The sequence below is a fragment of the Rattus norvegicus genome, chromosome 1 (assembly GCF_021556685.1).
Source record: "Rattus norvegicus strain SHRSP/BbbUtx chromosome 1, alternate assembly SHRSP_T2T, whole genome shotgun sequence".
In the NCBI taxonomy this organism is placed as follows: domain Eukaryota; kingdom Metazoa; phylum Chordata; class Mammalia; order Rodentia; family Muridae; genus Rattus; species Rattus norvegicus.
In genome coordinates this window covers 93,378,080-93,522,258 of record NC_141534.1, presented here as the reverse complement: position 1 = coordinate 93,522,258, position 144,179 = coordinate 93,378,080, and the positions used below count along the sequence as shown (strand labels likewise).

Here is a 144,179-nt window from a genome sequence, read left to right as displayed (position 1 = left end):
TCTTGAGTGAGTTAGGAAATACATTATTCTCTTTAGTAAAGCGACACACCTTTCTACCTCCCCTCTAGGTGCTTTAAGTCTGCTTATGGGTCTAGAGGCAACTATTGATGGGTCCTGAGAGGCATGAGTGTGTCTTGGCTGGGATTTCCTTCAGGGAAAGTCCCCGATGATATAGCAGAGAATGAAGGATTGATTTCTTCAGTCAGAGGCAGAAAAAGGCAATATTTCAGGGGATGTGGCTTAGGTGCATCTTATGCTGAGAGTGGAAAGACCATTTCCTTGGGTGAGAGAAACCCTTGAGAATCTGAAGGTTCAAAGTTCTCAGCTTCAAGGGAGTCCTCCCACACAGCTCCATCCCAAGTCACAGGATCCCATTCTTTACTAAATTAATGTCTTTACTTTAACCACCTATCCACTCAAGGCTCTGGCTTGAACTTTCATTGTAGTTCAGCCAACAGTATAGTGAGGGCTTTGATTTGGTTTTCTGCAACTGGCTGGCTGGTGAGAAGATCCTTTTCCAGGCTGCACTAAGGATCTTTTAGACGGTTTATGTGCACCTGGAACTGGTCATACCATAACTGAATGTTTTTCCTTCACTGTGTTCTGAGATGCTAGAAATTGGTGAACTTTTACCACAGAGCTGATTTTTTTCCCCTTTGTCAATTTACTCAGAGAAACTAGGGGCAACCAACCTACTTCATCATTTCCTTGCTTCCCCACAAATTGTCAAACGTTTTGCGTACAGAATAACTAGATTCCTTGCTTCTCACAATAGGTGAATCAGGACAAAATACGTCTGTCTTCCTGAGTTCGTTAAATAGCACACACCTTGTGCTTTCTATGTTTTCCAAGCTTCTGTGAGAGTCTTCAGTAATTGTATGTGCTGGCAAATTAAAAGCTTGTCCAGATACTTAAAGAATTCATCCTTATACTTTTTGTTGCTCTAGAACCATTTATGTATTAGTGTTCGCTAGGGCAGTGGTTCTCAACCTGTGGGCCACAAAACCCACAGGGACCGCATATGAGATATCCTGTATATCAGATCTTTACATTGTGATTTGCAACTAGAAAATTACAGTTATGAAGTAGTAATGGAATAATCTTGTGATTGGGGGGGTCACCACAGCAAGAGGAACTGTATTAAAGTGTCAGCATTAGGAGGGTTGAGAACCACTGCTCTAGAGAAACTGAACTGATAGAATGAATCTCTCTCTCTCTCTCTCTCTCTCTCTCTCTCTCTATATATATATATATATATGTATATGTACATATATATATATATACATGTTTATATGAATATATCACAGGCTGTGGTCAAGATAATTCTACATTGGTTTTCTGACATCAAAGGTTCCATGAATCCACTAGTTGTTTAGTTCATGAGGCTGGATGTCTCAGCTGGTCTTCAGTTTGTGATGGAATAACAGAGAGGTAGTTTTTAATGCTAGTGAAAGAATAGACTTGCCAGTGAGAATGAGGGCAATCAACCAAAGAGGAAGAACATCCTCCTTTCATGTTTTAAATAGAGTCAGCCATAGCAGACATGGCCTAGATTTAAGGTAAACCCTTTCATCTCCAAACAACTGCATTTAGAAGGTGTTTTCTCACTTCAAATGATTCAGTCATGAAAAATTCCTCATAGGTATGCACAACCCTTGGGCTTTAGATAATTCCTGATATGGTGAAGTTGATAACCAAGAATATCATAAGTGGCAATCTCCTTAATCTGATAAGATAAATCTTCATCTGCATATGCAGCATTTAATTTATAAAGGAAAAGCATCCCAGGCTGATGTGTAGGTTTTATACTGAATCACGTGGGAGCAGGCAAGAGGTTCAAAGACTTTGAGCTGGGCCCTTCTAAGTCCCAGAGACCTCCACCTTTAGAAACCCAAGCAGAGTACATGGGCATAAAGCTGAGGGGAATGGGCAATCACACAGCAATGTGGACTCTATGCATGAACACACACATCCTTGCTTATCTATGATCATTTAAAGTTCTCTTGGAATTCTGTCAAAGGGATTTTTGTCTCCCAGACTGACTGAGTCAGACAAAATGGACTTACCTGGCACAGGGGCTGAGACCCAACAGGTGTCAGGTGATTAAGGTGTGGATGAGAAAGCAAGACTGTTGGAAAGTGTATGTTGGAGGTAGATCAGTTGCCTGCCAGGCTTGTAGAAACAACACCTCAGGTAGGAGGACTCAGGTTATGTTAAAATATTCCAAGTCCTTGTTGTTTCATTTGAGGAAAGGGTGACCTTAAGAAACTTGTTTAAGGGGTTGAAGAGGTGGCTCAAAATTTGACGGCTTCTAGAAGTCCTGAGTTCAATTTCCATCCACCACTGGGTGGACTCAACCTTCTGTAATGTGATCTGATGCCTTCGTCTGCCACGCAGGTGGCCATGCAGATAGAGGACTTATATTCATATAAATTAGTAAGTAAATAAATTAAAATAAACTCCCTAAATTGGCCAGTTAGATGTCTCAGTAGGTAGAAGTGCTTGCTATCAAGCTTTATTGTCTGAATTTGAGTTCTTGGACACACGTATTGTAAGGGAGATGACACTTCCAAAAGCTTTTCTTTGGTTTCCACATTTGAGCCATGGTATGCCCTACCACCCACACTAATCAGTAAATGTAAATTAAATATCCCAAACAGACTTACAAACCGAAAGAAAAACACAACGTGTAAACAAAACAACAATAACAAAAAATATAACCAAATAGCTTTGGATACAGATCTGGACTCTTATGGTCTAAGAGAAATCAATTTGAAATTTTATTTTCTGTTGTTCCTTTTTTGAGATGAGTTTTCACTTTGTAATTCTGGCAGGCCTCCTAGGGAGCCATGTTCCCTCCCTCCTGAATGCTGGTGATAGAGTCCAATGCGTCAATCCTAGCTAACTGTGTCTTTTCCACCTCAGTTTAGGTTCAAATTTTTTAAGTTCTATCTTTTGAACCTGTACGTTGGGCTTGGGGACATGCTGCTCTTGTGTAGAGGACTGAGTGAGAGAAGGGCAGGACAGCTTCTGCAGAGGTGAGCCACCTTTGCCCCATGAGTCTCAGTTGTTGTTACTGCTGCCTACTGGGTGTTTCTTTCTTTTTATTAGGACTGTTACAATTTTACCAAACTGAGAAGTCTTTTGTGTTTCTTCCATGGGTGTGGTCCCTTCTTAACCCTCATCTTCATCTTCTCTGTTCTCTCCACCTGCACCCTGGCCCCACTTCAGGCTCTCCCTCCCTCTTGCCCCACCTTGATTCAACTCAGAATCAGATGGGCATGAAGCTCATGGTGTAATTTGGTATGATCCTGGTAAACCCTATGGGACTGGGGTACTCGTTGATGTCTTCTAGATTCATTGGGAACTTAAAACGGAAGTTCTGCAAGATGGTGGTGAGCAGCAGGAAGAGCTCCATTTTAGCCAGGCTATCTCCCAAGCAGAATCGCTTTCCTAAAGAGGAGAGAAGTAAGGAGCACAGACTTGGAGCAAGATCTCACTTCTTTCCCTCAGTACCCAGTGAGCAGCCTTGTTCTCTTAGGGAAAAGGGGTGCTAACCTGGAGCATGAGTGATCATTAGGAAAGGTTCCTAACCCTCTCAGAACCCCAGTGTCCCTACACACAAAGTGGGGCAACTCATTGTAGGCTGAAGCAATATGGAGTCCAGATGCTTCCTCTACCAATTATTAATTTTATTCTCAGATGTGGATGCCTGCTGTGGTCTTGTTTATTTATTTATTCATCTAATTATCTCTGAGTCATCTATGTATCTATGTATGCATGCATGTAGGTATGCATATATGTATGTATACATGCATGCATCTATCTATCTATTATTTATTTATTTTTAGTTTTTTAAGTCAGGGTTTCCTCCATTTAGTCTGGGTTTTCTTCTAACTTACTCTATAGATCCAGCTGGCATTGAACTTAGATATCCACCTGCTTCTGCTTCTCGAGTACTGGGTTTAAAGACATGTACCACCACCACCTGGTTGTTATCCCCTTTTTAAAATTTGAATATGGGGCTGGGAGATGGCTCACTGGTTAAGAGCACTGTCTGCTCTTCTGAAGAACCAAGGTTCAATTCTCAGCACCCACATGGCAGATAAAATGTCTATAAGTCCAGTTCTAATGAATCTGACAACCTCACACCAATGCACATTAGATGAATTATTAAAAAATAACAAAAAATCATTTAAAACTGCTTTAAAAAGAGTATGAAGAAATTGCTTGCATGAGCATGACCTGGGAAATTTGGTGTTCTGGACCGCTTCCCAGTCTCTGAAAGAGATCACTGATCTCATTGATACTTTGACCTGAGTCGTGGTGCTTGGGAGGTGCAGGGATTGTACCTGGTTAGCCTGATGCTAGGCAGAATCACAGAGATGGGAACTGGCATGAGTTATCCCTGTTGGTATGAGCAGTGGTCTAATAACCCACTGTCTCCTTACCAATGGAAAAAGGGAGAAATGCAGCATTCTTCTTCAACCGTCCCTTGTCATCCAGGAAGTGCTGGGGGTTGAAGTCTTTGTGGTTAGGGAAGAACTTTGGTTCTGTCATCAGAGAACCTATTATAGGGAATACATCGGTGCCCTGGAAGAGGAAAGAAAGGAAATTTGAGAAGATGGGTTGATGGAGAAAGGACCCCAAGTGGTGCTAGTGTCCAAATGAAGAGAACGGAAAGGCACAGAGTTGGGGGTCTCCTGAGGAAAGGGCATTAGGGAATAGGAGTTTTGAGGGGCTGTGATGCGTGCCACCAGAAATTGGAGATTTGAGCTCTAGGGGAATCATGTTCTGAGATAATGTGTTAGTGTGTTAGCCCAGGAGTTGAGAGATTGGATAGTAGTAAGGCAGAAGATCAGATAGAACTTGGAGTTCAAAGCAGTGTGACAAGAAGTTGGGGACATGTGGGTGAATTCCCCGAGGTACTAAGTCTAGGAGAGGTGAGAGTAACCTAAGTAGAGGACTCTCATGGGCCTAATATGGTAGTTGGGGGGAATTCTTTGGTTGGAGGAATTAGAGTTGAGTTAGATGGCTGTAGATGGAAAGAGGCCCTGAAGCATCAGGGAGTGGGTTGGAGGCCCCTACTTGGATGGGCCTGGCTGCACCTTGGGGAGGAAGAAGCCACGGAAGGTTGTGTTCTTGATAATCCTTCGAGGAATGCCCAAGGGAGCCAAGTTAGAAAATCTTTGGATCTCATTGATCACAGCCTGGGTGTAGGGCATCTTCATGTGGTCCTCATACTGAGGCTGTCGGTTCCTGCCGATCACTCGCTCAATTTCCTCATGGACCTTGGCTGGAAGACAAAGGAAGATGGGCTGTTTCTAAAAATCCAGAGACCTCAAAGCATGTGGAATAGTTCACATGTGTACCACTGTATGTATTACATGTCTCTGTAAACATGCATTTAGACCATCTATACATACATCCATACCTAAGTGCTGGCCAGGATAATTTTATCCTTTTCATGACCAAATCATGGTGGGGAGAAGGAGAAGTCAGGGAACAGAGAACAGGGATCTGGCAGTCAGTGGGAAATCAATTTCGGAATGTTTAATATTTTAACTTAGTTAGTACTCTGTTTATGCATTTAATATGCCTCTGTGTCTGCATAGTCAGGATGTCTGAGCATCCAGGGATCTGGGAGAGGTGAGGGTCATTGTCAGGTTGGAAGAGGTTGGAGAATCTGGGGTTCCCAACTTCCTTGCCACACAGCCAGCCTCACCTTCCACATCTGGATGCTTCATGAGTAGCAGGAAACCATGGTATAGCGTGGAGCTGACTGACCCAGTCCCAGCAAAGAGGAGGCCTAATGATGACATCACTAGGTTGTTCATGTGGAATTCTGAATTAACATATTTCTCCTGGGGGGGGGAGAGAGAGAGAGAGAGACAGAGAGACAGAGAGACAGAGACAGAGACAGAGACAGAGAGAGAGAACGCAAATCTATTTATCATTTTGTACTCCTTTTGGGGAACACTAAGGGTTTTAATTTTCTAAAACATTTCTAGTCATTATTGTATAAATATTTTTATTATTTCTTTGAGAATTTCATTTATTGTACTGTGAATACATTCACACCCCTCCCTCAAGCCCTCCCAGATGAATCCCATTCCATACCAACTGAATCTTGAGTCTTCATTTTTCAGACATATATGTGAAATGCACCTTAAACATATTCCCCTCCATTATCTCTATTTTTATTTTATTGAACCATTTCTAATTTCTAATAAGTCTTCCTCATATTTTCCTGTTTTTATTTGGGGGGAGATCTGCTTATAATTAGGTGTGGCTGCATGCATATGGGTGAGTGGTTCTTCACTTGAGAAAGGGCAATTTACTAGTAGCCACACTGCAAAGGAATATGATTTCATCATCTCTAAGCAGCCATCAACTGTGGATTAAATTCCTCAGAAATGGACCCAAGTGGCAGCACTTCTGGAATTTTCTTTGTATCTAGTTCTCAAAGTGTCCAGACCAATGGTTGGAAAAGCAATGTCCAGGTTGTGTTTGGAATCTTTGGTTTGCAGGAGAAGCTTTCCTTGTTTCTCTGTATAGGTGACTGTCTTTCATTTCATGGCTGGAAGAGCAAAATTATCAACCAACCAGACTCTTCCCCCAGAGCTCCCAGAGACTAAACCCCCAACCAAAGAGTACAAATGGAGGGAAGCATGGCTTCAGCTGTATATATAGCAGAGGATGGCATTGTCCATCATTAATAGGAGGAAAAGTCCTTGGTCCAGTAAAGGCCCATTTCCCCAATGTAGGTGAATGTCAAGGCATTGAGGTGGGAGTGGGTGGGTGGAAGTGAGAGCATCCTCATAGAAGCATGGGGACAGGGAGGAGATATCAGAGAATGTACAAAGGAGATAGCATTTGAAGTGTAAGTACAAAAATATACAAGAAAAATAAAACAAAAGTAAAATAAAACCAGATGCACTGAAACTAATAGAAGAGAAAGCGGGTAAGAGCCTTGAACACAGGGCACATGGGAGAATTTCCTGAAGAGAACACCAAGGGCTTATGCTCTAAGATCAAGAATCAACAAATGGGACTTCATAAAATTGCAAAGCTTCTGTAAGGCAAAGGACACTGTTATTAGGACAAAACGACAACCAACAGATTGGGAAAAGCTCTTTACCAATTGTACATCTGATAGAGGGCTATTGTCCAATATATACAAAGAATTCAAGAAGTTAGATTCCAGAGAATCAAATAACTTTATCAAAAATAGGTTATAGAGCTAAACAAAGAGTTCTCAACAGAGAGTATCAATTGGCCGAGAATCATCTAATGAAATGTTCAACATCCTTAGTCATCAGGCAAATACAAATCAATGTGACCCTGAGATTTTACCTCACACCCTTCAGAATGGCTAAGATCAAAACTTAGGTGACAGCAGATGCTGGCGAGGATGTGGAGAAAGAGGAACACTCCTTCATTGTTGGTGGGATCAGTCTGGTGGGTCTTCAGAAAATTGGACATTGTAATACCTGAAGATCCAGCTATACAACTCTCGGACATATACCCAAGAAATACTCCAACATACAACAAGGACACATGCTCCACTATGTTCATTGCAGCTTTACTTATAATAGCCAGAAATTGGAAAGAACCTAGATGCCCTTCAACAGAGAAATGGATTCAGAAAATATGGTACATTTGCACACTTGGTTACTACTCTGATATTTAAACAATGACTTAATGCAATTCTTAGGCAAATAGATTGAACTAGAAAATATCATTCTGAGTGAGGCAGCCCAGTCACAAAATAACACACATGGTATGCACTCATTGAGAAATGGATATCAGCCCAAAAGCTCAGAATACCCTAGATACAACTCAGAGACCACCTGAAGCTCAAGAAGAAGGGAGACCAAAGTGCGGATGCTTAGTCCTAAGAATGGGGAACAAAAATACTCACAGGAGGAAGTACAGAGACAAAGTTTGGAGCAGATACTTAAGGAAAGGTCATTCAGAGACTGTTCCAACTGGAGACCCATCCCTTATACATCCACTAAACCCAGACAATATTGTGGATGCCAAGAAGTACATGTAGACAGGATCCTGATACAGGTGTCTCCTGAGAGGCTCTGCCAGAACCTGAGAAAAACAAAGGCAGATGCTGGCAGCCAACTATTGGACTGAGAAGGGGGTCTGCAATGGAGGAGTTAGAGAAAGAACTGAAGGAGCTGAAGGAGTTTGCAACCCTATAAGAAGTACAACAATATCAACCAGATGATCTCCCCACCTCCAGAGAACCCAGAGACTTACCCACTATCCCAAGAGTACACGGGGATGAACCTATGGCTTCAGCCACATGTGTCGCAGAGGATAGCCCTATCGGGCATCAATGGTAGGAGAGGCCCTTGGTTCTGTCCAGGCTTGATGCCCCAGTGTTAGGTGAATGTCAGTACACATAGGTGGGAGAGAGTAGTGTGTAGGTGGGAGAGAACCCTCATAGAACCATGGAGAGATAGCAGGTTTCAGGAAACTGGGAAAGGGGATAACATTTAAAATATAAATAAAAAATCCAATAAAGGAAAAACAAGGCAGTCCAGACACCGCCCCCACAGAAGGGACCCAGTCAACAGTTATCTGCACCCAAATCCCGTGGGAGGGAGAGCTAAACCTTCAGAGGGGCAGACATACCTGGGAAGCCAGAAGAGACTACACTCTGCCCACATTTCTGACTCCAGAGGAAAAGACCTAATGCCATCTGGGACTCAGGTGCACGGGGGTTCCAGGAAAAGGCGGCGCAGGCCATCCGGGTTGCCACCCTGACAGAGAGCTCAAAAGCAGCACCCCCACTCCCACAAGCAACTTAGGTCGCAGGACCACAGACAAGATCAACTTTTCTGCTCCAAGCGACCAGCCTGGTGGACTCAGGACACAGGCCCACAGGAACAGCTGAAGACCAGTAGAGAGGAAAGACTACACGCCCAAAAGCAGAACACTCTGTTCCTACAACTGGCTGAAAGAAAACAGGAAAAGAGGTCTACAGCACTCCTGACACACAGGCTTATAGGACAGTCTAGCCACTGTCAGAAATAGCAGAACAAGGTAACACCAGAGACAACCTGATGGTGAGAGGCAAGTGCAGGAACCCAAGCAACAGAAACCAAGACTACAGGGCATCATCAGAGCCCAATTCTAGCACCAAAGCAAACACTGAATATCCAAACACCAGAAAAACAAGATCTAGATTTAAAATCATATTTGATTATGTTGCTGGAGGACTTCAAGAAAGACATGAAGAACTCCCTTAGAGAAACACAGGAAAACATAAATAAACAAGTGGAAGCCTATAGAGAGGAATCACAAAAATCTCTGAAAGAATTCCAGGAAAACACAATCAAACAGGTGAAGGAATTAAAAAGGGAAATAGACTCAATAAAGAAAGCACAAAGGGAAACAACCCTGGATATAGAAAACCAAAGGAAGAGACAAGGAGCCGTATATACAAGCATTACTAACAGAATACAAGAGATAGAAGAGAGAATCTCAGGAGCAGAAGATTCCGTAGAAATCATCGACACAACAGTCAAAGATAATGTAAAACGGAAAAAGCTACTGGTCCAAAACATACAAGAAATCCAGGACTCAATGAGAAGATCAAACCTAAGGATAATAGGTATAGAAGAGAGTGAAGATACTCAGCTCAAAGGACCAGTAAATACATTCAACAAAATCATAGAAGAAAACTTCCCTAACCTAAAAAAAGAGATGCCCATAAACATACACGAAGCCTACAGAACTCCAAATAGATTGGACCAGAAAATAAACTCCTCCAATCACATAATAGTCAAAACACCAAATGCACAAAATAAAGAAAGAATATTAAAAGCAGTAAGGGAAAAAGGTCACATAACATATAAAGGCAGACCTATCAGAATCACATCAGACTTCTCACCAGAGACTATGAAAGCCAGAAGAACCTAGACAGATATCATACAAACAGATACCAGGTACCAAAGTTAAATCAGGAACAGATAAACCAGTTAAACAACCCCATAACTCCTAAAGAAATAGAAGCAGTCATTAAAAGTCTCCAAACCAAAAAGGGCCCAGGTCCAGATGGGTTCAGTGCAGAATTCTATCAGACCTTCATAGAAGACCTCATACCAATACTATCCAAACTATTCCACGAAATTGAAACAGATGGAGCATTACCGAATTCCTTCTATGAAGCCACAATTACTCTTATACCTAAACCACACAAAGGCCCAATACAGAAAGAGAACTTCAGATCAATTTCCCTTATGAATATCGATGCAAAAATACTCAACAAAATTCTGGCAAACCGAATCCAAGAGCACATCAAAACAATCATCCACCATGATCAAGTAGGCTTCATCCCAGGCATGCAAGGATGGTTTAATATATGGAAAACCATCAATGTAATCCATTATATAAACCAACTGAAAGAACAAAACCACATGATCATTTCATTAGATGCTGAGAAAGCATTTGACAAAATTCAACACCCCTTCAGGATAAAAGTCCTGAAAGAATAGGAATTCAAGGCCCATACCTAAACATAGTAAAAGCCATATACAGCAAACCAGCTAAGGTTAAACTAAGTGGAGAGAAACTTGAAGCAATCCCACTAAAATCAGGGACTAGACAAGGCTGCCCACTCTCTCCCTACTTATTCAATATAGTTCTTGAAGTTCTAGCCAGAGCAATCAGACAACAAAAGGAGGTCAAGGGGATACAGATTGGAAAAGAAGAAGACAAATTATCACTATTTGCAGACGATTTGATAGTATATTTAAGTGATCCCAAAAGTTCCACCAGAGAACTACTAAAGCTGATAAACACCTTCAGCAAAGTGGCTGGGTATAAAATTAACTCAAATAAATCAGTAGCCTTCCTCTACACAAAAGAAAAACAAGCTGAGAAAGAAATTAGGGAAACGACACCCTTCATAATAGTCCCAAATAATGTAAAATACCTCGGTGTGACTTTAACCAAGCAAGTAAAAGATCTTTATGATAAGAACTTCAAGACTCTGAAGAAAGAAATTGAAGAAGACCTCAGAAGATGGAAAGATCTCCCATGCTCATGGATTGGCAGAATTAATATAGTAAAAATGACCATTTTTACTAAAAGCGATCTACAGATTCAATGCAATCCCCATCAAAATACCAATCCATTTCTTCAGAGAGTTAGACAGAACAATTTTCAAATTCATCTGGAATAACAACAAACACAGGATAGCTAAAACTATCCTCAACAACAAAAGGACTTCAGGGGGAATCACTATTCCTGAACTCAAGCAGTATTACAGAGCAATAGTGATAAAAACTGCATGGTATTGGTACAGAGACAGACAGATAGATCAATGGAATAGAATTGAAGACTCAGAAATGAACCCACCCACCTATGGTCACTTGATTTTTGACAAAGGAGCCAAAACCATCCAATGGAAAAAAGATAGCATTTTCAGCAAATGGTGCTGGTTCAACTGGAGGTCAACATGTAGAAGAATGTAGATCGATCCATGCTTATCACCCTGTACAAAGCTTAAGTCCAAGTGGATCAAGGACCTCCACATCAAACCAGATACAATCAAACTAATAGAAGAAAAAGTGGGGAAGCATCTCGAACACATGGGCACTGGGGAAAACTTCCTGAACAAGACGCCAATGGCTTATGCTCTAAGATCAAGAATCGATAAATGGGATCTTATAAAACTGCAAAGCTTCTGTAAGGCAAAGGACACGGTGGTTAGGACAAAACAACAACCACCAGATTGGGAAAAGAGCTTTACCAATCATACAACAGATAGAGGGTTTATATCCTAAATATACAAAGAACTTATGAAGTTAGACTGCAGGGAGACAAATATCCCTATTAAAAATGGGGTTCAGAGCTAAACAAAGAATTCATAGCTGAGGAATGTCGAATGGCTGAGAAACACCTTAAGAAATGTTCAACATCTTTAGTCATAAGGGAAATGCAAATCAAAACAACCCTGAGATTTCACCTCACACTGGTGAGAATGGCTAAGATCAAAAACTCACGTGACAGCAAATGCTGGTGAGGATGTGGAGAAAGAGGAACACTCCTCCATTGTTGCTGGGATTGCAGACTGGTACAACCATTCTGGAAATCAGTCTGGAGGTTCCTCAGAAAATTGGACATTGAACTACTTGAGGATCCAGCTATACCTCTCTTGGGCATATACCCAAAAGATGCCCCAACATATAACAAAGACAGGTGCTCCACTGTGTTCATAGCAGCCTTATTTATAATAGCCAGAAGCTGGAGAGAACCCAGAGGCCCCTAAATAGAGGAATGGATACAGAAAATGTGGTACATCTACATAATGGAATATTACTCAGCAATAAAAGCAATGACTTCATGAAATTCATAGGCACATGGATGGACCTGGAAAATATCATCCTGAATGAGGTAACCCAATCACAGAGAAACACACATGGTATGCACTCATGGATAAGTGGATATTAGCCCAAATGCTTGAATTACCCTAGATACACAGAACACATGAAACTCAAGAAGGACGACCAAAATGCAAATGCTTCACTCCTTCTTTAAAAGGGGAACAAGAATACCCTTGGGAGGGGATAGGGAGGCAAAGTTTAGAACAGAGGCTGAAGGAACACCCATTCAGAGCCTGCGCCACATGTGGCCCATACATATACAGCCACCAGACTAGATAAGATGGATGAAGCAAAGAAGTGCAGGCTGACAAGAACCGGATGTAGATCTCTCCTGAGAGACACAGCCAGAATACAGCAAATACATAGGCAAATGCCAGGAGCAAACCACTGAACTGAGAACGGGACCCCCGTTGAAGGAATCAGCGAAAGGAGTGGAAGAGCTTGAAGGGGTCGAGACCCTATATGAACAACAATGCTAAGCAACCAGAGCTTCCAGGGACTAAGCCACTACCCGACGACTACACATGGACTGACCCTGGGCTCCAACCTCATAGGAAGCAATGAGGCTTGTAAGAGCACCAGTGGAAGGGGAAGCCCTGGGTCCTGCCAAGACTGAACACCCAGTGAACGTGATTGTTGGGGGAAGGGTGGTAATGGGGGGAGGATATGAAGGGGAAGCCCATATAGAAGGGGAAGGGGAGGGGTTAGAGAATGTTGGCCTGGAAACCGGGAAGGGGAATAACAATTTAAATGTAAATAAGAAATCTTCAATTTAATAAAGATGAAAAAAAAAGAAAAACAACATTAAAATAAAAAACAATACATAATTACTAGAGCAGATAATAGAAGAAAAAATACAACAACCCAGGTTGCCCAGTTCAGGGTTGTATATTGATATGTATTTTCTAACAGAGATATGAAATGCTAGAGTCCAGGTGGCTAATAGTAAAATCCTGAGAGCCATAGAGGCAAGCAGTTTTCTGTCTGCATGAAGTTAGCATGCAAGTCTGGGCACACTTTCCCTCCTTGCGAAATTTAGGCTCCATAGGGTCTTCGACAGTTGCTTCAGTGCATGCTAAGTAGTTGAATACTGAAAACAGTGTCTCATAGGGGAACACTGGAATATCGGTTGTCATGGTAATTTGCTAACCCATACCCTGGCTTGGATAAGGCTCAACAGGTGAAAGAGTGAGGTTTAACTATAACCGGGACTGTGAGGAGAATCATGGGCACTTAATGGGCTTATATTCCTCCTCCTTTTCTAGGGTGATTTCCAGCTGCTCAGTCTTAGACATTCCATCCACCATGATTGGGATCACCTCTTGCATGCGGATGAGAAAGGAGTCAATGAAGTTCCTTGGGGAATTGGGGTCCAGGGTACTATGGTTCTGCCTCACTTTCTCTATCATGAAGTCTTCCAGTTTCTGAGTAACCTTGATGATCTGTTGCTGTGGTCCAGGCAGTTACTTCATCACTGAATGGAACATGTCATAGAGCTGGGGGGTGGGAGGAGAAAAGAAAAGGCTTGTCAGTGGCAACATTGAGTGGGAGTGGCACTTGTATTAAGTCATTCATCCAGGTGTTCATGTATTTATGTTAGGATGAATTGCAACAAACAGCACCTCCACTCTTGAAAGAACTCTTTATATTCATTTGAATATTTTACTTTTAATTATGTGCACGAGTGCAGGTGTACTCCCCTTGAGCTGTGCAATGTCCAGCATACGTACTGGGAACTGAACTCAGGTCCTCAGGATGAGCAGTACATGCTCTTAAACTACTGAACAGTCTGAAGCCCCAGAGACTGCAATTTTCTAGTTGATTTAAAGAATGAGGGTCATTGTCCTACAATCTGGATGAGCTGGATCAAAAGGGGACATTAGCAGACATTCAACTACTCAATTGATTTTTTGATTAGACCATTAATCCAGGTTTCCTGTGTTCAGGCCAGGGTTATCACAGTGACTCAAGTATTTAGATGTTTGGGCACCAAAGAAGGCTGAATTTAGATCTCTTGATATTTGTTTGAGATTGGAATCTGTTTTCCACATAGTAAAGTATTCAGGATAAGATGGTTCGGGTTATAAGGTGTGGGACACACCTGTCAGACCTTTTTGAATTGGACGGTGTGTGGCTGGTTGGCAGTCGTATGGGTGTTTGGGGAAACAGTCCATCTAGAGGTCTGTGCTTGGTTGCCTTGGTTGAGGTTCCTGTCTACTCATTCCTGAATTTACCTGAGACAAGCAGGTGACTCTCGTGTCATGGTGCCAGTGAGATCTTTTGGGAGAGCAGTGTGTCCAGTGTGAATGACTTTACTGGCCATAGTTTTGCAGAACCAGGTAGGTGCTCAGGATTGGAGGAGGGGGCCTGAGGTGATCACTTGTCTCCCTTGGGCAGGTGTCTCAACTTTCAGGACGACCACACAGAGGATCTGTCAGAATTTAAGCTGGGGAAACCTGCTCAGGGAAGAGAGCCAAGCAGAGGGCTTTGTTCTCAGGCCCTTGAGATATCCAGAGGTCATTAGATTGTGAGCACTGGATAGCTCCTGTGGGCTCTGATGTAAAGGTTCAGTTTTCTGAAGGTAAAGGTTGGTTTTGAGGGGAGCTTCTGTTTTTGAGGGGAATGTTTGTGGACATGAGCGTTGGGGTAGTCCTTGCCCTTTGTCGGTATGGCCAATGTAGGACATTATAAGCACAATTGGCAGAGCTGGAATCTTTTACCTGCCCTGTGGCTGAGGCTGCAAATATATTCATTTCATCGATCATCTCCAACAGTGACAAGAACTCTTTGTCCTCATAGTCGAAGCGGTTCCCGAAGACAATGGAGTTAATGACATTGGAGACTGTTTTGCTCAGGTAGATGGAAGGGTCAATGGGGGCTCCTGAGAGGGGTGACATTGTTTGGATGACATTCGCATTATGAGGGAGAAGAGTTAGCAGATGGTGTGGGAATTGGAGTGAGGCACCAATCTCTCAGCACCAGATTCTGGAGATGGTTTGGTAGGCGGTCTTCGCCGTCCTCCTTCTCCACAACCCATAGGGTCTAGGTGTCAGGGATGTTCTTTCTCTTGCCCAAACACTTAATGGTCTCTTGCTTACCACAAGTGCCCTGCAACGTCTTGATCAAATAGCCTGCCTCCTCCAGGATACACTCCTGTACATCACGCTTGCCCACACCAAAATCTCTCAATGTGGCTATGGTGAAGCGCCTGATACGCTTGGCCTGTTCCACATTGCTCAATGAAAAACCTGTAGAGACATGAACATGGGTGTTGGGGTGAGGTAGTCTGAGGCTGAGGAAGGCCCAGGCCCATGCTGGAAAGGCCTTCTTAGAGGAAAGAAAAGAGACAAAGATGGGATTGAGATGGCAAGAACACTGAAGAAACGAACAGAGGCTCTGCAGCAGACACAGAGTAAGAAAGTTGGAACAAGTCAGCCAGGCAAGGAAACAGAGAGTTACAGACAGAAGCAGAGAGACTCAGAATGCTGCTCCAGGTCGCTGACATGGCTAAAAGAACCAAATTTGAGCATTTTCTGAAAACAGAAACTCCACATTAAAGCAAGGACAGCATACATAGAAACGTACTCTGGTGTTGCGGTTTTTTCTTTTACTGTTTACTATACTGCTTCGTGCTGCCTTCTAAGATTTGGAATCTGCCCTTAGCCTGGGGGACTCTGCCCCCATTTACTTTGGTTGGTAAATAAAGATGCCAGCAGCTAATAGCTGGGGAGAAGGGACATAGGAGGGGTTTAGGTTTCCTTGGCTAGAGCATGAGGAAGGAGAATGGGACCGAGGAGCTTCCGTGGAAGCCAAGGAAGAAGAAAGAGAAGAAGGGCAAAGGAGAGATACCATGTGCTAAGGGCCAAGAGATTGTGGCCCAGAAGGCTGTTAAATTGGGTTAAGAACAGCAAAAATGGAATATGGAAATTTGTAAAGTATCAACTCAAGGCTATTGATAGGGAAATGGATTCTAACAACATGGAGGGTAGGCAGCTGCCCAGCTATTGTGCTGCATAAGGCAGACTAAAATATAAAGGCTGTGTGTGTCTTTCACCAGGGAAAGGTGGGACGAATCCCTGAGCCAGGATTTTTTATTATTTTATTACCACTCCCTGGTCTTTGGCTCTGGTTTTGCTTATGTGTCCTGAGCTGTAGTCACTATTTTGACCCTAAGTAGTAGTAGCCATTTCTGTGCCCCTTAGTTCAGGGAAACAGATACCCCCTTGGTGTTAAATCGCAACCATAGAATTAATGTTATAAAGATATTTGGCTCTTTGTGGATTTTCTCTTTATTTTGAACTTTCTTGCTTATAACCAATGTTTTGCTGCTCAAGGCCATTTTATACTTCTGTAACTTTGGCCAGCACTTACCAGACTGTAATGTTCTATAAGCATTATACACATCTTAGGGACAACACATGACATATGTAAAACAACATTTAAAAATACATGCGCGGGGGCGGGGGGATGGACAGCAAAGCTGGCTCTGCACTCAAGAGCACTGGCTGACCTTGCAGAGGACCTGTGCTTGAACCCCAGCACTCGCCTGACAGCTTATAGAACTCATGGAACCCCTGGAGTTCAGGAGATCTGACTCCATCTTTTTGCTTCCATGGGCACCAGACTTGTGTACACATATACACATAAGCAAAACACCCATAGATAGAAAAGTAAGAGCAAATGATCTTTAAAAACAATCCAGAGGCACTAGCAGGGTGTGCCTCAGACCTGCGACTGATGCTCTGTGTGTGGATAAATGTTTAAGAAGAATAAAAATATCAGCTAAGTTAAAAAGGAGTCATCCACCCAGAAACTGGGAAGGGGAATAATAATCGAAATGTAAATAAGAAATACTCAAGTTAATAAAGATAAAAAAACAAATAAGACTTATGAAAAAAATAAGAGCTTATGCAAACTAAGAGTTAATTTTTATCTTGCACAGATGTGGACTTAAATTTTTAGTCCCTAACTTCCAAGGTCATTTGCTACCTAGGCATTCTTCCAGTTTTCTATTTTCATCATCTCTAGAAAGGGTTAGTAGCTTAAAAACTATTGATTGGACTCTATTATATCTGTGCTCCTGGAAAATATAATAATAAAAATAGTTTCTTTTTTTTTTTAAAAAGGAGTCATCCATCTAGGAGAATGCCGAGAGGTTGTGAGAGAGAGAGAGAGAGAGAGAGAGAGAGAGAGAGAGAGAGAGAGAGAGAAGCAAAGGAAGGAGGACATTTAGTGAGAGAGACGAGAGCAGCCAGGAGCAATGGTCACATGTGAAAAGCCAGATGCTGTGGTTACTTCTCTTGCAACAGGATACACCATGGAAATCAGTAATTATGGACAGGATCAGTAAGTTAAGTTTGTGAAAATCTACATTACCTTAACTGGAATTCATCAGGTTCAGGCAGAGAATGTGCAAGTACACTTCAAAGAGAGGGCATTTGATCTTTTGGTAAAAAACCTCAATGGCAAGAATTACTCCATGATTGTGAATAATCTTTTGAAACCTATCTCTGTGGAAAGCAATTCAAAAAATGTGAAGACTGATAAGTTATTATCCTATAGAAAAAAAAAGCAGAAAACACAGGGAATTGGACTACTTAACTCAGATGCAAAAAGAATGCAAAGAGAAAGAAAAGCCTTCCTAGGACACTGAGGCAGATCCTAGTGAGTTTTTTGTTGTTGTTGATTCTGGTAACTTTATGGAAGAGAGTCCCGTGAACATTAGAGGTGCAGAACTTCTGGGAACTGCTGAATTACTATCTTTTTTTTTTGACTTTCAACTTTATTTATTTATTTTTCTCCATCTTTATTAACTTGGGTATTTCTTATTTACATTTCGATTGTTATTCCTTTTCCCTGTTTCCAGGCCCAAATCCCCCTAACCCCTACCCCGTCCCCTCTATATGGGTGTTCCCCTCCCCATCCTCCCCCCATTACCGCCCTCCCCCCAACAATCTAGTTCACTGGGGGTTCAGTCTTAGCAGGACCCAGGGCTTCCCCTTCCACTGGTGCTCTTACTAGGCTATTCATTGCTACCTATGAGGTTGGAGCCCAGGGTCAGTCCATGAATAGTCTTTGGGTAGTGGCTTAGTCCCTGGAACCTAGTGAGGTATTAAAGAATGTTGTAAAGAAGATTTATGAAGGTGGTGACGATGACATGAAGAGAACCTCTAATAAAGCGTGGATGGAATCCAGATAGAAGCAAGTCAGGGAAGACAGAACTGTGAGGCCTTTAAAAGTCCTATGGGAACTGTGACGTGGAGTGCTCATGTTTCCTGTAGGGAATGGTGTTGAACTGTATATATTTGTTCACGTGGGTATGTTTTGACAGAAAATATTTACACAGCCTTCTAAATAAAGACAGCAGATCCTCCATTTCTTATTGGAAGATTAGATTTAAATAAATAAACTTATTAAGCTTTTTCCTTCATTAGCACCCCAGACATTTTGTTTCAGAAAAGATTGCATGGTATTCTTATTGAAATGTAAAAAGGAACTCTTACACAATGAAAACGTTACATCACAGATTTTTGTTCTGGCTGGGAGATAGAAAACAAGTATTTGCTTATCTGACATTAGGTCCCAGTAATGTAAAAAATAATAAATTTGTGTACGAACTTGCAAGTTACTATAGAGCTGTTATCTGTTATTACCAGCTTAAGCAACCTGTGTGCCAAGTGTTACCATGAACTATTAGTTAATTTAAATATATTTATGAATATAAAATTAAGCAAAAATACAAATGACAAAAATAGATAAACATCTTGTTTTGATAAGTACTGTCATGTATCAGGTGGCTTTAAAAATAACCATGATGGGAAAACTTGAAAACTCCATTTATTCCTTTATTCAATAAAGTTGGAGTATTACTTAAAGATAAAAAAAAAGAATTTTGTTTTTTTTGACAAATACAGAAATATTATAGGAATATGTTTTTTTAATTCCAGGTATGCAATATGGGGATGAATCAGATTGTCCAAAGCAGAGACCTATGATTTATTTTGTGCTCTAGCAGGGGTATGATTTTGCCTACTGCAGATAGTTTCTGAGAGTGTGACCCTTAGGATACTGGGGATTCCTCAGAGGTTATTTTAATGCAAGGGCCTTGAGAGATTGGTTTTGGTTGTTGGTTGGTTGCTGTTGGCTGTGCTTTGTTAAGTCGCCTTGTGCAAAGTAACAACAGGAAGAAGAAATTAGATATCCTGACTGAGATGATCAAACTTGCCCTAAGGAACTCATTACCTCTCAGAAGGAAGTAGTCTAACAATAGTGTCCCCTTTTTCCTCTATCTCTTTTTATCTCCTACCTAGTATTATGAGGGTTAAAGAATGGAAGAAAAGGGTGAAGAAGAATGAAAGGAAGCACCCACAGAGAATCATAGAAAGACTAGGAAGGGTCACAATAAGAAGCAACATTCAACTTGAATATGGAGAGAAAAATCAGAGGACTATGTACAGCCTTGAGGGGAAAGATGAGTTAGGATGAAGGCTACTTAAATGAGGCCAACAAATGTCCTTGGGCATGCTCCCCAATGTGGTATCCTCCTCACCATAGCCTTTGAAGAGTATATTAAAGGTAGGCAGTTCGCCGCGTCCACTGAACTCCTCAGCTTGGTCCACCAAAGCCTCTTTGACTGCATCGTATCCATAAAGCACAACAATCCGTCGAGGCCCAAGGTGAATGGTGAACACAGGACCATAGCGCTCACTGAGCTGATGTTGGGTAGATGGAGGCTGTTAGATGACTTATTCACTGAACTAGACCAGTACACAGAGGTCAGATTATGTGTTATTCTACAAATAAATGATTGAAAAACAAACAAACAAACGAATGCAAACAACAAACCAAAGAGTTGAAATAGCTCCTTATCTTATTTTTTTAGATTTATTTATTTATTATGATTAAGAATACAAGAAGAGGGCACCAGATCTCATTATAGATGGTTGTGAGCCACCATGTGGTTACTGGGATTTGAACTCAGGACCTTTGGAAGAGCACATGGTGCTCTTAACCGCTGAGCCATCTCTCCAGCCCGCTCCTTATCTTTCTAAACTCCATGAATACAAGACTTTGGATTTACTCTATGAATCTTCTGCCACAAAACATGCAAAACAACCCAGCTTCTTGGACTCCCATGTCCCATCCATCCCCTCATCCAGTGATACCTGTGTGATGGAACTGTATACGTCTTTCATATTCAGCTGCAGATAATTTCCAATGAAAGGCAAAGGAGTGGGTCCTGGAGGCAATCTCTCCCTGATTTTCTGCTGCCAGAGGGACACCAAGAACATGACACTTAGGGAGGCCAGTATGACCACCAGGAGCAGTCCTGTGTCCAGCATAGTAGCCAGTGAGGATGGACAGACTGATAGCCAAGGCTGAGATAGTACCTTTATACTCCCAGGGACACAGGATGGCCTTTGCTCCTGTTTGTCTAGTTGAGTCTTTTGCCTCCCAACCCTATTTTCTAACATTGACCCAGTCTTTGTTGCAACACCCACAACATGGGCAAATAGGAAGACCTCTGGGTGGTAGGCTTACTTCAAAATTCTTTTTTTTTTTTGCAATCAGCAAGAGGGTTTATTGGAAAACACAGGTACCTGCAGGCACACAGTCTCTTCGGAGGACTTGCGCGCCCAGCAGCTCCAGCATGGGGCTTTTATAGGGATTGGGGAAGCAGAAGTGGGCGTACAGAAGCAGATGCATAGTTACGGGGATTGGTGGATTCAAACGAGGCACATAGACATGTTCACATATGATTGGCTATTTCACATGATGAGGTAATAAGGTATAGCTACACACATTGGCAGGTTTGGGGCGTCCTGGATGTCGGGGGCTGGGGGCTTATCTCTTCCTGCCAGGTGGCCTGTGAGTCAGATCCGGTACTCCTGGTCTGTTCTGCATTCCTTTCCTTTTATGGTCTGTTAGTTCTAGCGGCAGGGCGGGGCTGCCTGGACTTGCTTTTCACAGTGTTTAGTCCTGAGTTGAAACATACTCTTTTAACTTCATATTTTTAAACCTTAAATCTGTATAATTTTCCTTTCATTCCCCTCTTCTTCTACTAAGTAATTCTAATCTTAGAATTTTGATATCAAGTCTCTTATTTGGTCTCACCAGTTGTCCTAACTGACTGGTACTGTTGTCTCAGAACCAACCGCACAGCACTCACTCGATTTGTAACAAAAGCAATTAACCTGTTTGTCACGCAGGGTCCAAAAACTAAAACCAAGAAAATTATTAGTAATGGCCCAGCCATATAGCAGAGAGTAGGGTAGTCATCCAGGGAGACCGAGTGAACCAAGACTCAAACCAACCTTGTTGAGCGTCTCTATCTTTTTGTAGGAGTCAAACCTATTAACTAGTTTCTCTAACACACATGGACCTATAATCAGAAGCAGAAGCAAAACTAAGAAGGGTCCCATAAGGGAAAATACCAGAGTAGTCATCCAAGGAGATCTACTAAACCAGCTCTCAAACCATCCCTGATGCGCTTCTCTGTCTGCCTTTTGTCTAACCTTTCTCTAAGTTTATTCATGGAGTCTTTAATTACTCCTAAATGGCAGTTCTGAATTCTCTATAAGCCTTGCATTGCAACAGCAGATGTCCTTGTGCTGCCCTTGCAGCACCTAGATAGCCTTACCCCTAAGTAATTCTCAACTCCTTTTTTTGTGTCTTACTAAGTCTTTAGCATCAGGATTCCAATCTGGACACTATCTAAACCTACACACCAAGATCATGACTAGCTTTTAGAACTTCTAAACTTATACAGATTGTGATCCCTGAGGCACAGTCCCAAGAAGTGTTAGGAGTACTAACATATGCAATGTTACATCATTTGTAATAGAAATCAAGCCTATCCCCACACCTATCTTGATAAAACCCGGGGCAAACATGAAATTAAGTCTAGGGAGCTTTTTGAAGAACTGAGTTTCCCTCTAGGTCCCAGCTCTCAGCCCCAACAGCTAGTACACGGCTGGTGAGGGCTGAGAGTTGATGGCTGTCAGGGTGGTCAGCAGCACCAGGTACGGTCCTTTCCAGTGAGTATCTGGGTTCGGTGCCGTCGTATGTAGCCGAGTCTCCGACCTGGAACTGGTGAGATGCTCAGGGGTCCCCAGGGCATAGGCTGCTGCCAGTACTTCAAAATTCTTAAAGCCTCACTGGGTTGTGGTCCTTTATGAATGGGATGCAGTCAAAGAGGCTTTGGGAGACCAAGCTGAGGAGTTAAGTGGATGAGGTGAACAGGCCAACCTATAGCACACTCTTCAAAGGCTATGTTGAGAGGGATGCTGTATTGGTAACTGTGGGCATTATCTGGAGACTGTCCATGTCTAGGTTCCCCAGATCAAATCCATAACTAAAAATCTACATTTGTGTGGTTGAGCACATGAAAAGAACCCTCATTGATGTGAGTATTGTAGTTTGTGATAGAATTCAAATTCTTCGATTTGCCTGGAATAATATAGGGAGCATGTCTTCAGCTTTTGAAAGTTTTAAAGATTTCATTCTTTCTTTCATGTATATGAGTACATTGTCACTGTCTTCAGACACACCAGAAGTGATCTTTGAATCCCATTGCAGATTGTTGTGAGCCATCATGTGGTTCTGGGAATTGAACTCAGGACCTCTGGAAGAGCAGTCAGTGCTCTTAACTGCTGAGCCATGTCTCTAGCCCTAGCAATGTATCTTCTTGTTTTTTGTTCTCCATCTTTATTAAATTGGGTATTTCTTTTTTTTAAAGATTTATTTATTTGTTTATTCATTTATAAGTACAATGTTGCTGTCTTCAGACACACCAGAAGAGGGAATCGGATCCCATACAAATGGCTGTGAGCCACCATGTGGTTGCTGGGATTTGAACTCAGAACCTATGGGAGAGCAGTCAGTGCTCCTAACCACTGAGCCATTTCTTATTTACATTACAATTGTTATTTCCTTTCCAGGTTTTCAGGCCAACATCCCCCTCCCCCTCCCCTCTATATTGGTGTTCCCCTCCCCATCCTCGCCCCATTACCGTCCTCCCCCCAACAATCACATTCACTGGGGGTTCAGTCTTGGCAGTACCAAGGGCTTCCCCTTCCACTGGTGGCCTTACTAGGCTATTCATTGCTACCTATGCAGTTGGAGCCCAGGGTCAGTCCTTGTATAGTCTTAGTCCCTGGAAGCTCTGGTTGGTTGACATTGTTGTTCATATGGGGTTTCAAGCCCCTTCAAGCTCTTTCAGTTATTCTGGTTTGCCCTGAAGTTACTGTATTTTGATGCTAATTCCACTGCCCCAAGGACAGCTGCCTAGTCAAGGACTCAGAACTCAGGTGACTTCACCAGAACCACCTCTCCACTGAATTTGTAAAGTACTGGTGAGGGGCAGGTACAGGATAGAAGGAGGCCTGTCATTGGAGGAGAAGGAAGGATGGGCGGGAGAGAAGTTTTAAGGAAGAGGAGGAGACTAAGGGAGAGAGGAAGAGACAGGAGGGAGAGAGGGGCGGAGAAGCCGTGGCAGGACAAGATAGCTGGTGATGTTAAGATTCTGCTCTGTGTATTTACAAATTGTTATTAATGTTCTCAAGGGATGGATGGTACCGGGCTTTGTATGTTTAAGTAGGCAATTATATCTTACCAATTGGGTCAAAGATTATTGTGTTGTGTGTTCTTTTATGTGAGGGTTTGAGTGTAGGAAAGTGCGTGGCTGGGATGTGTTTCCGCCAAGATACCTAGCGGGGTAAAAGACCAACATTACTCTTTATTTTTATATTTTTACAACAACATTCAGTCCTTTCTCTAATTCCTTCAACAGGGTCCCATTCTCAGTTCAGTGGTTTGCTGCTGGTATTCGCCTATGTATTTGCTGTATTCTGGCTGTGTCTTTCAGGAGAGATCTATCTACATCCAGTTCCTGTCAGCCTGCACTTCTTTGCTTCATCCATCTTATCTAGTTTGGTGGCTATATATGTATGGGCCACATGTGGGGCAGGCTCTGAATGGGTGTTCGTTCTGCCTCTGTTCTAAACTTTGCCTCCCTATCCTCTCCCAAGGGTATTCTTGTTCCTGTTTTAAAGAAGGAGTGAAGCATCCGCATTTTGGTCATCCTTCTTGAGTTTCATGTGTTCTGTGCATCTAGGGTAATTTGAGCATTTGGGCTAATATCCACTTACCAATGAGTGCATGCCATGTATGTTTTTCTGTGATTGGGTTACCTCACTAAGGATGATATTTTCGAGTTCCATCCATTTGCCTATGAATATCATAAAGTCATTGTTTTTGATAGCGGAGTAGTATTCCATTGTGTAGATGTACTACATTTTCTGTATCCATTCCTCTGTTGAAGGGCATCTGGGTTCTTTCCAGCTTCTGCCCATTATAAATAAGGCTGCTATGAACACAGTGGAGCATGTGTCTTTGTTATATGTTGGGGCATCTTTTGGGTATATGCCCAAGAGAGGTAGAGCTGGGTCCTCAGGTAGATCTATGTCCAATTTTCTGAGGAACCTCCAGACTGATTTCCAGAATGGTTGTAGCAGTCTGCAATCCTACCAACAATGGAGGAGTATTCCTCTTTCTCCACATCCTCGCCAGCATTTGGTGTCACCTGAGTTTTTGATCTTAGCCATTCTGACTGGTGTGAGGTAGAATCTCAGGGTTGTTTTGATTTGCATTTCCCTTATGACTAAAGATGTTGAACATTTCTTTGGTGCTTCTCAGCCATTTGGCATTCCTCAGCTGTGAATTCATTGTTTAGCTCTGAACCTCACTTTTTTTTTATCTTTATCAACTTGAGTATTTCTTATTTACATTTCGATTGTTACTCCCTTTCCCAGTTTCCAGGCCAACATTCCCCCTAACTCCTCCCCCTCCCCTCTATATTGGTGTTCCCCTCCCCATCCTCCACCCATTACTGTCCTCCCCCCAACAATCACATTCACTGGGGGTTCAGTCTTGGCAGGACTAAGGGCTTCCCTTTCCACTGTGCTCTTACTAGGCTATTCATTGCTACTTATGCAGTTGGAGCCCAGGGTCACTCCATGTACAGTCTTTGGGTAATAGCTTAGTCCCTGGAAGCTCTGGTTGGTTGACATTATTGTTCATATGGGGTCTCGAGCCCCTTCAAGCTCTTCCAGTCCTTTCTCTGATTCCTTCAACGGGGGTCCCATTCTCAGTTCAGTGGATTGCTGCTGGCATTCGCATATGAATATGCTGTATTCTGGGTGTGTCTCTCAGGAGAGATCTACACCCATGAACCCAATTTTTTAATAGGGTTATTTGTCTCCCTGCACTCTAACTTCATGAGTTCTTTGTATATTTTGGATATGAGCCTCTATCAGTTTTAGGATTGGTAAAGATGTTTTCACAATCTGTTGGTTGCCGTTTTGTCCTAACAACAGTGTCCTTGGCCTTACAGAAGCTTTGTAGTTTTATGAAATCCCATTTGTCGATTCTTGATCTTAGAGCATAGGCCACTGGTATTTTGTTCAGGGATTTTTCTCCAGTGCCCATGTGTTCGAGATGCTTCCCAACTTTTTCTCCTATTAGTTTGAGTGTATCTGGTTTGATGTGGAGGTCCTTGATCCATTTGGACTTAAGCTTTGTACAGGGTGATAAGAATGTATTGATCTGCATTCTTCTACATACTGACCTCCAGTTGAACCAGCACCATTTGCTGAAAATGCTATCTTTTTTCCATTGGATGGTTTTGGTTCCTTTGTCAAAAATCAAGTGACCATAGGTGCTTGGGTTCATTTTTGGGTCTTCAGTTCTATTCCATTGGTCTATCTGTATGTCTCTGTACCAATACCATGCAGTTTTTAATCACTATTGCTCTGTAATACTGCTTGAGTTCAGGGATAGTGATTCCCTGAGAAGTCCTTTTATTGTTGAGGATAGTTTTAGCTATCCTGGATTTTTTGTTATTCCAGATGAATTTAAGAATTGTTCTGTCTAACTCTTTGAAGCATTGGATTGGTATTTTTGATGGGGATTGCATTGAATCTGTAGATTGCTTTTGGTAAAATGGCCATTTTTACTATATTAATCCTGTCAATCCATGAGCATGGGAGATCTTTCCATCTTCTGTAGTCTTCTTCTATTTCTTTCTTCAGAGGCTTAAAGTTCTTATCATACAGATCTTTTACTTGCTTGGTTAAAGTTTTGGACCAGCAGTTTTTTCCTTTTTACATTTTCTTTGGCTGTTGTGTCAATGATTTCTATGCAATCTTCTGCTCCTGAGATTCTCTCTTCTATCTCTTGTATTCTGTTGGTGATGCTTGTATCTGCGGCTCCTTGTCTCTTCCTTTGGTTTTCTATATCCAGGGTTGTTTCCCTTTGTGCTTTCTTTATTGCTTCTATTTCCGTTTTTAATTTCTTCACCTGTTTGATTGTGTTTTCCTGGAATTCTTTCAGGGATTTTTGTGATTCCTCTGTGTAGGCTTCTACTTGTTTATTTATGTTTTCCTGTGTTTCTCTAAGGGAGTTCTTCATGTCTTTCTTGAAGTCCTCCAGCATCATGGTCAAATGTGATTTTAAATCTAGATCTTGCTTTTCTGGTGTGTTTGGATATTCAGTGTTTGCTTTCGTGGGAGGATTGGGCTCCGATGATGCCATGTAGTCTTGGTTTCTGTTGCTTGGGTTCCTGCACTCGCCTCTCACCATCAGGTTGTCTCTGGTGTTACCTTGTTCTGCTATTTCTGACAGTGGCTAGACTGTCCTGTAGACCTGTGTGTCAGGAGTGCTGTAGACCTGTTTTCCTGTTTTCTTTCAGCCAGTTATGGGAACAGAGTGTTCTGCTTTCAGTCAGGTAGTCGTTCCTGTCTACTGGTCTTCAGCTGTTCCTGTAGGCCTGTGTCCTGATTCCACCAAGCAGGTCACTTGGAGCAGAAAAGTTGGTCTTACCTTTGGTCTCGGGCCTGATGTTGCTCCTCAGATATGGGTTTAAGCTCTCTGTGAAGGCAGCAACCTGAAGGGCCTTCTCTGCCTTCTCTGTTGTCCCTGTGCACAGGGGGCCCAGATGGTGTGAGGCGTTTTCCTCTAGAGCCAGAAATGTGACAGAGAGTAGTCTCCTCTGGCTTCCTAGGCATTTCTGCCCCTCTGAAGGTCTCGCTCTCCCTCCCATGGGATTTCGGTGCAGGGCGCTGTTTAACCAGGTCCCTTCAGATCTGGGCACAGTCTGGACTGCAATGCTCCTGTAGTTTGTCTGCCCCTATCTTCCTGTTCCCAGAGGCCTTATACAGTTTCCTCTTGGGCCAGAGGTGTGGGCAAGAGTGGGCAGTACTTGCGGTCTCTCCTGCCCTGCAGTTTCAGGAGTGCCCACCTCTTTGGGTGATGAGCTCTCTCTCTCCCACGGGTTTTAGAACAGGGAGCTGTGGGCTGGGTTCCGGCTCAGCTAGAAACCAGAAGTGTCCGGTGCCAGATGAATTTTGCCTCTGTGTGTCCTGAGTCCACCAGGCAGGTCACTTGGGGCAGGAAAGTTGGTCTTACCTTTGGTCTCGGGCCTGAAGTTACTCCTCTGTGCTGAGTTTCAGCTCTCCTTGAGAGTAGCAACCAGAAGGGCCTGCCCCACCTTCTCCGGGGTCCCTGTGCACAGGTGTCCAAATGGTGCTAGGTGTTTTCCTCTAGAGTCAGAAATGTGGGCATGTATCTTCTTTTAAAAAGATTTTTTTATTTCTTTATGGATTATATTTTATTAAAATTTTATGTATTTGAATGTTTTTCTTGCATTTAAGTCTGGGCAACACATGCACGCAGTGTCCAAATATGCCAGAATATATAGAGGGATCCTTTGGAATGGGGTCACACATGGTTGTGAACCACAATATAGGTCCTGGGAATAAAACCTGGGTCCTCCACATGAGAAATAAGTGCTGTTCCTCACAGAGTCATCTCTGGTGTCCTCAAATCTAGGTAGTTTAGTCCGTTTATTAGGAGAAAAATATTAGGAAGGAAAACAGAAAGGATCCCAATGCTGTGGACTGGAAGGTCACATGGCAAGAAGGATCTTTGTGTGCTGAGTTTCTGGTAGAATTGGATGAAAATCTTAGTAGGAAACTAAGGTGCACATCTGATCCCAGATTGGTTCTGTACTGTGTCTTATATGTGTTGTTTTCCTCCCTCCATCTTTGCTTCCCTCCCTCCTTCCCTCTCCCCCTCCTTTTCCCTTCCTTCCTTCCTTCCTTCCTTCCTTCCTTCTTTCCTTTAATCTTCATTTCTAAACAAAGTGTCTCTATGTAGTCCTGGCTGTCCTAGAACTCACTCTGTAGACCAGATTGGCTTCAAACTCACAGAGATTCTCTTGCTTCTGCTCCTGGGCACTGGGATTAAAGGAATGTATTGCCACTGATGGGTGCACAGAGTTCTAAAAGGATCTTCAATTTGAGGGTAAGATTGGCAACCTTCCCTGTCTATATATGGCTTGGAAAAGGATAGAAAACCATAGCTAGGTTTTAGCACATCTTTTCACTGAATAGAAGAGAATAACTCAGAACTCCAGTTGGTAAAGAAATTGTAGATGTTTTGTGAAATAACGATCTGAACTCCCAATTTGGGAAAACCCAAGTTGTCAGAAGGCTTCCAACTGGAAAAGATTCCTACTAGGTTCCCATTAAGACACTTAGGGAGGCTTATATAATTAGTATCCATGTTTCCCACAGGGCACAGGGCAGGCATGGAGCACATGGTTGAAAGACTTTGGTTCAAATTCTCTAATCCCATCCCGTGGGCATCCTGTATCTTAGTCACTATACAAGCTGTGCACAGTGGTGCTTGGGAAATGATAGTTTCTTTTGAAAGCGTGTTAGATGTTTTAAAGCAGCATTTCTTGATTTTTTTCAGGGCCTGCTCTTTGCAGGCAGAGAGAATGTTAATGGCAGAGATTCAAGTCAAGTCCAATGTAGGAAGCAGAGTCTGACTCTTGGATGCTGAGTCTAGGACAAGAAGAGGAATATATGACCTCTGATCTTCTCTTGCTGAATTTCTTTTAAAATACACATTTCTGGGTGTGTTGGCACCCAACTTTAATCCTAGCACTCAGTTCACAGAGGCAAGTGGATCTCTGAGTTCAAGGACAGTCTAGTCTGCAAAGCAAGTCTAGTACAGTCAGAGTTTGTTACACAGAGAAACTTTGTCTCAAAAAAAAAACAGGAAATGCCTCCAGCCCTATTATTTATTTATTTATTTATTTATTTATTCATTCATTCATTCATTCGTGTGTGTGTGTGTGTGTGTGTGTGTGTGTGTGTGTGTGTGCATTGCATGTGCATGTGCCACAGTGTTTAAGTAGAGGTCAAAAGACAACTTGTAGGGTCTTGTTACTTTGTTATCACCTTTTCAGACCGGACTAAAACAGGCTGTAGAAAAAGACAAAGATATACAAGGATATGTTTTGCAATTCCTTGCATTGGAAGCACAGGATCAACAAAGAAACCCTGTTAGATATCACACTACACATATAAAGGAATTGAAAACTGCCTGGGCTCAGTATGGACCTACTTCTGTTTACCATGGCTATGTTAGATGGCTTGTTAGATCTGCCTGCAGATTGGAAACGGGTAGCCCACGCATGTTTGGGATTGGGGAGGAGATTATCTATTAGAGAAAATGGAATATTTTGAAAGCTGCCAGCAGATAGCAGAGTTAGATGCTAGAGCTAACAATCCAGTTACTGATGAGATGTCAGCAGGAGAAAGTCAAACTCAGGATCTACTGAATCAGACTATATTAGATTTCGTCTGACATTGGTCCTTCTTATGTTCAGGGTGTGGCCATGGCCACCACATTGCAGGGAAAAACTGTGTAACAAGTTTTGTTTCAACAGATTGGAAAAGCAAAGAGGAGGATTAATGGAAGTTGTTTTGCATGTGGACAGGTAGGACATCAAGTGAGGACTTGTCCAAATAGAACTAAGCAAAATAGTAATGAGAAAAAAACCAGGGGTCTATCCGAGATGCTGGAGAGGGACACATTGGGCTAATGAATGTAGGTCTAAGGAAATCCTCTCCCTCAGGTAAATGGGAGAAGGGGTGGGCAGGACCTGAAACAATATCATGGGGCAATGCATTTCATTCCTCAGCAAAACAATCCTTTCAGGATCTCTTCTGAGCCATGCTAGGTAATGCAGAACTAAACCTAAATTCCTCTGCCTACAAGGTATTAACTCCTGAAATGGGGATGCAGATTCTTCCTACTGGAATAAATAGTCCATGATTGTCAGGAGCTGTAGGATTGTTACTAGGAAGAAGCAGTACTATGGGTGGATTGATGATTGCCCTAGATTTGTAGATGCAGATTACACTAGGGAATTGAAATTATGACTTCTTCACCTACCCTTATTTCTGTCATTCAATTCTGGGAGATTATTGCTCATTACTACTTATACCATTGGTTATGACAAACAATAAATTAAAATCAATGTTCAGGGAGCAAAAGGATTTGATTCTTCTGATGCTTATTGGGTCCAAGTGATAAAACTGAAAGACCTAAGCTTGTTTTAAGAATGAATGGAAAAAGTGGGAGACTGCAACACCCCACTCTCATCAGTGTACCAATCATGAAAAGAGAAACTAAACAGAGACATAGTGAAACTAATAGAAGTTATGAACCAAATGGATTTAGCAGATAGCTATAGAATATTTCATCCTAAATCAAAAGAATATACCTTCTTCTCAGGACCTCATGGTATCTTCTCCAAAATTGACCATATAATTGGTCACAAAACAGGCCTCAACAGATACAAGAAGATTGAAATAATCTCATGCGTCCTAACAAATCACCACCAACTAAGGCAGATCTTCAATAACAATGAAAGGAAGAAATAAAGAAAGAATTTAAAGACTTTCTAGGACTCAATGAAAATGAAGACACTACATACCAAAACTTATAGGACATAATGAAAGCAGTGCTAAGAGCAAAACTCAAAAGTCTGAGTGCTTCCAAAAGAAACTGGAAAGAGCATACACTAGCTGCTTGACAGCACATCTGAAGCTCTAGAACAAAAAGAAGCAAATGCACCCTTGAGGAGTAGACCACAGGAAATAATGAAACTATTATTGGATCAAATAACCAAGCAGAAACAAAAAGAACTATGCAAAGAATCAACAAAACCAGGAGCTGGTTCTTTGAGAAAACCAACAAGATAGATCAACCCTTAACCAGAGCAACCAGAGGGCATAGAAACAGTATCTAAATTAACAAAATCAGAAATGAAAAGGGAGATATAACAACAGAAAGTGAGGAAAATTCAAAAGATTAGCAGATTCCATTACAAAAGCCTATAGTCATCAAATCTGGATGAAATGGACAATTTTCTAGAAAAATACCAGATACCAAAGGCATGCAGGGATGATTCAATATACAGAAATCTATCAACACAATAAGCTATTAAAACAATGACTTTATGAAATTCTTGGGTAAATGGATGGAAGTAGAAAATGTCATCATGTTGGGGTAACCCAATCACAATGAACACACATAGTATGCACTCACTGAGAAGTGGATATTAGCCCAGAAGCTGGCAATACCCAAGATACAACTTACAGACCACATGAAGGTCAAGAAAAAGGAAGACCAATGTATAGATGCTTTAGTTCTTTTTAGAAAGGGGAACAAAATACTCAAGGGAAGAAATACTGAGACAAAGTGTGGAGAAGAGACTGCCACACCTACATACAGTCAGCAAACCCAGACACTATTGTGAATACCAAGAAGTGAATGCTGACAGGAGCCTGATATAGCTGTCTCCTGTGAGGTTCTGCAAGAGCCTGACAAATACAGAGGCAGATGATTGCAGTCAACCTTTGGATTGAGAATGGGGTTCCTAATGGAACAGTTGGAGAGTAGACTATAGTAGCTGAAAGGGTTTGCAATCCCATAGGAAGAACTACAATGTTAGCAAACCAGGCACCCTATAGTTCTCAGGCACTTAAACAACCACCAAAGAGCACCCATGGAGTGTGACCCATGGCTCCAGCCATAGATGTATCAGATGATGGCAAGGGGAATGCATGTGTGGGAAGGCGTGAGGGAGTGGGTGGGTGTTTGGGCAAGCAGGGGAAGAGGGAAAGGGATAGGGGGTTTCTAGAGGGGAAACTGGGAAAGGGGAATGTATTTAAAATATAAATAAAGAAAATATCCAATAAAAAAGTTAAAAAAAGAGCAAATGGGAAAAGTTTATAGGGTTGCTGGATACAGGAGCAGGCGTATCTGTAATATCTCTGTAATATCTTCTATTCATTGACCTGGATATTGGCCTAAAACAACTACTATTACTCAATTAAAAGCGATAGGGCAAAGTCAACGCCCTGTGATTCCTTACATTGGCAGGATGAGAAAGGCACCAAGGTTATTTTCATCCTTACATTGCTTTTAATTTGTCTGTTAATTTGTGGGGAAGAGATATAATGAAGGATATGGGCGTCATTTTATTTAGTCCAAATAACAAAATTACACAACCAATGTATGATTGTGGTTATTTTCCTAACCAATGATTAGGAAAAATTAAATCAGGGGAAATTAGAACCCATTATAGTTAACCCTAGGGAAGGAAAACCAGGGTTAGGGTATTTTTTTATGGGGAGCATTGACAAGCCTACATTCTTTGCAGATAAAATTACTTGAAAATGTGATGTTCCTGTGTAGGTTGATGTCTTCTTGCAGGAAGTCAGGTCCAGGATAGAATGAGGCCTGTCATTTGTTTAGAAGGAAGGATAGGTGGATAAAAAGTTTTAGAAGCAGGAGAGAAGGAGCTGGAGGAGGAGGAAGGGGAGAGCATGGCGGCAGATATTAAGATTCTTCTCTGTGCATAGATACAGATTGCTATGACTGTTTTTAAGGGATTGGTGTACACAGGATTCTGTGTTGTCTAAATGGGCAAATTATGTTTTATCTATTGGATCAGAGGTTACTGTGTGGTGTGTTCTTTCATGTGGCAACTTAATTGAGTTCACAGTAAGAGAGCCAAGAGATAGGCAGTCTCTGTTTGAAACTGGCATGGCAGTGAGTTATCTTGGGAACTAGAAGTGTAGAAAGATTGCTGCAGGGCTCAGAGAGTAGCTGTGGGCGAGATGGAGTGGAGCTTAGCGGGTGAGATGCTTTTTGGACTGAGATGAAAATATCCTGAAGATGCCATGTGGCCCTATGGTGCTGGCACTGGCGCTGGATAAAAGAAAGCATTTTTTATTATTTACCGAAATAAGTGCTCTCTTACTTCAGAACAAATTCCGGCCATTCCACAGCTAGTGCAGGAGCTATTGCACGCTGGCCATATTGAACTTTCCAATTCCCCCTGGATCTCATCCATATTTGTATTTAAGAAAAAACCAGGCAAGTTGAGATTGTTGCAAGATTTATGAAAGGCTAATGAAACCATGGAACTTATGGGAGCATTACAACCTGGCTTACCTATTCCAGCTGCTGTCCCAGAAAATACTTAAAAATTATTATAGATTGAAAAGACTGTTTTTATACTATCCCTTTGCATCCTGATTGCAAAAGGTCTGCATTTAGTGTGCCTGCCTCTCATTTTAAAGAACCCACGAAGTGATATCATTGGAAAGTTTTGCTTCAGGGAGTGGCTAATAGCCCTACTTTATGTCAAAAATTTGTGGCTGCTTCAATACAAGAAGTTAGGACTTTGTATCCTTCTGTGTACATTATTGAGTATATAGGTGATATCTTATTAGCTGATCCCTCTGATGGGGTTTAACTACATGTCTTTGCACTTATACAACAAGCTTTAAAATCTTGGGGATTAGTTGTAGCTCCAAAAAAAAAATCCAAAGGTAATATCTTTTTCAATATTTGGGACATCAGTTATTTCCTAAACAACTTGTGGCAGAGGAAATTCAAATAAGACCTTTGCTCCTGCCACCTGAATTGAAAAACAATTTCCCCAGCTGCGTCCTCCTTCTTACTCAAGAGAACAGAGGGCACAGCAGGAGCCCAGGGCAGACACCATCCCAGGCACTGGTCAGAAAGCATCATGTGATGGACTAATACCCACCAGGCTGTACTCACTCAAACCCTCTCCATCCCAAACCAACAAATACCTTTCCAGTGTCTGCCTCTGCCGTCTGCACTTTGTCCCTTGTTCAGGTTTCAGAGTCCAGAAGTATTGAATACTTTTTTAATGTGTGTCAATACAGGTTTGCTAGCCTGACATGCCTCTGAGGTGGAGGCTGAACTCCGAGAACCTGTCATCAGTGACTGCCAAAACCTCAGGGGTTCCTCCATGGTGAGCTGAGAACAAACCTAACTCCACGTCACTGATTTCACATTCCACTCGATGCTCATTTTGAAAAATAGAGCAGCAATTTTGATCTTGTAATAGCAACTTTCTCATAGTCCTGAACGCATGATTCTTAACGCATGCTACACCCTGTCTACTAATAGTGAATCTTTCAAGTTCTTTTGGTATGGCATGTCTAAGACCCTCTACTGTATCGCAGTGTACATTATGGGCCATTGCTATCTCAATCTGATACCTTGACTTTCTTACATCGATCTCGCTTTAGAATTTTCCATAAAATATTTTCCCATTGTTGAAGCCCATCTCCTCAGTCAGTCCTATTAAGCAAAGTTCCCACATGGTCCTCCATGTGGTCTGATGCAGAAAATGAATGGAGAAAGGCAGAGCCCAATCCTAAATTTCCTTTGCTTATTATTTATTTATTTATATTGGATATTTTATGTATTTACATTTTAAATGTTATTCCCTCTCCCCCTCTCCCCATGCTACTATGAAGATGTTCCCACTTTCACAGACCCACTCTCAACTCAACACCCTGGCATTCCCCTACAGTGGGAAAACAATCCTTCACAGGACCAAAGGCTTCTCCTCCTATTGATACCAGACAATGCCATCCTCTGCAACATATGCTTCTGGAGTCCTGGGTCCCTCCATGTGTACTCTTCAGTTGGTGGCTTATGCCCCAAGAGCTCAGGGGCGTCTGGTTGCTTGATATTGTTGCTCTTCCTATAGGGTTGCCAACCCCTTCAGCAACTTCAGTCCAACCCCTAACTCCTCCATTTGGTTCTCCATTTTCAGTCTGAAGGTTGACTGCAAGCATCCTCATCTGTTTCAGTAACTCTCTGGCAGAGCCTCTCAGGAGACATCCATATCTGACTCCTGTCAGCAAGCGTTTCTTAGCATTAGCAACAATGACTGGGTTTGATGGCTGCATATGGGATAGATCCCCAGGTGGGGCAGTCTCTGAATAGCCTTTTCTTCAGTCCCTGCTCCATTCTTTGTCCCTGTATTTCTTCCTGTGAGTATTTGTTCATCCTTCTAAGAAGGACTGAAGCATCCACACTTTCTTCTTCTTCTTGAGCTTCATATGGACTGTGAATTGTTTCTTGGGTATTCTGAGCTTTTGGGCTAATATCCCCATACCAGTGAGTGCATATCATGTGTGTTCTTTTATGATTGGGTTACCTCACTCAGGGTGATATTTTCTAGGTCCATCCATTTGCCTAAGCATTTCATATAGTCATTTTTAATACCCTAGTGTAAATGTAAATACACCATTGTGTAAATGTACCACATTTTCTGTATCCATTCCTCTGTTGAAAGACATATGGGTCCTTTCCAGCTTCTGGCTATTATTAATAAGTGTTCTATGAACATATGGAGCATGTGTCTTTGTTGTATGTTAGAACATCTTTTGGGTATATGCCCAAGAATGATCTGGGCCCTCAGGTAGTACTATGTCCAATTTTCTGAGGAACCGCCAGACTGATTTACAGAGTGGTTGTACCAGCTTGCAATTTGACCAAAAATGGAGGAGTGTTCCTCTTCCTCCACACCCCTCCAGCATCTTTTGTCACCTGAGTTTTTGATCTTAGCCATTCTGACTGGTGTTAGGTGGAATCTCAGGGTTGTTTTAATTTGCATTTCCCTGATGACTAAGGATGTTGAACATTTCTTTAGGTGCTTCTTGGCCATTGATATTCTTTAATTGAGAATTCCTTGTTTAACTGTGTACCCCATTTTTAAATAGGATTATTTGGTTCTCTGGAGTCTTAGTTCTTGAGTTCCTTGTATGTTTTGGCTATTAGTCCTCTATCAGGTGGAGATAAGGTAAAGATCTTTTCCCAACCTGTTGGTTGCCATTTTGTCATATTGACAATGTCTTTTGCCTTACAGACATTTTGCCATTATATGAAGTCCCTTTTGTTGATTCTTGATTGTAGAGCATAAACCATTTTTTTTTGTTCAGGAAATTTCTCCTTATGTCTATGAGTTTGAGGCTTTTCTCCATATTCTCTTCTATTAGTTTCAGTGTATCTGGTTTTATGTGGAGGTCTTTGATCCACTTGTTCCCACAGGTTCATTTGCATTCTTTTAAATGCTGACCTCTAATTGAACCAGCACCATTTGTTGAAAATGATACCCTTTTTCCACTGGATGGTTTTAGATTCTTTGTCAAAGATCAAGTGACCATAGGTATGTGGGATCATTTCTGGGTCTTCAATTCTATTCTATTGATCTACCTGCCTGTCTCTAAAATAATACCATGCAGTTTTTATCAAGATTGTTCTGTAATACAGCTTGAGGTAAGGGATGGTTATTTCACGAGAAGTTCATTTATTGTTGAGAATAGTTTTTGCTATCCTGGGTTTTTTGGTATTACAAATGAGTTTGCAAATTGCTCTAACTCTATGACAAATTGTGTTGGAATTTTGATGGGGATTGCACTGAATCTGTAGATTGCTTTCAGCAAAATGGCAAGTTTTACTACATTAATCTTGCCAATCCATGAGTATGGGAGGTCTTTTCATCTTCTAAGATCTTCTTTAATTTCTTTCTTCAGAGACTTGGAGTTCTTGTCATACAGATCTTTCACTTGCTTGGTTAGAGTCACACCAAGTTATTTTACATCATTTGTTATTATTATGAAGGGTGCCCTCTCCCCTAATTTCTTTCTCAGCCTGTTTATCCTTTGAGTAGAGGAAGGTTACTGATTTATTTGAGTTAATTTTATATCCAACCACTTTTCTGAAGTTGTTTTTCAGCCTTAGGAGTTCTCTGGTGGAATTTTTGAGGTCACTTAAGTATACTCCCATAACATCTGCAAATAGTGAATTTTGACTTCTTCCTTTCCAATTTGTATCCCTTTGACCTGTTCTTGTTTTCTAATTGCCCTGACTAGGACTTTAAGTACTATATTGAATAGTTAGAGAGAGTGTGGACAACCTTGTCTAGTTCCTGATGTCAGAGGGATTGCTTCAACTTTCTCTCCATTTAGTTTGATGTTGGCTACTGGTTTGATGTATATTGTTTTTACTCTGTTTAGGTATGGGTCTTGATTTCCTGATCTTTCCAAGACTTTTATCATGAAGGGGTGTTGAATTTTGTCAAATGCTTTTTCAGTTCTAATGAGATGATTGTGTGGTTTTTTCTTTCAGTTTGTTTATAGAGTGGATTACTTTGATGCATTTCTGTATATTGAACCATCCCTGTATCCCTGGGATGAATCCTACTTGATCATGGTGAACGATTGCTTTGATATGTTCTTGGATTCGGTTTGCAAGGCTTTTATTGAGTACTTTTACATTGATATTCTTAAGGAATATTGGTGTGAAGTTCTATTTCTTTGTAGGTCTTTGTGTGCTTTTTAGGTATAAGCATAATTGTGGCTTCAAAGAACCACTTGGGCAGTGTTCCTTCTGTTTCTCTTTGGTGAAATAGGTTGAAGAACATTGGTATGTGTTCTTTATTGAAGGTCTCATAATTCTTCCCTAAACACATCTGGTCCTGGGCTTTCTTTGATTGGGATACTTTTATCAACTGTTTCTATTTCTTTATGGGTTTGGGACCACTTGAATGTTTTATCTGATCCTCATTTAACTTTGGTACCTGGTATCTGGTGGGCTCCTCTTTGGATCGGTATTGAAGGGAAATGGGGTCTCACTTGTGGCCTTAGTAGTGAGAGCACTCCTGGAGGACTAGCTCTGTCTGGGGAGGTTTTGAATCTGGAGGGTTGTGGGGCAGACTTAGCTCTGGGCGCAGATGGAGACCAGAAGAATCCTCCTTTGCTTCTTAAGTTGATGACTTCAGTGCAGTTGATGATGAATGTGCTTCAGTGTTACAGAGCTGTGAAACACCATGGCCACAGAGATTAAATCTTACTGGAATGCACCATGCTCAAAAATTAGAAAGTGTGAATAAATTACCGGTGAATAATTTTGCGAAGAGGCCAAGACCAGCGAAGGAAAGTGAATGAGAACATAGGTAGTGATATATATGTAAGAAGTTGCCAGTGAGAAATGTATTTCTTTGTAGGCTAATAAAAACATTACAAAGATATAAAGAATATAAAAAAGATATAAAATATGCATGAGACATAGTGTGGCCTTGCATTCTTTCCAGCTCTCATCCTTGCCATCCCACAGTCCCCTGTGTTTCCCACAGTGGAATTTACTCAAACCTCCTGGTGGATTTCATCCTTCCATTTTCTACTTATTTCTTAGTTACCAGGAATCACTCCAAAAAGAGATGCAGTGCAGCTGTAAATATTGATATTCTCATTTTAATGGTGGGGAAATGAGAGCCCAGAAGCAGAAAATTCAGAATAAACAGGATAAACAAAGGTTCAAGTGCTTTGGCCTGAAGGTCTCTCAGTCATGAGCTCCCTGTTATCCTCTCTGTCCCATGTGTAGTGTCTCCATAGGAAAACAGAAGCCTTGATGACACAACAGCTGTCGAAATGGCCCAAGGAAAGTTAAGCTTCTGTTCAGTTCCTTCATAGGGCAGCAGTGGCAGTGGGGGTGGGGGTGGAGTTTGATAAATTAGAACCCACTGGTATGTGACTGTCAAACTAGTTTTTATTATTTCCCTGATCATGTACAATGCAAACTCTCTCTCTCTCTCTCTCTCTCTCTCTCTATCTCTCTCTCTCTCCATATATATATATACATATATATACATATATATATATATATATATAAATTTTTTTCTTTTTTTCTTTTTTCTTTTGAGATAAGCTCTCACTGTGTAGTCCTGGCAGACATGGTAGAGAGCCATGTTCCCTCCCTCCTGAATGCTGGTGATAGAGTCCAAAACATCAATCCTAGCTAACTTGAGTTTTTTCCACCTCAGTTTAGGTTCAAATTTGTAAGTTCCATCTTTGCAACCTGTACGTTGGACTTGGGGACATGCTGCTCTTGTGTAGAGGACTGAGAGAAGGACAGGACAGCTTCTGCAGAGGTGAGCCACCTTTGCCCCATGAGTCTCAGTTGTTGTTACTGCTGCCCACTGAGTATTTCTTTCTTTTTATTAGGACTGTTACAATTTTACCAAAGTGAGAAGTCTTTTGTGTTTCTTCCATGGGTGTGGTCCCTTCTTAACCCTCATCTTCACCTCCCCTGTTCTCTCCACCTGCACCCTGGCCCCACTTCAGGCTCTCTCTCCCTCTTGCCCCACCTTGATTCAACTCAGAATCAGATGGGCATGAAGCTCATGGTGTACTTTGGTATGATCCTGGTAAACCCCAAGGGTTTGGGGGACTCGTTGATGTCTTCTAGTTTCATTGGGAACTTGAAACGGAAGTTCTGTAAAATAGTGGTGAGCAGCAGGAAGAGCTCCATCTTAGCCAGGCCATCTCCCAAGCAGAATCGCTTCCCTGAAGAGGAGAGAGGGAAGGAGCACAGGTGGGAAGGAAGCTCTCACCGCTGCCTTGCCTCAGTGCCAAGTGCAAAGCTGTGTTCTCTTAAAGAGAAGGGGCTGCACTCTCTCCCTACTTATTCAATATAGTTCTTGAAGTTCAAGCCAGAGCAATCAGACAACAAAAGGAGATCAAGGGGATAAAGATTGGAAAAGAAGAAGTCAAAATATCACTATTTGCAGATGACATGATAGTGTATTTAAGTGATCCCAAAAGTTCCACCAGAGAACTACTAAAGCTGATAAACAACTTCAGCAAAGTGGCTGGGTATAAAATTAACTCAAATAAATCAGTTGCCTTCCTCTACACAAAAGAGAAACAAGCCGAGAAAGAAATTAGGGAAACGATACCCTTCATAATAGTCCCAAATAATATAAAATACCTTGGTGTGACTTTAACCAGGCAAGTAAAAGATCTGTACAATAAGAACTTCAAGACGCTGAAGAAAGAAATTGAAGAAGACCTCAGAAGATGGAAAGATCTCCCATGTTCATGGATTGGCAGGATTAATCTAGTAAAAATGACCATTTTACCAAAAGCGATCTACAGATTCAATGCAATCCCCATCAAAATACCAATCCAATTCTTCAAAGAGTTAGACAGAACAATTTGCAAATTCATCTAGAATAACAAAAAACCCAGGATAGCTAAAACTATCCTCAACAATAAAAGGACTTCAGGGGGAATCACTATCCCTGAACTCAAGCAGTATTACAGAGCAATAGTGATAAAAACTGCATGGTATTGGTACAGAGACAGACAGATAGATCAATGGAATAGAATTGAAGACTCAGAAATGAACCCACCTACCTATGGTCACTTGATTTTTGACAAAGGGGCCAAAACCATTCAATGGAAAAAAGATAGCATTTTCAGCAAATGGTGCTGGTTCAACTGGAGGTCAACATGTAGAAGAATGCAGATTGATCCATGCTTATCACGCTGTACAAAGCTTAAGTCCAAGTGGATCAAGGACCTCCACATCAAACCAGATACACTCAAACTAATAGGAAAAAAAGTGGGGAAGCATCTTGAACACATGGGCACTGGAGAAAATTTCCTGAACAAAACACCAATGGCTTATGCTCTAAGATCAAGAATCGACAAATGGGATCTCATAAAACTGCAAAGCTTCTGTAAGGCAAAGACACTGTGGTTAGGACAAAACGGCAACCAACAGATTGGGAAAAGATCTTTACCAATCCTACAACAGATAGAGGGCTTATATCCAAAATATACAAAGAACTCAAGAAGTTAGACCGCAGGGAGACAAATAACCCTATTAAAAATGGGGTTCAGCCCCAGTGAACGTGATTGTTGGGGGGAGGGCGGCAGTGGGGGAAGGGTGGGGAGGGGAACATCCATAAAGAAGGGGAGGGGGAGGGATTAGGGGGATGTTTGCCCGGAAACCGGGAAAGGGAATAACACTCGAAATGTAAATAAGAAATACTCAAGTTAATAAAAAAAATAAAAAAAAATGGGATTCAGAGCTAAACAAAGAATTCTCAGCTGAGGAATGCCGAATGGCTGAGAAACACCTAAAGAAAAGTTCAACATCTTTAATCATAAGGGAAATGCAAATCAAAACAACCCTGAGATTTCACCTCACACCAGTGAGAATGGCTAAGATCAAAAACTCAGGTGACAGCAAATGCTGGCGAGGATGTGGAGAAAGATTAACACTCCTCCATTGTTGGTGGGATTGCAGACTGGTACAACCATTCTGGAAATCAGTCTGGAGATTCCTCAGAAAATTGGACTTTGAACTACTTGAGGACCCAGCTATAACTCTCTTGGGCATATACTCAAAAGATGCCCCAACATATAACAAAGACATGTGGTCCACTATGTTCATAGCAGCCTTATGTATAATAGCCAGAAGCTGGAAAGAACCCAGATGCCCTTCCACAGAGGAATGGATACAGAAAATGTGGTACATCTACACAATTGAGTATTAGTCAGCTATCAAAAACAATGACTTTATGAAATTCATAGGCAAATGGAGGGAACTGGAAAATATCATCCTGAGTGACTCAATCTCAGAAAGACACACATGATATGAACTCACTGATAAGTGGCTATTAGCCCAAATGCTTGAATTGCCCTAGATGCACAGAACACATGAAACTCAAGACGAATGATCAAAGTGTGAATGCTTCACTCCTTCTTTAAAAGGGGAACCAGAATACCCTTGGTAGGGAATAGGGAGGCAAAGATTAAAACAGAGGCAGAAGGACACCCATTCAGAGCCTGCCCCACATGTGGCCCATACATATATAACCACCCAATTAGACAAGATGGATGAAGCAAAGAAGTGCAGGCCGACAGGAGCCGGATGTAGATTTCTCCTGAGAGGCACAGCCAGAATACAGCAAATACAGAGGCAAATGCCAGCAGAAAACCACTGAACTGAGAATAGGACCCCCGTTGAAGGAATCAGAGAAAGAACTGGAAGAGCTTGAAGGGACTCGAAACCCCATATGAACAACAATGCCAACCAACCAGAGCTTCCAGGGACTAAGCCACTACCTAAAGACTATACATGGACTGACCCTGGACTCTGACCTCATAGGTAGCAATGAATAGCCTAGTAAGAGCACCAGTGGAAGGGGAAGCCCTGGGTCCTGCTAAGACTGAACCCCCTGTGAATGTGATTGTTGTGGGGAGGGCGGCAATGGGGGGAGGGTGGGGAGGGGAACACCCATAAAGAAGGGGAGGGGGAGGGATTAGGGGGATGTTGGCCCGGAAACCGGGAAAGGGAATAACACTCGAAATGTTAATAAGAAATACTCAAGTTAATAAAGAAAAAAAGAAAAAAAAAAGGAGAAGGGGCTGCTATACTGGAGCATGAGGGATCATTAGGAAAGGCTCCTAACCCTCTTAAAACCCTGGTGTCCCTACACACAACGTGGGACAACTCATTTTAGGCTGGAGCAATATGGAGTACAGATGCTTCCTCTATCAATTATTAATTATCCTCTCAAATGTAGATGCTCTGCTGTGGCCTTGTTTATTTTTTTATTCTTTTAATTTTTTATGAGTCATCTATTTATCTATGTATGCATGCATGTATGTATACATGCATCTTTCTATCTATGTATCTATCTATCTATGCATCTATCTATGTATCTATCTATGTATGTATCTATCTATGTATCTATCTATCTATGTATCTATCTATGCATCTATCTATGTATCTATGTATCTATGTATCTATGTATCTATGTATCTATCTATGTATCTATCTATCTATCTATCTATCTATCTACCTACCTATTATTTATTTATTTTTAGTTTTTGAAGTCATGGTTTCCTCCATGTAGCCTGGGTTGTCCTGTAACTCACTCTATAGTCCCAGGCTGGTGTTGAACTCAGATATCCACCTGCTTCTGCTTCTCGAGTACTGTGGTTAAAGGCATGCACCTATACCACCTGGTTGTTATCCCACTTTTAAGAGTCTGAAGATGGGGCTGGGAGATGGCTCATTGGTTAAGAGCACTGTCTGTTCTTCTGAAGATCCAAGGTTCAATTCTCAGCAGCCACATGGCAGCTCATAATCATCTATAAGTTCAGTTCCAAGGCATCTGACAACCTCACACCAATGCACATTAAATAAATTACTTAAAAAATAAAGAAAAACAAACAATTATTTAAAAGCTGCATTAGAAAGAGTGTGAAGAAATTGCTTGCATGAGCATCACCTAGGAAAGTTGGTATTCCCAACCCCTCCCCGGTCTCTGACACAGATCACTGGTCCCAGGGATCCTCTCACCTGCATCCAGCATGTCTGGTGCTTGGGAGGTGCAGGGGCTATACCTGGTTAGCCTGATTCTAGGCAGCATCACAGACAGGGAAGCTGGCATGTGCTACCCATGTTGGTGTGAACAGTAGTTCAATAACCCACTGTCTCCTTACCAGTGGAGAAAGGGAGGAAAGCAGCATTTTTCTTCAACTGTCCCTTGTCATCCAGGAAGTTCTGGGGGTCGAAGTCTTTGGGGCTAGGGAAGAACTTTGGGTCTGTCATCAGAGAACCTAATATAGGGAACACATCGGTGCCCTGGAAGAGGGAAGAAAGGAGATTTTAGAAGATGGGTTGATGGAGAAAGGATGTCCAAATATAGACAACTGCAAGGCACAGAGTTGGAGGTCTCCTCAGGAAAAGGCATTAGGGAATAGGAGATTTGAGGGGCTACGATATGTGCCATCAGCAATTGGAGATTTGAGCTCCAGGGGATCATGTGCTAAGATAGGGTGTTAGTGTGACAGCAGGCCTTTGCCTCTAGCCCAGGAGTTGAGAGATTGGAAGGTAGCAAGGCAGAAGAGTAGATAGAAAATGGAGTTCAAAGCAGCTGGACAAGAATTTGGGGACATGTGGATGAATTCCCCTAGGTACTAAGTATAGGAGAGGTGACAATAACCTAAGGAGAGGACTCTGGTGAGGCTGATATGGTAGTTAGAGGAATTCTTTGGTTGGAGGAATTAGAGTGGAGTTAGATAGCTACAGATGGAAAGAAGCCCTGAAGCATCAGTAAGTGGGCTGGAGGCCTCTCCTGGATGGGCATGGCTGCTACCTTGGGGAGGAAGAAGCCACGGAAGGTTGTGTTCTTGATAATCCTTCGAGGAATGCCCAAGGGAGCCAAGTTAGAAAATCTTTGGATCTCATTGATCACAGCCTGGGTGTAGGGCATCTTCATGTGGTCCTCATACTGAGGCTGTCGGTTCCTGCCGATCACCTGCTCAATTTCCTCATGGACCTTGGCTGAAAGACAAGCGGAGATGGGGTATTTTTAAAAATCCAGAGACCTCAAAGCAGGTGGAATAGTTCACATGTGTACCACTGCATGTATTACATGTCTCTGTAAATAACATGCATTTAAACCATTTAAACATATATCCATACCTAAATGCTGGACAGGGTCATTTTATCCTTTTCGTGACAGAATCATGGTGGGGAGAAGAAGCAGGAGTCAGGGAAGAGAACAGAGAGCAGAGATCTGGAAGTCAGAGTGAAATCAATTTGGGAATGTCTAATATTTTAAGTTTGTGAGAACTGTGTTTATGCATTTAATATGCCCCTGTCTCTGCATAGCTGAGCATGACTGAGCATCCAGGAACCTGGGAGAAGTGAGGGTCATTGTTAGGTTGTAAGCAGTTGGAGAGTCTGCGGTTCCCAACTTCCCTGCCACATAGCCAGCCTCACCCTCCACATCTGGATGCTTCATGAGTAGAAGGAAGCCGTAGCGTAGTGTGGAGCTGACTGTCTCAGACCCAGCAAAGAAGAGGCTTAGTGTTGTCATCACTAGGTTCTTCATGTGGAACTCTGAATTGCCATTTTTCTCCTGCAGAGAGAGAGAGAGAGAGAGAGAGAGAGAGAGAGAGAGAGAGAGAGAGAGAGAGAGCACAAATCTATCATTTTGTCATCCTTGGGGAACATTAAGGGTTTTAATTTTCTGAAACATTTCTAGTAATTCTTTTATAAATAATTTTATTAATTCTTTGAGAATTTCATTTATTGTATTGTGAATATATTCATACCCCTCCTCCAAACCCTCCCAGATGAATCCCCTTCCATACCCACTGAACCTTGAGTCCTTATTTTTCAGACGTATACATGAAATGCACTTTAAACGTATTCCCCTCTATTATTTTCTACTTTCCATTTTGTTGAACCATTTCTTATTCCTAATAAGTCTCCTTCCTATTTTCCTGTTTGTTGGGGGTGTTGTGGGTAACTGCTTATAATTAGGTGTGGCTGCATGCATATGGGCGAGGGGTTCTTTACTTGAGAAAGGTCAATTTACTAGTAGCCACACTGCAAAGGAATATTATTTCATCGTCTCTAAACAGCCGTCAACTGTGGATTAAGTTCCTCATGGAGGAGAGGGATGCAATAGGCAGCACTTCTGCAATTTCCTTTGGATCTAGTTCTCATAGGGTCCAGACCAATCGTTGGAAAAAGATCTCCAGGCTGTGTTAGCAGTCTTGGGTTTGCATGAGAAGCTTTGCTCATTTCTCTGTCTAGGTGACTGTCATTCATTTTAGGGATGGAAGAATAATATCAACTAACCAACCAGACTCCACGAGAGCTCCCAGGGCCTAAACCACCAACCAAAGCGTACCCATGGAAGGACCCGTGGCTTCAGCTGCATATGTAGCAAAGGATGGCATTGTCCAGCATCAATAGGAGGAAAAGCCCTTGGTCTAGTGAAGGCTCTTTTTCTCAATGTAAGGGAATGCTAGGGGGTTGAGGTGGGAGTGGGTGGATGGGGGTGGTAGCATCCCCATAGAGGCAGAGAGAGGGGAAGGGGATATGAGAGAGGGGACAAAGGGAATAACATTTGATGTGTAATACATAATTATCCAGGAAAAATAAAATTAAACTAAAATAAAACCAGATACACTGGAACTAATAGAACAGAAAGTGGGAAAGGGTCTTGAACACATGGGCACCAGGGAGAGTTTCCTAAACAAAACACCAATGGCTTATGCTCTAAGATCAAGAATTGACAAATACTACTTCATAAAGTTGCAAAGCTTCTGTAAGGCAAAGGACACTGTCATTAGGACAAATCGACAACCAACAGATTGGGAAAAGATCTTTACCAATCCCACATCTGATAGAGGGCTAATGTTAAATATATACAAAGAACTCAAGAAGTTAGACTCCAGAGAATCAAATAACCCCATTAAAAATGGAGTAAAGAGCTAAGCAAAGAATTCTCAGCTTAGGAATATGGTTGAGAAGTACCTAAAGAAATGTTCAACCTCCTTAGTCATCAGGGAAATGCAAATCAAAACAACTCTGAGATTCCACCTCACACCAGTTAGAATGGCAAAGGTCAAAAACGAAGGTGACAACAGATGCTGGTAAGGATGTGGAGAAAGAGTAACACTCCTCCATTGTTGGTGGATTGTAATTTGATACAACCACTCTGGATATCATCCTGGAGGTTCCTCAGAAAATTGGACATAGTATTATGTGAGGACTCAGCTATACCATTCCTGGGCATATACTCAAAAGATGCTCCAACATATAACAAAGACACACTCTCCACTATGTTCATAACAGCCTTATTTATAATAGCCAGAAGCTGGAAAGAAACTAGATGTTCTTCAACAGAGAAATATATACAAAAAATATAGTAAATTTACACAATGGAGTACTACACTGCTATTAAAAATAATGACTTCATGAAATTCTTAGGCAAATGGATGGAACTAAAAAATATCATCCTAAGTGAGGTAACCCAACACATGGTATGCACTCACTGAGAAGTAAATATTAGTCCAAAAACTTGGAATACCCAAGATAGAATTCAGAGACCACATGAAACTCAAGAAGAAGAAAGACTCAAGTGAGTATGCTTCAGTCCTTCTTGAAAGGGGGAACAAAAATACTCAAAGAAGGAAATACAAAGACAAAGTTTGGAGCAGAGTCTGAAGGAAAGGCCATTCAGAGACTGCCCTACAGGTGGATTCATCCCATTGACATCCTCTAAACTCACACAATATTGTGGATGCCAAGAAATATATGTTGACAGGATCCTCATATAGCTGTCTCCTGAGAGGCTCTGCCAGAGCGTGACAATTACAGAGGCAGATGCTTGCAGTCAACCATTGAACTGAGAAAATGGTCCCATATGGAGGAGTTAGAGAAAGGACTGAAGGAGCTGAAGGGGTTTGCCACCCTATAAGAAGAACAACAATATCAACCAACCAGACCCACCAGAGCTCCCAGTGACTAAACCATCCCAAGAGTACACAGGGATGTACCTATTGCTTCAGCCATATGTATAACAGAGGATGGCCTTGTTGGGTATCAATGGGAGGAGAGACCCTTGGTCCTGTCTGGGCTCGATGCCCCAGTGTAGGGGAATGTCAGCACAGGGAGGTGGCAGGGAGTGTTGTGTGGGTGGGAGAGAATCCTCATAGAAGCATGAGGAGATAGCAGGTTTCTGGAAGGGAAACCAAGAAAGGGGATAATATCTGAAATAGAAATAAAAAATCCAATAAAAGAAAAAAACACAAAAATGAAAAACAATAAAAAAATTACTAGAACAGACAAAAGAAAAAAAAACCCAGGTCTTAGGCCACTGATGTGTACTGATGTGTATTTCCTAACAGAGATATGAAATGCTAGAGACCATGTGGCTAATAGTAAAAGCCTGAGAGCCATAGAGGCAAGGGTGTATAGTTTTCTGTCTCCATAAAGTCAGCATGCAAGTCTGGGCACACTTTCCCTCTTTGCGAAGTTTAGGCTCCACAGGGTCTTCGACAGTAGCTTCAGTGCATGCTAAGTAGTTGAACACTGAAAACAGTGTCTCATAGGGGAACACTGGAATATCGGTTGTCATGGTAATTTGCTAACCCATACCCTGGCTTGGATAAGGCTCAACAGGTGAAAGAGTGAGGTTTAACTATAACTGGGACTGTGAGGAGAATCATGGGCACTTAATGGGCCTATATTCCTCCTCCTTTTCTAGGGTGATTTAGAGCTGCCCTGTTTTAGACATTCCATCCACCATGATTGGGATCACCTCTTGCATGCGGATGAGAAAGGAGTCAATGAAGTTCCTTGGGGAATTGGGGTCCAGGGTACTATGGTTCTGCCTCACTTTCTCTATCATGAAGTCTTCCAGTTTCTGAGTAACCTTGATGATCTGTTGCTGTGGTCCAGGCAGGTACTTCATCACTGAATGGAACATGTCATAGAGCTGGGGGGTGGGAGGAGAAAAGAAAAGGCTTGTCAGTGGCAACATTGAGTGGGAGTGGCACTTGTATTAAGTCATTCATCCAGGTGTTCATGTATTTATGTTAGGATGAATTGCAACAAACAGCACCTCCACTCTTGAAAGAACTCTTTATATTCATTTGAATATTTTACTTTTAATTATGTGCACGAGTGCAGGTGTACTCCCATAGAGTTTTGAAATGTTCAGCATAGGTAGTGGGAACTGAACTCGGTCCTCAGGATGAGCAGTGCATGCTCTTAAACCACTGAACTGTCAGAGGCCCCAGAGACCACAGTTTTCTAGGTGATTTAAAGAATGAAGGTCATTGTCTTACAATCCCAATGAACTGGATCAAAAGGGAACATTAGTAGACATTCAGTTATTTAACTGATTTTTGGATCAGACCATTACTCCAGGTTTCTAGTATTCAGGACATGAGTGTCGCAGTGAATCAAGTATCTATATGTTTGGGCATTTGAGAGGGCTAAGATTAGATGTCTTGATATTTGTTTGAGATTAGAATCGGTTTTTCACATAGTCAGGTCTTCATGGTGGGGTGGTTCAGGTTATAAGGTGTGAGACACACCTGTCAGATATTGTCTTGATGTGGGTTGTGTGTAGCTGGGAGACATATGGGTGTTTGGGGAAACAGTCCATCCAGAGGTCTGTGCTTGGTTGCCTTGGTTGAGGTGCGTGTCTACTCATTCCTGAATTTACCTGAGACAACAGGTGACTTTTGTGCCATTGTGTCAGTGGGATCTTTGGGGAGAACTGGGTGTATGGACTGAATAGCTTTACTGACCACAGTTTTGCAGAACTAGGTAGGTGTTCAGGATTGGAGGAGGGGGCCAGAGGTGGTCACTTGTATCCCTTGGGCAGTTGTCTAAATTTTCAGGAGGACCACATAGAGGATTTATTAGAGGTTAAGCTGGAGAAACCTGCCCAGGGAAGAGAGTCAAGCAGAGGGCTGTGTTCTCAGGCTACTGAGATATCCAGAGGACATTAGATTGTGAGCACTGGATAGCTTCTGTGGGCTCTGATGTAAAGGTTCAGTTTTCTGAAGTAAAGGCTGGTTTTGAGGGGAGCTTCTGTTTTTGAGGGGAGCTTTTGTTTGTAGCCATGAGAGTCAGGGTGGTCCTTGCCCTTTGTTGGTATGGTCAATGTGGGACACTATAAGGACAATTGGCAGAGCTGGATCTGTTACCTGCCCTGTGGGTGAAGCTGCAAATCTGTTCATTTGACCCATCATCTGCAGCAGTGACAGGAACTCCGTGTCCTCATAGTCGAAGCGTTCCCCGAAGACAATGGAGCTAATAACATTGGAGACTGTTTTGCTCAGGTAGATGGTGGGGTCAATGGGGGCTCCTGAGAGGGGTGACATTGTTTGGAAGACATTGGCATTATGAGGGAGAAGAGTTAGCAGATGGTGTGGGAATTGGAGTGAGGCACCAATCTCTCAGCACCAGATTCTGGGGATGGTTTGGTAGGCGGTCTTCCCCGCCCTTCTTATCCACAACCCATAGGGTCTAGGTGTCAGGGATGTTCTTTCTCTTGCCCAAACACTTAATGGTCTCTTGCTTACCACAAGTGCCCTGCAACATCTTGATCAAATAGCCTGCCTCCTCCAGGATACGCTCCTCTACACCACGCTTGCCCACACCAAAATCTCTCAATGTGGCTATAGAGAGGCGCCTGAGTTGTTTTGCCCGCTCCCCACTGCTGAATGCCACGCCTGTAGAGATATAAATATAAGGGGTCAGGAGAAGTAGACTGAGGCTGAGGATGGATGAGGCCCACCCTGGAAAGGGGTTCTAAGGGGGAAAGAAAAGAGACAAAGTTGGATAGAAATGGCAAGGACACAAAAGACACAAACACAGACTGTGCATCAGACACAGTCAGAGAAAGAAAGTTGAAACAAGTCAGCCAGGCAAATAAAAAGAGACTTACAGACAGAATGCAGCAAAGGGTCCTGGAAATGGCTAAATCAATCAATATTGAGCATTTTCTGAAAACAGCAAATCCCCATTAAAGCAAGGACAGCCTACCCAGAAACATACCCTGGTGTTGAGGTTTTTGTCTTTTATTGTTTCCTATAACAGTAAGTGTTGGCCTCTAAGATTTGGAGTCTGTAGTTTGTCTGAGTGATCCTGCCCGCAGTTCATTCTGATTGGTAAATAAAGATGTCAGCAGCTAATAGCTGGGAGAAGAGACTTGTGGTGCTTAGTTTTCTGGGGCTAGAGAGCATGAGGAAGGAGAATGGGATTGAGGAGCCTCTGTGGAAGCCATGGAAGAAGAAAGAGCAGAAGGTAGAAGGAGAGACACCATGTGCTATGGGCCAAGACAGTGTGGCCAAAAGGGCTCCTCAGTTGGGTCAAGAATAGCAAATATGGTATAAAGAAACTTGTAAAGTATTAACTTGGGGCTTTCAATAGGAAAATGGATTCTAACAGCATGGAGGGTAGGCAGCTGCCCAGCTATTGTGCTGCATAAGGCAGACTAAAATATAAAGGCTGTGTGTGCCTTTCATCAGGGAAAGGTGGGAAGAAACCCTGAGCCAGGATTTTTTATTATTTTATTACCACTCCCTGATTCTTGGCTCTGGTTTTGTGTGTCTTGAGCTGTAGTCACCGCTATATTTTGACCCTAGGTAGAAGTAGTCATTTGTGTGTCCTTCAGTTCTTCAAGGAACGAGATACACTCTCTGTGTTAAATTTTAACTACAGAATTAATGTTATAAAGATATTTGGCTCTTTGTGGATTTTCTCTTTATTTTGACCTTTCTTGCTTATAACCAGTGTTTTGCTGTTCAAGGCCATTTTATACTTCTGTAGCTTTGGCCAGCACTTACCAGACTGTGACGTTCTATAAGCATTATACACATCTTAGGGACAACACATGGAGTATGTAAAACAGCATTTAAAAATACAGGCAGTGGGGGGCAGCAAAGCTGGCTCTGCACTCAAGAGCACTGGCTGACCTTGCAGAGGACCTGTGCTTGTACCCCAGCACTCACCTGGCAGCTCATAACCCTGGAACTCAGGGAACCCCTGGAGTTCAGGAGATCTGACTCCATCTTTTTGCTTCCATGGGCACCAGGCACACACACTGTGCAGAGATGTGCTTGAGAGCCCAGCACCCATAGATGGAAAAGTAAGAACAAAGAATCTAAAAAACCAATCCAGAGGCATCAGGAGTGAATGCCTGAGACCTGCAACTGATGCTCTGTGTGTGGATAAATGTTTAAGAAGGATAAAAATATCAGCTAAATTAAAAAGGAGTCATCCATCTAGGAGAATGCCGAGAGGTTGTGTGTGTGTGCGTGCGTGTGTGTGTGTTTGTGTGTGTGTGTTTGTGTGTGTGTGTGTTTGTGTGTGTGTGTTTGTGTGTGTGTGTTTGTGTGTGTGTGTGTGTGTGTGTGTGTGTGTGTGTGTGTGTGAGAGAGAGAGAGAGAGAGAGAGAGAGAGAGAGAGAGAGAGAGAGAGAGAGAGAAGAGCAGCAATGGCCAGATGTAGTAAGAAATTTGATTTCTTTGAAAAATACAGAACTATTATAGAAATATGTTTCTGTTTACTCCCAGGTATGGCATATGGGGCTGGTTCAGGTTGTCCAAAGCAGGAGGTTATGATTTTGCCAGCTGCAGATAGTTTCTGAGAGTGTGTGACACTCAGGATACTGGGACTCCTCAAGGTTGTGTAAATGCAAGGACCCTGAGAAATTGGTTTTGGCTATTGGTTAGTTGCTGTTGCTTGTGATTTGTTAAGTAGTCTTATGTAAAGAAATAACAACAAGAAGAAATTAGATATCCTGACAGAGAAGATAAAACTTTCCCTAAGGAGCTCGTCACTCCTAATCAGCAGGAAATAATCTAACAGTAATGTCCCCTTTCACCTCTATCTCCTTTTCTCTCCTATCTAGTGATAGGTGGTAGAAAGGGCGGAAGAAAACGGTAGAGAAGGATGGAAGAAAGAACCCACAGAATTTGCAAAAGTCTGTTTTCAATCTCAGAAATGCTAGGGAGGGTCACAATGAGAGCCAACATTCAACATGGATATGGAGAGAAATTCAGAGAACTCTGTACAGCCTTGAGGGAGAGATGAGTTAGTATGAAGGCTACTTAAATGACGCCAACAAATGTCCTTGGGCATGTTCCCCAATGTGGTATCCTCCTCACCATAGCCTTTGAAGAGTGTATTGTAGGTAGCCTGTTCGCCTCGTCCACTGAACTCCTCAGCTTGGTCCACCAAAGCCTCTTTGACTGCATCGTATCCATAAAGCACCACAACCCGGCGAGGCCCAAGGTGGATGGTGAACACAGGACCATAGCGCTCACTGAGCTGATGTGGGGTAGATGGGGGCTGTTAGATGACTTATTCACTGAACTGGACCAGTACACAGAGGTCAGATTATGTGTTACTCTACAAATAAATGATTGAAAAACAAAGAAACAAAGAAACAAACAACAAACAAAACAAACAACAAACAACAAACAACAAACCAAAGACTTGAAATAGCTCCTTATCTTTCTAAACTCCACTAATACAAGACTTTGGATTCCTCTATGAATCTTCTGCCACAAAACATGCAAAACATCACAGCCTCTTGTGCTCCCATGTCCCATCCATCCCCTCATCCAGTGATACCTGTGTGATGGAACTGTATACGTCTTTTGTATTCAGCTGCAGATAATTTCCAATGAAAGGCAAAGGAGTGGGTCCTGGAGGCAATCTCCCCCTGATTTTCTGCTGCCAGAGGGACACCAAGAGCATGACGCTCAGGGAGGCCAATATGACCACCAGAAGCAGTCCTGTGTCCAGCATAGTGGCCAGTGAGGATTGACAGGCTGATAGCCAAGGCTGAGATAGTACCTTTATACTCCCAGGGACACAGGATGGCCTTTGCTCCTGTTTGTCTAGTTGAGTCTTTTACCCTCCAATCCTATCTCCTAACACTGACCCTGTCTTTGTTGCAACACCCACAACATGGGCAAATAGGAAGACCTCTGGGTGGCAGGCTTACTTCAAAATTCTTAAAGCCTCGGTGTGCTTTGGTGTGTTGATACAATGCAGTCAAAGAGGCTTTGGTGGACCAAGCTGAGGGTTTTAGTGGACAAGGTGAACAGGCCAACATATAATACACTCTTCAAATGCTATGATGAGATTGGTGCTGTATTGGGGACTGTGGCTATTATCAGGAGGCTGTCCATTTCTGGGTCCACCAGATCAAATCTAGAACTAAAAATCTATATTTGTATGGTTGAGCTCATGAAGAAAGCCCTCATAGATGTAAATGTTGTGGTCTGTGATAGAATTCAAATTCTTAGATTTGACTGGAACAATACAGGAAACATGGCTTCAGGCATTAAATGTTGTTCTCAAGATTCATTTATTTCTTTCATGTATATGAGTACACTGTCACTGTCTTCAGACACACCAGTAGTGGGCATTGAATCCCATTACAGATAATTGTGAGTCACCATGTGGTTGCTGGGAATTTGAACTCAGGACCTCTGGAAGAGCTGTCAGTGCTCTTAACCACTGAGCCATCTCTCCAGGCCTGGCAATGTATCCAATGTATCCTTTTTAAAAAAGATTATCTTCTTTTATATATTTCTTTATGGATCTTATTGTGTTAATTTTTTATGTAATATGAAGGTTTCTCTTCCATTTAAGTCTGGGTAACAATTGGGCACACTGTCCAAAGATGCCAAAAGATTTAGAGGAATCCTTTGGAAATGGGGTCACACATGGTTGTAAGCCACCATGTGGGTTCTAGGAATAAAACCTGGGTCTTCTACAAGAGCAACAAGTGCTCTTACCCACAGAGTCATCTCTGGAGTCCTAGAGTCTAGATGGTTTAGTCTTTTTATTAGGAGAAAAATATTAGTAAGGAAAACAGGAAAGATTCCAAACTATGGACTGGAAGGTCACATGGCAAGAAGGATCTGTGGGTGCTGAGTTTCTGGTACAAGTGGATGAAAATTCCAGTAGGAGACTAAAGTGGGCACCTGAGCCCAGATTGGTCCTGTACTGTGTCTTCATATATGTTATTTTTCTCCCTCCCTCTTTCCCTCTCTCTGTACCTTTTTCCTTCCTTCCTTTCTTTTTCCTTCCTTCCTTCCTTCCTTCCTTCCTTCCTTCTTTCCTTCCTTTCTTTCTTTTCCACAGAGTGTTTCTCTCTTTAGCTCTGACTGTTCTAGAACACACTCTGTAGACCAATTTGGCGTCAAACTCACAGAGTTTGCTGCATACTGGGATTAAAGGCATTTATCACCACTGATGGGTGCATTGACTTCTAAAAGGATCTTCAACTTCAGGGTAGGATGGGCAACCTTCCCTGTCTATGTATGGCTTTGAAAAGGGTAGAAAACCACAGCTATATTTTAGCAGATCATTTTCCAGACTAGAGGAGAATAACTCAGAACTCCAGTTGGTGAAGGAATTGTAGTTTTGTGAAATAACAACCTAAACTACCAATATGGGGAAACCCCAGTTGTCAGAAGGCTTCTAACTGGAAAAGTCTCCTACTTGGTTCCCATTAAGATCCTTAGGGAGGCTTCTGTAATTAGAATCCATGTTTCCCCCTGGGCACAGGGCAGGCATGGAGCACATGGATGAAAGATCTTTGGTTTAAACTCTCTAATCCCAGCCTGTGGGTATCCTGTATCTTAGTCACCATACAAGCTGTGCTCAGAGGTATATGAGGTCTAATCTGACCCCTTTCCGGGACCCCTTGAGTGAGACTCAAGGAGGTGCTAATCAATGCAAAACCAAGACTAGCTTTATTTTAATGCGTCGGGGTTGACTCCCTTTCAGAAAGAGAAGACCCTGAGCAGACTCTAACAGGGTCTGTATATACGTTACAAACAATTGGGGCAGAATTTGCACAACAGTAACTAGGAAGAGTACTACTATTAGTGGGGTGAAGTAACCTCCAAAATGACTTGTGGTCAGTGTGCCATTCTGGGACTTTCTGGAGGTTGGATGGGGAGTTACATGTGGCTTTGTTCAACAGTTTGGCTTGTAGCTGTTCCAGGAATTAAACTAGCTTTACTCTTTCTGGAAGAGAAGGGTCGTTCTGTGCTTGGATGTTAATGGTGGGTTTTTCTCATTGGCCTCAGATTGACCCCAACTCTGGCTTTTCATTCCCCCCTTTTCTTTTAGCATAGCTTTGATCTTGAAGCTTATAGTCTTCTAACTCATATGCTTGCTTCCCTGCTTCCAGCTGTAGATAGTGTTGCCTTAAGATAATTAACTTGACTGAATTCTCTTATAAACTACTAAGCAACTTAAAATACAGGGGCCAAAAGTCAGAAATAAAAGTAAAATTATCAAGGATCCAGCTAGGGTACCTTCCTAACAGGGGGGGATCTAAGACATACAGTATATATAGACATAGAGTTAGCAGGGGCAAGAGACTCAGGACTGAGACTGAGTCAACTTTAACTTGAAGGGCTTGGTGTCCTTTTGAACCCTCTATTTTGGTACAGCTGGAGCCAGGCAGAGTTCTTCATTGGAGGAACTGGTCTGGTGTGGTTGTTGTACACCCAGGTGGTGATCATGATCAACAGGATGATGAATTGCCATTTTCACATGGGTTTAGTCGCACCTTGGTGAAATCTCTTCATATAGACCCAGTCTCTTTTGACTTGTGTGGTTCTGGAACCAGGCCTGCTTCACAGAAGGTACATAATTTAGGCCCAAACAAATTCATGAGCCTATTTGGTAGCTCTGACCTTAAATCTTAAATTATCATTTTTCAGTTCTGTAATAGCTACCAACTGTAGGCTAGATACAATGGGAGCTAGAATGCCATGTACACCTAATATAGGGCAAAGGGAAAGAGCCTCACCCAGTCCCCACCAGTCTCCAAGGCTAATTCTGTTAAGGTCTCTTTTAGAGTTCTATTCATCCTTTCTACCTGCCCTGAACTCTGGGGATGATATGAACAATGGAGTTTCCAATTAGTCCCCAAGATCTTAGCAAGTCCCTGACTTACCTGAGATATGAAGACAGGCCCATTGTCTGATCCTGTTACCTTAGGTGCTCCAAACATCGGAAAGATCTCTCCTAGTACATCTATCCATCTATCTCGAAAAAAAATGTCTACAAATATCAGCAGATATTTTGAGCCATATCTTTCTTGCTTGATTTCTGAAAAAAATCAATTTTCCCAGTAGGCTCCAAGTCTCTTAACTCGCAGTCAGGAATTTGGATGTTTGGGCTTCCTGTGAGTGTTGGTCAGCTGGCAAACTTTAAAGTTTGTCATTCATTTTACTCCCAAGTGAGTGACTGTGGATCTTTCTGAGAAGTGGGCAATATTCGCTTACCTTCAGTTGACCATCACCAGCCCATTTAATTTCTTTTTCTGCATTTATCAGTTACTCTAGGTGGTTCAGGTAGGACAATGGCCAATCTAGTGTTGGCTGTTTCCTTTAAGGCTACCTTCTTAGAAGCCTTATCAGTCAGACTGTTATCTCTAGCCATTGGTTTCTTTTTGATGTCCTGTAGAGTTTTATCTTTATTTCTGACAGTTTTTCCTTCTGCTGTTAGGAGCTGTTGTTCCTTGTAAATGGCTCCGTGCACATGAGTAGTTGTAAATGCATATCTGGCTGTCCCTGCAGATGCTAACAGCCAGTCCTTTTCCCATGATGAGGACTTGTGTTAATGTTCTTAGTTTGTTCTTTTGAGTTGAAGTGCCTGGAAGGAAGAGACTGAGTCCAGATTACCTTTCCTTCTGTTGTTATTGCTGCCCCTGTTCTCCTCTGACCCTTATGGATGAAGCTACTTCTGTCCGTGAACCAGGTATGCTCTGTTTCTGATGGATGAGAGTTCCTCAAGTAAGGTCTGGTATTGTGTATCTGGGCCTGAACCTCATCGAATTGATGAAGTGGACAGCCCAAGTCAGGGTTGGGTGGAAGAGTCGCAGGGTTCAGGGAAACAGGTGGCTGGAAAATATCTCAGCCAGGGCTGATTAGTAAAGTGTGATAATGAAGCATGTAGGCATTACTGAGCCTCAATCAGAATTGCGGGGGCAGGGGGAGGAGCAGTCATGATCAACTTCTGTCCCAAAGTTAATGTATTTGCATCTTTATCCAACAGTGCTGTGGCAACAATAAACACAGGCAAGGTGGTCATCCTGCTGCCACTGAGCCCAGTTTCTTTGATAAATAAGCCTTTGGCCATTTCTATGGTAGTCTTTTCTCCTGGATCTGAGGCTTTGTTGGCTAGAAGGGCTCTAATTAATTTTTTCTTGTCTAATCTGCATTCTTTTATACTCTCTGCAACTTTTATTAGCTTGAACCTGTAACTTTTCTCAAATATTTGGCACTAACTAGTTGATGAAAGCCAGGGCTACCGTACTAGAATTCTCTACTTTTTCTTATCTAATATCATATCTAAGCCTTGGCCAAATTATTGTTGAGACCTGCTTACAGAGCCTGGTGGCAAATCTGGAGGTGCTCCCTACCTCTTACTGCATGGAAACCACAATCTGGGTGGGTTCCCTGTGGGGCCAGGAGCCAGTTTCCTTGCCTCTGTTTGTGGTGAAGAGAACCTGTAAGAGCATTTTTGGGGGTGAGTAGGTGTCATGCCCTGAATAAACTCTATTCTACATTATGCCATCCTGTGGCTGGTCCCTCAGGGGAAGGGATGCCTCAACATGAGCCTACCAGAGGCATCCCCTTTCTTTATATAAAATAAATCTTTTTCACCTTTAACAACTCAGAGACCACATTTATTCAGACAGGGAGTGAGCTTTTGATTTTTCTGTTGATAAAGAAGTGTTAGCAAAGGGGAGGAGGGAAAACTTCTGGAACATTTTTATCCTCTACTACTGACACCCTGGGGAGATAACTTCTTTAAGATGAGTCAGAATAAGATTAAGGTGAGAAAACAGTCTATCCCATCTCCAAACATTTCGTCAGTCCAAGTCCAAGAACACAAAGAAAAGCAAAAACTCAGGGAGAGAGAGAGAGAGGGAGAGAGAGAGAGAGAGAGAGAGAGAGAGAGAGAGAGAGAGAGAGAGAGAGAGAGAGAGAACAACTAACACACACACCACGTGCCCTTTTTTGTGGGCGAAGTACACAGACCAGCCTGTCCCTGCCACAGATGGGATAATTCAGGCTATCTGCTCCTGCCACGAGCAAGAAGCACAGATTCTGGTAATTTTGCTGGCCTCCCGCCAGATCAAAGTCCTGTTACCGAGGCTCTCTGAGCCCTCCTGACACTTGCAAGCATGAACCAAACTCAAAGCAGAACACAAAGAAGCTAGATACAGAGGAAACACAGTCAAGCATGGTAACTGCTTGAGCTGTAGTTCCTCCAATCCACTGCCCTTCTAGGAGTTCCCCACAAGAAGCTAAGTTCCCGGACAATGCACCAAATGTGAGGTCCGATCTGACACCTTTTGGGAACCCCTTGAGTGAGACTCATAGAGGTGGTAGTCAATGCAAAAGCAAGAGGAGCTTAATTCCAATGTGTTGGGGTCCATTCTCTTTCAGAGAGAGAGACATGACCCTGAGCAGACTCTAACAGGGAGTTATAAACCTTACAGACAACTGGGGCAGAATTTGCACAATGGTACTATTGGTGGGGTGAAGTGACCTCCAAACTGACCCGTGGTCAGTGGATCATTCCAGGACTTTCTGAGGGGGTTGGATGAGGAGTTACATGTGGCTTTATTCAACAGTTTGACTTGTAGCTGTTCCACGAACTAAACTAGCTCTACTCCTCCTGGAAGGGAGGGGTCTTTCTGTTCTTGGAGGTTTGTGGTGGATTTTTCTCATTGGCCTCAGATTGATCCCAACTCTGACTCTTTCAGATGCTTGTGAAGTGACATTTCCTTTCAAAGGTGTGTTAGATAAAACATCTAACACAAATGCTGCTTTAAAACAAAGCAGCATTTCTTGATTTTTTTTGGAGCCTGCTCTTAGTAGGCAGAGAATGTTAATGGCAGAGATTCGGGTCAACTCCAGCGTGATGAGCATAGGCTGACTCTAGGATGCTGAGGCTATGAGAAGAGGAGGAACAAATGACCCTGCTTATCTTATCTTGCTGAATTTCTTTTAAAACTACAACATTTCTGAGTGTGGTGGCACACACCTTTAATGCCAGCGCTTAGGAGGCAGGGGCAGGTAGATCTCTGAGTTCAAGGCCAGTCTTGTCTACAAAGCAAGTCTAGGACAGTCAGAGCTTGTTACACAGAGAAACCCTGTCTCAAAACACAAGCAAAACCCAACATCTACCTATCTGTCTGTCTGTCTGTCTGTCTGTCTGTCTGTCTGTCTGTCTCTCTGTGTGTACATTGCATGTGCATGTGCCATAGTGTTTAAGTGGAGGTCAAAAGAAAACTTGCAGGGACTTGTTACTCAGTTGTCACCTCTTTAGACAGGACTAAAACAGGCTGCAGAACAAGGGGAAGATATACAAGGATATGCTTTGCAATGCCCTGTGTTTGAAGTGTAGGATCAGCAATGGAACCCTGTTGGATACCACACTACCATTCTTTTTGCACACCTAAAGGAATTAAAAACAGCCTGAACTCGGTATGGTCCTACTGCTCTGTTTACCATGGCCGGGTTAGATGGCCTGTCCTTTGAGGCTCTTCCGCCTGCGGATTGGAAACAGTTAGCTCATGCATGTTTGGCATTGGGGAGGAGACTATCTATTAGGGAAAATGGAACTTTTTGAAGGATGCCAACAGACAGCAGAGTTAAGCGCTAGAGCTAACACTCCAGTGACTGTTGAGACGTCAGCAGGAGAAGGTCAATATCAGGATCTACAGAATCAGTTACAATATAATCCTGGAATCTATGCTTAAATTAGTGCTGCTGCTCTAAGGGCCTGGAATATTTTGCCTACTAAAGGGCTCAAGGTATCTCAAAATAAGACAGGAACCTGATGAGCCTTTCAGGAGTTTGTAGATAGGTTGATGAAAGTGGCAGGAAGAGTGTTTAGAGATGCTAATGCTGGAACGCTTTTAGCAAAACAGTTGACTTATCAGAATGCAAACACAGCCTGTCAGGCTGCCAGAAGACCTTACAAACATATTGGAACCATTACAGACTATATTACACTACATCCTAACATTGGTCTCACTTATGTGCAGGGTGTGGTCATGGCTGCCATACTACAGGGAAAAACTGTCTGAAAAGTTTTGTTTCAACAGACTGGAAAAGGAAAGAGGAAGATTAAGGGGCCTCCTGGAAGTTGTTTTGGGTGTGGACTGATAGAACATCAAATGAGGAATCATTCAAATAAAATGAAGGAAAATAGTAATGAGAAAAAGCCAGGGCTCTGTCCTAGATGCAGGAGAGGGACACATTGGGCTAATGAATGCAGGTCTAAGAGAGATGACTTAAGAAATTCTCTCAGGTTCCTCCTACTGGAATATACAGTCCATTACTGTCAGGAATTGTGGGGTTGTTACTAGGAAGAAGCAGAACCACTATGGTGGGACTGATGATAGCCACAGGAGTTGTAGATACAGATTATGCTGAGGAAATTAAAATTATGACTTTTCTCCTACCCTTATTTCTGTCATTCAACCAGGACAGAGGATTGCTCCGTTCTTCTTTATACTATTGGTTATGACAAAAAATAAAGTTAAAACTAATGCTTGAGGAGCAAAAGGATTTGGTTCTTTGAATGCTCATTGGGTCCAACCAATAAAAACGTAAAGACCTGAGCTTGCTTTAAGACTAAATGGAAAAAAAATTCCAGGGTTGCTGGATATAGGAGCAGACATATCTGTAATATCTTGTATTCATTGGCCTGGATCTTGGCCTAAAACAGTTACTGCTACTCAATTACAAGGGATAGGGCAAAGTCAGTGTACTGAGCAAAGCAGTGATCTGTTACATTGGGAGGATGAGGAAGGCCACAAAGTATATTTTCAACCTTACATTGTTTCTAACCTGCCTGTTAATTTGTGGGGAAGAGATATAATGAAGGATATGGGAGTCTTTTTATACAGTCCAAATAACAAAGTTACACAACAAATGTTTGATTGCGCTTATTTGTTAAACCAAGGATTAGGAAAGCAAAATCTGGAAAAATTAGAACCCATTATAGTTACCCCCCGAGAAGGAAAACAATGGAGACCATAGACAAACCTTCACTCTATGCAGATAAAATTACTTGGAAAAGTGATGTTGCTGTATGGGTGGATCCGTGGTCTCTTATTTCAGAAAACATTCTGGCCATTCAAGAGCTAGTGCAGGAGCAATTGCACTCTGGCCATATTGAGCTTTCTGATTCCCCCTGGAACTCACCCTTGTCATTAAGAAAATATCAAGCCAGTGGAGGTTATTGCAAGATTTGTGAAAGGTTAATGAAACCATGGAAATTATGGGAGGGTTACAACCTGGCTTACCTACTCCAGCTACCATTCCAAAAAATATATATAAAATTATTATAGATTTAAAAGACTTTTTATACTATTTCTTTGCACCCTGATGATTATAAAAGGTTTGCATTTAGTGTCCCTGCCTGTCATTTGAAAGAACACACAAACGGTATCATTGGAAAGTTTTGCCTTAGGTAATGGCTAACATCCCTCCATCATATCACAAATCTGTTGCTGTTTCAATACAAGAAGTTAGGACTTTGTATCCTTCTGTGTATATTATTTACCATATGGATGATATTTTATTAGCTGATCCCTCTGAAGGGGTTTTAGTACATGCCTTTGCACTTATAAACAAGCTTCAAAATCTTGGGGATTAGTTGTTGCTCCAGGAAAGTTTCAAAGGCAATATACTTTTCACATTTTGGACATCCGTTATATCCTAAACAAATTGTGGCACAGAAAATTCAAATAAGAAAAGATAATTTACTTACTTTAAACAATTTTCACAAGCTTCTAGGATACATTAATTGGTTAAGACCTCACCTTAAGCTCACTAAAGGAGAGCTTAAGTCTCTGATGTTCTCAAAGGGGATGCAAATCTAATTCCATTAGACAATTAACTGCTGAGGCATGAATAGCTTTGCAGAAAACAGAGTAAGTTATTAGTCAACAACAGATACAGTATAAAGACTATTATTTGCTATCTGTATTCTTGCTAACTTTCATGTGCCCTCATCAGTTCTTTACCAAAAGGGACCCTTAATGTGGATTCATCTTTCTTCATCTCCTAAGAAAGTTTTTTTTTCTTTCTTTTTTCTTTTTTTCGGAGCTGGGGACCGAACCCAGGGCCTTGTGCTTGCTAGGCAAGCGCTCTACCACTGAGCTAAATCCCCAACCCCCTAAGAAAGTTTTAACACCCTATTATGAACCTGTTGCTGTGTTAATACAGAATTGTAGGATAGAATCATGAAAGTATTTTGGGAAAGAACCTGATGAAATATTTATTCCTTATTCCAAAGAGCAATTAAATTAGTTATTGCAGAATACTGATATTTGGCCTATTGCATGTGCAAACTTTCCAGGAGAAATTGATAATTATTCTGAAAGACAAGTTGGTACAATTTGCCTCTATGCATACTTTTGTATTTCCTAAAAATTTGCACATGCAACCCATAGAGAATGTGCTTTCTGTTTTTACAGATGGAGCCATCTAATGGGAAGGCAGCATCTGTAATTGGATCACGTGTTTATTCTCTTGATTTTCCTACTGCTTCAGCCCAGATAACTGAATTGCTTGCTCTAACCACTGCTTTTGAAATTTTGAAAAAGCAAGCTTTTAATTTGTATATTGATAGCTCATGGTTTACAATTGCTTGAAATGGTTCACTTTTTAGATAATGCTAATTCTCAAATTTGGCAATTATTTATGCAAATACAGCTTAATTTAAGAAAACAAGCTGTTCCTTACTTTATAGGACTAAGAGCTCATACTGGATTGCCAAGACCCCTTAGTGAGGGCAATGCCACAGCAGATTTGCATGCCAGGCAGATCATAGACCTTACACAGGAACAATTAGCCTGTTCCTGTGTAAGGAACATTCTCATTTTTTACATCATCAAAATAGTGATAGCTTGAGACAATTTGCTATTTCTAGAGAATGTGCATATCAAACTATAAAGACTTGCCCTGAATGTCTTTAATTTCTGTTGTTGTAAAATTATAAAAAATAAATCATTCTTTTTATCCACTCTAGGTCTGGCACCGCAGTGCCCCAAAATATCTTGCCAGAAGCATACATCCCAATTCCACAGCGGTGCAGACTAGCAGCTGCACACTCTCTTACACTTAAATCTACACATGAAAGAACACACAACTCAATAACCTTTGATCCAATTGATAAGACATAATTGCCCACCTAAACATACAAAGCTCTGCGCACACAGCCATCCTTTAAGAACATTTATAACAACCTGCAAAGGTAGAGTGTGGAATCTTAACCTCAGCTTCCGTGTTGTCCTGCGGCTCCTCTCCCATCTCCTCCCCTCCTCTGTTTTTGTCTCCTCCTCTTCCTTCAAATTTTTCTCCCACCCATCCTTCCTTCTCGTCCAATGACAGGACTCATTCTATTCTGTACCTGCTGCACCTGTATGACGACATCATCCCACAAATTTCATCCTGTACCTGTTAATCCTTGAAGACTCATACCTAATCAATTATGGCTAATTGATGTTACTCATATTTCTGTTTTTGGAAAAGTAAAATATGTACCTGTGACTATTGACACTTTCTCATGGTTTCTTGTTGCAACTGCGTTAACAGGAGAAGCAACTAAAAATGTAATTACTCATTGCCTACATTGTTTTTCTGTGCTGAGTATTCCAAAACAGATTAAAACAGATAATGGTACTGGCTATTGAAGTCAGGATTTACTGGGATTCTTTTTTTTTTATTTTAGTTTTTTTTTTATTAACTTGAGTATTTCTTATATACATTTTGAGTGTTACTCCCTTTCCCGGTTTCTAGGCAAACATCCCCCTCCCCCCTCCCCTTCCTTATGGGTGTTCCCCTCCCAACCCTCCCCCCATTGCCGCCCTCCCCCCATAGACTAGTTCACTGGGGGTTCAGTCTCAGCAGGACCCAGGGCTTCCCCTTCCACTGCTGCTCTTACTAGGATATTCATTGCTACCTATGGGGTCAGAGTTCAGGGTCAGTCCATGTATAGTCTTTAGGTAGTGGCTTAGTCCCTGGAAGCTCTGGTTGCTTGGCATTGTTGTACTTTTGGGGTCTCGAGCCCCTTCAAGCTCTTCCAGTTCTTTCTCTGATTCCTTCAACAGGGGACCTATTCTCAGTTCAGTGGTTTGCTGCTGGCATTCGCCTCTGTATTTGCTGTATTCTGGCTGTGTCTCTCAGGAGCAATCTACATCCGGCTCCTGTCGGTCTGCACTTCTTTGCTTCATCCATCTTGTCTAATTGGGTGGCTGTATATGTATGGGCCACATGTGGGGCAGGCTCTGAATGGGTGTTCCTTCAGTCTCTGTTTTAATCTTTGCCTCTCCCTTCCCTGCCAAGGGTATTCTTTTTCCTCATTTAAAGAAGGAGTGAAGCATTCACATTTTGATCATCCGTCTTGAGTTTCGTTTGTTCTAGGGATCTAGGGTAATTCAAGCATTTGGGCTAATAGCCACTTATCAATGAGTGCATACCATGTATGTCTTTCTGTGATTGGGTTAGCTCACTCAGGATGATATTTTCCAGTTCCAACCATTTGCCTACGAATTTCATAAACTCGTTGTTTTTGATAGCTGAGTAATATTCCATTGTGTAGATGTACCACATTTTCTGTATCCATTCCTCTGTTGAAGGGCATCTGGGTTCTTTCCAGTTTCTGGCTATTATAAATAAGGCTGCGATGAACATAGTGGAGCACGTGTCTCTTTTATATGTTGAGGCATCTTTTGGGTATATGCCCAAGAGAGGTATAGCTGGATCCTCAGGCAGTTCAATGTCCAATTTTCTGAGGAACCTCCAGACTGATTTCCAGAATGGTTTTACCAGTCTGCAATCCCACCAACAATGGAGGAGTGTTCCTCTTTCTCCACATCCTCGCCAGCATCTGCTGTCACCTGAGTTTTTGATCTTAGCCATTCTCACTGGTGTGAGGTGAAATCTCAGGGTTGTTTTGATTTGCATTTCCCTTATGACTAAAGATGTTGAACATTTCTTTAGGTGTTTCTCAGCCATTCGGCATTCCTCAGCTGTGAATTCTTTGTTTAGCTCTGAACCCCATTTTTTAATAGGGTTATTTGTTTCCCTGCGGTCTAACTTCTTGAGTTCTTTGTATATTTTGGATATAAGGCCTCTATCTGTTGTAGGATTGGTAAAGATCTTTTCCCAATCTGTTGGTTGCCGTTTTGTCCTAACCACAGTGTCCTTTGCCTTACAGAAGCTTTGCAGTTTTATGAGATCCCATTTGTCGATTCTTGATCTTAGAGCATAAGCCATTGGTGTTTTGTTCAGGAAATTTTTTCCAGTGCCTATGTGTTCCAGATGCTTCCCTAGTTTTTCTTCTATTAGTTTGAGTGTGTCTGGTTTGATGTGGAGGTCCTTGATCCACTTGGACTTAAGCTTTGTACAGGGTGATAAGCATGGATCGATCTGCATTCTTCTACATGTTGCCCTCCAGTTGAACCAGCACCATTTGCTGAAAATGCTATCTTTTTTCCATTGGATGGTTTTGGCTCCTTTGTCAAAAATAAAGTGACCATAGGTGTGTGGGTTCATTTCTGGGTCTTCAATTCTATTCCATTGGTCTATCTGTCTGTCTCTGTACCAATACCATACAGTTTTTATCACTATTGCTCTGTAATACTGCTTGAGTTCAGGGATAGTGTTTCCCCTGAAGTCCTTTTATTGTTGAGGATAGCTTTAGCTATCCTGGGTTTTTTGTTATTCCAGATGAATTTGCAAATTGTTCTGTCTAACTCTTTGAAGAATTGGATTGGTATTTTGATGGGGATTGCATTGAATCTGTAGATTGCTTTTGGTAAAATGGCCATTTTTACTATATTAATCCTGCCAATCCATGAGCATGGGAGATCTTTCCATCTTCTGAGGTCTTCTTCAATTTCTTTCCTCAGTGTCTTGAAGTTCTTATTGTACAGATCTTTTACTTGCTTGGTTAAAGTCACACCGAGGTACTTTATATTATTTGGGTCTATTATGAAGGGTGTCGTTTCCCTAATTTCTTTCTCGGCTTGTTTCTCTTTTGTATAGAGGAAGGCAACTGATTTATTTGAGTTAATTTTATACCCAGCCACTTTGCTGAAGTTGTTTATCAGCTTTAGTAGTTCTCTGGTGGAACTTTTGGGATCACTTAAATATACTATCAAATCGTCTGCAAATAGTGATATTTTGACCTCTTCTTTTCCGATCTGTATCCCCTTGATCTCCTTTTGTTGTCTGATTGCTCTGGCTAGAACTTCAAGAACTATATTGAATAAGTAGGGAGAGAGTGGGCAGCCTTGTCTAGTCCCTGATTTTAGTGGGATTGCTTCAAGTTTCTCTCCATTTAGTTTAATGTTAGCAACTGGTTTGCTGTATATGTCTTTTACTATGTTCAGGTATGGGCCTTGAATTCCTATTCTTTCCAGGACTTTTATCATGAAGGGGTGTTGAATTTTGTCAAATGCTTTCTCAGCATCTAATGAAATGATCATGTGGTTCTGTTCTTTCAGTTGGTTTATATAATGGATCACGTTGATGGTTTTCCGTATATTAAACCATCCCTGCATGCCTGGGATGAAGCCTACTTGATCATGGTGGATGATTGTTTTGATGTGCTCTTGAATTCGGTCTGCCAGAATTTTATTGAGTATTTTTGCGTCGATATTCATAAGGGAAATTGGTCTGAAGTTCTCTTTCTTTGTTGTGTCTTTGTGTGGTTTAGGTATAAGAGTAATTGTGGCTTCGTAGAAGGAATTCGGTAGGGCTCCATCTGTTTCAATTTTGTGGAATAGTTTGGATAATATTGGTATGAGGTCTTCTATGAAGGTTTGATAGAATTCTGCACTAAACCCGTCTGGACCTGGGCTCTTTTTGGTTGGGAGACCTTTAATGACTGCTTCTATTTCCTTAGGAGTTATGGGGTTGTTTAACTGGTTTATCTGTTCCTGATTTAACTTCGATACCTGGTATCTGTCTAGGAAATTGTCCATTTCCTGAAGATTTTCAAATTTTGTTGAATATAGGTTTTTATAGTAAGATCTGATGATTTTTTGAATTTCCTTTGAATCTGTAGTTATGTCTCCCTTTTCATTTCTGATTTTGTTAATTTGGACGCACTCTCTGTGTCCTCTCGTTAGTCTGGCTAAGGGTTTATCTATCTTGTTGATTTTCTCAAAGAACCAACTTTTGGTTCTGTTGATTCTTTCTATGGTCCTTTTTGTTTCTACTTGGTTGATTTCAGCTCTGAGTTTGATTATTTCCTGCCTTCTACTCCTCCTGGGTGTATTTGCTTCTTTTTGTTCTAGAGCTTTTAGGTGTGCTGTCAAGCTGCTGACATATGCTCTTTCCTGTTTCTTTCTGCAGGCACTCAGGGCTATGAGTTTTCCTCTTAGCACAGCTTTCATTGTGTCCCATAAGTTTGGGTATGTTGTATCTTTATTTTCATTAAATTCTAAAAAGTTTTTAATTTCTTTCTTTATTTCTTCCTTGACCAGGTTATCATTGAGTAGAGCATTGTTCAATTTCCACGTATATGTGGGCATTCTTCCCTTATTGTTATTGAAGACCAGTTTTAGGCCGTGGTGGTCTGATAGCACGCATGGGATTATTTCTATCTTTCTGTACCTGTTGAGGCCCGTTTTTTGACCAATTATATGGTCAATTTTGGAGAAAGTACCATGAGGAGCTGAGAAGAAGGTATATCCTTTTGCTTTAGGATAGAATGTTCTATAAATATCCGTTAAGTCCATTTGGCTCATGACTTCTCTTAGTCTGTCGACATCACTGTTTAATTTTTGTTTCCATGATCTGTCCATTGATGAGAGTGGGGTGTTGAAATCTCCCACTATTATTGTGTGAGGTGCAATGTGTGTTTTGAGCTTTAGTAAGGTTTCTTTTATGTATGTAGGTGCCCTTGTATTTGGGGCATAGATATTTAGGATTGAGAGTTCATCTTGGTGGATTTTTCCTTTGATGAATATGAAGTGTCCTTCCTTATCTTTTTTGATGACTTTTAGTTGGAAATTGATTTTATTTGATATTAGAATGGCTACTCCAGCTTGCTTCTTCTGACCATTTGCTTGGAAAGTTGTTTTCCAGCCTTTCACTCTGAGGTAGTGTCTGTCTTTGTCTCTGAGGTGTGTTTCCTGTAGGCAGCAGAATGCAGGGTCCTCGTTGCGTATCCAGTTTGTTAATCTATGTCTTTTTATTGGGGAGTTGAGGCCATTGATGTTGAGAGATATTAAGGAATAGTGATTATTGCTTCCCTTTATATTCATATTTGGATGTGAGGTTATGTTTGTGTGCTTTCATTCTCTTTGTTTTGTTGCCAAGACGATTAGTTTCTTGCTTCTTCTAGGGTATAGCTTGCCTCCTTATGTTGGGCTTTACCATTTATTATCCTTTGTAGTGCTGGATTTGTGGAAAGATATTGTGTAAATTTGGTTTTGTCATGGAATATCTTGGTTTCTCCATCAATGTTAATTGAGAGTTTTGCTGGATACAGTAACCTGGGCTGGCATTTGTGTTCTCTTAGGGTCTGTATGACATCAGTCCAGGATCTTCTGGCCTTCATAGTTTCTGGCGAGAAGTCTGGTGTGATTCTGATAGGTCTCCCTTTATATGTTACTTGACCTTTTTCCCTTACTGCTTTTAATATTCTTTCTTTATTTTGTGCGTTTGGTGTTTTGACAATTATGTGACGGGAGGTGTTTCTTTTCTGGTCCAATCTATTTGGAGTTCTGTAGGCTTCTTGTATGTCTATGGGTATCTCTTTTTTTAGGTTAGGGAAGTTTTCTTCTATGATTTTGTTGAAGATATTTACTGGTCCTTTGAGCTGGGAGTCTTCACTCTCTTCTATACCTATTATGCTTAGGTTTGATCTTCTCATTGAGTCCTGGATTACCTGTATGTTTTGGACCAGTAGCTTTTTCCGCTTTAAATTATCTTTGACAGTTGAGTCAATGATTTCTATGGAATCTCCTGCTCCTGAGATTCTCTCTTCCATCTCTTGTATTCTGTTGGTGAAGCTTGTATCTACAGCTCCTTGTCTCTTCTTTTGGTTTTCTATATCCAGGGTTGTTTCCATGTGTTCTTTCTTGATTGCTTCTATTTCCATTTTTAATTCCTTCAACTGTTTGATTGTGTTTTCCTGGAAATCTTTCAGGGATTTTTGTGACTCCTCTCTATGGGCTTCTACTTGTTTATTTATTTTTTCCTGGAATTCTTTCAGGGATTTTTGTGTCTCCTCTCTATGGGCTTCTACTTGTTTATTTATGTTTTCCTGGAATTCTTTCAGGGATTTTTGCGATTCTTTCAGGCATTTTTGCGATTCCTCTCTGTAGGCTTCTACTTGTCCTCTAAGGGAGTTCTTCACGTCTTTCTTGAAGTCCTCCAGCATCATGATCAAAAATGATTTTGAAACTAGATCTTGCTTTTCTGGTGTGTTTGGATATTCCATGTTTGTTTTGATGGGATAATTGGGCTCCGATGGTGCCATGTAGTCTTGGTTTCTGTTGCTTGGGTTCCTGCGCTTGCCTCTCGCCATCAGATTATCTCTAGTGTTACTTTGTTCTGCTATTTCTGACAGTGGCTAGACTGTCCTATAAGCCTGTGTGTCAGGAGTGCTGTAGACCTGTTTTCCTCTCTTTCAGTCAGTTATGGGGACAGAGTGTTCTGCTTTCGGGCGTGTAGTTTTTCCTCTCTACAGGTCTTCAGCTGTTCTTGTGGGCCAGTGTCCCAAGCTGACCAGGCAGCTTTCTTGCAGCAGAAAATTTGGTCTTACCTGTGGTCCCGAGGCTCAAGTTCGCTCGCGGGGTGCTGTCCACGGGCTCTCTGCAGCGGCAGCAACCAGGAAGACCTGTGCCGCCGTTTCCGGGAGCTTCAGTGCACCAGGGTTCCAGATGGCCTTTGGTGTTTTCCTCTGGTGTCCGAGATGTATGTACAGAGAGCAGTCTCTTCTGGTTTCCCAGGCTTGTCTGCCTCTCTGAAGGTTTAGCTCTCCCTCCCACGGGATTTGGGTGCAGAGAACTGTTTATCCGGTCTGTTTCCTTCAGGTTCCTGCGGTGTCTCAGGCAGGGGTCCTGCCGCTCCTGGGCCCTCCCCCACGGGAGCCCAGAGGCCTTATACAGTTTCCTCTTGGGCCAGGGATGTGGGCAGGGGTGAGCATTGTTGGTGGTCTCCTCCGCTCTGCAGACTCAGGAGTGCCCACCTGACCAGGCGGTTGGGTCTCCGGGATTCTTTATAATACCCAAGGACAAGGTGTTGTGGAATGAGACCATGGAACTTTAAAATAATATCTGCATAAAATAAAAAAGGGGAAATTATATTCCCATGCACCACAAAATTATTTAAACCATGCTCTTTTTATTATAAAATTTTAAAATTTGGGTACTCATGGATGGTCAGCTACTGAGTGCTTTTGGCATTGTCATACTTCCACTATGTATTGTTCAGTGAAATGGAAGGATCCTATGATAGGCCAATGGCCTGGACCCAATCCTGTACTCACATGGGGACGACATCACACTTGTGTTTTTTCATAGGAAGAAAATGGGGTGTGGTGGCTGCCAGACAGGCTGATACAGCAATCCCACCTTCCTGTTGATTCCCTTACTGGTGATGGTTCCTGCACAAGTTGAAGTTTACTGGGCCTATGTTCCTGACCCACCACTGATACATCCAGCAGTGTGGTCCAGACAGGAGATTCTTGTAATCAGTAATAACACTCAACTTCTTCGATCTTCCTGGACAGGTCTTTGGAAATCACAAGCAGGTCATTTTCAATGTCATATCTGGAAGTTAGCTGCAGTACTCTATGAAATTACATTGACAGACAAAATTGGGACAGGGTCTGGATTTTGGAACAACTGTTAGCACATGTGTTAAGGCTCCTAATCTTCAATTAGGTCATGTTAAAATTACTTCAACTAGGTCATGTTAAAATTACTTTTGTTTCTTCTATGGTATTCAATGTAAGTTATGTTGATTTTACACTTTCTAATTGTGTTACTGTGTTGAAATCTGGCATGTCTGATATGGCAGTTTATCAACCAACTTTTGTTTTATTGCCCATGAATTTTACAGGACCTTGGTATTCCGATTAAAAACTTACAGATACTAGAATAAGTGAGTCAGACTTTAAGCTGAAGCAAGAGGGTAGTGGACCTGATCATTGCTGGTATAGTGACTTTGATTACATTAATAGCTAGCACCACTCCTTCTGCAATTGCTTTGACACAAGAAGTGAAGACAGCTGCTTTTGTTAATCATTTAGCAAAAAATGTTACCGATGCTCTGAGTATTCAAGAGGATTTAGATAGGCATTTGGAAGAGTGGATTGATACTTTTTATGATACAATTCAAATTATTGGAGAGGAGCTTCAGAGTTTAAGAGTAAGAAGCCATCTCAAGTGTCATGCTAAATACCAATGGATTTGTGTCACTTCTAAAATTTACAATGATGGTCACTATAATTGGGAAAAAGTTCAAAGACATTTGCAGGGTATTTATTTAGAATAATTCTAACACCTCTCTGGATATTTTAACTTTGCATACTAATATTATGAAGTTAAAGAATGCTGCTCTGCTGAACGTTGATGCTGCAGATATTGCTGATAGACTTATTCATGGCTTAAGGACAGTGTTTCCATATTGGTCAAACTTCAAGAATGGCTTATATAGCTTGATCATGTTAGTCCTTCTTGTACTGGGAATACTTTTATTTCTGCTTATTGTGATAAAACTTGCCTTTAACAACATCAATATATTGGTGGCCAACATACATGGCTTGAAACTAAAATAAACTCTGTTTGGATCCCCAAACAGAGTTATTAATTTAACAGGTTGGCAGTCAATGACAGATAAGTTTCTGCACAGTGGCTTACCAACCTAAGACAGACTAGCATTGCTTTTGAAAATACATATTTCAAGACAAGTAATAAAAGGCTTTTTTTTCACAACAACCTAAGACAGATGCAGTCTTATTTATGAAATAAAAAACAGGTAGATGTGGAGAGCTCTTGGTGCTGCTTATAAAAATTTGGCAAGTACTGGTCACTGGGCTCAGAGGAGGAAGTAGGATCAGATAAGAGTATTTGATTTTGGCTAATTCAAGGATCAAGGTAAACACAGCCTTGACTTTCCTTTTGCCTTGGTAATCCTGATAAACCCCCAGAACTAATAACTCCAGGGATGTTGTTAATTGCATTGCTTGATTACTACCTTGTGTGACTTTTGTTCATTGCCTTGTTTGATTACTTTGTCTTTGATCTGAGAACTGACCGTATTCTTTGGATGTACCTAGACTGATATAAAAGCAGATTAGGAGGAACCTTGCTGATCCTGGCCCACAGCTCTCTGCTCTCAAACACTATGGGAGAGAGAGTTCATCGTCCAGACAGGTGGGCACTCCTGAGACTGCAGGGCAGGAGAGAACGCCAGTACTGCCCATGCTTGCCCACATCCCTGGCCCAAGAGGAAACTGTATAGGGCCTCTGGGAACAGGAAGTTAGGGGCACTCAACGCTGTGCTCCAGACACCACCTGGATCTGAAGGGACCTGGTCAAAGAGCTCCATGCATCCAAATCCCATAGGAGGGAGAACTAGACCTTCAGAGGGGCAGAAACACCTGGGAAGCCAGAGGAGACTACTCTCTGCCCATATTTCTGAATCTAGAGGAAAACACCTAGCACCACCTGGGCGCCCTGTGCACAGGGACCCGAGAGAAGGTGGGGCAGGCCATTCTGGTTGCTGCCCTCACAGAGAGCTGAAACCCAGCCCTGAGGAGCAACTTTAGGCCTGAGACCAAAGGTAAGACCAACTTTTCTGCTCCAAGTGACCTGCCTGGTGGACTCAGGACACATGCCTACAGGAACAGCTGAAGACCAGTAGACAGGAACGACTACACCCCTGAAAGCAGAACACTCTGTTCCCATAACTGGCTGAAAGAAAACAGGAAAACAGGTCTACAGCACTCCTGACACACAGGCTTATAGGACAGTCTAGCCACTGTCAGAAATTGCAGAACAAGGTAACACCAGAGAGAACCTGATGGCAAGAGGCAAGCACAGGAACCCAAGCAATGGAAACCAAGACTACATGGCATCATTGGAGCCCAATCCTCCCACCAAAGCAAATACTGAATATCCAAATACACCAGAAAAGCAAGATCTAGATTTAAAAACACATTTGATCATGATGATGGAGGACTTCAAGAAAGACATGAAGAACTCCCTTAGAAAAATGCAGGAAAACACAAATAAACAAGCAGCAGCCTACAAAGAGGGAACACAAAAATCCCTGAAAGAAATACAGGAAAAAACAACCAAACAGGTAAAGGAATTAAAAATGGAAATAGAAGCAATAAAGAAAGAACAAAGAGAAACAACCCTGGATATAGAAAACCAAAGGAAGAGACAAGGAGTCGTAGATACAAGCTTCACCAACAGAATGCAAGAGATAGAAGAGAGAATCTCAGGAGCAGAAGATTACATAGAAATCATCGACACAGCTGTCAAAGATAATGTAAAGCAGAAAAAGCTACTGGTCCAAAACATACAGGAAATCCAGGACTCAATGAGAAGATCAAACCTAATAATAGGTATAGAAGAGAGTGAAGACTCCCAGCTCAAAGGACCAGTAAATATCTTCAACAAAATCATAGAAGAAAACTTCCCTAACCTAAAGAAAGAGATGCCCATAAACATACAAGAAGCCTACAGAACTCAATATAGATTGGACAAGAAAAGAAACTCTTCTCGTCACATAATAGTCAAAACACGAAATGCACAAAACACAGAAAGAATATTAAAAGCAGTAAGAGAAAAAGGTCAAGTAACATATAAAGGCAGACCTATCAGAATTATGCCAGAATTCTCACCAGAGACTATGAAAGCCAGAAGATCCTGGGCAGATGTCATACAGACCCTAAGAGAACAAAAATGCCAGCCCAGGTTACTGTATCCAGCAAAATCCTCAACTAACATAGATGAAGAAACCAAGATATTACATGAGAAAACCAAATTTACACAATGTCTTTCTATAAATCCAGCCCTACAAAGAACAATACATGGTAAAGCCCAACACAAGAAGGCAAGCTACACCTGAGAAAAAGCAAGAAACTAATCGTTTTCCAACAAGAAAGAGAAGACAAGAACTTACACAATCTCACATCCAAACACGAATATAACAGGAAGCAACAATCACTATTCCTTAATATCTCTCAACATCAATGGACTCAGTTCCCCAATAAAAAGACACAGATTAACAAACTGGAAACACAATGAGGACCCAACATTTTGCTGCCTACAGGAAACATACCTCAGAGAAAAGACAGGCACTACCTCAGAGTGAAAGGCTGGAAAACAATTTTCCAAGCAAATGGTCTGAAGAAGTAAGCTGGAGTAGTCATTCTAATACTGAATAAAATTAATTTTCAACCAAAAGTCATCAAAAAAGATAAGGAAGGACACTTCATATTCATCAAAGAAAAAATCTACCAAGATGAACTCTCAATCCTAAATATGTATGCTCCAAATACGTGGGCACCTAGATACATAAAAGAAACCTTACTAAAGCTCAAAACACACATTGCACCTCACACAATAAGTAGGATTTCGACACCCGACTCTCATCAATGGACAGATCATGGAAACAGAAATTAAACAGAGACATAGACAGACTAAGAGAAGTCATGAACCAAATGAACTTAACAGATATTTATAGAACATTCTATCCTAAAACAAAAGGATGTACATTCTTCTCACCACCTCATGGTACATTCTCCAAAATTGACCATATAATTGGTCATAAAACAGGCCTCAACAGATACAGAAAGATAGAAATAATCCCATTTGTCTATCAGACCACCAGGGGCGAAAGCTGGTCTTCAATAACAATAAGGAAAGAATGTCCACATATACATGGAAGTTGAACAATGTTCTACTTAATGATAACTTGGCCAAGGAAGAAATAAGGAAAGAAATTAAAGACTTCTTAGAATTTAATGAAAATAAAGGTACAACATACCCACACTTATGGGACACAATGAAAGCTGTGCTAAGAGGAAAACTCATACCTCTGAGTGGCTGCAGAAAGAAACAGGAGAGAGCATATATCAGCAGCTTGACAGCACACCTAAAATCTCTAGAACAAAAAGAAGCAAATACACCCAAGAGGAGTAGAAGGAAGGAAATAATCAAACTCAGAGCTGAAATCAACCAAGTAGAAACAAAAAGGACCATGGAAAGAATCAACAAAACCAAAAGTTTGTTCTTTGAGTAAATCAACAAGATAAATAAACCCTTAGCCAGACTAACGAAAGGACACAGAGAGTGTGTCCTAATTAACAAAATCAGAAATGAAAAGGGAGACATAACTACAGAGTCAGAAGAAATTAAAAAAATCATCAGATCCTACTACAAAAGCCTACATTCAACAAAACTTGAAAATCTTCAGGAAATGGACAATTTCCTAGACAGATACCAGGTACCCAAGTCAGGAACAGATAAACCATTTAAACAACCCCATAACTCCTAAGGAAATAGAAGCAGTAGTTAAAGGTCTCCCAACCAAAAAGAGCCCAGGTCCAGACGGGTTTAGTGTAGAATTCTATCAGACCTTCATAGAAGACCTCATACTAATACTATCCAAACTATTCCACAAAACTGAAACAGATGGAGCACTACCGAATTCCTTCTATGAAGCCACAATTACTCTTATACCTAAACCACACAAAGACCCAACAAAGAAAGAGAACTTCAGACCAATTTCCCTTATGAATATCGACGCAAAAATACTCCATAAAATTTTGGCAAACCGAATCCAAGAACACATCAAAACAATCATCCACCATGATCAAGTAGGCTTCATTCCAGGTATGTAGGGATGGCTTACTATATGGAAAACCATCAAGGTAATCCACTATATAAACAAACTAAAAGATAAAAACCACATGATCATTTTATTAGATGCTGACAAAGATTTTGAAAAATTCAACACCCCTTTATGATAAAAGTCCTTGAAAGAACAGGAATTCAAGGTCCATACCTAAACATAGTAAAAGCCATATACAGCAAACCAGTAGCTAATATTAAACTAAATGGAGAGAAACTTGAAGCAACCCCACTAAAATCAGGGACTAGACAAGGCTGCCTACAAGGCTCCCTGATTATTCAATATAATGTTTGTAGTCTTAGCCAGAGCAATCAGACAACAAAAGGAGATCAAAGGGATACAGATTGGAAAGGAAGAAGTCAAAATATCACTATTTGCAGATGATATGATAGTATACTGAAGTGATCCCAAAAGTTCCACCACAGAAGTACTAAACCTGATAAACACCTTCAGCAAAGTGACTGCATATAAAATTAACTCAAATAAATCAGTAGCCTTCCTCTACACAAAAGAGAAACAAGCTGAGAAAGAAATTAGGGAAATGACACCATTCATAATAGTCCCAAATAATATAAAATATCTCAATGTGACTTTAACCAAGCAAGTGAAAGATCTGTACAATAAGAACTTCAAACCTCTGAAGAAAGAAATTGAAGGAGATCTCAGAAGGTGGAAAGATCTCCCATGCTCATGGATTGGCAGGATTAATATAGTAAAAATGGCTATTTTACCCAAAGAGATCTACAGATTTAATGCAATCCCCATTAAAATTCCAACCCAATTCTTCATAGAGTTAGAGAGAACAATTTGCAAGTTCATCTGGAATAACAAAAAACCCAGGATAGCTAAAACTATCCTCAACAATAAAAAGACTTCCAGGGGAACCACTGTCCCTGAACTCAAGCAGAATTACAGAGCAATAGTTATAAAAACTGTATGGTATTGGTACAGGGACAGATAGATAGACCAGTGGGACAGAATTGAAGACCCAGAAATGAACCTGTACAACTATGGTCATTTAATTTTTGACAAAGGTACCAAAACCAGTGGAAAAAAGATAGCATTTTCAGCAAATGGTGCTGGTTTAACTGGAGGTCAGCAGGTAGAAGAATGCAGATCGATCCATGCTTATCACCCTGTACAAAGCTTAAGTCCAAGTGGATCAAGGACATCCACATCAAACCAGATACACTCAAACTAATAGAAGAAAAACTAGGGCAGCATTTCGAACACATGGGCACTGGAAAAAATTTCCTGAACAAAACACCAATGGCTTATATCCAAAATATACAAAGAACTCACGAAGTTAGAGTGCAGCGAGACAAATAACCCTATTAAAAATTGGGTTTAGAGCTAAGCAACAAATTCACAGCTGAGGAATGCTGAATGGCTGAGAAACACCTAAAGAAATGTTCAACATCTTTAGTCATAGGGGAAATGCAAATCAAAACAACCCTGAGATTTTACCTCACACCAGTGAGAATGGCTAAGATCAAAAACTCAGGTGACAGCAAATGCTTTTGAGGATGTGGAGAAAGAGGAACACTCCTCCATTGTTGATGGAATTTCAGCCTGGTACAACCATTCTGAAAATCAGTCTGGAGGTTCCTCAGAAAATTGGACATTGAACTACCTGAGGACCCATCTATACCTCTCTTGGGCATATACCCAAAAGATGTCCCAACACATAACAAAGACACATGCTCCACTATGTTCATAGCAGCCTTATTTACAATAGCCAGAAGCTGGAAAGAACCCAGATGCCCTTCAACAGAGGAATGGATACAGAAAATGTGGTACATCTACACAATGGAAAATTACTCAGTTATCAAAAACAATGACTTTATGAAATTCATAGGCAAATGGATGGAACTGGAAAATATCATCCTGAGTGAGCTAACCCAATCACAGAAAAACACACATGGTATGCACTCATTGATAAGTGGCTATTAGCCCAAATACTTGAATTACCCTAGATGCACAGAACACATGAAACACAAGAAGGATGACCAAAATTCGGATGCTTCATTCCTTCTTTAAAAGGAGAACAAGAATACCCTTGGCAGGGAATAGGGAGGCAAAGTTTAGAACAGAGGCAGAAGGAACACCCATTCAGAGCCTGCTCCACATGTGGCCTATACATATACAGCCACCAAACTAGATAAGATGGATGAAGCAAAGAAGTGCAGGCTGACAGGAACCGGATGTAGATCTCTCCTGAGAGACGCAGCCATAATATGGCAAATACATAGGTGAATGTCAGCAGCAAACCACTGAACTGAGAACGGGACCCCCGTTGAAGGAATCAGAGAAAGGACTGGAAGAGTTTGAAGGGGCTCGAGACCCCATATGAGCAACAATGCCAACCAACCAGAGCTTCCAGGGACTAAGCCACTACCCAAAGACTATACATGGACTGACCCTGGACTCTGACCTCATAGGTAGCAATGAATAGCCTAGTAAGAGCACCAGTGGAAGGGGAAGCCCTTGGTTCTGCCAAGATTGAACCCCCAGTGTACATGATTTTTGGGGGGAGGGCGGTAATGTGGGGAGCATGGGCAGGGGACCCCCCATATATAAGGGGAGGTGGAAGGGTTATGGGAATGTTGGCCTGGAAACTGGGAAAGGGAATACAATTGAAATATAATAAGCAATAGCAAAAAAAAAAAAAAAGCAGACGGGGAGAAAATAAAGTTGTTTCATCCTCAGCACTGGCTGGAGTCATGTTATAGTGTTGTCTAATTGTCTTTTTCTTTTCAATCCTCACTCCCTCCCTCAAGACCCTGTTGACTGTCCTGGCTTTGTCAAGCGAGTCTTAGTCCCTCAAGGGCAATAGATGGGGGACTAAAGCCTGTTTTGTCTAATAGGGAATATACATTCCTTTTCGAGTTCTTGGACTCTTTTTCCTTACATTCATGCTTTCTAACCTAAAATTGTCCTAAATATTTTCGATTTGTTTAAAATTTCTTTTAAGTTTCAAAGATCATATTTTGTCTACTCCCACAGGTCAAATCAACTGTACTGATAACCATTATTTACTCCTTAACTAACAACCAGTTTCCTTTTATAGGCAAGGTATTACTGCCTGTCCTAGATACATAATTAGCATGTTATTTTCTTCCTCAGCCATTCAATGCAGATAAAGTCTCAACTCTTCCTTCTGCTTTCCTTAACACAACACAGGCAACTCCTAACTTAAAGGATGCTTTCCAGGACTAAGTTGCTTTTCTAGGACTATAACAGCAGACCATGATGAGCTCCCAAGCAAAATATTACAGGCTTAATACACACTACTCACTCTGGTAGACATCCCCTGGCTGGGTTTCTGTTCCTCTGCTATGACTACTCTACAAGTTTATCTTTACAAAAGAAAGAGCACTGCCTCCACAGACCTAGACAGAGACTGACCCACCATCTCCTTGGATCTGCCTGGGGCAATGAAGCTGCCTTCATCCAGACACATCATCTGACTGAAGACTGCTGAGACAGTCACTGAGACCCACAGATGACAGACTGTCATCTTCCAGAGACAGATGAGCTCTTTTGCCAAACCAAATGGCTACCAGACTTGGCGAAATTTACATGCTGGTGAGGAAAACATGATGTCTATATAGATTAATCAAATGTTGTTTAAATTGATGTTAATATCCTCACAAACTGTATAATCTACTGAACAATTAATTAGTTCAATAATCCCTTGTCGCCATAGCCCCCACCCCTCATTACCCCTCTGGCCTATGTTGTGTTTTATTTTGATGCTTCCACCCCACCCAGACATTTCACTACAAGCAACACTAGACAGTCATTCCAATGACACCTCTCCTTTAATAAAAAGAAAAGGAGGAGCTGTGGGATGGTAAATCATGCCAGAAAACTTGGTGGGTAGAGCAGGTTGAGAAACTTGGTGGGTAGAGCAGGTTGAGAAACTTGGTGGGTAGAGCAGGTTGAGAAACTTAGTGGGTAGAGCACCTGAGATAGTAGGCACCTTCCTGCTCACTGCCAAATTCCTGCCCTGTATCTCCTGCCTCATGTCTTACATAAGGTAACCTGACCTGTGGACATATGGGCCCAGAACAGAGTTCTCTATGCTAATGAGGGACCTAGAGGCCCTGAGGGCTTAGCTAATAAGCTCCTTTTCCTGGATATCCCTCCCTGCAAAAGGTATTTAATCTTGGGTATTCCCTGAGAAGTTGGTACAGTATGTATCCATTTTCCACAATAAACAGTCAATAAACAGTTTAGAACCACGGTCTGTCTCTTTCATCAAGAATTTCAGTGGAAGTGTGGGAGGGGTCTTTGACTACCAAACTGAGCCACAGCCTAAGCCTCCTGCTTCCAATCACAACCCCAGCCAAGCACCACTGAACTAAGTCAGAGCTCTTCTCTCCATTCCCCCACTTCCCCTACCCCCTGGCCCTGGGCTAGATGCTGTCCTCAGCCCAGAGGCCCCAGACTCTGCTGTCAATTCAAGATTTAGTGGTGCCTGAATATCCAGGAGTTTGAGACCACCCAGTCCCAGCCTCTTCTCTGGGCTGCGGACCTCAGACACTTTGTTCCTGAATTCTCTGTGCAGTTCTCTGGAAGGCAGGAATATAAGTTTTGGCTTTCTCACATCTCAGACTGCATTTTCTCACCCCAGGAGTAGTGTCTCAGTGCTTCCCTGAAAGCCCAGAACCCACTCTGCCTCAGTGTTAGGGAAATGCAGTCAAGTAATCCCTGCAGTTTTGCCTCCCCCTGGTGGGACACAGACCCATAATCAATCACATTATTGGCCACAAAAAAGGCCATAATGGGAGCAAAAAATATCACAACAATTTTTGAGTCTGATCAGATCATAATATTACAAAACAGGAAAGAACAGCAAGGGAAACCACAAAATTACACAAGTGCTTGGAGACAGGACATTATATGTTTTGTGTCCTTTCTTCTATAGACAAAAAAAGGAGATCATTGCAACAGGTTGAGATGAAATTTAGAAGGTTATTAGGGAACACTCAAAACTTACATCCCCAAAAGTTGAAAAGTCTAAAAGACACGGATGGATTCCTAACCAAGTATAACCTTCCAAAATAAAATCAAAATTATATAAACAATTAAAACAGACTCACATCAGCAATGATATTAGAGCAGCAACTAAAAGCCTCCCGACTTAGATCATGGACAATCACTCACGTGCCACATCACTGAGTATCCTCTCAGCAGCCATCAACTACCAATGGCCTCTCAAGTTGGGGTGGTCCTCATGGGGCCTACCATTCATTTTGAGTAGTTTGGTCTTCTGCAGGCAACCATAGTTGCTATGAGTTCATAAGTGCAAATGACCCTGCCATTCCTAAACGACACTGCTTCACAGAACAGTTCCCATCAATCTTTCTAGGTCTATGTGATCTGGATGGAATACAGATGCATTCTTAGTACACAGCTTTAATCCCAAACAATGGAAGTAAGGTTAATATAGAAGGAAGCAGCGATGTTTGAAAGTGATGTCTAGTTGGAGTGTAGTTCAGTCAGTTCTGTTCAGCCAGTTGAATTCAGTGCAGTGGACTTTGTTCATGAGTTCATGCAGTTCAGTACAGGTCAGCAGAGGCAGTTGAAGTCAGAGAATGAGAAGGAGCCAGAAGATTAGAATAAATTGCCAGAATTAGTTGGAGGCCAAGCAAAGCTTCAGTGAGAAGCCAAGAAAAGCCATATTGAATCAATCAGCTTGGAGAGGAGTTTGGGCCAGAACAGGCGAGTTGAACCATCCAGCCAGAGAACTAGAAAGGGTGAGCTTATTCAGCAGTAAACCTCTGAGATGACAATTATGTTAGATGAATAAAGGTTACTTTTACAATCTTTGGCTTAAAATATTTCTGTCCCTTTCCTTGATGTTTCCTGAGCTTTGCAGGGAGAGGGGGATATGATACAGAAGTACCACTGAGAGCCAAGAACTCTATAGACAGTATTCTCTGCACTCTGGTCTTACTCTGTGAGGGTCTGTTAGCTGCTTCCACAGCCAGCAGAAACATCTTTGACCAGGGTTGGAATTAGGTGGGTAGTGGAGGTGCATATTATAAATAGAATGTATATATATGTATGGAATTCTAAAAAAATTACACTTGTTGGGGGATGTTTTTGTGCACTCACTGTATATTCACATGCTGATTTCTATGCTCAGAGATCTGGTAACAGTTTGATCACTAGCATGTTTATGGTTGTTGAGCCATCCCTTCTATCAAGGTTGTGTAAAGAATACTCCCCAATTATCTCCGATTGGTTAATAAAGAACTGATCAGGCTGTGGCTGGGCAGGAAGGCAGAACTTCCGATCCCAGGGGGGATGGTCTCAAAGAGGAGAGGAAGGAAGAGAAGAGGTGGCCATGAGTTAAAAGGTCCAGGAGGAGTTCTCATGAGCAGGATGCCAAGGAATTCACTATGTGGACACTCATGGAACAGAGCAAGCCAGGGAAAGACTCTGACTGCAAGTAATACAGAATCTGTGGCTGGGAAGTAGATAGCTTAGAAGGTTAGATGAATATCTGTCTAGTCATGGTGCTTAAAGCTTGGTAATAAACTTAATAGATCTTTGTGTCAATTATTTGAGAGCTAGAATGGGATTAGATAAGGCTTATATTATTACCAACATACATTGAAAAAACAAACAAGTCTTTCCTCGAAGAAAAACCTAGGACCAGATGATTTACTTGAGTTATATCAAGCATTTGATGAAGTCCTGATATCAATATTTCTCAAACTGTCTCATAAGCTGGAAAGAGAAAAAAAATGCTACCAAACTATTCTATAAAAGCATGTATTATTTTGATATTAACATTTGATAAAGATATAATAAAAAAAGGAAACTAGCTAGATATGGTGGTGTACACCTTTAATCCTAGCACTACAGAGGCAGAGGTAGGTGAATCTCTGTGAGTTTGAGGCCAACCTGGTTTACAGAGAGAGTTCTAGGGTAGTCAGGGATACACAGAGAAATCTTGCCTCAAAAAAAAAAAAAAAAAAAAAAAAAACCAAATCAACCAACTGAACAAATGAACAAAACAAAACTCAAAAACTATAGACCAATTATCCTAATGAAAATAGTGCACAAGTCTCACAAAATACTTGAAAAGCAAATTTAAGAACACATTAACATAGTCACACACCACAACCACTTGGTTTCATCCTAAGTAATGTCCTGGAGGTATCGTGTCCCTATACTGCTGCTGCCAGACAGGCATGAAGACCATGACACATAGGCAGGATAGTACAGCCACTAAGAGTAACCTGGAGCCCAGCATGGTGCTAAGTGTGGGTGTCAGGCTGATGGCAATGGCTAAGACAATTTCCTGTTATCCTCCTGTAGGATAAACAAGGTCCCACGTCTGCTCTGCCACAAGAGGCTGGACGCAGGAAGTTTGACCACACTAACCCATGCCTCTGCTGAGGTTGGGTCCCTGGGCCTGCAAGGAGGCCATCTGGTCCTCAGGATCTTGGGCATTCAGGTGATGCTGGCATGCCACGGAAGAGCTGAGAATGGAGTGAGGGGTCACTGGGCTAGATCTAGCCTGGGGCCAAAGGGGAAAAGAGGGGGATGCCCCAGCTGGGGGAGTGTCTTTGGCTGGAGAGCGGTGGGCTTGAGCTTGAGCTTGATGATGGTGGCCACTGGGATCACAGGGAGGCCTTCTGCAGGAGATTAGACTGCGGCTCTCTAGGCAAAGGGCTTCTCTATGGCTTCCCACAGTGGGATTCCATGAAAAGAGGCAGTCCATGGCTTCAAAGTGTTTACTGTCATAGCAGAAAGTGGATAAATAAAACCATACTCCACTTCTCAGAGTAGGCCTGAGATTAAATACCTTTTGTAGGGAGGAGTGTCTGGGAAGGGAAATTCATTGGCTAAACCTCCAGGCTTTTAGGTACCTCATTATAATGGATATCTGTCTTGAGCCTACATGATCTGTGGTCAAGTCCTCTACCTGTGAAGGGGCTTGGAGCATTGCCCTTACGTGACTGACTGATGGCCACAAACTAATGGAGGGCTGCGGGCTAGTGACTGGCCTGGTTTCCCAGGAGTGAGGCAAAGCACCTATCGTCTCTTTCAGGGTCTCTGAGATTCAAACCTCCTCAAACCAGGAACCAGGTGTTTTTCACTACCCCACACCCTCTCAGGGACAGAAGGGTGGCTTCATGAGTAGCAGGAAGCTACAGCATAAACTGTTGGTGGTGGGTGCTGTGACTGCAAATAAGAGGCTGGTATTGCCATCACCAGGTTCTTCTGGCAAAACTCTCACTCAGGCCAAGTCAGGTTATCATATCTTTGCGGGGCTTCTGGATCATTCCCTGGGTCCATTTTCAGATCCAGAAACCCTATTCAGGTGAGAGAGCATCTGTAGATCTATCCATGTGTTGGGCATCAGACAGTTCACATTGCTCAGCTTTTAAGATTGTGCCCTGGTTTTGAGGGGATGCTGTCTGTCAGTGTGAGCTCAGGAGTGGAGAGAGACCTGAGAGAGTCTGGGACAGGCCACAGACTATCTCTGAGGAGACTCAGAGGGGGTCACGTTTTGTATCAAGAGAGAAGAAACGAGAGGAAAATGGATGCAGGCTAGACCCAGCGAGGGTTAGACATACAAACTCACTCCCAGAGTCCATACAAGACAGTCAGCTGGACTCAGTAGAGCCATGGGGATGTTGAGGTGGAGACCATGAAAGGATTCTGAGAGACAATGATGCCTTAGTTGGGTTCTTATCACTGTAATAAAGAGATTTGGGGAAGAATGGGTTAATTTGGCTTATATGTCCACTCCTGCCCCCCAATTCACTATGAAGAGAAGTCAAGGCAGGAACTTGGAGGTAGGAACTTAAGCAGAGACCACAGAGTATGCCTGCCTACTGGCTTGTCTCTCATGGCTGACTGAGCTTAGTCTTATATACAACTCAGAGCCACCTGTCCATGGGTAGCATTGCTCAAATGGGCTGGGCCATCCCAAATCAATCACCAACCAAGAAAATGCCTCACAGTTTGTTCAGTCTGATAGAGGAAATGCCTCCGTTGATATTTACTTCTTACCAGATGACTCTAGCTTGTGTCAAGTTGGGAAGAACAGAAATAAAAACAAAAGAAAATAAACAAAACAGCACAGAACCAAAGGAGAGGGAATCAAAAAGAAAAATCATGAGGAAGAATCAGAGGGCTGAGAGAAAGACTTAAATACCCAAGCTAGGGAATCAGAAAGCAGTGGAACTCTTAAGGGTTTCTGACAGACGGTGAGGCACAAGAAAGAAAAGGCATCCAGTGGGATATGGTGCAGGGGTCCAGGAGTTCCCACAACTGCCACAAACACCAGTCTCAGTCAGACAGGGATAGATTGTTGAGCATTTGTCCCTGAACTGATAGAGCAGTGCCACAAACAAGACTCAGAAGCTGATTGCGACCTGAGCCGGGATCCTACAGAGCTTTTAAGCCTGAAATTCACAAGTATCTGTGCCAAGTTATTTCCTAATCAGGATTTAGGGATAGGGGATTCCCTGCTCCTATTGGTTGGGGTATTCAAAAGTAGTGGGGAACTTGCTCTGTCTAACATTCATATCTTTACTTGCTATCCAGGATGTCAGTTATCCACCTACCTGTCTCTTGCTGTCAAGTAGGATGCCGATTCCCAGGGGGTCTTGGGAACTTAAACTTTATTCAACCCCTACTCAAAATGGAAGTTTTACTCTAAATAGTTTCTTATATTCGTGCAGGTGTCTCTCTTATGTTGGAGTCCACCCCAGGGCAGCTTATCATACACAGGGGCAGCAAGTGTTGCCAGGTGGTTAGTTTGGGTCCAAGCTTATTGTGACTAAGTAGTTCTAAAACCTCCATTGTGATTGGTTTTCAAGAACACCAAAGCACAGGACATAACAGAATATGTAATCAACTCAAGCATGAGAAAGTTTCCTAGTAATAGTAGTAATAGCCTATGAGAAAGTTTCCTTGTAACATTAATAACAGCATAAAATGGCTTGCCAGACAGGCAGCAGTTATCCAGGCCTTAACAGATGGCATGAACTCTAATACGGAAAGATCAGAGAGAAGGCAGGCACACAAAAATCCTAAAGCAGGACAGAGGCAGAGGGGAGTTTAGGAAGCAATCAGCTGGCACATGGCGATTATAGGACACAGTGTTCTGCACAACTGTCACCAGATAGATCAGCCAAGAGTCAATCTGGGTTCTGGCATTCAAGACCCTCATGTACTTGGCCATGTGCCTTCACACACTGTTGTCCCCACTGTAGCCTTTGTAGATCCATGTCAATCAGTTCTCTCCTATAAATTCTCAGCTAAAATGGACAGATTCCCATGCCCGTCTCCCTCTTCAGTGGTGCCTCTGTAAGGCAGTTGTGCAGTTTCCCCATGTCCAGCTGCATCTAATTGTCAATGGAGAGCAAAGAGGATCCTGGAGGCATCTTTCCCTCTTCCAAACATTTAGATCATGATTCTTGGGCAGGCCAACATAGCCACCAAAAAAGAGACTTTTGTGTACACTCTGGTGCAGGGAGGGAGACAGGAAGACAATGCTAACTAGACATTTGCTTCATATTGCCTGGGCTGGAGGGATGGCCTTTGGTCCTGGATATGCAATTGCTTTACTGCACAGTTTTGTTTCCTAATGTATCCTGTGACAACACTGTGGAAGTTTATAGGAAGAAGAGTACCATGGGCTGATCCACAGGCAGACAGGCCCCAATCAAAGGCTGCAGCATTGGAAGAGGAAATAGCCAAGAACTGGTTATGAGATAAACTCCAGTATTTAAAACATTGGATGGCTATTTATAGCTTACTAATATAGACAGGTTTCATGGATGATCACCTGAACTTAGATTTTAGAAAAAATAGAATGTTGAAGGCTGGTTTTATGGATCTCAATAAGAATTTGATATTTTGGATTTTCCTGGGATGAGAGAGAATGCAAGTACATCCATAGAGTGGGCTTCAAGAAGTGTGCCCCTCAGATACTCGAAGAAATCTGGAAATTTGCCATGAAAGAGATGGGGTCTCCAGATGAGTGCATTGGTACCAGGCTCAATAAAGCCATCTGGGCCAAAGAAATAAGGAATGTTCTAAATTGCATCCGAGTACCTTTGTCCTAGGAAACGTAATGAAGATGAGGATTCACCAAACAAACTCTACACGTTGGTAACTTAACATGGTTTTTACCACATTCAAAAATCTGCAGACCATCAATGTAGTTGAGAACCAACCTGCTAAATGTCGAATAAAGTAGCAGATATAAAAAAAAAATCCATTTTGTAAAGGAACCAGTTTTCACTATCCAGGTTTTATTTGGTAGTTTTTGGTGTTGATTCCATGTCCTAGCTGTCCAGGGAAGCCTGAGGAGTGAGAAAGCTCAGTGCAGGTCCTCAGAAGGAGAGGGAAGATGGTGGCTATAGGTGGAGTGAAATTCTTATGTCGCCTGATATTTTAAAAAGACTTAATTATTTTTTATTTGAGTGTGCACACGTATCTATGTTTGTGTACGTGATGCGTGTGCAGGAGCCAGGAGACACCAGAAGAGGAATTCCAGGTGGTTTTGAGCCGCCCAATATCAGTCTTCTAGAAGAACAGCAAGCACACTAACTTCTGAGGTATCTCTCTAGCCCAAGAATCTAGTATTTAATGCAAACATTCAGACTTGTAAACGTCCCTCTTGGTGTTTTTTTCTCCTTATCATACATAACTCGTAGGTTTTTGATGTGTTCTCTTTTCATTTCATTCAATTACAGGAATCTTAAAAATTTCCTTCTTGATTTCTTCAGTGGACTCTGACACATGCTCTCCCCTGTTATTCAATGCTGTGCCGCCAACTTCCGTGAGTCTTTGTATTTTATGAGGTTCCTTTATTTCTGTCTCTATTTTACTGTGGTCAGAAAGTTACCTTATTCTCACTTTCCTATATTTCTTGAGACTTGCATTCTGCCCTAAGATGTGGTCTAGCAGTTCTATGAACCGCTAAGAGGAACTTGCAATCTGTAGTGTTTCAGTGGGATAGTCTGCGATGCCTGGTCTGTGAGTCTGTTTAACTCTGATATGTCTATTTAACTTTTTTTCCTGGCTATTTCATCCATTAGTGAGACTGGGGTATGGAAGTTACCAACGATTACTCTGTTGTTGTTCATATCTATGGCTATGGTCATACATGTAGCTATCTGAAGTACTCCACTTTCACTTACATGCTTAGAGTTTCAATGTCTTCTTGTTTTCTTGGTTGGTATGGAGCAGTTCTGCTTAGTTTTGGTTTGAAGTCTACTTTGCCTATTTCCCAGTTCCATTTGCTTGGAGTACCTTTCCCAGCCTTTCAGTCTAAGGCGCCTCCTGTCTTTGATAGTGCTGTGTTTTCTTATAGAGAGCAAAATTACAGGTCCTTTTGCAGATTGTGATCGTCTTTGTTACTTTGGGTTGGGGGTGGGGATTGAGAACATTACATTAAGAGTTGTTATTATTGAAAGATGTGTACTGAAATTGAAAGATTGTTGCTTTTGTCTTGCTTTCTGTGGAGGGGTAGCACAACAGGAAGCTTTCCCTGAGGCCATGATGTATGGAGAAGAAACACAGTTCCTTCTGTAAACAAGAAACATGCTTGGTCACTGATAGCATGGGGTCCAGGTCCTTGAGGGGAGCTGAGGCCTTGAATCTTGACAACCCAATTCTTCTTACCCTAAGGAGTTGTGTTTGTCAGTCTCAGGGCCACTGTGTGCTCAGTCTTTGATGTTATTGAGATAATCCTTGTGCAACAGTGCCTGATTACTTCCAAATGACTCTGTCTCATTTTAGGATAGTTTTTGTTGACCCTGGCCCATTTTTTCTTTCAGGAAGGACTGTATATAAGATAAGATGCTGTCTTCTTAATGAGCTTCTTTGGCATAAGACATAGGGTATGCAAGATCTCTTGACCCCAGTTTTTATTTTTTTTAAATACTCTTTACCTTCTCACCTCCCTGTTCCTCCCTCTTAGGACTCTGTCATTGAAAAATAAATGATGGGCTGTAGAGATGGCTCAGTGCTTAAGAGCACTGACTACTCTTCCAGAGGTCCTGAGTTCAATTCCCAGCAACCACGTAGTGGCTCACAACCATCTATAATGGAACCTGATGCCCTCTTCTGGTGTGTTTGAAGACACGGACAGTGTACTCATACAAATAAAATATATAAAGCTTTAAAAAAAGATAAAAACAAAGAATGGCCTGCTGGTTCTGGTCATTTTTCTCAAAACCTTTTTATTATATCCGTCATGAACCATCATGATTTTATTTATTTCCCTGATGTGGTCTCTTGGGTGTGTTTAGTCTTCTCTTCAGTAGAAAGTATTCCCTTTGTAAAGCTGGCTTAGTGGTCATAAATTCCTTTAGTCTATTTGGATTGTAGAATATTTTTATTTGTTCTTCAATTAGGATAAAGGCCTTATTGGATGTGAATAGTCTGGGGTGGCAGTTGTGACCTTTCAGAACTTGGAATACATCTTACCCAACCCTTCTGGCCTTAAAAGTTTCTATTGAATAATCTGTTACCCTGATTGGCCTGATTCCATGTAAAACTTGGCCCTTCTCTCCTGCAGCTTTCAAGGTTGTTTGTTCTAGGTTTTTGTGTTTTGTGTATATGGTTAGGAAGGCCCTCTCTATCTGGTGTTTTGTCTGCCTCTTGTGGCTCAGTGGGCATGTCATTCTCCAAGAGAGGCTTTTCTTCTATGACTTTATTGAACATACCTTCTATGGCTTTGGCATGAAACACTTTTCTCATTACAACAATTTCTAGATTATTTTTCATTTAGTTCCAAAGCTAGCCCAGGTTCTATTTACACTTTTAACATTTCCACTGGCCTTGATGGAATGGTCTTCCCCATCTTATCTGAGCCTAGACTTTCAAACATCCACATGATTCACTCCATTGGTAGGATTACCGTGAGCCAACTGAACTTTCACTGCCAGCATCAGTTCAGTTTCTTCAGTAATTCTGACCAACTCCTGCTTTCCTGCCTTATACTGGCTTTTCCTGCAGTTTCTTGATAGTCTCTTGAATTACATTCACATCTTCTCTTTGCCGTTTGAACATACTTATAATCATTCTCTTGAATTCCCTAGAAATTCTTCTAAGTCACTCTCTTTGGAGGTTATGCTGATGGAATTGGTAAGTTTTGAAGGAAACAAGACGTTGTTTTGAGGCCATGGATTTTCATGCTGTTTTTGTTTCTGTACCAGGAATTAGTTTGTTGCTTTGGTGTCTATCTCTCTCTTTCTTTCTTTCTCCCTTCCTTCCTTCCTCCCTTCCTCCCTCCGTCCCTCTTCCTGTTCTCTGTCCATTCCTCCAGTCCTTTCCTGCACCCCTCCCTCTAATTCCCCTTCTTTACACACACACACACACACACACACACACACACACACACACACCCCAACACTCTACTAACTTACCCTGGGGACTTGGAATTAAGAAGTAGCCACAAGTCCTGGAGCTTTAGTTGGCCTGTTATAGCCCCTGGTGAAAGAAGGCCAAGGAAGGCAGTTATAGAGAGCAATAGGGTCAGAGACCAACAAATTGAATGGTGCAGGTAGCTGGAGGCTTGGCTTGGGCAGAGAAGTACACAGGGAACGATTGTTCCACTCTTCATGGCTAGGAACACGTTTCATCAACTGAGAACACTTTTCATCAACTTGAGCTTGAAAGCTCTAAGCCTGAGGTCAGCTCTTGGGTTGACTTCTGAGCTATGAATATGTCATTCGAGACTGCTGTAGAGCCTGAGAACTCTGAAGATCCAGGGTCTGCTTTATACCCATAGAAGCATTCCTCCAGAAGGGTGGCTGACACTTAGGAGGTCTTCAAAGCTCTCCGTCAGGACCAATCTCAGTGCTGAGATTGCTTCCCACACTCCCACATACTATGTCCACTCGAGCATACTTCTACCTAGTCACCACACGGTAACTGGTCTCAGGAGGAGGGAAAAGTGTGTCATACTCACAGACTGTAAAGCTAAATGTGACCAGCAGAGGTCGCTGTTATTCAGGAAGGCAGGCTACCAAGGTGAGATCTTTGTAGGTAAGGAGAGGAGATGGGGTGGAGGATGAGGATGGGGATATGGCAGACTCGGGTAGGGAGGAGCAACAGGAAAGAATCCTCAAGTTTGTCCCTCCTCCACCCCACGTACATAACTGTTAGTATAAGCTTTCAAGGGCCCAGGATGGACTTGCTCATTTCCCCTGTTTTCTTTTGACCCTTGAGATAATTGGCTTTTAGAATTATAGTTTCAGAAAAATGTATATTACTGAGTAGTATCTTGATTTTATTGTAGTTTTAAAAAAGTAATCTTTTAAGAATATTTTTCTTTTTATGTGTATGGGGGGTGGGTTGCCTGCATGTATGACTGCTCACCACATAAGCATCTAGTACCCACAGAAGTTAGAAATGGGTATTGGATACCCTGGAACTGGAGTTACGGATGGCTATGAGTCATTATGTGGGTGTTGGGAATTGAGCCCAGGTCCTGTACAAGAGCAGCAAATGCTGTTAATAACTGAGCTGTCTCTCCAGACCAAAGAAAACTTAGATGTTATTTTTATTCTTTGTTTAAAAATTTATCTAATTTTTAATTTTTTATTGTTGGTGAAATATGTGGGTTTTTCCTTTTTACCGATTTCTAATTTTTCAATCCATTGTCTTCCTCTTCATAACACCCTTCCCTACTCTCTTTGCTTGTTTTATTTAACATTGCTTTCTACGTCTCTATGGCAGTTTTTCCACATTCAGGTTTGTGCTCTCTGGTGATGTGTTAGTGGCCATAATGGACCTTGCATGGCTGTTATGATTGTACTGAGAACTGGATCTTTAGAGTGGTTACTTAGTAAGAATATCCCTAAATGGAAATGGAAGAAAGATCTAAAGCAATGAGTGTACAGATTGCAACACAGAAACACAAGAAAGCAAGGCAGCAGGGCTCCTCCATAGAGACCCTACATCCTCAGCTTCTAAGTTCCAAGACTCTGGAATGGATCCCTGAAGTGACCATGGGGTCTAGTGCTTGTGACCTGCTTGGTTTTTGGCCACAATGTCTCTTTCCCTCATAAAAGTCTGGAAGTGAGTCTGGGATGGGCGCTATGGAACAGAGAACCTCCCTGGTTCATGTGGAACCTAGGGAGGGGTGGAAGACTAGAGTGATGCTTCACTAGGAGTTTTGGCTGAACTGGAATTGTAACTCAGGATCACAGCTGTCAGAAGTATGTATAGGCCTTTTAATGGCAGCCTCGGATATGGCTTAAAGAGTCCTGCTATCTAAGATTTCTAATGTGCAGATTTTCTATGGATTACTGCCCAGACCCTTAGGGAAGCTTGAAAGGTTGGTAGATTGGTTACATCTGATGTGTTTATAAAGAGATAAAGATAGGAGGGTCTATATTCTATGGAGGTGTCGGGAGGTGTGGGGGAGGGGGTGTCTCAGCTGGTTCATGTTGAGGTATCCCTTTCCCTGAGGGACCAGGCATAGGGAGGTATAGTTTAGAATAGAGTGTATTCAGGGCATAGGGAGGGGAGTTAAGAGGGTAGTAGGGTAGTAATAGTAGTATAGAGAAGCAGAGGCATAGAAGAGTAGAGGCCAGCCATGAGCACATGGAGAGATGTGGGGAGGGGAATGAGGAGAGAAGGGGCAAAGGGGGAAGAGGGTTAGAGCAAGGGAGCAAGAGAGTGAGAAGGGAGCCCCTTTTATAGTGTCAGGCATATCTGGATATTGCCAGGTAACTGTGGGGGTGGAGCTTAGACAGAATGCTAACAACATCCCTACCTCTTATTACTGTTCTTGATGGATGCTTCTCACTTGGTGTACTTGTGTGTGCATGTGTGCGTGTGTGCCTGTGTGTGTGTGTGTGTGTGTGTGTGTGTGTGTGTGTAGTGAGTGTATGAGAGGGATGAATTTTTTCATTTTATATCCAGACCACAGCCCCATCACTCCCCCCACCACCCTTTCCCTTCTGAGAGAGAGAGAGAGAGAGAGAGAGAGAGAGAGAGAGAGAGAGAGAGAGAGAGAGAGACAGCCCCCCGGTTGGGTACCACTTTGCTCTGGGACATCAAGTCACAGCAGAAACCAAGTGCATCCTCTCCCACTGAGGCCCAATGAGGTAGTCTAACTAGGAGAAGCAGATCAAATGGCAGGCAACAGAGTCAGAGACAGCCCATGCTCCAGTTGTTAGGGAATCCACATGAAGACCAAGCAGCACTTCTGCTACAAATGTGTGGGGACGTAGGTCCAACCCTTGCATACTCTTTGGTTGATGCTTAAATCTCTGTGGGCCCCTATGAACCCAGGTTAGTTTACTCTGTATATCTTCTTGTGGTGTTCTTGACCCCATTGGCTTGTTCAGTTCTATTTCCAACTCATCCACAGGACTCCCCAGCTCTCCTGATGTTTGGTTGTGGGGTCTCTGCATCTGTTTCTCTCAACTGCTGGATGAAGCCACTTAGGACACAGTTGTTCCAGGCTCCTGTCTGCAAGCATTAGCAAAATATCATTAATACTGTAAGGGGTTGGATATCTCCAATAGGCTGGGTCTCAAGTTGGGCCAGTCATTGGTTGGCCATTAAAGGGAGATTTATTTATTTCACCCTTGGCAGATATGACTAGTTGTAGCTCTATTTGACAGTCTAGGAATCACTTTTTGAGGATATTTTGGCCAGAGCCAACTGATTGGCAGGCATTGGTATCGAAGACATTGACAATGCCTTCCTTTCCCAGCAGCCATCAACCGCCAATATCTCTTTAGTCTTATTATTTTTTAGTGGGTATATATTAAGTGCTCATAGTCTCTGGTTTTATAAAAATTATTCCTTTCAAGTATCTCCTGCATTTGACCATATTTGTCCCTCATTAACCTTCTGTTTCTCTTTCTTCCCCCTTCCCACCCCTGCTAGTCTCCTACTCTTCCCTGAGTCTCCCTCTCTGTTTGTGTAATATGACTTTTCTTTCTTCCTTTACTGCTTTTCTACCAAGAAGAAAAGCTCCCTTCTCCCAGCTGCAGTGAGTCAGGAAAGATAAGGAAGGGGACCCTCCCTCTAGCCTGGGGAGGGGGTATTTCTCCTTCTCTACTTCCCAAAGGAGAGGCCTTGACAACAAAAAAATAAAGAGACCTAAAAAATAAAGAGAATACTCCAGAATACCTCAGAGCTGAGTATAGAAACACACCACTGAGTTCAGTGCTATGTTGGAGTCACAAGGCCTGAAGAATCATTGTCCAGGTACTCTTCATGCTTGATTTTAGGAGACAAATATTGCTACTTACCACAGAAATGGAAGCCACTGACCCACTGCCTCCACAGCCAGTGATTACATTTAGCAGATTGGTGACCAGTCCACTCCAATAACTGTCTTTTGTGACCATCTGGAGCTATGTGTCGCTTGGACTTGTCAGTGACACCCCACCTCCCCAGAGTAGTTTACTCCTTAGCAGATGTGAACACATATCCTAGAAGATGAAGAATGTGGTGCCTGTATTCTTTAAACCTGGCTTGTTATGCAAGAAAAATCACTTTCAGGGCACATTCCTCATGAGAACCACGGTTTCTTCCTACAGTTATGGCTACCTGCCTGCCTTCATGGGCAGGGATGCATACAGTCTCCTGGAGCCTTTGTGCTCCTGTACCCCTCTGCTGAGCAGCCAGGTTTGGAGGCGAGACTTTGTACCTTGCTGAGTTGCCTTCCTACTTCTCTTTTTGTCCTAGTTGGTAAATTTTCCATCTCCTCATTATTTCCTTGGGTTATGGTTTCTCCACTGCTGCCGTGGCCCTAAGGGATTAGAGGGAGGAAAGGGAAGGGGGAAATGATGTAATAATATTATAACCTCAAAGAAATAAAAAAATTATTTTTAAGATTAAAAAAAAAGACGAAGAAAAAATGATGGGGAGAGAGCTGCACTCTCAGAAGTGGGAACAATCCTGAGAGCTCAGAGGAGACTACTTCTACTCACATTCCAGACCCGAGAGAAACCTGCCTAATGCCCTCTGTGTCCTCTGGGCATAGGGACCTAGGAGTAGTCAGGGGCAGGACCCTTGCAGTTTCTGCCTGTACTGAGAGCTGAAAGCCAGTCACCAGGAGAGCCTACACATCTGAGAGCCAAGGTAAGACCAACTCTTCTGCTCCAAGCAATTGGCCTGGTGGCCTTGAGACACACAAACCCTGGAGCAGCTCCCTGTTCCCAGATCTGGCTGAAAGAAAGCAGGTCTACAGGAGTGCTGACACACAGACTTACAGGAGGGTCAAGCCACTGTCAGAGACAGCAAGACAAGCTAACACCAGAACTTGAGGATAAGAGGCAAGCGCAGGAACATACACAACAAAAACCAAGACTACTTGGCATCATCAGAGTCCACTTCTCCCACCAAAGCAAATACTGGCTATCCAAAAACACCAGAAGAGCAAGATTTAGATTTAAAATCACCTCTCATAATGATGATAGAGAACTTTAAGAAGGGCATAAATAACTCCCTTAAAGAAATACAGGACAACACAGGTAAACAAGTAGAAGCCCTTAAAGAAGAAACAGAAAAATTCCTTAAAGAATTACAGAAAAACACAACCAAACAGGCGAAGGAATTGAATAAAACCATCCAGGATTTAAAAATGGAAATAGAGACGATAAAGAAATCACAAAGGGAAACAACTCTGGAGATAGAAAACCTAGGAAAGAGATCAGGAGTCATAGATGCAAGCATCACCAACAGAATACAAGAGATAGAAGAGAGAATCCCACGGGCAGAAGGTACCATAGAAGACATCAACAAAACCATCAAAGATAATGTAAAACACAAAAGGCTCCTAACCCAAAACATCCAGGAAATACAGGACAAAATGAGAAAATCAAACCTAAGAATTATAGGTATAAATGAGAGCAAAGACTCCCAACTTAAAGGGCCAGAAAATGTCTTCAACACAATTATAGAAGGAAACTTCCCTAACCTAAAGAAAGAGATGCCCATAAACGTACAAGAAGCCTACAGAACTCCAAATAGATTGGACCAGAAAAGAAATTCCTCCGGTCATATAATAGTCAAAACACCAAATGCACAAAACAAAGAGAGAATATTAAAAGCAGCAAGGGAAAAAGATCAAGTATCATATAAAGGCAGAGCTATCAGAATAACACCAAACTTCTCACCAGAGACTATGAAAGCCAGAAGATCCTGGGCAGATATCACACAGACCCTAACAGAACATAAATGCCAGCCCAGGCTACTATATCCAGCAAAACTCTCAATTAACATAGATGGAGAAACCAAGATGTCCCATGACAAAACCAAATTTACACAGTATCTTTCTACAAATCCAGCCCTACAAAGGATAATAGGTGGGAAACTCTAACACAAGGAGGGAAATTACACCATCAAAAAGTCAAGAAAGTAAGCTCCTTGTAACGAAACCAAAACATAATTTATGTTGCTAACAACACAACAACAGCAACATATAACAGAAAAAAGCAATCACTATTCCTTAATATCTCTCAACATCAATGGGCTCAATTCCCCAATAAAAAGACATAGAGTAACAGAATGGGTACGTAAAGAGGACCCAGCATTTTGCTGCATACAGGAACCACACCTCAGAGACAAAGACAGACACTAGTTCAGAGTAAAAGGCTGGAAAACAATTTCCCAATCAAATGATACGAAGAAACAACCTGGAGTAGTCATTCTAATATCGAATAAGATTGACTTTCAACCAAAAGTTATCAAAAAGGATATGGAAGGACACTTCATATTCATCAAAATAAAAATTTACCAAGATTAACTCTCAATTGTGAGTATTGATGCTCCAAATGCAAGGACACCCACATTCATAAAAGAAAGCTTACTAAAGCTCAAAGCACACATTGCACCTCACACAATAATAGTATGAGATTTAAACACCCTACTCTCATCAATGGACAGATCATGGAAACAGAAATTAAACAGAGACATAAACTAACAGAAGTTATGAATCACATGGATTTAACAGATATTTATAGAACATTTTATCCTAAAAAAAAAGAATATACCTTCTTCTCAGGACCTCATGGTACTTTCTCCAAAATTGACCATATAATCATTCACAAAATAGACCTCAGCAGATACAAGAAGATTGAAATAATCCCATGCATCCTATCAGACCACCACGGACTAAGTAAGGCTGGTCTTCAATAAGAACAATAATGACAGAAAGCCTACATATACATGAAAATTGAACAATGCTCTACTCAATGATAACTTGGTCATGGAAGAAATAAACAAAGAAATTAAAGACTTTTTAGAATTTAATGAAAATGAAGGCACAACATACCCAAACTTATGGGACACAATGAAAGCAGTGCTAAGAGGAAAACTCAAAGAGAAACAGAAGAGAGTATACATTAGCAGCTTGACAGCACACCTAAAAGCTCTAAAACAAAAAGAAGCAAATACACCCAAGAGGAGTAGAGGGCAGGAAATCATCAAACTCAGGTCTGACATCAACTAAGTAGAAATAAAAAGGACTATATGAAGAATCAACAAAACCAGGAGTTGGTTCTTTGAGAAAATCAACAAGATAGATAAACTCTTGGTCAGACTAGCGAGAGGTCACAGAGAATGTATCCAAATTAACAAAATCAGAAATGAAAAGGGAGACATAACAATGGAATCTGAGGATGTTCAAAAAACATCATATCCTACTACAAAAGCTTATATTCAACAAAACTGGAAAATCTGGAGGAAGTGTACAATTTTCTAGACAGATACCAGGTACCAAAGTTAAATCAGGATCAGATAAACCATATACACAATCCCATAACTCCTAAAGAATTAGAAGCAGCCATTAAAATTCTCCCAACCAAAAAGAAGCCCAGGATCAGATGGGTTTAGTGCAGAATTCCATCAGATCTTCATAGAAGGCCTCATTCCAATACTATCCAAACTGTTCCACAAAATAGAAAAAGAAGGAGCACTACCCAATTTCTTCTATTAAGTCACGGTAATCCTTATACCTAAACCACACAAAGACCCAACAAAGAAAGAGAATTCCAGACCAATTTCCCTTATGAATATTGACTCAAAAATACTCAATAAAATTCTCGCAAACTGAATCCAAGAACACATCAAAATCATCGTCCATCATGATCAAGTAGGCTTCATCCCAGAGATGCAGGGATGATTCAATATACATAAATTCATCAACACAATGCACTATGTAAATAAACTCAAAAGAAAAAAACATCCACATGATCATTTCATTAGATGCTGAGAAAGCATTTGACAAAATTCAACACCCCTTCATGATAAAAGTCCTGAAAGAATAGGAATTCAAGGCCCATACCTAAACCTAGTAAAAGCCATATACAGCAAACCAGTAGGCAATATTAAAGTAAATGGAAAGAAACTTGAAGCAACCCCACTAAAATCAGGGATTAGACAAGGCTGCCCACTCTCTTCCTACTTATTCAATATAATACTCGAAGTCCTAGCCAGAGCAATCAGACAACTAAAGGAGGTCAAAGGGATACAAATGGGAAGGGAAGAAATCAAAATATCACTATTTGCAGATGATATGATAGTGTACTTTAGTGACCCCAAACGTTCCACCAGAGAACTACTAAGCCTGATAAACAACTTCAGCAAAGTGTCTGGGTATAAAATTAACTCACACAAATCAATAGCCTTCCTCTACTCAAAGGATAAACAGGCTGAGAAAGAAATTAGAGAAATGACAGCCCTCACAATAGTCCCAAATAACATAAAATACCTTGGTGTGACTCTAACCAAGCAAGTGAAAGATCTGTATGACAAGAACTTCAAGCCTCTGAAGAAAGAAATTGAAGAAGATCTCAGAAGATGGAAAGATCTCCCATGCTCATGGATTGGCAGGATTAATATAGTAAAAAATGGCCATTTTGTCAAAAGCAATGTACAGAGTCAATGCAATCTGCATAAAAATTCCAACTCAATTCTTCATAGAGTTAGAAAGAGCAACTTGCGGGGTTGGGGATTTAGCTCAGTGGTAGAGTGCTTGCCTAGCAAGCACAAGGTCCTGGGTTCAGTCCCCAGCTCTGAAAAAAAAAAAAAAAAGAAAAAGAAAAAGAAAGAGCAACTTGCAAATTCATTTGGAATATCAAAAACACCCAGAATAGGGAAAACTAAACTCATCAATAAAAGGACTTCTGGGGGAATCACCATCCCTGAACTCAAGCAGTATTACAGAGCAATAGTGATAAAACCTGTATGGTTTTACAGACAGGCAGATAGACCAGTGGAACAGAATTGAAGACCCAGAAATGAAACTGCACACTTACGGTCACTTGATCTTTCACAAAGGAGCTAAAACCATTCAGTGGGGAAACAAACCCAGCATTTTCAACAAATGGTGCTGGTTCAAATTGAGGTCAGCATGTAGAAGAATGCAAATGGATCCATTCTTATCGCTCTGTAAAAAGGTTAAGTCCAAGTGGATCAAGGATCTCCACATCAAACCAGATACACTCAAACTAATAGAAGAAAAAGTAGGGAAGAGCCTCAAACACATGGGCACTGGGGAAATTTTTCTGAACAGAACACCAATGGCTTAGGCTCTAAGATCAAGAATCAACAAATGGGACCTCATAAAATTGCCAAGATTCTGTAAGGCAAAGGTCATTGTCATTAGGACAAAATGGCAACCAACAGATTGGGAAGAAGTCTTTACCAATCCCATATCTGATAGAGTACTAATATCCAAAATAAACAAAGAACTCAAGAAGTTAGACTCCAAAGAGCCAATTAACCCTATTATAAATCAGGCACAGAGTTAAACAAAGAACTCTCGACTGAGAAATACCTAAAGAAATGTTCAACATCATTAGTCAACAGGGAAATGCAAGTCAAAACAACCCCTGAGATTCCACCTCACACCAGTGAGAATGGCTAAGATCATAAACTCAGGAGACAATAGATGCTGGGGAGGATGTGAAGAAAGAGGAACACTCCTCCATTGTTGGTGGGATTGCAGACTGGTACAACCATTCTGGAAATCAGTCTGGAGGTTCCTTAGACAATTGGACATTACACTACTTAAAGACTGAGCTATACCTCTCCTGGGCATATACCTAAATGATGCTCTAACATACAACAAAGACCCTTGCTTCACTATGTTCCTAGCAGCCTTATTCAAAATGACCAGAAGCTGGAAAGAACCCAGATGCACTTCAACAGAGGAATGGATACAAAAAATGTGGTACATCTACACAATGGAGTACTACTCAGCTTTCAAAAACAATGGCTTCATCAAATTCATAGGCAAATGGAGGGAACTGGAAAATATATCCTGAGTGAGGTAACCCAATCACAAAAAAACCACACATGATATGCACTCACTGATAAGTGTATATTAGCCCAAAAGCTTGAATTACCCAAGATACAATCCACAGACCACATAAAGCGTAAGAAAAAGGACGACCAAAGTCTGTATGCTTCAGTCCTTATTAAAAGGGGGAACAGAATTATTCATAGGAGGAGATATGAAGACAAATTTTGGAGCAGAGACTGAAGGAATGGCCACCAGGAGACTGCCCCACCTGGGTATACAGTCCATATTTATACAGCCACCAAAACTAGATAATATTTATGAAGCCAAGAAGTGCATGCTGATAGGAGCCTGATATAGCTGTCTCCTGAGTGACTCAGCCAGAGCAGGACAAATACAGAGGCGATTGCCAGCAGCAAACATTTGAACTGAGAACGGGGTCCCCACTGGAGGAGTCAGAGAAAGGACTGAAAGAGCTGAAGGGGCTTGCAACCCCATAAGAACAACAATGCCAAGCAACCACAGTCCCAGGAACTAAACTGTTGTTGTAAAAATATAAAAATAAAAAAGTAAAGTTGTCTTTTACCCTGCTGGGTCCGCACCGCGGTGCTCCAAGATATCTGCTAGATATCTTGGCGGAAACACATCCCAGCCACACACTTTCATGCGCTCAAACCCTCACATAAAAGAACACAACACAATAATCTTAGATCCAATTGATAAGATATAATTGCCCACTTAAACATACAAAGCCCGGTACCATCCATCCCTTGAGAACATTAATAACAACCTGTAAATACACAGAGCAGAATCTTAACATCACCTGCCATGGCTTCTCACCCTCTCCTCTCTCCTGTCCCTTCCTTTCTCTCCTAGTCTCCTCCTCTTTCTTCAAACCTTTCTCCCACCCAACCTTCCTTCTCCTCCAATGACAGGTCTCCTTCTATCCTGTACCTGCCTCTCACCTGTACTTTACAAATTCAATGGGGAGGTGGTTCTGGTGAAGTTACCTGATTACTGAGTACTGACTAGGCCACTGTCCTTGGGGCAGTGGAATTAGCATCAAAATACAGATAACTTCAGGGCAAACCACAACACTAAACCACCATCCAAAGAGTACACAAGGACAGACCCAGGGCTCCAGCTGCATATGTAGCAGTGGATGGCCTTGTTGGGCACCAATGAGAGGAGAAGCCCTTGATCCTGCTGAGGCTGGACCCCCCAGTGCAGGGGAATGTCGGTGGGGGGGCAGGAAGGTGGGGTGGTTGGGGAGAGGGAACACCCTTATAGAAGAAGGGGAGGGAGTTGTGATAGAGTGCATATGGCCGGGAAACCTCGAAAGGGAATCACATTTGAAATGTAAATAAAAAATACCCAGTAAAATAAGTATGTATAATCACAAAAAAGAGAAAAAAACATCAGTTTAGTGAGTCTTTCAATCTAGTGGGTAAAAATTTAAAACACCGTTTATGAATTTGACATTTCTTTAAAAACCATGCTATGAGTTTACCTGCATCTCCTGCTGTGGCTGTTCTCATCCTGTAAGTCTGTGTGTATTTATTTTTGTTCCATTATTTAAGTGTTTTGTGATTTACCATGTAATATTTCTTTGAACCACTGTTGTATAAGTCTACATTTTTTGTTTCTATGATTCAGTCATTGCATAATTTATACATGTATGGAAAACATTAGTTGCACTTCATTAATTTCATTAATAGTTATGTTTTTAAAAAGACTTATTTTTAAAGTCATGTGTCTTTGTGTGTATCTTTGTGTGTGTCTTTGTGTGTGTGTGTGTGTGTGTGTGTGTGTGTGTGTGTGTGTGTGTGCATATGCATATATACATGCAGGCCCCATGGAATCCAGAGGATGGCATTGGATCCCCTGGAGTTAGTTAGTTAGTTAGTTAGTTACAGCTGACTTTAGGCTGCCAGACATGAGTGCCAGGGACCCAACTCAAGTCCTCTGCATGAGCATTCTGTGCTTTTAACCATTGAACTGTCTCTCTACTACCTCGGTATATGCCTAAGTTTTATTTGAAAAGAAACAATTTTGATGGCACGTCTCTTAATTTCCACATACCCATGGCTTTTGTGGTTTTGACTTTGCTGTTGGTTTCTGGCCATCTCGTTCATCAAAGTTACTCTGGTTAGGCTAATATTCATAAAGTGATGGGAAACTTTGAACCCTAACATACAGCTTAGCCTGAAGAAGGTCATGGATGCCCTTCAGAAGGCTGCAAGCTCTGCTGCTATGTAATGCAACATCGTTGGTTGAATGTGGCCTGTCTCAGCAGCCCAGGTCACGTCTTTAGGAGCTTTTCATTTGTTTGTTATTTTAATGTTTTTCAGCATTAAAGAATGTGTTAGTTTTTTTCCCTCCCTCACTTTCAAAGGCTTTCTTGCCAGTTGCTAAAAATGAGCTAGTCTGTGTGTGTGTGTGTGTGTGTGTGTGTGTGTGTGTGTGTGTGTGCGTGTATTTTTGTATGTGCATGCAGGTGCATGTGTACATGGGTGTGTAGAGGCCACAGGTCAACAGTACATGTCTTCTTTAGTTTCTCTCCAGTTTTCCCCATTAATTAATTTATTTATTCATTTTCCATCCTGAACAATGCCCAACTCCTGTTCCCTCCTTACAAACCTCTCCCCCATCTCCCATCCCCTTCTCTTCTGAGAGGATGGGGCCCACCTGGGTATATTCCCTTCCTTGTGCATCAAGTCTCTGTAGGGCTAAGTGCACCCTCTCCCACGGAGGTGAGACAAGGCAGCCCAGTTAGGGGAATGGATTCCACTGACAGGCAATAGCTTTATGATAGCTCCTGCTCCAGTTGTTGGGGAACCCACATAAAGATTGAGATGTACATATGCTACGTATGTGCTGGGGGCCTCTGTCCAGGCCACGTGTGCACCTTGGTTGGTGGCTCAGTCTTTGAGAGCCCCAAGGGTCTAGTGAGCTAGCCCCCAGGTTAGTTGACTCTGTTGATCTTCCTGTCTCCACTTTGTTCTTTGAGACAGGGTCTCTAAATCCCGAGTTCACCATTTGACTGGACTGGGCTGCCCAGTGATCTTCAGGGACCAGGCAATTTTCACGCACCTCACAGCATCAGGGTGACAGGCTTGTGCCATTACGCTGGGCTTTTGAGGGGTGCTGAGGATCCAAACTCGGGTCCTCATTATTGCTTGGCAAGCACTTTTCTAATTGAGTCATTCTCCCTACTCTACCCCATCCCCTCCCCAGCCATCCTCACCCCTGTTCCCTCCTTCTTCTCTTCATTATCCCAGGAAGCTTATGCAGCTTGCAGGGTTGAAATTTACTACCAGGGAGGGCTTGCAATACAGTTCTCAAAGATGTCACCTTGATATCCTTATATCTGTCCCTTCCTCCTGGGTATGACTAATACTGACATCATAAAAGTAAGAAGCCTAGAAAGTGCTGGCTGCTGTGTCCACTGCTGTTGAGACTGCATCGCACAGGCATCTACTCACCAGATTTACACCAGTGTACCACAGCACATCTTTTCAACTGCTTTAACTGACTCTTATCTGTGAGCAAACACTTGGCCTTTGGAAGCCAACTCATGACAGAAAATATACTCGTGCATAACTTGAGGAAACCCTGCACCACACTTACGTGGGCATCCATAAATCAGCACACATTCATGTCATGGTGCAGGCCCTGAGTTTTCTCTGTAAGTAGATCAGAGTGTGGCCAGGCAAGTGGTAGAGCCTGGCAGGTTGCCCACCCAAAGATCTGCCCAGGATGATGTGGCAATAGACTTGAGCTTTCATGTTTTATCTGAGAGGTGGTGATATTTGAAAATCTGCCCAAGGCCAATGAACACAGATCTTTGTCCAAATATTAGTGAGCTCTTGGATTCTGTGAGACTTTGGTAAACTTAGACTAGGGAAACATAAGATCAAGAATGTGACCCTAATAAAATGAGCATGAACTCTCTTCCCCTTCCCATGCACTTCTGAGTATTAAGTGAGATTGTAAGACCCCTTAGCATAAACTTGACAAAGACTACTTATGCCATAAATAATATCTACTTTTATTATTTTATTATTCCTATTCACAGCATAGTAGATATTTCCCCCTTCTCTGGCTCTACCTTTGAAATATATATCTTCAGCAGGTCTACTCTTTTTCCTCTGTTTCTTCAGTACATCCGACCCTTTCTAAGTTTCAACCCCCATTCTTCCCTTTACTCTCACGCAATGCTGGCTCAACGGGACAAGAAACTCATAGTGTAGTTTGGTGGGATTGTGGCAAAGCCCACAAGTCTAGGAGACACATCGATGTCCTGGGGTGCCTGTGGGGATTTGAAGCAGAAGTTCTGCATGATGTTTGTGAGGAAGAGAAAGAGTTCCATCCTTGCCAGTCCTTCCCCGAAACAATACCGTTTTCCTAAAGAGACAAGACAGGGGAAGGTGAAGCCAGTTTTTGCCGATAGCAAATCCCTGGCTGCATTCTTCATGGGAGGAAGTGCTGAGACGTTTAAGGAACGCTCTAACTCCTGAGCCTCAGTTGTATTTGTACTTGTAGTGGGTTGATCCATACCAGGCTGTAACAATGAGAAATGTGGATTCCCTTCTGTTGCAGGATATTCGATCACACTGTGAACCCCGAGATTGTGTTATTTACTGAAAAAACCTGTTTCTAGGTGTGGAGTGGCTCAGCCTTAGCACACAACCTTTAATCCCTCTGGCTGGAATGCAAACCCTTGGTACACACTTTAAATTCCAAACAATGAAGATAAAGTTAGTTTGTAGAAGAAAGCACCCATGTTTGAAAATGACGTCTAATTGAGTGGCAGACAAAGAGAACAGCGAAAAGAGAGAAACATGGAGAAAGGGGGCAGTTTAACTGGGACAGTTATATAGAGGCAGGTTACTGAGAGAGCGAGCTAGGCCCAGGTGAAGACAGAACAAGCCAGAGAATGAGAAGGAGACAGAAGATCAGAACAGATTGCCAAAGTTAGCATGGAGCCAAGTAGAGCAGCTCAGGAGAGGCAAAGAGAGAGAAGCCAGACTGAATCTGTTAGAGGAGTTTGAGCCAAAACAGCTGAGTTGAACCAGCCATCCAGAGATCAGAGGGAACTAGGAAGGTGTGAGCTTATTTAGCAGCAAGTCTCAGAGGCTGAAAACATTCTAGGCTAGATAAGATTGTTCAGAGGCTAGAAGCTTCCAGGGTTAGGCCTAGGTTAGCAGAGGGAGGCAGTAAGCCTCGGAGACATTTACATCAGGAGATTAAAAAATACTTTTACACCTTTCCCTACAGCTATAGGGAATGGTATGGCTGCCATGTGGCCACATCCTTTTTAAGAACTGGTTGTGTGACCTGAGAAAGACCTCTGGCTTAGTTTGAGGTTCCATTCCCTTCACCTATCACTAAAGTTTGACCATCACGTCTCCAGGGTTCAGATACATGGTGCTTGGGAATTATGGGAGCTACAGCTAACTAGCCGAGAGTTAGATGCAAGAGAATATTCCAAAATAGAGAGAAATATTTGGCTGCATCAGACAGAAGCAATGGAGAAGCTTATCTGTTGGTGTGAGCAGTGGTCTGGCACTCGGCAGTGGGTTCTTACCAATGGAAAAGGGCACAAAGGCATCACTCTTCTTAAACTGTCCCTTGTCATCTAGGAAGTGCTTTGGGTTGAAGTCGTTGGGGTTGGAGAAGAACTTAGGGTCTTTCAGTACAGAGCCCAGCATAGGAAATACTTCAGTACCCTGGTGATGAAGAAGAGACTCCATGAGGTATGTTTGGATGAATGTCCTGCTGGCCCACAGGGGTTAAAAGGGTGAGCTAGGGTATCCAAGTGAAGGTAAAGATAGTGAGTTAGGGGACCTTTGAGGGAGGAGCTTTGCCGAATGTGAGGTTATCCTTAAGATATGGGGGATGTGGGACTCATGTTCTAGTAGCCAGGACAGATGAGTAATACGGGCTTTGTCTTCTGGGGCAAATTGTGCCTCTCAAGTCAAGATTTGGGGGTATTGAAAGTGTGTAGCCCCAAACAGGATATATAGCAGACATGAGACTCCTATCTCCAACACAGTCAAGATCTAGATAAATTAAGTTTATACTTCTTAAGAGGCATGGAGTTAAAATTCCTGAGTGGGAAAGTCTGGGGTGAAGACAAGATATAGGAGTCTCTAAGTAGGAGGGCAGTGGGATGTGGTGACAGAGAAAGCCTGTCACTAAGAAACCAAGAGAGGGGCCGGGTGGTTTCTAATGAGCAGGAGGTCCTGGAGGCCCATGAAGAGGTCTAGAGGTCACTCTAGGCTAGGTGAATCAGCACCTTGGGGAGGAGGAACTCTCGAAACTTGGTGTCCTTGGTGACCCTGCGAGCCAGGCCCATGGGGATCATGTCTGCAAATCTCTGGATCTCGTGGATCACAGCCTCCGTGTAGGGCATCTTCATTCGGTCCTCATACTTGGCCTGCCGGTTCCTGCCAATCACCCGGTCAATCTCCTCGTGGACCTTAGCTGAGAAGAACAGGGACCGGTTTAGGAATCCAAGAACGCCACAGTAGAGATGATAGTTCAGAAACTAAGACGGGATGGAGGCCATGGAACAGTGTATGGCATTGTAGATCATTTTCAATATGTGCAACTCCTGCATTGGTGAAGAAGTTTCCCGTGAGCTGGATGGATCATACCATAATTGTACGGGAGTTGCGAGGAGACCCGGGAGACGGGGAAGTAACTCCTCTGAAGTGCGGCGAGCAGCACACCAGTTGGTTAAGCAACTAGAGACTGGTGCCCACCAGCTGTGGCTCTGTCTAGGCAAAGCAGGGGGTAGCTAGCTGTTTGAGAGTCCGGTTTCTTGAGAAAGGTAGGGGACATTGTAGCAGATAAAAGATGCAAATTTAGAATCTATATCCAGGTTATGCTCCCCTCAACCCCTGCTTTCCTGTCCCTTGAAGCCTTCGTTACCCTCAATATCCGGGTGCTTCATGAGCAACAGAAAGCCGTAACGCAGGGTGGTGCTGACGGTCTCTGTGCCGGCAAAGAAGAGATTTAGGGTAGTCAGCACCAAGTTCTTCATGTAGAACTCAGTATTGGGGTTCTTCTTTTCCTGCAGGGAGGGAAATATTCACGTCAAATCCATTCCTTACACTCTTGGTACCCTTCTAGCTTTTTTTTCCCAACTTGAACTCACTTCTCTTTGGGCCAGACCTAAGGCTTAGAAGAGGAACCCTGGCTATGCTGAGTTCTCTCCGGGGCCCAGACATTTGGAAGTGACCTGGGACCATAAATGCTCTTCTGTCATTCGTGACTTAGTGCTTGTCTGATTGTTACTAACTTAGTCGTCAGTTATTTAATGGTCGAAATGTTTAGGAAAGGAAGGCTGAAGAGAGCCCGAGAAACAATGGTACTGACGTCATGTTGGAGGAAGTCAGGGAAAACTTGAGATGGTTTTTCAGAGGTAGATACAGAGCTTTTTTTTTTGTTCTTTTTTTCGGAGCTGGGGACCAAACCCAGGGCCTTGCGCTTCCTAGGCAAGTGCTCTACCACTGAGCTAAATCCCCATCCTGATACAGAGCTTTTTTAAAAATTATTTTGAGTGTATGAGTGTTTTGCCTGCATGTGTGTCAGAGCACTACATGCGTTCAGTAACCATGGAGGCCCAAAGAGGGCATTGGATCTACTGGGACTGTAATGACATGGTTGTGAGCTGCCATGCATGTGCTGGGATTGAACCCACTGGCACTCTGGAAGAGCAGCCAGTGCTCTTAACCACTGACCCATCTTTCCAACCCTCAGACAATGAATGCTAGGCAATAAATCCCATCTCTTCATTACGAACCTTAATATTTTCTAGGGGAATCTCATCCCTCAATCCTTTGCATTCAGACTACATGAAGTTCCATCTCAGCCGGATACCACATGTTGATAATCCAAGCCATCAGAAAGCAGCCTCAGGAGGACCACGGCAGGTTTGAGACTTGCCTGGTGTGCAGAGCAAGTTTCAGGCCAACTAGGGCTACAGCCTATCACAAAACACCCCTGCCTCTGTTCCATATAGGTGAGAGAAGGTCACAATAAAGCTAGGTCACCTGTGCCACAGACGTGAATGACAATGAGGACAGGCAACGTTAAGTGGTGTGTCAGCCTGAGACAGCTGTGATGCAGGACGAGTTGCCTATATTCTCAGAGCTGCAGCCTACTCATTTGTAAAATGGGAGTCATAACACAACCTCGTCCAAGGTGTGAATACTAAATAAGTGGATATCACTAAGCCTTTAAAATGGTTTAAAATGGTGCCTGGCATATGGCAGCACCACATCCTGGCTGTGATCTCAGTCTGTCCATCCTCCTGAGACTGAGAAGTGAAAGGAACAGTGGTGCTGAGTGGTAATATGTGAGGTTTATATTGAGAGGACTGATTTAAGTGGTCCACCATTACCCCCATTCCCCAAGCGTGATTTCATCCTGCTTGGCTTTGGACCTCCCGCCATGCTCCCTAACTTCTGGGTTTACCTCCAGCATTCGGATGAGGAAAGAGTCGATGAAGTCCCTTGGGGAATTGGGATCCAGCGTGCGCTGATTCTGTTCCACCTTCTTGGTTATGAAGTCCTCCAGCCCCTGCAGCTCCTTAAAGGCCTGTTGCTGGGGGCCTGGCAGGTGTTTCATCACAGAAGAGAACATCTCATAGAGCTGAGGGTGGAAAAAGGAGGAGAAACCAAGACTGCATAAAATCCAACAGGGGTGGTGGCTGTTTTCAGGCAAGGGACTTTTCTGTCACCTGTCCTGAGGTTCAGGTAACCTGGTAGGGCAAGGAGGCAATATAGTTTTCTTATAGTTTAAGTGAGAGGGCTATTGTCCAAGATTTTAAGTGAGGTGGATTTGGTCGCATATATAGGTTTGGAGTTCTTGCGCATGGCTGGCTTGAATGACATTCAGTTGTTGGGCTGAAGTTTCATCTGTAGATGCTTAGGTATTTGGGTGACATTAGCTAGAGGCAGCTGTTCAAATACTAGCAGGGTTTGGATGGTGAAGGTTCGCAGGTTTTCCAGTATTAAACCAACCAGTCCTGGGTAGTCACAGTAACTGAATTATGCACTCAAACTAGCTGTCCAAAGACAAGGTAATGAAAGAGAAAATGTGAGATATATATGTATATGTATATATGTATATGTGTATGTGTGTGTGTGTGTGTGTGTGTAAAATTTTTCAGCCATTAAAAACAATGGTATGGAAATTTTCAGGAAAGCAGACACAATGGGAGATCATATCAAATAAATTTAACCAGTATTAGAGAACCCGTGTATGTGTTCTTTCAATCTGTGGTATTAATTCAAATCACGTTGTACATACATATGCATATATATGTACATGTGTATCACTTAGAAGTAGAAATAAAACTGTCTCAGGGACAAACAGGACTAACAGAAGGAGGAGGAGGAAGAGGAGGAAGAGGAAGAGGAGGAGGAGGAAGAGGAGGAAGTGTGAGAACAGGGAAGGTGGGGGGTATGGGGCTGAAAAGGCTCAATACACAATGTATGCTTGTCCAAAATTGTCTTATTATTTCTATTTTAAGTAGTGCTGATATCCATATCTTCACCTGCTTTGTTATTCAAACAGCTTCACAGATGGTCGTGCTTAGGAGTGTGAATGAGCTGTGTTGAAAGACCCTTACTTGGATGTTTGGGGGACATCTGTGCAGAAATTTCGCTTGGAGCCTCAGACGTTTGCTTAGTTCCGTGGCTGAGTAAGGGGCACTCATCTACATACTCCAGTGGGCTAGCTCTGTGTTTTCTGCAGTGCCAGATGTTCAGGAACTGAAGAGGGGTGGTGTTTTCAGCGGACCCTTCCTATGGCAATCTTGTGTTAGAAATTAAAACAAATTGTGGTGGTAACATGTGCCCAGCTGAAGGAGCTGAGTGGCTGTGTGTGTGTGTGTGTGTGTGTGTGTGTGTGTGTACATGAGAGGGAGGGGGAGGGGAGGGAGAGGGGAGGGGGAAGGGGAGGGGGAAAGGGGAAGGGGGAAAGGGAGGGGGAAAGGGAGATAGACTGCCAGCTTTTGATTTCAGGGGCAGCTGTTGAGGATGTCTACATATTGACATTTATTTGTTCTTGCAAAACTGCAAGGGCTAGTGTGAAGGTGCCTGCTGGAAGCAGTTTGGGAGTGAGCTGGCAGTCAAGGTCAGGAGGTATGACAGGACAAGGTTGAAACAGGTTACCTGCCCCGTGGAGGTAGCTGTGAACTGGAAGCTTCCCAGCATCATTCGAAGCAGTGACAGGAACTCTTTGTCCTCATAGTCGAAGCGGTCCCCGAAGACTATTGAGCTAATGACATTGGAGACTGTCCGGCTCAGATAGAAGGTGGGGTCAATGAGGGCACCTGTGGATGGGGAAGAGGAGGAGAGGGAGGAGGAGGAGGGGGAGGAGGGGGAGGAAGGGGAGGAGGAGGAGGAAAGAAAGGGAGACATTGGAACTAGGCAAAAAGCATCGCCTGGGTGTTAGCATCAGATACTTTGAATCTGAGAACTCAAGAAGGGCACTGGCTGCAGCGCTGAACCAAAAACGCTGAGACCAGATCCCACAGTAGGGGACCAGCATACACTTCCCTAGCCTAGTTTCTATCCTGGGACATGGTGCTGCTTTCCCTTGGTAGGTCCGGAGAACGGTGCTCCGCTTACCGTTCGTCTTTCGAAATGACTCGATGAGAAAGCCCGCCTCCTCTTGGATACGCTCCTCGATGCCACGCTTGCCCACGCCGAAGTCCCGCAGCGTGGCGATGGAGAAGCGCCTTAGCTGTTTGGCTCGCTCCCCGCTGCTGAAGGCTACGCCTGGGAAGGTGAATGAGAAGCCAGGAGAAGTCAGGGGGCGTGGCTGGCCATTGACCACCCTTGCGCTGTTCCCCTTCAGGCGGTCAAGAAGGAAAAAGATGCACACAGATCCTTGGAAATGCAAATGCAAAACACAAGAAGGCACCACGAAAGTACAGGTAAAAGAGCAAGTTACTGGACAGTAAGAAGAGGGAGACAGAGGTGCAGAGACAGAGGTGAGAGACAGGAGACTGCAGAGAGCTGAGGGTGGATACAATTGTGAAAGAAGTGTAATTGAGCAAAAAAAGAGAGGGAAATAAAGAGAGAGACACAAAGAGAGTCTGGAAAGAGAAGAAATCGTTGCTGGTAGATAGAACCTAGGAACAAACGTTCTGTGATGTCTGACACTGGAAAGCAGAGGAGAGGAAGAGAAAAAGCAATCGCAGAAGCTGAAAATGATGGTGTGGGTTGCAGGGAAGCTTCGGATCCCCTTAGAGGCGGCAGGATTCCGACAGCAATTGCTAGGTGGAAAAGGAGGCATGGGTGGAGGTGGGGCAGTCAGGAAACACTGGCAGAGAGACCAGTCTGAGACAGGGATGTGGGGAGAAGATTGCTTGGAGGGGATAGACAGTCAGGGAGAAATCTGGGGAAACTGATGCCCTCAAATGTCCTCTGCCACATTCCCCTGGGTCTTCCCCTCACCATAGCCTTTGAAAAGCCAGTCGAAGGTGGCCTGCTCTCCCCGACCACTGAATTCCTCAGCTTGGTCCACCAGAGCCTCCTTGACTGCCTCCTGTCCGCACAGCACCACAACTCGGCGAGGTCCCAGGTGGATGGTGAATACAGGACCGTAACGTTGGCTGATCTGATGGAGGAGAATGATCAGAGAAGGTAAGAGGGGATGGTTCATTCTTTGATATCCGGTCTGGGATTCATCTCTCTAGAGTTCTAATAGTTATCAGACTGGGTGTCCCAAGATGTGATACCACTGGCCTAGAAAGTGCTGATTTCTTCACAATTCCCCTGGCCTAAAATTACACTCCCATCTGGTCAATACCTACCACAAAACCTCAATCAAAATTGGGCATCCCTCCACGCCCCCATTCGACCCATCTCCATGCCCAGTGGCACCTTCATGAGAGAGCTGTACATTTTCTCTGTGTTCAGCTGGAGGTAGTTCCCGATGAAGGGCAATGGGGTGGGTCCAGGAGGCAGCTTCCCTGAGAGCTTCCTCTGCTTCCAGACAGACATCAAGACCAGGACACTGAGGAAGGCCACTGAGGCCACCAGAAGGAGTCCTGAGGCCAGCATGGTGGCGATGGGATGACAGACACAGTGATGGCTGAATTAGCTTGTTTTTATACATTCTGAGATAGAAGGCTGGCCTTTGGTCTTGATTATGCAACTGTCTAATTTTACCTCCAGACTACCCCCGTCATGCACCTAGTTTGGGACATAGCCAACACTCAAGGAGGAGGAGGGCTCCATGACAGATTAACAGGGAGTAGACTGAGTTTGTGGTGTCTAAGGAGGAAGTGCTCCAAAACTATGCATTACAGAGGACAGTAGAGAGAAGCCAGAACTGGATCCTTCATGACATGTATACTAGAGACCCTTCCTTTGAGAAAGGGCACAAGTGATAGCCATATTAGGGTCTTAGGAGAGAAGAACCCTATAATTCATTTGTTCGAAATAGGATGAATGGCTATGAAGTTGAAAGATCACTTTTCTTTCTTGTTTGAGACAAGTTTTCACTATGTAGTTCTGGGTAGTCCGGAGGTCTGTACATAGACTACAGAGATCCACCTGTCTGCTCTGAGTGCTGGGATTACAGACCTACACTTCCACAGCCAACCCTGGGAGACTTTCAATGAAGTGGGTCCTGAATGTAAGGAACCGAGAATTGGCGACTCCAGGGCTATGGGTTATGGATCTTGAGTCAAGAAAGGCTGTGGATGGGGAGTGCCTGGAAGGACACAAACTGCAGGAGGATCTTGGAGTCAACACCTGTGCCCCGGCGTGGATGCACTTTGGTTATGGCTTCATGCTGTCTCTTAATGCTCAGAACCCAGAGAAGTCTCTGAGTCTAGGATGGATTGCTGGAACATAAGATCTGAGAAAGGTAGGGAAGACCAGAGTCATATTTCACTGGAATTTGGCACAGTACTAGAGCCAATATCTGGGGGTCTGTCTAGGTCTTGAGAAATGATAATCACAACTCCAATATGGTAGCAAAGTTCTAATTTACGAAAGCCCCACTGGATTCCTATCGAGATTTGTAGAGGAGGCCATCAGAGTCACTGGCTCAATGATGCTGTAATTTACACATGTTTTCTATGGGTGCACGTGAACAAAACATAGGGGTGGCATGGGGGGCACATACATGGAAAGCCCGAAAGTCAGAGGCATTAACATCTACTCTTGCTCATACTTTTAGCTTTCCCTGTCTAGACATCTTTCCCACCAGTGAGAAGAGAGCATTGGGGAAATAAAGGTCATATTTGGTGGGGGGTGGGTAAGTGTGCTGATGCCTGGATGTTATCAGTGGGCTGAGGTGGAGAGATTTAGATGAGCGTCCAGCATGGGGAACAGAAGAGGACCCTGGGATGCTGAGGGTGGCTATGGAGAAGGGAAAATGACCCTACTGTTCTCTCACATTGTAAGTCTTCTTTAATAATCTGGACAGTTTTGATGAACCCGTAGCCCAGGAAGATGATGTGTATCCCATCTGTGGAATCTTAGTCATTGTGCAGTTGGTGCATCACCAACCTCATTGAGATGACCGGGTCATAAAGGAGCAGGGATTTGATTCTCTTTCCTCCTCATTATCCAGCTCAGCTCACCCTGGGAGACACCTGGGAATTAAGCTTAGCTGCAGGATGGGCTCCCAGGAGGGAGGAGGATGGGGTTGGCATTGAGATAGCCCCCAGGCAAGCACTAAGGTGAAAAAGGAGTTAGCACGGAGCTTGACACCAAAAGGATATTGGTAGATATTCTTACCCTGAGAGAGACCTTGAGAGGGGAGGCAGGTGGTCACTGGAATTGTTTGAGTGAAGGCATAAGTGTGGCACCATGCTGGGTATGGATTTGGTTCCAGCAGGCTCTGATATAAACACTAGGTGCTTGCTGACCCTGGCTTCCTTGAGACCCTGGGAGGGACCTTGGGTGGATGCTGGCAGGCTTTGATGGATGGGTCCCTCCCATGATGGTATCCCAGCATTAGACCATTGGGTGAGGTTGGAGCTCATGAGTGGCAATTAGCTCATCTCATTTTAGGCTGTTGGACTCTGAGACCGGTTGGGGAGGAAACGAAGGGCCGAGAAGAAAGCAGAGAGAAAGGTTGTTTGTTGATTTTGGAGGAGGAAGGGGCGGGGGGGAATGGGATTAGCCTAGGCTTGGCAGGCATCAATCTCTCCTGCACCTGCACTATACCCAGCACGGACCTCTCCTCTCCCCTTGTTTCCACTTGAATAGAAGGAAGGGGTAATTTAGAGAATCTGTTTCTCAGTGGAGGAGGCACCCAGAAGGACCCTGAGTGGTCAGGCATGTTCTCATGTTCGGCACGGGGGCCAGAATGGGAACAGAGCTTGGAGAGATCAAGTGTATTTGTCCTTATTGATTTTTTTTTCCGGGCACATGAATGACAGAGCAGGAACAGGAGTTATGCAGGAGAGACACAGGGGCGTGAATGAAGGATCGGTGACAGCGGTCACATGCCAGAGACATGTGGGAACAGCAGCAAGCATCTCAGACAGGTTTCCAGAGTGAATAAGCAGCAACCTTGGGAAGTCTCCCTCTGATGGTTCCAGTCTCCCTTTCTGGTTCCGTGATTGAGAGCAATGGCACAGCATAGAATGGAACCCTAACCTGGGCAGATACCAACTCCTGGGCAATCCAATCAGTGTCCCTGAGATCTTGTCTGTTGTGTGTCCTTGAAGAGCTGACTTCAATAACAAACTGAACTTTATAGGTGAATCTTCTTCTTGGTAGTAATGGTTGAGTTAATGCTAAAGTCAATAAATAGCTATTTTATTCATCTGTTATTATCACATCTTATTACTTGACAAGAAAAAAGGATATGGATTGATGTTCCTCTGAACTTCAATCTGCCTTTGGGAGCCTCTTGTTTTTATTGTAGCGAGAGGGTCCACACTTGGTCAGACCAATGATACTCCCAGAACCACTAAGGAGACAATTTCCTGGTCAGTTTGAGATTGATATTTCTATGTCCTGTAGCCAAAGCTCCTGGTGTCTTTGGTAACATTCAGTTACGGTGGGCAAGCAAGGCCTGTCTCATTTTGAAATGCCTCCAGGACAACCCTAAAGAAGCTGGTGGTGTGTGAGAAGCCTCCCACCCCAGTGCTTCTTCATCAAAGCCAAGCATCAGTGCCCTCTTCCACCATACTCAAGGATCTGTGAGTAGGAAGTTTATCCTGGAGGCTTGGTGCCCTGTTGGGCAATTTCTGATCAGCGTTAGATGTTCAGATTGCTCTGGATGGAGCTGAAGCCTGCACAGGACTTTGCCTTGTTGTCTATCATCTCTCACTGTAGACTATCGACTCATGTTTGCTTTCTCCTCCTTAGCGAGCCACTGTTGTCCCCAAGTCCTCCATGCTTGTGAACATGTTCACGCTGCTATCGTTTTGATTAGTAGGTTATGATGGGAGCCTCTGCCTCGCTTAGCTCTGCTTGTACCTTCTTCTGGGTGTATCATTTCGGGTGCACAAGTGGGGTCTCTGTTGGAATTCATGCCGCAACTTGTCTGTATTATTTACTTTTCTTTAACCTTGCCAAAACACCACCATGATGAAGGCAGCGTATGGAAGTGTTTACCTGGTCTTACTGTTCCTGTGGAATGAGAGTTCGTTGTAATGGAGCAGTGTGGCACAAGCGGCAGGCCTGGGGGCATTAGCAGGAGGCTGAGAGCTCACCTCCTGAACCCCTGAACACAAAGCAGAGAGAACAAACTGGAAGTGGGGTGTGGCCTTTGAGTTTCAAATCCAAGCCTCAGTGACATACTACCTCCAGCAAGGCCGTACAGCATAAACCTCTGCAAATGGTGTTTGCCACCAAGAGAAGGCTAAATGCTCAACTGCCTGAGCCTATGGAAGACATTTCTCATTCAAACCAGTACAGTGCCCCAGCGTATTGATTAGTTTGTATTTATACCAGATTAGTTGGATTTGACTGAGAGCATAAGACAGTGAATATGGAGTTAGTCTTCATCATCACATCTCTCTCTCTCTCTGTCTCTCTCTCTTTGTCTCTGTCTCTGTCTCTGTCTGTCTCTCTCTGTCTCTTTCTCTTTTTCTCTTTCTTTCTCTCTCTCTCTTTCTCTCTCTCTGTCTCTGTCTCGGTCTCTCTCTGTGTCTCTTCTCTCTCTCTCTGTGTGTGTGTGTGTGTGTGTGTGTGTGTGTGTGTGTGCATGCATATGTCTATGCCATCAGATTCTACATGTAAACTTGAGTACACACATGCTTTAGAATATGCTCCACTGTGGCACGTCTACCATGGGTACGCTGTGTGCAGTGTGATGTTTCCCTCCATATTTACGTTTGTATGAATGAATGCATGTTCAATAGGTGACTGCTTATAACTAGGGGGATGTTTTTGTGTCTATTATGACTTGTGGTTACAGGCTCATGAGGCTATATCGTGTAAAGGTGAACATTTGGTACTGGTATGTGCTTGTCTGTGTTTAGATTTAAATACAGCTGTGGATCAGTTTCATTTCTGTTCTTCAATAAACAAGTAATGCTCTGCTGCTCTTCCAGAGGACCCAGGTTCGATTCCCAGCACCCAAAGGTAGCTCACAACAGTCTGTAACTCCAGTTCCAGGGGATCTGATACCCCCATGCAGACATACATGTAGGCAGAACGCCAACACATATGAGATAAAAATAAATAAATCATAAAAAAAAGATACTGGAGGCTGAGGAGCTTGGGGGCCTGTGGCGTGTCTGCTGCAGGCAGGCAGATGAAAATGGAAGGCTCCAGGAGGGTGGGGATGGAGGCTGACTGGAGGAAGGCACAGAAAGAACAACTAATTGTTACTTGGTTACATGCTAGCTCTGTGGGTGATATATTGGGGTGTCCTTTACTGATTTGAGGAAGCTGATCTGGATCATATTCGAGGTGGGAGCTAGCTTTGGGCATCCTGACAAACTAGGTCAAGGCACTGGGGGGATCTCTGAGAGCAAACCCAGAAAAAACAAACAAACAAACAAACAGCCCCAAGTCTTCAATCGTCCTGTTATTTTCTTTCTTATTACTTGTAACAATTTACCACCTAGGACTGAGGAGTGGGAAGGCTTTCCCCGAAGAGCTCTGTGTGAAATGACTCTTGTAGAATGTGCTCCCCAGGGGAAGGGAGAGAGTATGTTCAGGTAGACATATACATGCCAGGTCTCAGACAAGTAAGATGAATGGAAGAGAAGGAACACTGACAGCTACTCCCCTCCCCCACTCACTTAACCTCATCTGTTAACTTCCTGTCTTCTCTTCCCATGACCCTAAATTTCCCAGGACAACAGTGGCTCCCTCCAGATGTACCTGAAACCTATACAAAGTGAGTCTTTCCTTTGTATATTATAATTAGTGTGTGTGTGTGTGTGTGTGTGTGTGTGTGTGTGTGTGTGTGTGTGTGTGTGTGTGTGTGTGTGTATGGAAGATGGCAGTGAATGTATTTTTCATTTGCTCTCCATTTTATTTTTTTAGGACATGGGCTCTCGCTGAACCCAGAGCTCACCGATTTGGCTAGCCTGTGTGGCTAATGAGGCTCAGGGATCCTCCTGAATCCATGCCTCTCCACCCCAGCATGGCGAGGTGAATAGGAAGGTAGGGATTACAAGTGTGTGTGACACCGTGCCTGGTTTTTGATGTAGGCGCAGGGACCCCCATGCTTGTACTCCATACACTTTACCTACTGGGTTGGTTCCTCAGCGTCTCTCCTTCTGTTTTAAATCAAGATGAAATAACACATGAATCGAACATCTATAGAGAAGCGCAGTGGCGTTTCATGCATTCATGGTGTTCTACAACAAACACCACTGTCCAAAGTCAATACATTTCCAATGGAAATCTTAAGTAACCTAAGGCAGAGGCAACTTACTTTGGGGTCTACACTAATGGGCGTTTTGTCTGGAACTGGCCTCTGTGTCTTTAAGTCCCATGCCTGTGGTAACGGTGTCTGTCTGCTGTCTGAGGTTTGATTTTGTTGTTCTTTGTTTTCATTTTTTTTTTTTACGAAGCATCAGAAAATTGTCCCCAAACACCTATGATTCTTAAACTCATACCCCATTGCCATAAAACCCAAACAAAACCCTCCAGAATCCGACAAAAACAAGCCCAAGATAGCTGGGCAGGAGAGATATTTGACCTTTATCAACCTTTATGTTCTTTGGTTCATTAGCCAATCACGAGCTGATCAACACGGGTACACCGCCGCCCCGCCCCCCCAGTAGCCAGGTGGTGAGTGAGCCTGGAGAACAAAAGGTTGCAGTCAGGGAAGGAAAAGGTTTGCATCTTAGATTTCACGGTTGTGACAAGGATTAGAGAAGAGTTTGGGGAGTGTTGGCTGAAACAGTGTGAAAGGGAGAAACAGAAGAGGGATAAAAAGTCAAGCTTCTTCTGCCTGGTTGTTTACTCTGGACCGCAGGAGTGCTCCACCAGGATAACAACAGGGCCTTAGTGTGTTCCCCACCAGGAAAACAGCAGGGCCCTGGAGTGCTCCCCAGCGGGAAAAGCAGAGACAGGTTTGATGGATGCGCAGGACGGAAACAGCCTGGAAGAAGGACGGATTTTTATTTATTTTCTTTACACCCCCAGTGATGTTCAAAAGTATAACCTACTCACACGCACGCCCATGCATGGCAGATGGCAAACTGTTAGCAAGAAGACCATCGGTGCATAGAGATGCGTCTTATTTCATGCAGTTGTTTCTGGCATTTTCTCAGCTTCCTGTAAGGAACCCGTAGCATACTGGGGAAGACACGGGGATTATTATTTTAAAAAGACCTTATTGTTGTCAAAGGAAACCAAGTCCAAAGTGTGTATATTTCTCCTTCACTGTCAAAAGGAAGGAGGCTGTGTCCCTAGTTGGTTCTGTGAGTTCAGAATGCTGCTCACCTATCCCGTTCCTCCTCCTTTGTTTTCTTCTTCTTCTTCTTCTTCTTCTTCTTCTTCTTCTTCTTCTTCTTCTTCTTCTTCTTCTTCTTCTTCTTCTTCTTCTTCTTCTTCTTCTTCTTCTTCTCCTTCTCCTTCTCCTCCTCCTCCTCCTCCTCCTCCTCCTCCTCCTCCTCCTCCTCCTCTTCCTCCTCCTCCTCCTCCTCCTTCTTCTTTGAGCTGGCTGTTAAACTTTAGCACCTTTTATCTGAGGACTGCCTAAGTGGTTTTACATATATGATTCTCCACCAGCTGGAGGTGACGCCCCACCTGCTTTGGCAGTCTTCCTCTCTGCTTTAATTTTTACGGTCCCTTCAGCTCTCAGGTTTTCCCCTACCCCCACTTTTTCTCTTACTTTTCAGATTATAATATAATTACATCATTTCCTCCCACTCCCTTTCCTCCATCCAAGCACACCCAAACATCACGGTGCTCTCTTTCAAATTCACATCCTCTTTTTTCATTAATTATTATATATATGTATATATAATATACACACATATTATATATATTCATATAGCACTACTGAGGCTGCTTGTCTTTGTCACTGTAGTCAGCACCTTCCCTGGGAGCTGAGATCTTCTATGGCACACCCACTCCTTGACATAGGACTGGGAAGCACCCAAGACGCCAAGACTTTTGATGTCGTGTGTGTGTGTGTGTGTGTGTGTGTGTGTGTGTTTAGTGCTCTATCTGCATGTACACCTGCATGCCAGAAGACAGCATCAGATCACATTGTAAGTGGCTGTGAGCCACCATGGGAATTGAACTCAGGACCTCTGGAAGAACAGTGCTCTTAACTGCTGAGCCATCGCTCCAGCCCCGTGCCTTATGTTTTTAAAATGACATTTGACACATTTTCTAGTGTTAAGACGCAAAATCGATATAATTATCATATATCAAAACAGTTGCATTGTAGCACTTTCATATACACTTTGTATTGGCTGTGCCTCTGTTGTTACTCCCCCACCGCTATGCCCCACCCACTCCCATGGTCCTCTTCTTCAATGTCACATGCATTCTACTATCTCCTCCCACTTAAGACCTTTTTTAAATCGACAAATAACAACTGGATATATTTAAGGCATACAACACCATGTTTTGATATGTTATATATTGTAGAATGGCTCAATCAGGGTAATTAGAATAATGCATATGTATTGTATTACATAGGATTTTGTGTGAGAACACTCAGAATCTCTCAGGAGTAGTCTAGAACACGATACCTTATTATTAACTACTGCCTTCATGCTGTACAATAGAACTGTTTATTTCTCCTGCCTAACTGATATTCCCATCTGTTGAACGACACCGCTCCTGTCCCAGCCTCTGTCATCCTGTTTTTTTTTTTCCCCCCTGTGGGGTCAGATTTCTAAGTCTGTCCATGTATGTGAGATTATGTGATGTTTGTCTTTTGAACATAATTTTTTTTATGAGGATGAAGATGTTGCAAATACTCTAAGGGAATTTCCATATCAGGCAGTGGTTGAGTGCATTCTGGTTGAATCAAGCGAACAATAACTACACACTATGAAAAAGGACTTTAAAATCTTCACCAGTTGACTGAATTTTCTAGTAACAGAAAAAGCAGATAGTGAAAGAGTTGGGTGAAGGAACTTCCTCACTTTTGCTTTTGGTTGGTTTTGTTCTAAGGGCAGGCCATGAGTGGCACCTTTTGGGATGGCAGAAACCCAGATAGAAACTTTGTTTTTTCTTAAATTTCTAGATCCAGGCAACTGAAGACATTGTGGTTGACTACAGCACTGGTTGATAGTGGGGGTTGAAACTCTATAAAGAAAGAGTCAGAGAAAATGAGACATGACCACATCCTATGCATAAATTTGGACCAAATTTCTAACTGATTGTTAAGGTACTAATGAACTGGAAAACTTACAGCTAGGACTAAAAGCACCGAGGCTAAATTTCAGTGCTAGGGGTTTTGCTTTAGCTATGTTAACTGCTTTCTAAAGAAAAAATGGTGAATCAATGCCGCGCCTGTAGCAGAGATAACCGAGCTCCGGGGCAGACATGACGCCTGAGTGGGAGCCGGTTCGAGGGTTCGCACCACACGTGGTTAAGCCCCCTGCTTGCATGCGGCGGACTCCAAGAAGATGTGCACCTGGACTTGCCCCCTGTTGTAAACTTGTCTCTGGGCTGATGGGCATCTGGGTCATGGGAAAGATCGTTGTCAGCATTTATTTCTTTATTTTTTCTTTGTTTGATTTTGAATATGATCTTGGCAAGACGGAGACTTCCTTTAATAATAGGACAGAAGGTCGTGATCTATTTTTGATCACTAATACCACAAGCTTTCCTGTTTCCTCTTTACAGCAGACAGAGCCTCTGATGACAGGGACTCCAAGGTTGCAGATTATGTCTTCTCTTATAGATAAGGAAATATAAGATTTAGCAAAGAATTATACATATAAGGATAGTGATGCTTCTTCTATTAGGTGTTGGTAGAACTGTTGAGAAATGATTCCTTGAGCTTTGGGTCGGCTATGAATATTTTACAGAGTATAGAAACAGGTGGTGGCAACCAGGTACTTACAGGGGACCATATGTGCATCGACCAACGGATGCTCCATTACCATATACTGGAGAATATGATTTGAATTTTGATAGGTGGGTTACTAAGGATGGATATAGGGTCAGGTATTTGTCACTGCCTTGGTCAGAAAGGTTGGCAAGAGCCCGTCCTCCTTGGTGTGTGATCTCAGAAGAAGAGAAATGGGAGGTAAGGTCACAGATCATCAGATACTTTAGACAGGGATCAGGCATGCAATATTATTGCCCCAAGCCTTGGATGTACATCTACAGGACTAACAAAGATGGGATCAAAGGGTTAACTAGAGCGATAGAACTAGATGCACAGACCTGATGGCGTAAGATATGCCAGACTTGCGGTCCCCTGAAACTTCCTCCTTGATGTGACAAACGGAAAACTAGACTAGGCTGGCTGACTGTGGCTCGTCTGAAAAAAAAGCAAGCTATACCTTTTTGCAGAAAAATCAAATGTTCTTGGCCATGGTCCAAGATTGTTATACAATGAAAATTGTGTATAAATGTCTGATGCTCTCTCAGTAAAGTTACAACAGCTGACCACACTCTCTCTGTGTCTGTGTCTCTGTTCGCCATCCCGTCTCCGCTCCACGCGTGTCCTCAACAGGGGTCCCCCCGCAGATCCTTGGAACCTCCAAGATTGCCGACCGCGACAAATCAATATTCTTCAATAGAACATAACAGAACTCTAGAGCTTTTACAAGTTGAAAATCCAAGCTTAGGAAATGTATGAAGATATGAAGAAATAGGACCCATCCTCAAAAGAAGTGACAACTGGTGGAGACCAGCTCCACGATGCCTTTGATAATGGGGTTTAGCTGTTAGAGCTTCAAACTTATTACTTAAGCAGACAGTCCTAGGGGTTACCCTGTTATAATTCATGTAACACGTATAATGATTTGCCAGAGTAGTTAAGTGATATTAAAGGTGATAGACACACAGTGCCTTTTAGTTTTATTTTATGGGTTTGAGTGTTTGGTCTGCATGTAGGACTGTGTACCGTGTGCATGACTGACCCCTTTGAGGCTAGAACAGGGGATCAGATCCCTGGAATTGGAGTTGCAGATGGTTATGGGCCACTACATATATGATGGGAATGGAATCTGGATCCCCTGGAAAAGCAACCAGCGCTCTTAACCACTAATCTGACTCTCTGGTCCTCGGTTTAATTTTGACATCTTTATGAGGGGTGAAATTATCTCTAGTTTATAAATGAAGAAACTGAGCTCATCAACTTGGAAAACTACACAGTCAAGGTTAGAGTCTGGGTCTCTCTGTTTGCAACACTAGGTCCCTCCACCACTTCATTTGGATTGAGATGGAAATACTAAAGGAGCAAGAACAGGCTCAAGTAAAATCGATTCCCACAGTGCTCAGTTTGAAAAGATAAATCTACTTCATTTTAACCATTAAATAAGGACAGATGGTGTTGGATTTTCTCTGGGAGTTTGGCTCTGCTTCTGGCATCACTGATATCATTGGTTTTCCACCGAATTCGAGATTTCAATAGTTCCTAAACTGTAGTGTCAATGAGTCAGTCCTGGGCCGTAGTTTCGACTCTGAGCCAGTCTTGTTCAAAGGCAAGTTAGAGAGCAGGGCCTTAAGTCCTGGGAAAAAGCACAACACGCAACTGGCACTCCCTGTAATTCAGGGATTAGTTAGGAATTTTGTCTCTACCTGTTTTTACACCTTTCTCTGCTAAGTTCAAGAAGGTGAAGAGAAGGATGTGGAAGAGAGAGAGAGAGAGGGAGGGGGAGAGAGAGAGGGCGTCAAGGTGCAGAGAGAACGTCTATGTTTTAAGAAGTTGTTTAAGTAATCTGGTGGCTGGGATAATTGTCTAGTGAGTAAGAACATTTGCCCTGTCAGCATGCTGACCTTTACATTTGAATCCCTATCAATCACATCAAAGCTAGGCATGGCTGCATGTGTACTGGATGGTAGAGACAAGATGATCCCAAGAGTTTCCTTCTTGGCCAGCAAGTCTGGCTGAAATGGTAATCTTCCAGTCCAGGGAAAAAGTCCTGTGTCAAAGCAGTAAGGTGGAGAGCAATAGAAAAGACACCCTATATCCTATTCCAGCCTCTGCATACCCACACGTTGGCATGCATTCATAGAGGGAAGAAAGAATATGACTGAATGACTGACTGACTGACTAATAAATGAATCTGAATTTAACTGAGGCTGTAGCTCATTAGTAGAGTACTCACTTGTGATGCATGAGGCTCTGGGTTTAATTCCCAGTAAACATACAGACACATAGACACAGACAGAGACAGAGAGACAGAAAGACAGACAGAGAGACAGACAGACAGACAGAGAGACAGACAGACAGAGAGACAGACAGACAGACAGACACACACACACAGAGTTTTAAGACTCATGAGGAACCCGGGTGTCATGGTGCGTGCTTGTAATCCCAGCATTCTGGAGGTAGAGAGAGGAAGAACAACATAGAGAGTTTGAAGCTGGCCTGGATTACATGTGAACCTGTTTCAGTGTTCCACCCTTTATAAAAAGAGACCAATAAAGACTGACATAGTTATCTCTAAACCAAAATAATCAAGAACATTTAAAAAAGGGGGGCAAAGACATCAAAAAGGCACTGAGCACTGTAACACTTAGCAGTAATCCCAGCACTGGGGAGACTGAGGTCAAAGGATTAGGAGTTCCATTCAACACTGAACTACAAGGCCAGGCCATTCCAAACAAACAACTGGGCAGGTTATACAATTTACAACAATTCGTGTGTGTCTAAAACCCAAGTGTTGAAACTCATTACATAATGCTAACAAGTGGGAGTTCGGTCTAGAAATCAACATAGAGTTCTCAAACACCATAAAAACGAAGCCCAGGACTGACCTAGCTATGCTAGTCCTGGACATAGACCTAAAGGACTTCAAATCCCACAAGAGAGAAACCTGAACATCCATGTTAGTTGCTGTTTTATTTACAATAGCTAAGAAGGGGAATCCAGTCTAGAGATGCATCAACTGATGGCTGGGTAGTGAAAATGCGGTACGTCCATGCAGTGGGCTTCTGTTCTGTGCTAAAGAAAAATAAAAATGTCAGAGTTTCAGGAAAATGGATGGAGCTAGAATATATTATATTTAGTGGACTAACCTAAGCACCATATATTTTCTTTCATATGGGGCCAGTTTAAAGTTTCAGATTCGTGTGTTTTAGTTGGAGTGATTGTCAGGAAGGTGCCAGGAATCAAGAGAAGACACATGAGAGGTGGTCTTGAAGGGGATAATAAAACACGTGATGGGAAAGATGGGTAGACACTGTGAGAGGAAAGGTTTAGACAGGGTGGGGTGAAAACCAGGTGAAGGTTGAGGACTGGGGGAGGGTCTATGAAAATTGAGGCTTTATGAACAAGCCATATAGAAACTGTTACCAATAAGTTTAAAAAAATACAATTTAAAAGAAAAAAGAGAGTTTGAATGAAGGTACCCTGCATGGGTGGATGATGGTGTTTCTATAAGTCATTGGCTGGTAAGTGAAATCTTGGGCACAGAACACCGCCCCCTCCCCATTTGTTCATCAGGGAGGCCCCCGAAGCGCCCAAACAGTAAAGATATGCCCACTGTTCTGAGTTCTCTGTCAGCACTAGGTAGTAAGACTCTGTGCTGAAGACACCTCACGCTCTTGTGATGTATAGAAAAATCAATTTGGAGATTTCATCCCTGCTGGGTGGTTTTCACCATGCTGGCAGGTGCTGTGCAGGCTGCTGGGGTAGAGAAGTGTCTTACGCTGCTGTGGACCCTGTGTGCTACAGTAATGAACCACCAGGCAGGCTGAACCCACTGGTACAACAGTGGCATGTGCGTTATGGTACTAACTACCATTTTACATTCAACTCGAGGCCCATTTCACAGGAGGGTATTCATAGCTGGTACTGTAAACCAGGTTAAAACCCGAAGGTTCAGAAAGGTGTGGGCCCCAGGGAAGGATGTAGTACTGTTGCCTTGCTAAATGGCAGTGGAATCAAACTGCGTATTCGTGTTTACACCCATAGTTCAGTACTGCCAATCTCAGTCAGACAAATTTCTTTTTTGCCATGATTAGAGGTTAATGCTGAGATCTGGAATTTCTCAAAGTGTTGGGAATAAATGACTGTTGAGTATTCAAATCTGGTGCCGGGTGGGACATTTATATCCCTCCATCCCCATGGAACCTGTGGATGAGGGGATGGTACAAATGTAAGAGTCAGATGATGGGGGGATGCTGTGGACGTGGTACCACCACTGTGCTCACAAACTCTGTGTTTATGTTTATCTGCACAGGATGGAGCCTGTCAACATCCCAGCGCCCACGGTGGAGGGGCATATGCGACTCCACTCCTAGCTGAGGCCTATGGGTAGTGAGTGGTTACTGGGAAAGGAGAAGCCATTTTTTTTTTTTTTTACTCAGGGGTGTGGTCACTTTACCCTATCTAGTAACTCTCAAGTCCTGTGCATGCAAGGAACCCTACTTAATCCACTATTAGTGGGTTGCTTTTCTTTTTAAAAGAGGCTTGAAACGGGGCAATTTAGAAGGGTACTGGGAAGATGGAACGTTCCAGAGAGAGTGAGCAGGAGTACTGGGGAGGAATGGCAGCCCACACCATTAAAGTACATTCTATGTGTGCATAAAGTTACTGAAGATAAGTGTAAATATTTTAAAATGTTTGTTTTTCAGCTTGTATTTCAGTGCAGTAAGCTCTCTGTATATATCTTATGCCTCACTAATCTTTTTCTTTGTTCATATAAGGCCTGCCTAGGTTTTATACACATCATAAAATATTAATTTCTGCTAAGTTTCAGTTTCAAGACTTTAAAACTCTCTCATAACACTTTGCCCACTGCTACTGTAGTCCTTGACTCTTACCCATACCCCAGTCTTTCTTTTTAGCTCATGGTGTGATCGGAGCCAATTAAAAAAATTCCCAGTAATCGTGAGTCACACACATCATGGTGTAGCAGTTTCCACTGAATCAAAACATTGTCCCTCCATGGAGAGTTTTTGCTTGTTTTATCCATTGATGGACACAACCTGTGCAGTTGATAAATATCAATGGAGTTAGCGAATATGAGGGAGAGTTTCATCAACACTGATCAAGCTGATAGAGCTGTGGAGAGAGAATTGCAGAATCTGGGACTAAATGAGATATATTCCAAACAGGATGCAGGGTGTGGCATCAGGAAAGCATGTTTAGCTAGAGAGATGATAGTGAGGGCAAGCACTGAGCCAACAAACATGCCTGATGCCACACAGGGTGACCAAACCAGCATGGGATCCCTGTGTGAGCTAGGGAATTGCTACTTCTGACTTACACTTCACCTTAAGGAGAAGACACCCTTGGAACTAAAGAAAGAAAAAACCAGGTCTGCACTCTGTGGGAGCTTCTGTTTCTCCTCTATAATGACCCTCCACCCTCCATTCTGCACTAAAAAAAATTCTGCCTATAATAAACTTCTGTTTGGGGGGGCAGTTTAAATATGTTATGTAAGTTTAATGCAGCCAACCAAAGTCTATGTCACTCTGAGTAGCGATGTAGGGGTGTAGAAAGGCTCTGTTTAACTGGATTCAAGGAACAGTTTTTGGATTGATTGCTCTCTGGGTCTGTGCATACTGCTATTTCGCTTTCTCAGTCCTTAACTATTTCTGACAATAGAACTGTCAATAGAACATGATACTCAGTAAGCTTGCTATGGTCAATAGTCTTGAGTTCTTTATTGGGGAGGAGAAATAAAAGCAAACAGGAAAGAATTGCGGAGTACATTCTGGTCAATATCAGGGCAAAGTCAATAGATTATGTAAACCCACAGCATCTGTAAGTTTGCTGCCCACCGAGACCAAGGTTGAGAAATTCAGGGCTCTCCGAAACCGAGACTGTGGCTAGAACCCTGCTTGATACCATCCAGCCATGTTTTTGCAGACACCTCTCCTGACCCGTGGTCTCAGCACAGCAATGAGAGCGACTTCTCTTAGATGAGTAGGGAGGGTTGGAGGGAGATCGGGTGTGCGTGAACTCCAGCAGAGCTCCTCTCTCAATTGACTCTTGGTTGGTCTCGAAGTGGGCACTCAGCGGGCCATGAAGCAGAGCTCATATGTTGGGGGGATGTTGCCAAAGCCTGAGATTTTGTGAGCGATGTCGATATCAGCAGGAGGCACCAGAGAACGTAAGGAGAACCTCTGAAGGATGGAGGTGAAGTAGAGGAAGAGCTCCATACGGGCCAGGGCCTCCCCGACACAGATGCGCTTTCCTGTAGACACAATCGACGGAGGCGGTGTGCGCCATGTCCCTACCATAACCATCCCACGCAACCTCGATGAACTCCTCAGTATCTCAGCCCACAGCTCTATCTACCATGTGGGGTCATTATTAAGACTTACTGGGGTCCCACTGCTACCTGCCACCTAGAGGGACTGGGCAGGTGGCAGCTACTTTTTTGCCGACCTAGTCTCCCTGGGTTAGAACCAGATAGACAGGTTCCGAAGGATCCATGGGGGCTGAGTGGGAATCGAAGCAGAGTGTTGACTGAATCCCACCAGTGAGAGGCTGGGGTATGTGTCTCAGTGAGAGCATTTGCTCCAAGTGTGTGAATTCCATCCCAAATCAGGGAAAAAAAAATCAAAACTCTGTTCACTTCAATTCCTCAAAGATGTTTCAAATGCCTTAGACATCAAATACTAGTTAGATTAAAAAGAAAAAGCTGAGAATTGTATTTAAGGATACCTTCCCAACTGCCAGGAGCCGTTTCAACAGTGGGAAGGCGATCAATCTCTATCTCATGGTTGAGAGGTGCAGCGATTCACCCAGGCCCCAGGCATCCCAAGATGCCAAGACCACTCGCTGGCCCCCTCAGCTTTGTGAGGTGAATCCATGTGTTGCTTTGTGTCTGTGTGGTATGAATGCTTTTCATCCTTTAGAATGTTTGAAAATATTCAGAGAAAAAGAGTGTCACGTGCAAGTTAAATGAATTTCACGTGCCCTTGAATAAGAATGTTTACATTTTCACACATACAGAACCACTCACTTAAGTGTTACTTGTGGCCACGTCTTTTTAGCACATGGCAGACACAACTGGTTCAGACAAGGGTCATATGGCTAAGCATGAAATATTTTTAATTTGATTCTTAACATACTATGGTTAGGTTTACTAAATGTTTGGTATTGTTGCTCTAACAGTTACTATTATTATTATTTTTGTTATTTCCAATTGTTTTAAAGTCAAGATCTCACTGTTAGCCCAGGCTAGCCTTTCTTCTGAAAACTTAATACCACTGCTATTTGAATACTGAGATCACAGTCATAGACAACAAGATTTTTCTAATCATCAAAGTGAATAATTCAAATATTCCCTGATCTGGAATTTTAGGATTTTTATAATTCTACAATGTAGGCCTTGGAAAGACTATTCTAGTACTTATCTGGGGAAAATTCTAGTACTTATCTGGCATAATTACCTACCAGAGGAAAAGGCCACAAAGGCATCATTCTTCTTGAAGCGCCCTTGTTCATCCAGGAAGTGCTGAGGATAAAAAGCTTCTGGGTAGCGGAAGTATTTGGGATCTTTGAGGACTGAGCCAATCAGGGGATACACATCTGTACCCTGGGAGACAGAAAGAGGCCATTAGAGTTCTGTGTTGGGCAGTGAGAGTTGGGATACACAAACAGGAAGTGAGAGAAACCAGGAAAGGGTGACAGGACAACAATGGGGTACAATCTCACCTTGGGTAGGAAGTAGCCTCGGAAATGAGTGTCCCGTATGACATTATGGGGAACACCCAGAGGCACAATATCTGTCAATCTCTGTATCTCATGGATGACAGCATCAGTGTAGGGCATCTTGGCCCGGTCATCCACTCTTGGGGTACGGTGTGTTCCAATCACCTGGTTAATCTCCTCATGGATCTTGGCTGTAAAATGGCAGAAAATATACCAGAAAATGGGACAGAAAATCAGATGTTTGCAGTCCTTGTTTGGTCTTTGTTTTTACTTGTGGTTAGGGGGAACATGTGCTTATTTCTTTGTCAACAGGGTTTCACTAGGTAGTCCATATTGGACTAGGATTCACTATCTAGATTGTGCAGGTTTCAAATGCTGTGCCTCTCTACTCTGCCTCATATGTGCCAGATTCCAGGTATGAGGCACATGTCTGGCCAGGGAGTGTATGTGTTAATAGGTTAGGAAATGTATGTGTTAATAGGTTAGGGCAAGCCATGTCCCTGCATTTTGCAGATGTCATTACATTAAGGATCTTGGGATGGAGATTCTATTTTTAGAGCTGGGAAAAACAGTGAGCCTTACAGGAGAATATGTGTCTGGATTGCTTCATTACACTTAATGACAGCCATCACTGGTACTTGAACGTTCATTAGACAGTAGGAGCCATAGAGCCTAGAATCTTGAATGCCATTTGGGAATTTGATCCTTACTTAAAAATACCATGGGGGTGAGTAATGATCATAACAACATCCTGGTTTCAGTTGAACTGTACATGCAGATGTTGCTTTTATTCACCAAAGACTTGTTTTGAACTTGACTGTTATAAAGTCCAAATAGAGAGCTTTCTTAAGCAAGAAATGACTTTTGATTACTGTAGTTCCCTAAGCAGATCAAATTATAGCTTATCAGACATGAAGTCTGTTTGATATGGACAATGTAGTCAGCTGAGCAATAGTCCTCAAATAGCCTCACCTGGGTGAGAAGACACACTTGTAATCCCAGACTCCTGGGACCGAGGTCGGCATGGACTATGCAGAGATCCCACTTCAAAAAGAAATGGGAAGGGAAAAGATCCACCCTCAAATCCATGACATCAATGTTATATACATAAGGAAAACACAAGGTCAAAGGGCAATTTGCTGTTCTCTCCAGGTTTCTGGGAAATGAGGAGATTAGCTGGATGGATCATCCATATTGGGTAGTTGTGTATCTCAATCATAGAGAAGAGGGTTGGTGGGAGTTAGAAGAGGAGCCATGGTAACAGAAGCAAAGAGAGAGTGAGAGAGAACACCTTGGTATCAGTCTAGTGGAAGCCACTCTGAGAAGTCCTGACAAGAAAGGTCAAATGACAAATAGAGACTACTAACTCTTAACAGCCATGAAGAATAAATGCAAGGACCAATCAGAGAGGTAAAAGTCCCATGCTCTGAGGTCATTGAGGGAAGAGAGGCTAAGGATGTGGGATTGTACCATTTCAATATTGCCACCCCTCCAAGGAAGCTCAGAGTGAAACTTACCCTCCACCTCGGGGTACTTCATTAGCAACAAGAATCCATATCGTAGTGTGGAACTCACAGTTTCCGTGCCAGCAAAGAAGAGGTTGAGGGTGGTGAGAACCAAGTTCTTGAGGTTGAATTCTGAGTGTGGGTCACTTTTATCCTGAAAATGAAGGAGGTAGTTTTCAGAATCACCCCCCTTGATCCTTTATCTTCCTCTTTCTTCCATGTAGAGGGGGTGCATTTGTGGAAGGAATAAAAGTCGGGTCAAGTAAGTTCAGAAGAAACAACGTAAGCAAAGGTGCCTAGCATGTCTGGTGTTCTAGAGGACTGGCAAGAGGAGGCCAGTGTGCTTGTGGTGGGCAATTAGAGTGTGGGAAAAGGAAGCAGAATCCAGAATGAAAGTTTGGAAGACATTAGAACACACAGCTTTCAACTGCTAAGTACTCGAGTTCTCTAATGATTTTTTTCTAGAGTTCGAATGCTCAACACACAGGCATGCCGACTACATATGTTGCTACATCTCAAAGACACTAAACTTGTGATTTTGAAGTGTAAACTCAAATTTGAAGAGTGAGCTTCTAAGTTTCTCAATTTCAAGTTTTTGGTGTTCAATAATATGCCTGTTAGACAGGTGGTCTTGAAACTAAGATTTTAAGTATCTTGATGCTAAACTTTGTAGATTCAAAGTGTATTTTAGAAAAAAAAAAGCATGGTGTATACCCAATGGTGTCTTGAAGAATAAGGAAATAGTTCCTTGAAGTAAAATGGATAGAACTGGGGGGGAAATAGATTACTGGAAACCAGCCAGGCACAGAGGCAATTACTACATGTTGTCTATCACAGATGAAGGCTAGGAAACATTTACGTGAAAGTAGGCCATGATCACAAAGACAAAGGGAGTTGGTTTTTGCTTTTGGTTTTTTAACATGGAATGCCTTTCTAGTCTTAGAGTCAAGACTATACTTTTTACTCTCTTTTCATTGGATATTTTATGTATTTACATTTCAAATGTTATCCCCTTTCCCCTCTCTCAACCCCCCTCCCTCCTGGGAGTTGGTTTTTGACCAGCTCATGCTGTCTGCTTATAAGGAAGCTCCCTAACACATAATTACTAGAAACGGCTATTTTTGGTTGTTAACTTGGCTACATATGGAACTAAGTAAAACCCAAATGGCTGGGCACACATGTTGGAGAGGTTTTTCTTAATTTAATCCATTTAAGTGGGAAGACCTACTTCTCATCTGGATCTTTGATGTGAGAAGATCTATTTTAATCTGGGCCACACCTCCTGGCAGCCTATCTAAAGACATGGAAGAAGGAAGCTGGCTCTCTCTTTGCCTGCTTGACTTCACTCTTGCTGACAAGCCTATTTCCTTCACTGGCATTGGAGCCGACTTCTTCAGGATTCTTGCATATACCAAAGACAGCTGAGACCTCCAGTCTCACGGATTGAACAATTATTGGATTTTTGGATCTTCCATTGGTAGACTAGATGACCCATACCCTGTAAGACATTCTAATAATCCTACACGCACACACACACACACACACACACACACACACACACACTATTAATTCTGTTCTTTTAGAGCAGTGGTTCTTAACCAGTAGGTCACAACCCCAACAGGTGTTGTATATCAGATATTTACATCACAGTTCATCACAGTAGCAAAACTACACTTAATAAGTAGCAATGAGCTCATCTATGGTGTGTGGTCACCATAACATGAAGTACCCTATTAAAGGGTCACAGCATTAGGAAGGTTGAGAACCACTACTCTAGAGAATTCTGATGAATATTAAAAAGCACATGCTAAAATAAACCTTATTTCATTAATTTTCAGGGAGTTTATTTTAAAGATGCAAGAGGATTACATTTCTTTAGTTTCTATATTTTATCTAGAGATCAAAGTAAACTACATGAAATAATACTTTTTCTCACTTCCCCCACACCATTGTAGATGGGTTTGATATGGCAAGAATAAAGGTTTCAGAAGACAGAAAGACTGGTGTAAGGGAAAGAGGTACCTGGTACATCTTAATAAGAAAGCAGTCGATGAAGTCCCTAGGATTTGAGGGGTCAAAGGATGCTTCATTGATCTTGACCCTGGAAGCAATGAAGTCCTTAAGCTCTTCTATCAAGTTGTAGAGGCGGTTGTGTCTTCCTGGAAAATACTGTATGACTCCCCAGTACATATCATATAACTGCAGGGCAGAGGCAAAGGGGGCATGTGTCAGTCATGGGCATTAAAGACCAGATGGGCCGAATTCTAAAGTCATTGAGCTGGCTTAAAGTCTATGGCTGGAGCTAGGGCACAGTCTTAATTCCAGCACAAGGGAGACTAAGGGGAGAGATCAGCAGTTGAAGGCAGGCCTAAGCTACACCAAGACACCCTATCTCACTAAATAATCTACTGTTGGGCCTGAGATTTGGTTTTTACTGTTTGCTTCCTGAATACTTGGACAAATTGTAAGTGCCTTCAGGGGATGAAGGGAGGAGGGCTATGTAGAGTTCGGGAATGTGCTTGCTTTGAGAATGAAGGGTGGGCAGGGAGTTGCCTCCTGACTAGTAAGCACCTGTGCCCAGGGCATGCTCATCTCCACAAAGCTCTCATTGATCATCTTCATGAGGCTCCGGAAACGCTGGTCCTCATAGTCGAAACGTTTTCCAAAGACGACGGAACAGATGACATTGGACACAGTGCGACTCAGGTAGAAGGTGGGATCTATGGGAGCTCCTAGGGGTAGAAACTGACTATTTTGGAGACAGTCTTCACGAGTGAAATAGGGCAGGTAATTACACAGTACTGGCACAGAGCTCCAGATCTGCTGCCTATGAGTATGTACGAGTGCCTCAATAGCATATCTGAGTCTAGCGTTTCCAAACTGCAACCTGGTTTGGAAATTTCCCAATTGATCTATGAGCATTCAAACATGATGATTGCGTATAAAATGCCTGGCATGGCTTACAGTCTGGAGTAAGCACTCAAGAAATTGTAGAGAAGTTCAATGTGGTATTTTGTCACTATTAACTATATGTATGGTGGATGGAAAGTAACAGTTTCTTAGCTTATTAAGAAATCCTTCCAGGGACTGGGGAGAAGACAAATCATTTGCTTTATAACCTTTAGGTTGGAGTTAGAATCCTGAGCACCCAAATAAGAATGTAGACCTTTTTAAAAAGTGTAGCAACTTGTTTCAGATGTAACACTTGAGAGGTGGAGACCTGACTTCTCTGGGAAAAGCTGGCTAGCTAGACTTGTGGTAGTGATGAGCTCTGGGTACAGCTATAATCCATGAATGAACCAGTAAAAAGACATGAGAAGGATTGAGGAAGACATCTGATGTCAACCTCCAAACACATGTGCACTCATGTGTGAGTACATGTGCATACCTGTGCACCCATACACATGAACATACATACACGCATACACACAATCAAACATAAATATATATGGAAAAATATTTCACTAGGACTCTAGTGTATTATATGTAAAATAGAGTGCTGGTCAAGTAAGTGGTGTGGAGTCAATTTCTCCAGAGCCATGCATACATTCTTGATAGCAGATAACTTCTGAAGGTGTAGGGACATTGAAAGCCATGAGTAAATTCCTTATGTGTCTACAGCGTCCAGACAAGGCTTTAAAGAGGTATATGTCTATGTCTCTTATCTTCTTGTTTCCCTATTTCTCAACCTTTGTCTTTTCTTCTTTTGACTTTTATTAGCTCCATACCTTATTTTACACCAGAACTGGACACCTTTGAAAACTGTAATAAAACAAAACAAACCATAAAGTACAACAACAAACCCAGAGTCTGTTTTGTGTTCACCAACCACTACTTCTGGGTGTTGGGGCTTCTCTGGGGTGTGGTTGATGTATCCATTGACACTACGTTGGAGGAACTTGTTTCCCCTTTCCTGCAGGTCTCTATTGAAGATAGCTTTTCTGTTAATAGTGTTTTGATTTTTGCTGTTTTATTTTATTTTGAGAGAAAGAAGATGAAGCTGGGTGGGTGTGGAAGTGGGAATGATCTGGGAAGAGTTGGTGTGTGTGTGTGTGTGTGTGTGTGTGTGTGTGTGAGAGAGAGAGAGAGAGAGAGAGAGAGAGAGAGAGAGAGAGAGAGAGAGAGAGAGATTTAACTGAAGTAAGAAGTAAGTTCAAAACAGCTAGCCTGGTTGAATAATGAACTCCCCCTGCCCTATCTCTTTCCTCTGTCTTACATGAACACATGTGCGCCCGCGCGCGCGCACACACACACACACACACACACACACACACACTCACTCTCTCTCTCTCTCTCTCTCTCTCTCTCTCTCTCTCTCTCTCGCACACACCAGAGATGGGTGGGAGTAAAGACCTTTAAGATGAGAAACTTCTAAGCATTTGTTTCACAGTGACATAAACATGTCTACCACTGACAAACCATGCTTTAAATTTTTTTTTGATTTGATTGAATGTTTATATATGTGTGTAGGTGTTTTGCCTATATGTATGCCTTTGTACTGTATGCAGGCCTGGTACCAGACAAGTCTTTTGGATCCCCTGAAACTGCAATTGTAGATGGCTGTGAGTCTCATGTGGGTGCTAGGAATCAAACTCCCATTTCTTGGATGAATAGCCAGTGCTCATAAGAGCTGGGCCACCTCTCCAGCCCATCAAATTCTACCTACCCTTAAAAATGGTGAAGATGGGGAGTTCCATGTTGTTTTCTTCATCACAATAAAGCATGTATAATATAGCAACATTTGATTCTTTCTTGAGGAAAAGATACAAGCTTCTCTACCACACTAGAATTATATATGGTTTCTTGAGTTACAAACCCCTGAGATCTGCGGATGAGCATTTCCGGCCAAGCTATCTCTCAGAATCTTTCAGTTTCTTTGTAACATGGAATCTCCCTGAAATCTCCATGAACTCTCAATGACTCTCTTCCTTTCCTATTTCAGTCTTTCTCTCACCAAGGCCCGCCTCCCCATAACTGAGTTTTCTGTAAACACCAAGTCACCCAATGTGATCTCCATACCCTTGACCTTATGGAGTTCCTCCAGTAGGTAGCCGGCCTCCTCCTGGATCCGCTCCTCAATGCTTCGCTTCCCCATTCCAAAGTTTCGAAGGACAGTCAGGGAAAAACGCCGAAGAATCTTCCATCGTTCTCCATTGGACAGAGCTAAACCTGCCAGGAGGTCAGTAATCAGGCTCCTGTCCCCTTTCTATGCTCAAGTCTGTGGTAGACAAGATTATGAAAGCCCAACCTTTAAGACTCAATGGAAAAATCAAGATTCTTTTGGAAATATTCCAGACTGAAGGAATAGGGAATAAGACTAGGAATAATCAGGGACAGCAAGGAAGTTTTCTTACAGGATAGCAAGCTGTGATTGACTTATTTTCATCTTTAATGCCAAGAGTGCATGGCATAATGATAGAATACTATAGATTATCCCTTCAATGGAAATACTAATTCTATTTTCTGGGTATTGGTTGAATTTTTAAAAACATGTATATGTGTGGACACAGAAGCTCACAGCTGTGCATCAATGTACCTACACAAAAAGAGCAACCTTACATGAAGACTATAGCAGAAATCACATGATGGGTGGATTGGTGAACTGCTTGGAAATTTAATAAGACCATTTTAAAATATATAAATGAAGAGTGGATTGATGGAGGCTAGATGAGGGCATCACACTCTCTGAAACTGGAGCTACAGATGGCCTTGAGCCCCATTTGAGTGCTGTTAATCAAACATAAGTCCCCCAGATGAGCATCCAGTGCTCTGGACTAGAATGGTGGGTAGTGTGGTGAATAGGTGGGTAAATGTCTGTCTATCTGTCTGTTTGTCTATGATGTTGAAAGAGTCGACGGCTGAGTAAAGTGTTAGTGGATAGAGGGGTTAAGATGAACAGATAGTGGCTGGAAGACATGGTTGATAAATGCATAGATGGGTGGATAGAAGAATGACTGGATGGAAAGACTAATAGGTGTGTGAATGACATAAAATTCATTGTATGGCTGAAATTATGGGTAGATTCACGGATAAATAGAACATTGAAAGATATATGAATAGTAGGATGTTTGCATACAAAAGATAATGAATATATTTTGGTGGATTTATTGATAAATGGGTAGAATTGAGGAATTGTGTATCAATATAAAGACAGATAGATGATTGATAGATGATAGATAGATAGATGAAAAGAGGGAGGTGAGTCTTCTTGTATTTGAAGAATTTGGGCAAGTATGAGTGGACGCATGAGTAACACTAGACAAGAATTGCTTGTGTTGGGGCTGGGGATTTAGCTCAGTGGTAGAGCGCTTACCTAGGAAGCGCAAGGCCCTGGGTTCAGTCCCCAGCTCCGAAAAAAAGAACCAAAAAAAAAAAAAGAATTGCTTGTGTTCTATATGCATATGGATATGGGTAGATAGGAGCATGTTCCTGTGGTGGATATGCATATACATAGGGGAAGATAGGAACTAAGCTTGGCTGTGAATGGTTGGGGGGTACATAAGTGATAATACACAGTCTTCCATTAAAAGAGATTATAAAAATAGCACTACAGGCAGTTTAGAGTCCAATTGCTGGAGTTCAAAAACAAAGCAGCCCTTGCACACACTGTGTGACGTCATCAATTAGCAGAGCAGTCATACCCTTCTCAAGGGAGTCAGTATAGGCGATTCTCATGAGTCACTTATCAGAGACCCTTGAACTGAGTCCACGGGAATCATTTCTGTTGTTATTTATGCTACTTACCATAACCTTGAAAGTTCTTCTCTAGTGTAGGCATTTCACCACGACCACTGAAGTCATCTGCCTGGTCCACCAGGGCCTCCTTCACTGCCTCATGTCCACATAAGATAACCACTGGCCTTGGGCCGAAGTATACGGTGAACACAGAGCCATACTTTTTCTGGAGCTGGGAGTGAAGGAAGATAACTGAAGGAAGGAGTAAATTGGAGTATGACAGAACCATGCCAGGGCATTGTAAAGGGCAGAAATTCTAGGAGAATGAAAGGTAGGACCAGAGGAAGGTCCTGAGCTTGGAAGGGCTACTGGGGAGCAAACATCAGAATGACTCCTGTGACCTTGGTCAGCAAATACCCCTAATTTTTTCTGTCTTAGTTTTGTTTTTTTTAAACCATGGGGTAGGACTAGCTGAACTCTGAAATCTACAGCCACTCTCTTTGAAATGCTAAGGTCTAGCATCTTAACATTTTAAGACAATTTGAATATGAAAGTTGTACTTAAAGAAATAAGATTCCCCCAAATCCTCAGATCATGAACTAGATGAAAAGAGAACCCAAAAGGGGTTTTGTCTAGTGTACTCAAGAGTCTAGTGTACTCAATGTTTCTAAGATGTTTCCCCCTTGGTTTTAAGATTCTGTAACTTCAGATTCCTATGTTTCCTAAAGTTTGCTTCTGAATCTGCATTTAACAATCATGAGTTTCTGTGTGACCTCAGCAGTGCCATTTGAGGCCTTAACCACTATAAGAAGAAACAGACACACTAACCTTCAGAAAGGACTGAAATGTGGCATCAATGCGTACTTGTAACAGGTTCCCCAAAAATGGTATTGGTGTGGGGCCGGGAGGCAGCTTTCCTCCCCTGCTGGTTCGCTTCCAAGCTATCAGGATGAGCAGGCAAGACAAGCAGAGCGTCATAAAGATGCTGAAGGCCCCTCCCAGTGCCATGGTGCTAAGTCGAGGACTTGTGTCCTGGGATCCAGAGCTTGCCTAAATAGCTTCTAGGAGATCAGCTTGTACTGAAATCTGAACCTTGTGGGAGTCAAATTATCCCAGTATTACACCATCAGGAGACAAATTGGTTGGAAGGTGTGGAGTTACATAATCTCTCACCTGCACAGAGATATATTGAATTCATGCAGAAAAACCCTACGGGGGGCTATCTCCTTTCTTCATAGTTCAACTTTCCCATTTGTCCCTCAGCTTCATAGTCTTTGTGGCATTTGTTTATAGGGAATCTTTATAAAGTATAGACTTTCCTACATTATCCTGCTGTGTGAACCTTTCACTCTTAGACTTTTGTTTTTTGCCCTAGAAGGAATGCCTCCACCTGCCCAAGGATGCCTATGGCAGATGTTTCATTCCTCAGTTTAGCAAGTCCAAGGACATTATGCAAACAGCCCCCACTCAGCCCTGAGACTTCCCTCCCTCTGAACACCTTTGATAAAAGTGATGAGGATTACTTTGTGTATTAGTCATTTTTTCTCCTTTCCAACTTTGAATCCTTGGCTCTCTTGGAATAAAGCATCAGAGTGTCCAGGCGGACTCTGGAGTGGTAATTGCCTGAAGAGCCTTGGTTCTGTTGAATCGCAAATTCAACTTCAATTCCTTGGCACTGCTCACTAGACAGCTGAGATACAACCAAACATCAGTTATTGAGCTCTAATATTTAGAAAATGTCTGAGTTGAAGTTTTAGTCACTTTTATTCACTAGGAAGCCTTTTATCTATTCGAGGGCCTCAATTTCTGTAGAGAGCGGTGCGGCGAAACAAAGATGGCGCCGACATCCAGCCTTGTCTGGATATAAACGACTTACTGCGCATGTGCAGGCTTGTCCCCTTGCTAGGGCTCCCTCTAGTGGTGAACAGCGGTACTGCACATGTGCGGTTTATGCACCAGGTGTTAGTTGACCGTTAATATGATAATGAGGTGATTCATTCTCCACCAATCCCTGGAGGACAAGTAGTGGGGTGATCCAAGCCCCACCAATCCCTGAGAGATAATTAGCATACTGTTGTCTATATAAGCCGAGCGATTTTGCTGCTCGGAGTCCCTGTTCAAGAGAGCTGTAACACTAAGAGAGCTATAACACTGAGAAGAGCTGTAACACAGTAAAGGCTTGTTCGCAGAAGAATCCTGTTGCCGCGCATCGTTCTTACTGGCGGGACATTAGGCACGCGACAAGTGGTGCCGAGACCCGGAAACCAACATCGCCGGTGCCGAGGGGACCCTTCAGTGTGCTGAAGAGGATTCAGAACTGCGAGAAGGTAAATTAAAAGGTAAGCTTCGAGAGGCATGCCCCTTTTTGGAAGAGAGCATGTCAGAAACGGAGCAGAGTGAGAAATTAGGCTTCCGAGAGGCATGCCCCTTTTTGGATTTAAGAGAGCATGTCAGAAACGGAGCAGAGTGAGAAATTAGGCTTCCGAGAGGCATGCCCCTTTTTGGATTTAACAGAGCATGTCAGAAACGGAGCGGAGTGAGAAATTAGGAGCGCGCAAAAAGAAAAAGGTTACTAAAACAAAAGTGAAAGAGATACAAAAGGCAGAAGAAACGCTGCTGGAGGAAAAAATAGGCGTACCCTGGAGGATGAAGTACAAGTCATCCGGAGAGGATACTTTGTATCCATTAAAAGAATCAGAAGCCTTAGAACTGGCTGGCAGTGACTCTGAGCAAGAGTTGTCAGAGTCGGAGGAGGAGGAATTAGAGGAAGAGGCAGCCATATATGAGGAAGAAAGATATGGGCCTAGGTGGAGAGCCACTGTGAAGAAACCTAAAGTTATGGATCCTTTGTGGGCAAGGCTGGTAATTTTGTTTCTTTTTTTCTTTGTGTGGGATAGAGAAGCCACTGACCGCAAGCTTAAGCCCGGACCAAAACCTCTTTGGCAAATGGTCCCTGCCTGCTTAGAGGATAAACGATGTGAGGAAGCCCTTAGAGCCGTTAGGACAGGTCAGAGGGTCCTTGCAGAGCAACAAGAAAGTATGTCAGAGGGAGAAAAGGTCTCAAAAGAAAAAAAGAAAAGAAAAGGAGATAAAAGGAACAGAGAGAAGGCAGAGATAAAAAATGGGGTCAGTGCAGCTTTTGTTGTGGCTCAAGTTGAGGCTATTGCTAGGTATGTGATTAGGCTCTGGAAACCTCACAGAGTCATACTGATCAGATTTGATAGAGGTAGACCGCCTGAAAATTTATTCAGGAGAATCAAACAAAAAGATAAACTTGAGTGTGCCTACTTGGATTCCTGGTCTCAAGGAGATTTAGCAAGTGACAAGGTGCTTCTCTTAAAAAAGCAGTTTCAATCGGCCCTTGGAGCCTTGCACCTGTAGCTAAGATATGTGTAGCCACTTCAATTTTGTTTTCTGATTGGTTTTAAATTTATAAATATTCTCTACATGCCTTGGTTATGGACTATTGGCTTTTAAGTTATTGGATATGGTTAAAAAATGTAACATTGGTAACAGAAAGTTGACATAAAACTGGAAAATTTGGATGGAGTCATTCTAGATAACATGTGGCATGAGCCAATCTAGGGAAACAGGTCTAAATTGGGATGCCTTTGCTACAATTTTTTACTGAACATCCAGTGATTTTTCCAAAGGTCACTGCCTCAGAGCCTTTGTCTGGAGTGTTAAATATTTATACAGATGGCTCCAAAACAGGTGTAGGTGCCTATATGGTTGATTCTCAAGAACCAGTATTAATTCAATATAGACCAGGCACCCCCCAAATTACAGAACGTAAAATTGTATTGAAAGTTTTCAAAAGATTTCATGATTTTTTTTTAATTTTTGACTCTGCTTATGTAGTTAATGCGGTGCGCTCACTTGAAATTGCAGGGCCAATTCGGTCAACTAGTACTATATATCAAATTCTTTTAGAATTACAAAATTTGATTTGGGCCAGAAAAAATAAAATTTTTATACAACATATTCGAGCCCATACTAATTTGCCTGGTCCCATGACCAGTAATAACACCCTGGTGGATGCTAGTACTCGTAGAGAGTTTATTTTTCATGCCACTCCGGTTGATCTCGCTAGAGGATTTCATCAAAAGTTTCATGTACCTGCTTTTACTCTTCAACAAAAATTTAAAAATCTCTAGAGCTGCAGCTTGTGATGTGGTGTTACGTTGCCAAAATTGTGTTCAATTTCACCACCCTCCTCATGTTGGGATTAACCCTCGTGGCCTGATCCAGCTAAAACTTTGGCAGATGGATGTCACACACATATCTCAATTTGGAAATTTAAAATATGCTCATGTTTCTGTTGATACCTGTTCTGGTATTATACACGCTACTCTGATGACTGGTGAAAAAGCTCGTAATGCCATTAGTCATTGCTTAGAGGCATGGGCAGCCTGGGGAAAGCCTAATAGTCTCAAGACAGACAACGGGCCTGCCTACACTGCAAAGTCCTTTCAGGCATTTTGCCAGACACTGCAGGTCAAACATACTACAAGATTGCCATACAATCCCCAAGGTCAAGGAATTGTGGAAAGAGTACATCGTACCTTAAAAGAGCTTATACAAAAACAAAAAGGGGGAATTGCCAGCAGCCGAACACCAAAAGAACAACTTTCTTTAGCTCTTTTTACTCTAAATTTCTTAATTCTGGATGCGCATGGCCGTTCTGCCACGGATCGCCATGCTGCTACTACACCTATAACTAATGCAGAAGTAAAGTGGAAGGATGTCTTAACTGATGAATGGCGTGGCCCAGATCCCATGATTTCGAGATCTAGGGGAGCGATTTGTGTTTTTCCGCAGAATCAAGAAAATCCAATTTGGGTACCTGAGCGTTTGACTCAAAGATTGTCTTCTGCTCTTCCTGAAGATGAGACTACGAACCCTACTATTACTACTGGGAATGGTAATACAGGTTAATTCGCTCACTCTGTGGGCTATTGCCAGATCCTGGCCAGTACCCATGCCAGTTCATAGCAATTCTACTGTTTTGAGAATAAGACTGGCAAGCATAATCTCTGGCCTTGGTTCCAATGGATGCTGTCCAATGAGCAAGGGGCATATACATCCCTGACCCCCTTTGCTAGGTTGATGGGTGAGAACTTCGTGCTGTATAATGTTTCAGCTACCAGAAAAAATGATACCAGGTTGATCAATATTCAATATAATAACCTCTTGGTAAATAATACTGCCACTAGTACTTCAGTATGTGCTAGATCACCTTTTTTCTGATAAGCACTAATGTAAGCAGTGGTGCTTTAAATTGTAATAGCTCTGATGTAGTCTGCTATTTAGCTGAATGCTGGGATGGCACCAATGACACCACAGTGATGGTTAAGATTCCCTCCTTTGTGCCAATCCCAGTGGAGGCAAACCCAGATAGCTTTCCTATTCTTAATTTGCTGAAGAGATTTTGGAATTACGGCAGCCATAATTTCAGCCATTGTGCTACCACAGCTACAATTACTATGACCAATCAAATACAGACGGCTGAGACTGTCAATCAGATTGTAGAAAGAACTGCAGAGGCACTAGAGATACAAGAAAGAATTTAATACCCATTTGGCATCTGGCCTTCTATTAGCCAGTCAAAGGATAGATTTAGTTCAAGAACAAATTGAAGCACTGTATCATATGACACAGCTGTCTTGTGTTTCCTCCCTTAGAGGTTTATGCATTATTCCTTTGTGAGCTAACTTTTCTCAGCATTTTCAACAGAGCAAAGAAATCTCGAATTATCTGAAAGGAAACT

The 144,179-nt window shown here is 42.5% G+C and overlaps 4 protein-coding genes and 2 long non-coding RNA genes across 7 annotated transcripts; 1 reads left to right on the top strand and 5 right to left on the bottom strand.

Moving 5' to 3' along the window:
• Nucleotides 1-2,499: 2,499 nt before the first annotated feature.
• Cyp2a2 (cytochrome P450, family 2, subfamily a, polypeptide 2) lies at nucleotides 2,500-20,761 on the bottom strand. Its single transcript, NM_012693.1, is given in 9 exon segments — nucleotides 2,500-3,453; nucleotides 4,452-4,593; nucleotides 5,109-5,296; nucleotides 5,726-5,864; nucleotides 13,730-13,906; nucleotides 15,131-15,291; nucleotides 15,509-15,658; nucleotides 19,960-20,122; nucleotides 20,576-20,761. Coding segments are annotated over 9 exon segments (1,479 nt in total). The 5' UTR covers nucleotides 20,753-20,761; the 3' UTR covers nucleotides 2,500-3,271.
• Nucleotides 20,762-38,895: 18,134 nt separating this feature from the next.
• Nucleotides 38,896-53,625, bottom strand: Cyp2a1 (cytochrome P450, family 2, subfamily a, polypeptide 1). The gene is given in 9 exon segments (NM_012692.2): nucleotides 38,896-40,009; nucleotides 43,967-44,108; nucleotides 44,623-44,810; nucleotides 45,252-45,390; nucleotides 48,589-48,765; nucleotides 49,988-50,148; nucleotides 50,366-50,515; nucleotides 52,955-53,117; nucleotides 53,424-53,625. Coding segments are annotated over 9 exon segments (1,479 nt in total). The 5' UTR covers nucleotides 53,601-53,625; the 3' UTR covers nucleotides 38,896-39,827.
• Nucleotides 53,626-58,251: 4,626 nt separating this feature from the next.
• Nucleotides 58,252-101,886, bottom strand: LOC148007289 (LINE-1 retrotransposable element ORF1 protein-like). Its single transcript, XR_015648702.1, has 4 exons — nucleotides 101,803-101,886; nucleotides 95,014-95,516; nucleotides 69,423-71,151; nucleotides 58,252-58,335 (listed from the first exon to the last, which is right to left on the bottom strand). It is a non-coding gene; the product is annotated as an LINE-1 retrotransposable element ORF1 protein-like (long non-coding RNA).
• A 3,156-nt stretch (nucleotides 101,887-105,042) lies between these two features.
• On the bottom strand, nucleotides 105,043-113,101 carry Cyp2a3 (cytochrome P450, family 2, subfamily a, polypeptide 3). The gene is given in 9 exon segments (NM_012542.2): nucleotides 105,043-105,419; nucleotides 106,603-106,744; nucleotides 107,314-107,501; nucleotides 107,952-108,093; nucleotides 109,500-109,676; nucleotides 111,203-111,363; nucleotides 111,662-111,811; nucleotides 112,493-112,655; nucleotides 112,922-113,101. Coding segments are annotated over 9 exon segments (1,485 nt in total). The 3' UTR covers nucleotides 105,043-105,237.
• On the top strand, nucleotides 111,637-123,060 carry LOC103691073 (uncharacterized). Its single transcript, XR_015650181.1, has 5 exons — nucleotides 111,637-111,969; nucleotides 112,498-112,681; nucleotides 118,316-118,358; nucleotides 118,508-118,627; nucleotides 121,680-123,060. It is a non-coding gene; the product is annotated as an uncharacterized LOC103691073 (long non-coding RNA).
• Nucleotides 123,061-128,207: 5,147 nt separating this feature from the next.
• On the bottom strand, nucleotides 128,208-139,417 carry Cyp2g1 (cytochrome P450, family 2, subfamily g, polypeptide 1). Of its 2 annotated transcripts, NM_012787.2 has the most exon segments (9): nucleotides 128,208-128,763; nucleotides 129,972-130,113; nucleotides 130,233-130,420; nucleotides 131,747-131,888; nucleotides 133,757-133,933; nucleotides 134,306-134,466; nucleotides 136,754-136,903; nucleotides 138,479-138,641; nucleotides 139,238-139,417. In NM_012787.2, coding segments are annotated over 9 exon segments (1,485 nt in total). In that variant the 3' UTR covers nucleotides 128,208-128,581.
• Nucleotides 139,418-144,179: the final 4,762 nt, after the last annotated feature.

Bases quoted from the DNA above. Each gene is read 5' to 3' on its own strand.
- Cyp2g1 (XM_087630642.1), bottom strand. From the start codon at position 133,924: ATGTACTGGGGAGTCATACAGTATTTTCCAGGAAGACACAACCGCCTC. The intron at 130,114-130,232 runs GTGAGATTGTAC...TCTGTCTCCCAG, and splicing joins GAGGCTACTTCCTACCCAAG to GGTACAGATGTGTATCCCCT. The intron at 128,764-129,971 runs GTAGGTAATTAT...TTGTGTCTACAG, and splicing joins CTTTGTGGCCTTTTCCTCTG to GAAAGCGCATCTGTGTCGGG.